This window comes from Chrysemys picta, chromosome 8 (assembly GCF_011386835.1).
Source record: "Chrysemys picta bellii isolate R12L10 chromosome 8, ASM1138683v2, whole genome shotgun sequence".
NCBI lineage: Eukaryota > Metazoa > Chordata > Testudines > Emydidae > Chrysemys > Chrysemys picta.
In genome coordinates, this window is record NC_088798.1 from 104,050,325 (window position 1) to 104,159,260 (window position 108,936).

General features: G+C 52.2%; 2 protein-coding genes across 3 annotated transcripts; both read left to right on the top strand.

Annotated features, from left to right (window-relative positions):
* The first annotated feature begins 20,996 nt into the window (after positions 1-20,996).
* CDX1 (caudal type homeobox 1) lies at positions 20,997-50,075 on the top strand. Its single transcript, XM_005295812.4, has 3 exons — positions 20,997-21,811; positions 45,294-45,439; positions 46,493-50,075. The coding sequence occupies exons 1-3, from the start codon at positions 21,382-21,384 to the stop codon at positions 46,694-46,696; spliced, it is 780 nt and encodes a 259-aa protein (XP_005295869.3). The 5' UTR covers positions 20,997-21,381; the 3' UTR covers positions 46,697-50,075.
* Positions 50,076-63,352: 13,277 nt separating this feature from the next.
* Positions 63,353-94,513, top strand: SLC6A7 (solute carrier family 6 member 7). 2 transcript variants are annotated; one of them, XM_042850957.2, is made up of 14 exons: positions 63,353-63,662; positions 72,427-72,610; positions 74,317-74,448; positions 76,283-76,517; positions 78,224-78,362; positions 78,909-79,043; positions 79,985-80,088; positions 80,847-80,971; positions 83,038-83,150; positions 83,241-83,372; positions 83,942-84,041; positions 84,579-84,679; positions 86,950-87,117; positions 91,457-94,513. In XM_042850957.2, exons 1-14 carry the CDS (start codon positions 63,630-63,632, stop codon positions 91,664-91,666), a joined length of 1,911 nt encoding a protein of 636 aa, XP_042706891.2. In that variant the 5' UTR covers positions 63,353-63,629; the 3' UTR covers positions 91,667-94,513. The 2 variants fall into 2 exon arrangements, with proteins under 2 accessions (XP_042706891.2, XP_065411169.1); XM_065555097.1 differs by lacking the exon at positions 72,427-72,610 and having other exon boundaries at positions 63,536-63,662.
* The last annotated feature ends 14,423 nt before the right edge of the window (positions 94,514-108,936 follow it).

The following is a 108,936-nucleotide window of genomic DNA, read 5'->3' on the forward strand; positions in this document are numbered from 1 at the left end:
GGCAGTTCAGAGCCCTGGCACCTCCGGACTTGGCAGTTCAGAGCCCCGGCACCTCCGGGCCTGGCAGTTCAGAGCCCTGGCACCTCCGGGCCTGGCCGTTCAGAGCCCCGGCACCTCCGGGCCTGGCAGTTCAGAGCCCCTGCACCTCTGGGCCTGGCAGTTCAGAGCCCTGGCACCTCCAGGCCTGGCCGTTCATAGCCCCGGCACCTCCGGGCCTGGCCGTTCAGAGCCCTGGCACCTCTGGGCCTGGCAGTTCATAGCCCCGGCACCTCTAGGCCTGGCAGTTCAGAGCCCCGGCGCCTCTGGGCTTGCCGCATCAGCTCCAGCACCTCTTCCATTACAAATTAAGCACTGGCAACAACCCTCTAGTGTGGACACAATTATAGCTCTATGAAAGGGGCTTATAATGGGATTGCTGAGTCATGCCTTGTCTACACGTAAAAGGGTTTGCTGGTATAGTGGATATGGAGCTGATAGAGCCAAAAAAGCTCTAGTTTATACCAGTTTCCCCAGTGGAACAGCCTTTACTGGCAAATGGACATTTTTTACTGGGGTAACTTCATCTACACTGCAGCTTCTGCGGGCACAGCTCGGTTGGTCGGGGGCGTGATTTTTTTACACTCCCGTCTGACACAGGTCTGTCTGCTGGTAAAACTTGCTTGTGTAACTGAGACCTGAGGCACCTTTATACTGGTGTAACTGCATCAATGCTAGGGGTTGTGTTGGTACCACTTTCAGAGGCTCGTCTTCTGTAGAAAGCCCTGGTCTTCACTCCACTCCAAGTGGAGACGCACCTTATTCTGGCCCAAGAGATCTTTTGCCTGTATCACCTGTAACAGCTCCCCAAACAAAATGAGGTATACCAGCATAAGGGCTTTTTTGCTGGTATAACTGGGCCCATTCTAGGGCTTATACCGGTACAGCTGTGTTGGTAAAAAAATCCTATCCCTAACAGACAGAGCTCTGCTTCTAGAAATGTTGAGTTTAGACCAGGCCAAAGTAATAAAATCACCCCCCTAGTTAACATAATTGCACCAGTACAAAAACAGTTGTAGTCCAGGCCTAAGAGCTGCCGTGTTTACACGAGGGAGTCATCATTTACTAGTTCCTTAGGGGGATGTGTTTACAATAGAGCTGGCTAATGATTCGTGAGCCGTAACCGTTTAGACCCTTGCTATTTATCTCCGGTTTATCTCCCCGGTTTCTTGTCTTCCCATTGATGAAAATCCAAGTACAGACTGTTTATTCAGAGAACTCATCTGGCTGCTGAGGGGAGGGAAGTTCAAACCCCAGGCCGTTACCATACAATGTGCCTGCCTGTTGGATAGTATCTTGCACACAAGCGCTACTCCAATGTGATGAGCAGATAACGCCATTACAATAGCACCCAGAGGTACAGGCCAGGGAGGAAAGATGTGAGCAGCTGAGATCTGAAAAGAGAGAGAGGGAAGTGAGGAACAGGGCGAAAGGGAGGTTGTCCCGGAGGGCAGGAGATGCAGAGACCTGCTGACAAGGTCAGGGTGGGCTGGGCTGGGCTAGTGGAAGAATGTGGCATAGCTCAGGGCGAGTGAAAGCACATAGCTCCCCTGTGCCATTTTTGCTGGAAATCCATTTCGAAGAGAGGTGTCAGAGTAGCCGCCGTGTTAGTCTGTATCCGCAAAAAGAACAGGAGGACTTGTGGCACCTTGGAGACTAACACATTTATTTGAGCATCAGCTTTCGTGGGCTACTGCCCACTTCTTCGGATGCATAGAATGGAACATATAGTGAGAGAGAGATATACACATACAGAGAGCATGAACACGTGGGAGTTGTCTTACCAACTCCGAGAGGCCAATTAGTACGAGAAAAAACCTTTTGAAGTGATAATCAAGCTGGCCCAGTACAGACAGGTTGATAAGAAGTGTGAGAATACTTACAAGGGGAGATAGATTCAATGTTTGTAATGGCTCAGCCATTCCCAGTCCTTATTCAATCCTAAATTGATTGTATCTAGTTTGCATATCAATTCCAGCTCAGCAGTTTCTCTTGGAGTTTCTAAGAGAGTTTGATTTACCCTAGCGTCTGGTTCCCTCTGAGGCCCTGCGTTGAGGCACCAGCTCCTGTGGGCATAGTTCTTCAGAGGGAAGTCATAAATCTTTAGGGGTGATCTCCTCGCTTGATGGTTGGGCTGTATGTGCATGTAGTGAGCGGAGACGGGGTTGGGATGGATGAACCCAGTGACCTTAAGGTGCAGGTACTGCTGTTCCCCACCCTATCAACCCCCCCCCCCCGCCAGCGGTGGCACCCTGCCCACCTTGCCTCTCTTGCCCGTTGGTGCCACCAGGTAACACTGTGATGCGAACGTCTATGAGGTCCCTGCCAAGCTGACCTGGCAGCTTTCTAGTTGAGCAGGCTCAAAAAGCAGCCGGCTGGGGGCAATGCTGGGGGGTTCTGCTTGTGTTTGCTTCTGTTTGCCAAGCCCTAGAACAGACGCTGTGTAGGGAAACCCTCCCGGTTTCCAGGATCAGAATTTCTGAGCTCCATGGAGATTTAGGCCTCAGCCTGCCACAGGCCAGCCCTGTGCTACCAGTGAGTTGGAAAGGGGCGTGGGGTAGATTTTAGTCACAAACCATTTGCCAGGAGAGCTGTCTACTCCTGGGGTGCTGGGCCCCCAACTGGCTGACATGTTCCCAAAGAATCCCCTAGCTCCCACTCCCATCCAGAATGAACTCAGGGCGAGACTCTTCAATGCACTTCCCTGTGTTATGCAGGGAAAGCTGGCACCGGCCTACCTAGGGGAGGGAGACCGAACTGGGCTCAAGGCCATTGGCCTATTACCCTGGGACTTTGGGAAAAGGCTTAAAATCACATAGACAAAGTCACGCTCAGGAGGCCCCGATGCATGCTGGGAACGTTGTTATGAGAACTGGACTTTGTTGATGTGTCCCAAGTGTGTGTCCAAGGTTGCTTTGTTCAGAAGCAAAGATTGTTTGGTCTAGAGAGGCTCCTGGGACAGGCTTGTTCTAAGGAAGCATGAAAACTAGAGTAACCTGGGTCCGTGGGGGGGAAGGGGAGCTCGTCTTTGCTTTTGGGTGGGGTTGGATTTGCTTGCTCTGTGTCCAGTCCTTTCTCATTGCCTTCCTCTATTTCCTGCTCCAGTCTACAAACCTAAGGGGCCTCTGGCCACACTGCTCCAGGGGTTTAGAAACTTCGAGCTTAGGCCTTGCCTTCCCTGGGCACTCCGGGTGCGGGTGCTGCTGCGGGGCGTGCAGGCCGCTGGCAGCTGTGATTTGCAGCAGGGCAGCTTAATGCTGCCGGAAACCACCGCACGCTGCACCGTGCAAATGGTGGTTCACAGTAGCTTTGCTTGTCTACACTAGGGATTTGCACTAGTGCTGCTCCACGAGGGGCTAAATCCCTAGTGCATAAGACCCAGCTGGACTTGGTCTTCCCCAATTCCTGCCCCCAGGACCGCACCTCCAATCCAGCCTCTGACTCTCAATGCAAGACTCACAACCTGGGGCTGATCCTGACAACAGTCATCACCGCTTTGCCCCCATGGAGAGGAGCAGCAATTCGTTAGCTTCCCTCCCCCCTGCCTTTCCCCTGACCTGGGTTTGTTGTGTGACGGGGGTTCAGCCAGGGCACAAGATTGCTCGAATAGCAGGGCAATAGAAGCCACAAAAGGAGGGAGATGGCCCAGTTAATGATTTCAACATTTAAGAAAGAAAAGATGGGCCTGGGCCGTGCCAATTTCCCTGCAGATGTAAGGAAAGAAAAGGTGGGCGTTTAAGCTGTAAAGTTTTGTCATTGGCCACAGGATGCACAGAATAACATCTGGTTAGTCCACAAACAGCACCCAGCATTCCAGCCAGCGGGTTTGAGCACCCAGCTCCCACGTAACGCATCGTGAGCCAGGCTTTTCAAGGATTTTGCCTGGACTTCTCAAGGACAGTTTACAGCACTTGCTCACGAGCGGTGCCTGTAGGGGCACGGATGCCGTGGTACACGGGGCTGATGCCCAGGATTTGGCTGGGTGGAAATGGATGCCGTACGGTGCCCAGATGAAAGAGTAAACGGTTTGTTTTCTCTGCAGTGATAGCAGTGAGTTTTGAAAGGAAGCCCAGGCAGGCAGGAAGCTCTGGACAGATTTCGGGAGCCATCACATGGCCAGGCACTAAAGCGGTTCCCTAAAACAAGGGCATCCAGCACTCCCCTTCTGCATCCTTCCCCCTCTTGGGGCTAGGGTGCCCAGACAGCAAGTATGAAAAATCGGGACGGGGTGGGAGGTAATAGGATCCTATATAAGAAAAAGCTCCAAATATCGGGACTGTCCCTATAAAATCGGGACATCTGGTCACCCTCCTTGGGGCAGAATGAGGGTCCTGAGGATTTGCATAATGCCAGGGACTGTGTGGGAGCTTTTCATGCATATTAACTCCTTTGTGGGCCTGAGTATTGTCAGCCACCCTGTAAAAGGCAGGATGGCCCATCCTGCATCCCATTGGCCCAATGAGCAGGGCAGTCAAAGAGCTTTCAAATGCAGCGTCACCCTACTGGGACACTGCATCATCCTGTCCTAACGGGGACGCAGTGACAACATGCCACAAAGACGCAAACCCTGGGGTGCAGCATCCCACTAGCCTGATGGGATTGGGCAACCCCCTCCCTCACCCTCTCCCATAGCCCCAGCGGGCAACCCTACCACCCTCTCCCCCAGGCTATCAGAACCTCATGCCCACTTTGCCCCTGGTTGTTCAGAGAGAAACAGCCCTGGTTAGCAGCAGGGGGTTTGATTCTGGGCAAACTCATGCCACCGTCTCCCCCCGGATGACTGCGGCGAGCGCCCAGCCCCGGCCCTTCCTGCTCTCCAAGCTCTCCTCACTCGGGGGATCTGCCTTGGGACTCCGTGGGCTCAGCCCTGTTCCCGAGGCAGCAGCAGCAAACTCCAGTGGTGAATAATAATAGCAGCTCCTTCCGGTCACCCCAGACATTCCAACACATCTGGAGCCACTTACGTTCTGGAATATTTAACCCCTCGCAAGCTCCGCTACTGCAATGCCTGGCAGGCCAGACAAAATCCAGGGCAAACGCTGAGCCCGCTACTCCTGGCCACTCCCATCCTGTGCGGGCTGGGCCCTACATCGTTTCCTGGTGGAGCCGCTGACCACTCCATTGTCTCCCTTTCACCTCCCCTACCCCCTTCTTTTACTGTGGATTTGTCCCTTCATTCCTCTAGCAGGAGACCCAAGAGCAATGCAGGTTCTTCCTCATGCCTGCACTTCCAGAGGCTCCTGACGCGAAAGGGGATGCCAAGGACTCCTCTTCCTTTCTCCTCGCACAGGCGACATCTAGCAAAGGTAGCCTTGTCTCCCCATCTCCAAGGTCGCCCCTTCTCTGAGCCTGCTGGGATAGCCACAGAGCAGGGGCCAGTTCGAGTCGGGCCAGTCTAGTCCCGGGTGTCCTTGCTGCCAACCCTAGCCAGAGCTAGGACCAGGCATCTCACCAGCTGCAGAGGAAGAGCTGGGAGGTGCTGTTTGGTCTGGAGCTTTGTCCTTGACGCAGAGCAGATATAGGGCCCATGTTGCACCTTCGCTTCCTGCCCCTTGTTCTCCAGTTTCAGTGGCCAGGGCTCAACTCTGCCCTGCCCATCGCAGCAGGGTCAGTGTAAGTAACCGGGCTCAGTAGAGATGGGGGAGAAAGAAGGATTGTTTCCTACCTCACATGCCTGGTCCCACCGACTAGATTGCTGCAGGGAATTAGGAGCACCTCGGAAAGGCTGTGCAATGGGAGATGAGCCTGGGTGTGAAATCAGTGGCTGGGCCTCAGTCCAGTGCCTATGAGACAAGTGTCCACATCACAAAAACTGCAGTCACCTTCGGCGTTCTCAGCAGAGGGATCACAGACACCTAGTCCCCCTGCTAGCCCAGTGGGAACAGGTACCCAGCCCCCAGGCTAGCCCAGTGGGAACAGGTACCCAGCCCCCAGGCTAGCCCAGTGGGAACAGGTACCCAGCCCCCAGGCTAGCCCAATGGGAACAGGTACCCAGCCCCCAGGCTAGCCCAGTGGGAACAGATACCCTGCCCCCAGGCTAGCCCAGTGGGAACAGGTACCCAGCCCCCAGGCTAGCCCAGTGGGAACAGGTACCCAGCCCCCAGGCTAGCCCAGTGGGAACAGGTACCCAGCCCCCAGGCTAGCCCAGTGGGAACAGATACCCTGCCCCCAGGCTAGCCCAGTGGGAACAGGTACCCTGCCCCCAGGCTAGCCCAGTGGGAACAGATACCCAGCCCCCAGGCTAGCCCAGTGGGAACAGGTACCCAGCCCCCAGGCTAGCCCAATGGGAACAGGTACCCAGCCCCCAGGCTAGCCCAGTGGGAACAGATACCCAGCCCCCAGGCTAGCCCAGTGGGAACAGATACCCTGCCCCCAGGCTAGCCCAGTGAGAACAGGTACCCTGCCCCCAGGCTGGCCCAATGGGAACAGGTACCCTGCCCCCCTGCTAGCCCAGTGGGAACAGGTACCCAGCCCCCAGGCTAGCCCAGTGGGAACAGGTACCCAGCCCCCCTGCTAGCCCAGTGGGAACAGGTACCCAGCCCCCAGGCTAGCCCAGTGGGAACAGGTACCCAGCCCCCAGGCTAGCCCAGTGGGAACAGATACCCTGCCCCCAGGCTAGCCCAGTGGGAACAGGTACCCTGCCCCCAGGCTGGCCCAATGGGAACAGGTACCCAGCCCCCAGGCTAGCCCAGTGGGAACAGATACCCTGCCCCCAGGCTGGCCCAATGGGAACAGGTACCCTGCCCCCAGGCTAGCCCAGTGGGAACAGATACCCAGCCCCCAGGCTAGCCCAATGGGAACAGATACCCAGCCCCCAGGCTAGCCCAATGGGAACAGGTACCCTGCCCCCAGGCTAGCCCAGTGGGAACAGGTACCCTGCCCCCAGGCTAACCCAGTGGGAATGTGCAACCAGCACTCTTGCTAACCCAGGGGCAATTCTGAGGTCTTTAAGCATAACACACCCTTCACTGGTGCATATAGAAAGAGGTAGCAGAGGCAGATCCAGGGGCCCAGTGACTGTTTCTTGCACCCTTTGAGAATACTACCCTCCCCCCGCCACACACACAGCCCTGCCCCTTTAGCATCACTCACTGGGATTCCCTCACCTTGTTCCAGGTGAATGGGGCATGGAGCTACAGGTCTCTGGGAGAATGCACCTGTTGCCCTCTTGTGGCCAGTTCTGTGAATTCCATGGGGATGCTGGCAGCAGAAAAAGCTGTTCACCGCTTTCCCAGTCATCATGGGTGTGCAGGAGGGAAGCAACAACCTAGGGGAGAAGGAAGTGGGGGTGTAGAAAAAGAGAACCAGCATCCGGAGAGAAGGACCATGGGACTCTTCAGTGATGACTTAGATGAGATTAGATTTAAGTCTAGCCTAGACAATACAGTACAGTCCTCAATACCCGGGTAGGCATGCAGCTGTAGACAGGCATTTGCGCATCTACTTTGCATGTGCACAGTTGGATGAGAGTGCACAAAAAAAAAGCCCCCCTTGATTGGCACACGTGTGTGGCTGGGTATATCACATGCACAAATCTGGCCTTTTAATCCTTTGTAAGGCTGTGCACGCCTATGGAGCGGAATAAATTATGCTAATGCCAATAACAGTGCGTGTCATGCTCCAAATTCCTGATCCCGGTATCCTCCAATGGGAGGTCTCCTTGGAGGCGAGGGAAGAAGGGACGCCAGGAAAGAAGACGAAGGCCACTTCGACAGCAGCACACCCATAAGAATCAGGGCAATCTCTCAGCGCTGCCAACGCTCACAAATTTATCTTGAGGGTATTTAGGATTTTTCACAAAGCTCCCGCTCTGGGAGTTGTGTAAACATACGAGACGCTCAATGCTCCTTTTGTAACAAGGGCAGTTTCTTGCCCTCGTGATTGTGGAGAAAAGCCAGAAAACGGGACCTGCGTGTGCCCTAAAGCGCCCCACTTTCAGAAAGAACTCTTGTTACTTTTAAGAAGGTCTCATGATTGTTGAAGCGCAACACTTGGGGAGGGCAGAACGGCTCTCGGCAGTCCCGGCAGAGCCCTGAGGTGTGCTACGCTGAAAACTGGTTGGCCTGGATGGGGCCTGTGGATGGCACCAGAGACAGCAGTGTCAGGGAGTGGAGGGAGCAGTAGAATCCATCGAGGCAAGAGAAGGCCCTTAGCAGGGGTTACGGAGATGGAGCCAGGAGGGGGCGCTCTCAGCATGTCAGCCAAGCAGAGGGAAGGTGCTGCTCACCCAAGCAAAGCGCGGGAGTCTCCTTTAGCGTTTAGCAGGGCAGGGGAAACACCTGTCTGTCGTCCCTGTTTATTAATGGTCCCAGCTCTGGCTCAGGGCACTGACCATCTGCTGTTCTCACGTCCCCTCAGCAGCTCTCCTTTCTCCTCTGCTCCAGAGAGCAGCTGCAGGCCTGCGAGGGCAAAGGGATGTGGAGCCCGCCTCGCAGGGCAGCTGAGCCCACCGAAAGCAAAGGCACGCGCGTGCCACACTCTGCCCTCCTCTCCATCCCCATCCCCAGCTCCCTGAAAGGAAGAGCCCGAGCCACATGTCTCAGGAATGAGAACAATGCGCTCCATGTGGTTTGGCTGGGGGTGGGAGTGGGGGCTGGCTCGGAGGCCCTCGGCACAGCAGGGACACGCCGTTCTCATGCGCACGTTGGAATGTGCGCACCTCAGGCTGTGGGATTTCCTGCCGGGGCTTCACAGCCTCGGGCTGTTAGGGAACTGGCCTGAAGACACTTATACCTGGTGGGTTGTTACAATCCACCAGCCGGTTCTTTCTTTCTTTCAAACCGCAGTCCTGGCCACTCACGGAGACCCTGGTGACGGGCGAGTCTGGCCAGGGAGACTTGCACTCATTCAGGATTTGCTCACAGGAGCAGGGCTGTGAACGCTGGTGCCAGACTCCAATCTGGGCAATTCGATTCTTCCCCCTGCAGTTCACATCAAGGTGCTCTCCTGCCTCCACTTCATGCCCTACGCTGTTGTGGAGTCTTACGAGGCACTGTTTCGTGGTGGCTAGTTCCACACCAGAGGTGGGCAAAATGATTCCTCTGCCTACCTAGGCACCTGTGTTCCCCCATAGGTCTCTGATCATTGGTTTCCCAAGGTCTGCCACATCTGGTAGGCAGGGCCGGTGAGGGGGCAGGGCAGTCAGGAGGCCCACGCCAAGGACCTAAGGGCCCTGTGTGAGCAGTGTCCGTGGTGCTACAATGCTCGCAGCTGTCTCAGTACCAGCCTGCCATCCCTTTTCCCCAGCTGCCTACACCCTGGTGTTCACACAGAGAAGCTCTATCTTGTGCTGGTTTGACTGGCCTACTGCCAGCGACGTCCTTCCCAGACAGGAGCGTGTGGTGCTGGCTTTGCGCCCCGTCTGCCTGGCCATGCTCTTCCTCCCACACATCAGTGACATGGAGATTCTGCTGGGGACCGCAGGGGGGAAGTGGAAGGTGGTATTCCACCGAGTCTTACCCCCTGCCCCCACTGCTAGCCCAGGCCCCATCTTTGGTCCAGAAGCTAGGCTGGGAATCTTGTGAGAACAGGCCTGCTGCTGGGAGAGCCTCATTCCAGCCCATTTTCAGCAGAGCTCACAGTTCACCATGCACCCATCGGGCCAAGCTGCTTTGCAAACGTAGCCCAAAAGCAATACCTGCAATAGCCCAGAGACAGCTCTCTCGCTGGGTCCCAGCAGACACCAGGAGCGCAGGGACGGCAGGGAAGTGAGAATGATAACACACCGCGGCAGTGAAGTGGAACAGCTCCGAGCCCAGGGCCGGGCCGGACTAGGCTCATGGTCACGTTCAGTCTTGGAGTCACTTCTTTTCTGTTCACACATCAAGTATCCCACGGGAGCCAAAGCTTAGTGGGGTAGTGTGAGGGCACTGGGCTGTGATACACACCTGCAGGTTCAGGGACTGGGAATAGGAGCTGGAGCCTTTTTATCTGCAGATCAACCAGGTCAGCAGTGCCTAGCTAATGCTGGCTTGTGGGGCTGCATTCAGGTCTCAGGGGACAGGCGTCCACATGCCCCAAACTATGATCACACCTGATCCCAATTGGTCTTATCCTGGCCAACTCAGTCCTGAACGGGCCACGATACCCGAAGCCCCTGCCCGAGGGCTGTGTGAGGTGTGCATACTGTAGCTACAAGTTACTGTGATTGTTTTCCATGTCTCATGCCCTTTAAACTTCCAGCCACTGGCCCACCTGCTGGAGGCAGCTGCCATGTTGCGTTCAGTTTCAGATCTAGCCTGTAGTGGAGGACTCATGCGCTGTCCTGTTTTAGGGAGACTTTACTTATGTTCTTTCTTGGGCTTGTTGCTTTCCCCGGCATCTAAAATAAACTCATTTGGGCTGATGGTTCTGAGTGTCCTTTGTCTTTGGAAAAGCTGGGAGATGACACAGCAAAGGCATAGGGAGGGTGTGACAGGGTTGGGGTGGGGCTCTGAATCTATAACCGAGCCATTGGAAGATGAACAATAGGTAGGTACGGCACCTCCTTGGAATTTTTAGAGATACTGAGGCAAGAAAACGAGGTAAAAGCCAAGAGGAGTCAATGAAGGGTCTGTGATATGACAGCAGCATGTCAAGGACTTGTGCCCGACATGGAGAAAGAGTGTGTGTGTATATGCGTGCGCGTATGTACCACTGCCCTCTGCTGGGTGCAATCAGAAAATCAATTGTGTGTCATAGCCCCTATATGTCTACCAATCGATAGAGAAGCTTCAGATGTCAGGGACTGGTGCTCTGAGTTCTGCACCTGCTGCCACAGTGAAGTTCTGGGTAGTGGAGGCAGCCTGGTGCAATTCCTACGTGATCATGGAGTTGTGATGATATTTAACCCTTCGTCCCCTCCATCTGTCACGTACATTCCTCTCCCATCAATGCTGACTCACATAACATTGGGGGGGGGATAATCCTCACCCCACTTCTAACTGCATGATTCCTGTGCCGGTGTCACAATCCAGCACTGGGGGCAGCTTGCCTACCTTTTCGCTGCCCTGTTTGCACCAAAACCCTTTGGCTCCACAAGGTGGTGCCATTAGATCACAGATAAATCATAGAAAAACCCAGCCCAAGTCCTGGATTTAGGATCTCGGCGGTGCTGCGGACTCCTCACTGCCTCGCTGGGCCTGGCATCTGCTCGGCCTCCGTCTGCCCCAGGAGCACCGGCGTCTCCGTGCGCTCAGCCGGACCAAGCACCAGTTCGGAGCAAAGCACCCCTGTGGAAAGGGACCAGGAATTTGGGGCTTCGCCATATGTGAAGGCTGTAAGGCAGTGCTGGATTAATGCTAACCGGGGCCTGGCTCGGCCTCCAGCCAAACATTGGGACCACCCAAAAACCATGTTCTTCCCTCCAGCCCCTGCAAAGACTCTTCCTCCCTGTTCATTCCCTGATCTGTGCACGCCTTGATCTCCCTCTCCTGGCCCTCATTGTGGCACCTGGCCTGCTCAGGCCTCCAGGGCCGTATCCTGGGATCCTGCCTCAATCCACCCCCGACCGGCCTTGACCGATTAATGGGACAATGAATTGCCTCCTCCCCTCTTGAGTCAGTTACCTCTAATTTGAGGAGAGGCGACTGCTTCTCAGCTCTTTCACCCACAGTGTGTTTGCAGCAGGGTTTGGATCGAGTAATCTGAACAGGGGTTGGGGGGCCCTGAAGAGGAGTCTGAGGGTGTCATTCCTTGAACGACTGGAACCAAACGAATTGCCGCTCTGGGCATCCCACGGCAAAACTTGTCTGTCCCTGCGGCTCAAACAGGGGCAGCAATTAGAGATGATTTGCTTTAAACCAGGAGCCTGCCAGTGGCAACGGAGGGGGGCAGGGAGAGGACAGGCTCACTCAGATTTACCATATACCTGAGCAGAGCTTGGACACCCATTGGTCCTCTTCAGAAGCCCCTGGCCCACGGGGATGGGCTAGTGGTAACCAGAGAGGCAGAGGAACCCCCCTGAGACAGGGAAATCTTCACCCAGCCCCCTCCCATCAAGGCACTAGCAACGAAAAGGAGAGGAGGTCTAAGACACAACGGGAGCACACTCTTCCTGGGCTGACATCTGCACAAATGTGTGAGGAGAAGGCACCTCCCAGGGACTGGCTATGAGCCCTGAAGCCCTCAGTGGTCTGGCCCGAGCTTACTGAGAGGCTACCTCTGTCCTCTGTCCCTTCCTAGCCTTATGGCCCATTAGGCTTTGGGCTGTCAGATCCTGGAAATGAGCTTCCCACCAGAAGACTTCTGCCTAGGGAATCTGCTCCCTCTGATGATGCCCCAAGACTTGACTCTGGGGGTACCCAGGGCACTGCGTACAGCTCACCTGTTGGATCCCATCAGAGCCAGGCCTGGGCGGAGCCAGACAGAGCTGGGAGGCGCCCAGAGGCCAGGGCAATGGGCACCGTTGAACTCGTTCCATTCTGGGCTAGGCACTGGGTGAGAGGGGCAAGGCGAGCTGGGCCTGTGGGATCTGGCTGTATCTGCGCTCAGGGGGACCCCGGTAGGTTTTGGCCCCCAGGATTCTAGCATGGATTCTTTTATTCTAAGCACCTGATCATCAGCCCAGCTCCACCCCCTAGGTACTGCTGCCATGGCACAAAGGGGGTGCGGAGCTGGCTTAACCGGTCACAGGGGGATGCCCCTGGCCTAGGAAAACCCCCAGGCGAGGTAAAGCCGGTGTTCCTGCCTCTGGCCCCCAGGAGGCCTTTATTGCCAGCGAGTTAGAGAAGCCCGGATGCTGTGCTAAGCCGTGCCAAGGGTGATCCAGACCAGATGCTGCTGCCCACAGGCTGGGGTGGGGGCAGAAAGGCCACCTATGCCCTGCCCCTCTCCCCCCATCACAGTGCACCTGAGAATCTGGCCCAGGGCCCCTCGAAGTCTAACACACCCGCTAAATCGTCAGCACCCACATCAGAGCTGCTCTGATTCCCTTCCCCCCAAGGGGGCTGCTGCTTTCTCACCGGACCAGCTACCATAGAAAGCCCTCCAAATGGCTGACCTACGGCGCGCCTGGTCTGCTGGGTGCAGCCTGCCGTAGACCGAGCTCCTCTCTCAGCCCCACAAAGGGCTTGTTGTTTTTTCCGAACAAACTTTTCCAAACGCAACCCTGAGCGGCCATAAAATGGAGGGAAAAGAGACATTATCGTCCGGATCTTTATGACACCATTGTCTTGGCACCATTGTCTTCCTCAATCATTTCTCCCTGCCCCCCAGCCCCTCCCACCAAGGTAAACTCCCTGGGGAGGGAACTCCCACAGAGCTGGAGGAGTCGCCCTTAGCCTGCGCCTGGCAAATGGGCGCTGGGCTCTAGCTTCCACCTGCTTCTCCCCAGCTGCGGGGGCAGGTGCCTGTGTGAAACTGACCACAAACGATGCCAAGCGGAGAGCTCGGCTCCCCGCAGCCGCTGACGTTCCTAGAGTCTGGCAGGAAGGTTTGCCCGAGGCCCCAGGCCATTGCTGGGGACTGCCCCGGCTTCCGAGCCTTTCCCACCCACCAGCTTCTCTCCCTGTCTCTGTTTGTTACAAAGCAGGAGATTTGTGGCCTGGACTTGTGGCCTCATAAGGGCAAAATCTCTGACTTCCGTGGGAGCTTTGCCTGCGTCCAGGCGGGAGGATCCTGGTCTCTGGACACAACGTGAGCCGCGCCGTGGAAAGAAGTAGCTTTGTTTCCTTTTTCTACCTGTGACCCAAGCCCAGCTATCGGGGTTGGGCCAGTGGGAAGAAACAAAGGGCACTGCAGAAGGAATGAACTGCAGGGGGAGGAGAACGGAGCATAAGAACATAAAAATGGCCATACTGGGTCAGACCAAAGGTCCATCTAGCCCAGTATCCTGTCTTCTGACAGTGGCCAATGCCAGGTGCCCCAGAGGGAATGAACAGAATAGATAATCATCAAGTGATCCATCCCCTGTCGCCAATTCGCAGCTTCTGGCAAACAGAGGCTAGGGACACCATCCCTGCCCGTCCTGGCTAATAGCCATTGATGGACCTATCCTCCGTGAACTTATCTAGTTCTTTTTTGAACCTGTTATAGTCCTGGCCTTCACAACATCCCTTGGCAAGGAGTTCCACAGGTTGACTATGTGTTGTGTGAAGTAGTACTTCCTTTTGTTTGTTTTAAACCTGCTGCCTATTAATTTCATTTGGTGACCCCAGTTTGTGTGTTATAATAACACTTCCTTATTTACTTTCTTCAACCAGTCATGATTTTATAGACCTCTCTCATATCCCCCCTGAGTCGTCTCTTTTCCTATCTTAAAAGTCCCAGTCTTATTTATTGCTCCTCATATGGAGTGATAGCACAGTGAGGTTTGCCACATCCCTTTAGTGTTCCTTGCTTTTAACTACATACCCCAGCCCCCTTCTCCCCCTAGAGGTGCTTCCTGTAGTTCCTAGCTGGGGCACACTGGCAAAGGTTGGGGACTCTGGGCCAGGGGCATAACTTAAACAAGCCCCTTGGCTGCTCTAACTCTTGCTGGGGCTGGCACACCGTGGCAACCATAACCCGCTCACTGAACCACTTCCCCCCATCTTTCCCATGCACTGAGTAGCGCTTAGCTGTAGGAGAGAATCCAGCCCTATGTAGGCACCACGTCACCTATGGCTGAAATGCAGCCACCTCTGGGGAGGAACACAGCAGCTGTCTAACAGGATATAAAGTTCCCTCACTTGTCCCACCGTTCTTTTGGTTGGTATTTTCTTTTCTTTTTACTCTGTCCGACCTGGACTTTCATCTCAGGCAAAGGAGAGGGAGCTGGGGGCTTTGTTGCATGAAAGAGCGGGAAGAGGAAGAGGGCACAGACTTCTGGGTTTAAGTAAAGCTGCTAGCAAGTTTAGGATCTGGGATAAATGGAATTGTCCTACCTATCAATCAATCAACCAGTAGATATGAGAGAGGTGCAGGGGTTATTGCGTGAGTTTGGATGGTCACATTTCTTATGCGTGATGGATGGAACCCACTAGCACACACAGAGCACCCCAGTGAAGCCTGTGTACCAGGCCACACCATTGTGTATTCTGTGTGTGCCACACGCTGGTGCAGGGATCACTAGATGAGGGTCTACAACCTGTGCTATACAAGAGGTCGGGTTAGATGATCTAATGGTCCCTCCTGGCCTTAAACTCCATGGAGCTGCGAATCTGACCAAAAAAAAAACCTCTTTGAGGAAAGTTTTACATGTTTTAAATTGGGACCCTTTTTTGTACCCTCCACCTGTCAAGCCAGGATCTTTTCCTTACCAGACTCTGACTCCCCCCGCCCCCAGGTCCATGCATGGAGAGGTCCCTCCACAAGCAGATCTCCTGACACGTGTACAGAGGGTGGGCGCAGTCTTCTCTCCACCACTGTCCTCTACCTTCAGACCTTGCAGTAGCTTCTCTACCTGTCCGGCGTCTGTGCTGTGGGAAGGGTAGCTGGGGCATGGGGAGTCGGTGAGCATGGCAGGGGTGGCATTGGAGGGGGTGAGGTGGATGTGTACCATACCACTCTGCTCTGTGGAGAATCCCTGGAAAAGGTGGTGGTAAAGTCTAGGGCTACATCCTGTTCTCTGTGGAGACCCCTCCGAGGTCTCCAGGAGCGGCTGTGGCTGGAGTGTAACAAGATCTGCTGACACATCTTGTCTAGTATTGTTTCGGGCTGAGCTGGACTTAGAACAATCTTGCCGTCAGTTACACTGAAGTCAAAGGAGCCGCACAGCTCTACCAGGGCAGGGCTCAGACTCCCGGCTTTGAAGGCCGAGCATCACCTAATGTGCTTTTAGCCTCCGATTGCCAGGAGCTCATTTCCAGCTGCTGTCGCTTCAGCCTCCCCTGCGAGTCACTGAGCTGCATGGTTCCTCTTGCAGGCCCGGCCCTTATCTTGCCCTCATATTTCCCTTTAATCTCAGTCTGGACTTTTCACCCTTTTGCAGGGAGCGCATGTGGCTGGCGCAGCTTCCCAGCAGGAGAAGATAAAAATGGGTTTCCAAGCACATGAAATATTTTTGCCTGATCGCAGACTGAATCAGGGCTGAGAAAAATGAAAAAACCAACAGCCCAGGATCAGACATTCTGGGATTCCATCTGCAATGCAATCCAACGGGCCCACTGTTCTGGGGCTGGGGCCTGCTGCTGGGCTGTGGTCTGGCCCATCTTTAGCGCTCACATTTAGCTAAACTATTTTTAGTAGCAGGACAGAGTTACTGCCCAGGCCGAAGCCGAGCCCTTTGGAAAATCCCACCTTAAGCAAATAAATAATTGCATTTCCACAGCATCTCTGGGACTCAAAGCCCTGTGCAAACATAGATGAGTTAAGACACCTTTGAGAAGAACCTCGTTTATGTGGAGGAGGGGAGAGAAGCAGCAGCATCCAGTGGTTAGAACAATGGACTAAAAATTAGGAGGGCAGGGTTTTGTCCTTAGCTGCCATTGATTCGCTGCTTGGCTCCGAGCAAGTCACGGACCATTTCTGTGCCTCAATTTCCCCACTGGACAGTGGAGGTAATATTTAGTAAAACGCTTGAGAACCTTAGATTAAAGGGCCTCTAAAAGTTATTACTGTATATTATTGTTGTTGTGTTCCTTTTAACCCTCCTTCACCCCTACAGATCTTGGGACCCAGTCCTGTACTTGCAAAAAAAATCCACATTTACCATTGTGCTTGGGAGAAACCCTGTTCGTCCATCAGTCCAGGGTTTTATATCACTCTCTGCCCTGATCCCATCCTACCGGCTGGACCTTCACACGCGCAAATAACCATCTGTTCAGCTGGAGGCAGGAGGGCGAGAAACAGCTCCGTGTCCTTTGCGGCTGCTTTATTCTGCTTTTAAACAGGCTCAGCAGGGTTTGATTTCTATTTTCCACTTTTGGGGGGGGTCTTGTTTATTTTTTAGAGTCAAATGTCAGGCCTGGTCCATTTGGCAGGATGCTCTGGGCCATGGGAGAACTGGGAGGGTTATAACATCACAGACAACAAGAGATCATGTGGGAGGAGCGGGGCGGGAGGGAAGGGGAACAGTCTTTGCACATTACACTACAGCAGACAGAGGAGTGGCTGCTACAGAGCCTGCTCCCACGCTTGAAGTGGTCACTGCACACACCAGCCCCTGAAGGGCAAATGGGAGTGTCCGTCCCATGTAACCTCAGATGGGATCGGAACCATCATGGTTTTTAATATTCCACTGAGGATCTAAATTTCCATTCCTAGATTACAATCTCCAGCCTATTACATGTTCATCTTACCTACACTGCCCCTATATCCATATCAATGGCACTGCTTTTCCATTCTGGGCCCAAGAATGAGGTACACCTCTACCCCTATATAACGCTGTCCTCGGGAGCCAAAAAATCTTACCGCATTATAGGTGAAACCGCGTTAGATCGAACTTGCTTTGATCTGCCGGAGTGTGCAGCCCCGCCCCCCGGAGTGCTGCTTTATGGCGTTATATCTGAATTCATGTTATACTGGGTCACATTATATCGGGGAAGAGGTGTATTAGTATTTAGTATTATGGTAGCACTTAGGACCCCCATCATGGGCCAGGACCAGAGGTGAAAGTAAGATGGTCCGGTGTACTGGCAAGAGCCGGTACACAGACGACCATACCGGCAGCGGGCAGCTTCCCCAGGCCGGTGATTTAAAGAGCCTGGGACCCCCGGCAGCGGACGGAGCCCCGGGCCCTTTAAATCACTGTCAGAAGCCTGCTGCCGGAGCCCCGGGACGCCGGTGGCAATTTAAAGGGCCCACGGATTTAAAGGCCCCACCCCTACCAGTTGAGGCCCCGCCTCCCCTGCTCAGGACTCTGGCGTGCTGGTAAGTCCTTTAAGTTACTTTCACCTCTGGCCAGGACCCCACAGTGCTAGGTGTTGTACAAAGACAGACCAAAATGTCAGTCTCTGCCCCAAGAAGCTTCCAATCAAAGCCCACTTCTGTTCCAGCTGAAGTAAATAGGTGTTTTGCCCCTGCGTTTGCTAAGAGCAGATGCAGGCTCAGTGTAGGAGATGGGAATCTCCTTGCTTCTCTCATTTGAATAATTGCAATGGATTTTGAAAAAAATTGCCAGGACTTGATGAAAAGAATAATTGACTTTCTGTGATGGCAATGATGTGATCCAATGGTTGGAAACCAACGCTGGACAAAATCAGACTAGAAATAAGGTGCAGGTTTTTAACAAGAAGAGTAAAATTAACCATTGACCAATTTACCTAAGGATGTGGGGGATCAGCCTCCACTCGCAGTCTTACACCAATACTGGCTGTCTTTCTAAAAGGTCTGCTCTAGCTCAACCACAAGCTATGGGCCTGATGCCGAAATTACTGGGTGAGGAGCTTTGACCTGTGTCACGCTGGAGACAGATCAGATGATCATAATTGTCCCTCCTGGCCTTCCAATCTCTGACATTAATAAAAGGGAGGAAATGCCAGTGTTCTGCACTGTCTGCGCCAAAATGACAAAGGTCTCCAGTGTGGTTTTGTCTTTCAAATGTGGGTAAGATATCAACAGCATGGCTGTGCTGTGCTGGGAACAAGCTGTCCCCCAAATCAGCATTCTGGGGCGAAACCATTTTGTAGATGGTGGAGTGCTACAAGAGAGAGAGAAATCCACACCGATTTAGTGCTCATATAATACAAATGTATGGATGGTTTATAATATAATATAATATAATATAATATAATATAATATAATATAATATAATATAATATAATAAATAGTTCCTATTTTCTTTTTTTATTTCTGTTTTACAAAGCAACACAAACTTTTTAAACTAAAAAAAAAAAGGCTGAGAAAACATTTCTTCGTCACCTTGGCGGAAAAATTCATTCTGAGACACAAGATAGCGAGGGTCAAATTCCAGCTGCCAGGGCATTTTTTAAAAAATGGGATGGCCAGATACAAAACAAGTGCTGAAACTGGACATAGTGTTTATGCTTGGAGGCTGAGAGGTTAAGTCACAAGGCTTCTATAGGTGCTTACATGAAACCTCTGAATCCCAAGAGGAGTTCAAATGGTTAAAGAAAATAAAGGCAGAAAGGAACAAGGCATATAAGGGATGCTGACTTTGTTTTCCAAAATAGCCAATGGCCAGTATCTAGATGATTGCTTTGTAAGCACACCCCTGACCTAACATGAAATGTACAGCCCGCTATATAGTTTGGGATGTATTGGGTGAGGTTCCGGGCTGTGCAGGAGGTCAGAGTAGATGATGATGGTCCCTTCGGTCTTTAAAACTCCCTGGATAGAGAAGTTACACGACGGACAGAGCTTCCATGTGCTTCTGGGGCACCGTGTTTAATTCATTCTGACAACCGCCCTGAGAATCCTGCTTCTTTCCTTCTCCCGGTCTCCGCCGCACTTTGAGCCTTTGTTGAGGGGCCAGCCAGAGCCCCCCACCCTCAGCCCAAGGACTCCGGTTCACAGGGACTCCAGTCACCCGACGAGGTTGGGGGAGCAGGGGCTGCTCTCCCACTAAAGCGAATGGGGGGTTGTTGCCGCGGTCAGTGCTGAGGGGATCGGGCTCCGTCCGGAGATTGCCCGGGGCTGGAGCGCCCTGGAGCCGGAGCCCAGCTGCGGTTTGCAGGCCGGGGCTGTGTTTGGGAGACCCCCCTTCTGGGGATGAGCTTTGCGCATGATCCCCTGGCGACCCACCCTAGGGTTCAGGCTGGGGCAGGGCCTGAGCGGAGCCGGGGCCTTTCTTATCACCAACATACACTGCAGAGACTTCAGCACCCGGGGGACTTGGCTTGCCCGGCCCCTGGCCAAGCGCACGAAGGGGGCGTTGGGCGGTGGCTCTCTGCCCAGGGGAGAGGAGGGGTGGAACTAGGCAGCGGGGCCAGGGGCCCCCGTCCTCCCTCCCCCGGCACCAGAGCCAGGCTGGGAAGCTGAGCTGTGAGCTGCCCCAGCAAGAGGAAAGAGGGGGGTTGGGGGGGGGGAGACTGCCAGGCTCAGGGGGCTCCCAGGCGCAAGTTTCGGGCACATGGCTGGAGGGGCTGGGCCAGGGGTGACACAGGCAATGGAAAGCCCATTCGGGAAGGTGTCCCAGCAGCACCGGAGGGGGTGAACCGGCTGAGCGCACCGTGTCCAGCAGCGTGCCTGGCTGGGGAGACCAATATTCCCCTCTCACTCATGGAGATGAATCTGATCTCTCCCTCCATCCGCCAAGTTACGGCCAGAGCCCATGGCTAGAGCCTCCCCACCAGCCAACTAGTGTTCGCCCTCCAATATCCCTGGGGGGCAGAGCCAGGCCCTGCACCGGCAGCCTGGGGTGCCCGAGTCGGGAAAAGAGGCTTTCCAATAACTGGAGTAGTTTGGCGCTGGGAAGGCCAACGCCCTTCTAAATACACTTACAGCCATTGGTGTGTTGGGGAGGAAACGTGACAATCTAAGGCGATGAAAAAAAAAAAGGCCAGAAACGGGGGGATTTTTTGTGGGTAAAAATAAACTGGGATCCTAACTGCGATTAGACCCGGGCTTTGTAAGGTGTGGGTTTAAAATGGTGACCGTTTGGTATTTTTAGGGGCACAACAGTCTGGTATTTTATACTTTGTGTTCTTATAAACGTCCATCTCTGGTGCGCCTTTCTCTGGGTCCGCAGCCAAGCCATCCTGGCGCCTGACAGGAGTCCCAGCAAGTCGGTGGAAAATCAGACTCTTGACAGAAGCCCCAACGTTTCCCCAGGAGCTCCGAAGTTACACGGACCCAGAGTCAGTGCCGGGTCGTTCGCAAGGGAAATAAACCCACATCTGGGCGTGTGTATGATTTGGAAAGGTGCTGACATAACCCCGGAGCAGGGGAGCATTAAGGGCTCCCGACCCAGAGCTCCCTGGACCCAGTAGGAAGACTCCATTGGTTTCATTAGGCTTTGGAGCAGGCCCTAATAGTGCTGGTGCCACCAAAAAGGGACTCGGCTCCCTTGCCATAATGGGGGTGCTCGCACGTGCGCACGGGCTGGGAAGACTTTAAATGTTCTCCCGGCTTCAGCAGTGCGCTCTCTTGAGCTGGTCATGGACTGATCTCCTTGAGCCCGGAGGTCTGTGGATTTCCTGGAGCCGCTCGCCCTTTCCCCGTCCACCTCAAACGTATCCACCTCGTGGGTCTTCCTTTTTTCTCCTTCTCTCTGGCAAGCAATTTGTACCGTTTGAATTCGCCCCACTGCCTGCCCCTTTGATTCCTGCACTTTGAAATGCAAACCTGCCTTTCAATGCAAATGCTCCGAGAGGTTGGCCCAATAAAAGCCTTTCGTCAGGGAGGTGCCTTTGCGAAGTGGGAGAAAGCTGCCCAAGAAGTTCAGGTGAACAGCTTATCAGGAAGGAGTGGGAGCTGAGTTACGGGGAGCTCAGGCCAAGCCTACAGAGCGGCAGAGGCACATTATGCGCGCAGGGCCATCCGGGGATGATGTATGTGGGCTATCTTTTGGATAAGGACACTAACATGTACCCTAACCCGGTCAGGCACCCCAGCCTGAACCTCAACCCCCAGAACTACGTGCCTGCGCCCCCTCAGTATTCGGATTTTGCCAGCTACCACCACGTGCCAGGGATTAACAGTGACCCACACCATGGGCAACCTGCGGGCGCCTGGGGCTCGCCATACACACCCACCAAGGAGGACTGGCATTCGTACGGGCCTGGAGCCGCTTCTTCCGTCGCTAACCCGGGGCAGCTTGGATTCAGCCCCACCGATTTTAATCCAATTCAGCCTCCAGGCTCTGGACTCCTACCTCCACCCATCAACAGCTCAGTGGCCCAGCTCTCCCCCAATGCGCAAAGGCGCACCCCCTATGAGTGGATGAGGCGCAGCGTTCCAACCAGCAGCAGCAGTGGTAAGGAACCCCCCCCCCCACTTTCTTACCTCCCACCCCCGCCTCTCGGGGATGTCTTTGCTTAGGTCGTAGCTGGGGCGCAACCCTGCACCCCAACAATGCCAGGAAGGGAGGGCAGCATTCGGCATGGGGGAAGCTGAGTTTTCAATTGCGCATTACCCTACCGAGCTCCGGCCAATGACACCTTTGCGTGCCAGGGTATTTCGGAGAGCGCAGGGGTTGTAAATTACGTTTATATGTATTTGCACACGGTTCCTATCGGTGGTTTTGTCCGTCTGAACTTCGGGGGATCTCGGAGACTTTGCTTGCAACGCCTCAGCTTCCCGGGGGGCCTTTAACAAGCGTTTCCCCAGAGCTGGCCGATATGGGCCCTGCGCCAACGCGCATTTCCCCCTGCCCAGTAAAGCTGCATAAAACTGCTTTGTCCTCGCTCTGTGCTAGTGACAGTCCCAACAGGTCAATATCGCCATCCCCAGTGAGGCAGCTAAGGGGAAACCTATTGCATGTATTGCACAAACCTCTCTCGTCAACCCCCGGCCCCGCCTGGACTGGAATCCAACGAGTTTGGAGAGTTTAGCTCCAAATTCAGGTGACACCATTCTGTTAAACACCCAGGGCCTGGTCCACGGCCCAATGGGCCTCGGAGACGGGCCGATTCAGGGCCCAATTTTCCAGGGCCTGCGTGTTTTACCCGTTTCTCGTCAAACCAGCAATGCAATGCTGGTGCTAGGCCGGCTTTTCCCAGCCTGGGAAGCTCTACTCTGAGGGCCCCAATCCTCTTGAGTACGGGGTGTGCAGGGGATGCAGGATCAGCTCCAGACAGCGCACTTCCCCTCCTTTCCTCTGTTATTGGGAGCCAGGGGTTATCAACTGGCGAGCTTCGAGCTCAGGCGGCCCAGCGGCTTCTAGTTTTGTCATTTCGGGAGTAGTTAAGACATGCCAAGAGCTCATCCCTCCCACAGGCTGGGTGCCCCTCCCAAGGCCCCCGGGAACAGGGCAGGGGCTGGAGAGCTGGGAGCGCACATCCCCAAGAGAAATGGCAGGAGGGAAGAGAGTTTCTGATCGTTCAGAGCCTTTCCGGGGGAGATCCCGGACAGAGCCCAGCAAGTCCCTGGGGTGACCTGCTCTGAGTTTAGACAGCGCTCCCCCCACCCCCACCTCTCTTGTTGCGCTGTGTGTGGGTGAGATGAGGGCTGGAGAGCTGAGGGGTTGTGCGAGTGTGTTTGTGAGAAGGGGGGTGTAGGGGAGTTGGGGTGTGGGAGGTGCGTGTAGGGGGTGTAAGGGTGGGGGTTGTGTGTGAGACAGCAGTGTGTGTAGGGGTTGTGGGCTTTTGTGTGTGAGGGGAGGTTTGTGTGAGGTGTGCAGGGCTGTGTGTGTGTGTGTGTGTGTCCAGCTCCCCCTTCCAGACTTGCTCTCCCCGACCCAGTCTGGGCTGCGCCCCGGGCCCCGCGGCTCACGGTTCGAGGCGGCACCTCGCTGCCTCTCCCGCAGCTCCGGGCCGCAGCTGAACTGCTGACCCCTTGGAGGCTGGGGGCCGGCGGGGGGAGGTGGAAGTCTCTCCCCAGGCAAACCCAAATGAACACGCTCCGCGCCCGCCCGGCTGCCCAGTTCAAAGGCAGCGCGGTTGTTTAAGGCAGGGGGGCTGGAAGCGGGGGCAGCCCACATTTACAAGCGCTGCCCTTTGTCATGCAGATCCGGAGTGACTCCGGGTTGCAGGAAGGCGCGGGGCGCCCAGCAGCCCCATTGTCCTCGGCCTTTGTCGCCCCTGCTCTGGGGCTGGCGGGGCGCTTTGATGTTCCAAGCCGAGCCGAGGGGTCGGTGCGGGGCAGGGCCTCGCCCCAGAGACATCTCCCCGCTCCCCCCACCCGGCCCTAGGCTGCGAAGGGGACTGGGCCGGCCAGCTCCTGCCGGCCGACCTCCCCAGCCTGCGGCACGGGGGCCTTCTCCCACCTCCATCGCCAACCCAGGAGGGATCTGGCACGAGTGGGAAATCCAGGCTGGAAAGGGGCAGGGTGTGAGTGGCTTGGCCCCCGCCTGAATGCTCCGCAAGTCCAGCCAGGCCTGGGCTTTATCCTCCTCTGCTCTGCCTTTGGGTCAAATCCTGCTCCCCAGATCCTCCCCAGATCCCAGAGCCCAATTGCAGTTAGGTGGGTGGCTTCAGTGGACATGGGGAAAGCCAGATTTGACCTGGAAGGCCACCAGCTACATTTCACTGTCCCTCAGATGGGGGTTATCATCATCAGGTGTGAGGACCCCAAAGCCCCAAGGATGCAACAGTATCAGACTCAAAGGGGACTCCTATTCAAAAATATGTATCAGAGGAGCAGCTCCTACGGGCATTGGCTTCACAGGAATCTACCCAGAGTGAGCTATGGACCAGATCTGGTAAATTTCCCCATGTAGACCAGCCCATCACTTAAATTGCCCTTACGAGGGGTCCAATTCTGTCTTCCTTACTTCTTCTTTCCTCTGGCTGGTGTAGAGCAGCATCTACAATTTCCCCGGAAGTTGATCAAGCCATATGGCTACATCAGGGTATGTTCGATGGTCTGTGGCGGGGAGTCACACTCGCGCGCTGGGGAATCCTTGATTTTCCATTTGTGCATTAGATGTCTGCATCTACCATGGTTGGTTTGGATCTGGTTCAGAGTTGACTAAGATGACAGTGGAAGGTCGAATCCAGGAACCTTCCTAGACTGAGTACTGCCTTATTTACTCCTCGAGTAGTAATACAGCTGGGACGCATTGTGGGCTTTCAAATTCTCCTGGGGCTTGTAGCTCAGTAAGGTACTATCAACATTAGCAAAAGGGGAAGATCTGTATTTGTATCCACATCTGATCCACGGCCCACAGATATCTGCATCTGGCTATAGAGCGAATATCTGTGGATTTGTAGGGCTGTACAGATCTGGGCCAGAACAGACAGCTTGTGGCCTGATCCTGCTCTATAAAAATCAGTTGGAATTTTGCCCTTTATTGCAGTGGAAGAAAGATCAAGCTGTGTATAAATTCTACATATCTGAGTACAGATTTTTAGGATGCCTCCCCCCTCCCTTACCACCCAGTACTGGGGTTTGGTGATATTAAAAATCTTCATTTACACACTAATAATATAATCTGCACCAATTTGGGAGCACGTAGACATATCACTGGAATCATTCTTCTGCTAGTCTTTTTAAAATGGTCTTCACTGAATGTTTTGATAGGGCCAGATGGGTAATACAGAAGCTGAGAGAGCAGTAAATGCCAGACAAATTAAAAACTAATTTAAAAATCGACAAAAAAATTAGAGCACTTTGAAAACTTTGGGTTTAGACAGAAATGGTATTGCATCCTGAAATAGTGGCAGTTAGTGTCATATTAGCATGGCGTGGCCCCTGACTTTGAATACGACACAGTACAGAATAAATACCTCAGCAAGGGAAGATTCTGATTCAGAAGTTGCTTCTGGTAATCGGTACACAGCTTTATTTTCAAAACTGCCCAGCACTCAGCTGCAATCATCCATCTCTGTGAGAGCTGCTGGGGATCGCATTTGAAAATCAGACCAATAATGTCCAATCGAGCCGGTGATCAGCACCCACAAATTCCCGCTAACTTCCATCCAATTGTTCCGGGTTAAAATTCAGGTACCAAACACTTCATAGTCAAGAGACTTTTGGAGGTGTCCTTTTGAAAAGGGATTTTTTACAAATCATATGAATCTGAGTGCTTTTACCAGCCCCTCAACTTGGAAATATGTCCCTGCTAGAATGTGATCCACCAGCACTGAAGATCTTTTTCGTTCATCTATCCAGATGCCATGGGGGTGGGGGGTGGTATAAGAACTTAAATAAAATAGAAGCCAAAATGAGACATGCTCCGTGTCTCACTTTGGCTGTGATCTAAATACTGCACTTCCTATTTTATGACAACAACCCCCTCCAACATGTTTGAGAGAAATGATCTAGCGGATAGAGAGAACTCTGCACTGCCATGCAGGAGGCCTGAGGCCAAGGGAAATGGGGCTGTCATGAGGGACAGCCTCAGTCTCTGCTGGAATGAGAAGCGGACAGATATGGCAATGGTGGGTTCTCATCTGCCACCAAGGTCCAGTTGTGGAGCTGTGTTGTCATCTCTTGCTGCTGTCTTCACCCCAAAATTGTACTGCTTTAACAGTAGCTCCAGTGTAATCACACTCCAGTGTAATTATTTCAGTAAAAAGTCACACTCCTAACTGAAATAGTTATACTGATACAAAAACTATATGTAGACCAGGTCAGATGCCCTCTCCCTCCTTACAGCAGGATGGGTGTGGCTCTCAATGAGTTGGATGAAGCAGTAGCCCAGGATATAGGAATGGTGACTCTTTCTCCCGAGTGACTGGCTTGGTAGAGGAAGGTCTCAACTCCGGGCAAGGTGGTGGGGTGGGGTGTGGTGTTCTCTTATGAGACCCTCTCTGCTCTGTGTGGACACTAAAGATCTGATGGCATTTCTCGGGGGAATGGCATTTGCTCAGATAGATATCTTTGGCCGAAAATGCCCCACCCCCTCAGCAGTGTTGTACGGGGCAAGCGTTGCTTGTGCATGTCTGCCCCAGAGGAGGTTGCATTTCAGTGGTGCTCTAAGTACATAGTTTGAGAAACACTTTGAGATTAAAGGCACTGCAACAACAATAATTGATTACACAATAGGACTCCTAATTGAATTAATTGTATATATAATATTCATTGACTAGAGCAGAGCACATGGGAATTCTTTGTAGTATTCTGTGCCCAGTTTTGCAGCTTGTTGCCTTCCCACTGGGCTCTGCATGGGCACATTCAGCAAACAGCAGATCTGAGGCCTTGGAGAGGACAGGTGATGAGTGAATCATGATATTACTATCTGGGTGGATGACTCCAGAGCCCCAGCTCTCAGGGCAGGAATTTATTCCTGTTCTGATTAGTGCTCCCTGAGATCCTGGAATTATCAAAACTCCATTATCCATTATCCTCCATTATCAAAAGAGAAGCCGGCTGCACGTGGTCGTTTTGGGCTCTCGGGTCAGCCCTTAGAGGAGAAACTTGGGAGGGGCAAATGTTTGAAACAATTGATAAAGGGAGAAAGAAACCAACAAACATCTTCTCTGGGTGAACCTTGTTTAATAATTTTACACCCAGGAGTGGAATTAAGATAAAATGGGGCTTGAAAGCGCCTCTGATTGAGTTAAATGACAATTGGATTGATTGAATTGTGAAAAATATCATGAGTTGCTCAGTTCATATCTCTTAGATTAAATACACACCAAAGGCCAAATAAAGTAGCCATTGTCTCCTTCAATGCATATTAGGAAATGCCCCTCCCCAGCCCCCAGTCAATGTCTAAAATCAGGAGGGTGTAAAAGAAGCTCTGCGTCTGCCCAGTGCATCGTTAGCTTCTAATGACAAGCCCACTCTTGCAGTCCTTACCTAGGGAAATCAGTCCTACAGGCCTCACACAAGATAAATTCCCACCAAAGTCAATGGGCATTTCCCCCGGGAAAGAGCTGCCGAATCAGACAATATCTACTAGTACCAGTTCATTTTGTTCGAAAATTGGCTTAGAATTCCTGTCCCTCTCCTCCATGCACAAGCACTCCACATACGGGATTTTTTTGCCTGAGTAAGGACAGCAGGATTCTTAGTAAGAATCTGCAGTTTCATCCTGCAGGGAGATCTTGGGTGAAATCCCCACCAAAATCAATAGCAAAACTCCCATTGACGTCAATCGGTTAGAATTGCACCCCTTAGATTTTGTTTATATACCCCAGCTTCCAGTGGGATTTGTGTATGCAGAGCGTTTGTAGAATCAGGTCCTTCATATCCAATGGAAATAAAATATTAAGGTCTTTCCTGGGACATTCTTTTTTAAAAAAGCCAAATGCTTCAGAAACTAACTTTATTAAGACAAAAAGTAATCAGCCTAGAGGCAGGTTTGGTACAGATAAGGGAGAAATGCTTAAATGAACTGTTTTATTGCAATCAATAAACTGGACATTAATCAGCCTGGATTGATTAACTACCCACCTTGCTGCAAAAGAAATAGGAAATTGATACCACAACGTTTTTGCTATAAATATCAACAGTTTCATTATGAGTGCTATAAATCATAATACTTTAGAAGGTTATAAATTACACCTTCCTCTCTGTCACTCCTTGAATAAACAGCTACTAGTCTAGCTTGAAAGCTGTTGGAAAAGAGTTTTTCCTAGGTAATAAGATACTGGGATAACATCAAACTTTACGTGGGAATAAGGGGTGTAAATCCAATAGAGAGATCCAAAACCCAGGGAACCAATGGAAAGTCTCTAGTTGGGTCATTCAATGAGCTTTGGACAGGCCTTACGTAAGGGAACATTTTATATAGTTATTGCTAACTATTTACATGTTCTCCTCCAATTGAACTATCAAACTATTTGGGGGGAGGTCCCAGCTGTCTATACAGTGCAAGAGAATTGAGAGACTTCAGGGAAAGGGAAATCGTTGTATTTGGTTAAGCAACCAAATATTCAAAAGAATTGAACACATCATTCCTAACAAATTTTTTGTCGAACGTCACCTCTTTTTCCTGTTCATAAAATGTTCACAAGCAGAGTGTGAAAGTCTCGTGCTTGCTCATGGTTCAGTTATTTGCAAATCTCCTTGTGAATTTCACCTCACTCTAGAAACAGCTTAGGAAGGGCTTGCTGAAAATGTTTCAGATCTGAACTTTGAAATTCACCCGGCGCTGGTTAGTTACATAAAGCGCATGGTATGGATTCTGTTCTAGGAGTTGTGTAACTCGTGATCATGGTGTGAATTTGAAACGTTGCAGCTGATTGTACAATTAAAACTTCACTTTTTGGTGCATCCCTGAGTGTAAAAAATGTGCTTTTTGCAAACCTTCATGTTAGTTTGAGCGCTTGAATGCTGGTGGCAAGCAAATGTTAAACTTGCTGCAAGCGCGGTCAAATTAAAATGTATCTAGAGTTCAAACAAGTATTCTCAGAACTTTCCCCACGCTATTTGCTCAGCTCTGGTATTAACCCCAAAATCTTGAAGGGAAAAAATTCCTAACTACTGAGATGTGGTGGAAAGTTTTGCTTTGGAAATGCTGCCGCAGAGCATGTCTCAGGGATGGAGCTTTTGCAGCCATTCCCAATGTCTTCTTGAATAGGGGAATTTTCTCATCTGAGGAGGTCAGTATATTTCACTCAGCTGGCTAAATTGTGTGTGTGTGTGTGGGGGGGCGTTTTCAGTAAATGATGCACCATTGTTAAAGTCCTTAACACAATTAACTCCCCCTCCATACACACTATGTACCCACACGCATGCACGTACACACCCAAACCACCCCCGCCACCCTTAAATTATTAACTCAGGGATTTGTTGAGCAGCTAGTCGCCTGTCCAAGGTACAGACTTTTCAAACTTTCTTAGAATTGACTTTCCTTGAACAAAAAAGGGCTTCCCTTGAACATTAAAGATACCTACGTGACAGGCCAGGCCAGATAATACCCTGAGATTAGTGAAGGGACACTTAAAACCTCTGGCCAACGGAGGAGGCTTCTTATGGGGGATCCTTCAAGGATGCCCACCTTCCCGCTCTGTCAACACTGTGCTTTCATGGTGATAAGGGAGCCCGATTCTGCTCCCACACCAGATTACACTGGGGTCACTCCGTGAACTGGAAGTGGAGTTGCTCCTGATTTATAAGCCCCAGGAGAATCAGGCCCTCTTTGGACAGTTTGACTGTGGCGCAGAGACTGGGAGCTGAAAAGAAGTTGAGAAAAGAGCAGAAAACGCTGTCAAGATGGGCTAGTATCTTCAGGGACTGTCTGCAGCTGCTTTGTGGGCACTGCTCCTTCTGACTCAGGGGGCAAAATCCTGAGAGGTGCTGGATTACGGTAGGCTGGGGCCATAGGCCCTTGCTTCATTAGCCAGGGTGTGGCGAACCATGAGAAATTGATACACAATACACCCACCCTCCAGCTAATCTGTTTGTTGCCTCAGCTCTACTTTCCCACATATGACATTACACAGCAGGTACGGTTGATTAGAGGCTTAGCAGTATACTAATGAAAAGCCGGGCGAGCAATCGGAAGCATCTGCCAGGTGCCAAAACCAATGCTGAATTCTGAGGAATGGGAAGGGGAGAGACGAGTCGGCGGGAAATACGTGGCCTAGGTCTGCTTGCAATGTCGTCCTAACAGTTAATCCACCTACGTTTCAGAGGGAGCACCATTTTCAGCGCATTTCCCCTCAAATAGGGGGTGTGTGGTGATGGTTAGGGATGAGTGACGTAGAAAACTGTAGCTGTTCTTCCATCTCCTTGGCTGAATCCTGATTTTCTTTGTGGATTGTATTGAAAAGTGCTGGCTTTGGTTTGCAATTCTCACAAGTTCTTGATCCTGTGAGACCCCTCTAATGTTATGGTGAGAGTCATGAGGGACTGGGTTTTTCTCTGTTTAACTTGTAACTAAGCCTGGCTTTGGAGCACTGTGGGGGCCTTTGACAACCACTTTCGGATAGGCACAAACCTGGGGAAATAATTCATATTTCTGGAAGCGCTTTCCCCCCCACTCAGAGAAAAGCCATCACATCAACTACAATTTTGTAAATAATTTCAGAGGGGTCGCCGTGTTAGTCTGGATCTGTAAAAAGCAACAGAGAGTCCTGTAGCACCTTTAAGACTAACAGATGTATTGGAGCATAAGCTTTCATGGGTGAATGCCCACTTCGTCGGATGCATCACCCATGAAAGCTTATGCTCCACTACATCTATTAGTCTTAAAGGTGCCACAGGACCCTCTGTTGCTTTTTGTACATAATAGTTGACTGTAGCCGGTCTTCTGTGAATAGTTAGCACTGGAGATGTAATGGTTAATTGTGACTGGTCCGATAAGATGAGTCACATGGCATTATTTCTGTTCTCTGACTAGAAGAATACTGTGCTTTACTCCTGGGAGCATTCTGCACCAAAAAATTCAAAATTCTGCAAATTTTATTTGTCAACCTAACGCTACATAATCACGCCAGTTTCAATTATTTTGGTAATTTATTTCAAAATACCTGTCAGCAAGTATCTCTGAAACTATAGAGAGACACAAAAAAATTCCCGCTGGAGTAGAGCATTAAAGAAACCCCTATGACAACCCAGTTCCTGTTTCTCTGCTCCCTTACCCCCCCCAGAGCCCAGCCGGGGGGCCAGATACCCAAACCCCCTCCCCCTCAGAGCCCAGCCACAACTCCACCCAACCCCCCGCTCCTCCTCAGAGCCCAGGGATCCAGAGGGAGAAACAGCCTGATACTCAGTCCCAGGTCAGGGCAGGCTGGGAACTGCAGCTACCAGGAACCCTCTAGCTCCCACTCCCTCCCCCCAGCAGTGTCTTCTATGTGCGAGCTGGGCTGTGCTGGGGCATTTCTGTGGGGGAAAGGAAATTCTGCAAACACAACATTAATTTCTGCAAAATTCCGCGTTGCGCAGTGGCACAGAATTCCCCCGGAAGTAATACTTGTGCATATGAAATGAAAGTTTGTTTGCAATGAAAACTCCCACATGTGATGCTGGAATTTTCCCATTCAGTGGACGTGAAAGTTCTGCTGGAACAAGTAAAACGCTGGCTGCTGGACACTTGGCACTGGAGGGGTTTTCTTAGTATTCCTACACCTGCTGTTGGCCACATCTCTGACCTGACATCTCCTTCCCCTCAGAAAGATAGATTACACCCCTAGTGTTTCATCCACCATCTATATTTTTGCTACTCCACTTCCTGTGGTGGGAGGCTGAGAAAGGGGTACGAGAGGGCTTGTCAAAACCCAGCCTGTTGATTCACAGCCAGGTCAGTGTCCTTCAACTATCGTGCGTTTGGTTGTCTTCCTCCCCCACCCTGTAGAAGCTACTGTGAGCTCCTGTCTGAAGTCAACGAAATACAAGGGCGACAAAGGAGGGTGGGTAGAAATAGGGAAGGCAGGTACTACCGGGGCTCACAGGTTCTCAGATGGAGGCTGTTGTATCAACCTTTCTTTTCCCGCAAAGTGGGTTTAGTGATGGTGGAATGTGCTGGTTTGATTGTCCTGAGGGACTGATGGCCGCTCTTTAGCCAGGGAACGCTTAGCTCCATGGGTAGCAGCTTTCCCGTGCAACCTCATTAGCAAATTAGATAATGTGCCTAAAGGATGTGGCATTCTTCTGATGGGAAGCTCTGTATCAGTGCAAAGCATTATGATCATTGTGCTTCTGTAATGACATGCAGACCGGGGTCCCATGTCCTCCTGCACCGTTCCTGGCCTCTTTGGGGACACTGTGAACTAGGAGGCAATTACCATTATTTCTATCTGTGATGGGAGCCCTGTTGCGGTGAGAACTGGACTGGGAGCGTCAATCATTTCGCATAAGGTTACTGAGCAGCCTTCATGCAGGAGATGAGGAAAAAAACCCACAGGTTGCTCCTATTCCAAACCACAAAAGAGACATCAATTAAAGTTGGAGCCAGTGCAGGCGGGAGCAGCCAGCACAGGGTTTGGAGTCCGTCGTGTCTGACATCCAGTTCTGACTCTGCCACTGATTTGCGGTGTAGCTTTGGGCAAGTCCCTTTGCCTCCCTGCCTCAGTTTCCCCATCCATAAAACAGGGAGGAGAATAGGAACTTAGCTACTTCACAGGGGTGGTGAGAGGTGTAATTATTCAACCTTTGTGCCATGATTGTATTTGGACACATATGGATTTTCATCATTAAAAAAATGAAAACAAAAATGGCAGCTTGATGCTATAGAAAGGGATACATGAGAGAGAGAGAAGATCCTTATGGGGACATACAGACGGGTGGACAGACGTTCCACACTCTCTCAGTCTCTTCATTGCTAGTGCAGGGTGAGGGGCAGAGAAGGCAGCATTAGGAAGAGATGGACCCAGACACCCCACACATCCAACACAGGGCATTGTCCCCACTGCCGAGTGGATGGCCCTTCTCAGCCAGCTGGCCTGGCTCACGCTCGCTTGCTACAGGTTCTGTTTAGTTTTGGATGGTTCTGAATTTTGACTCCTGAGGCTCAGAGAGGGACTAGTCTATTATTATGTTATTCATACGGTTCAGGGAGACCTACAGTCTTCGTTTTAGTTTGAACTGTGGATGAGTGAAGCCACATGCGCAGAGCTGAGCAGCAGTGCTACACGCTGAGGCGTAAATGGCTGGACTCGGGGCTCTGTGCTCCTGACCACGTCCACCAGCTGGCATTTCTCTAGGTCACTCTCCCCCACTGGAGTTTCCAGTGTTAATTACTTTGGTTTAATAACTGCCAACCCCAGTCCCCTCACTGTGCTCTCCCCTGTGAGAGGGTCCCCGCTAGGGGCTGTCAATGAGCATATAATCCTGACCCTTCAGAACCAGAAACACCAGCCTCTACCATTTGAGCTAAAGGAGTAACTCCATTAGCTGGTAGCAGTAGTAGGCTCTTGTCCTCTACGTGGAGCAGCCACTGTATAGGGACACAACACAACCTGCTCCAATCTGTGTCTCTTTCTATCACTGTGCTCATGAGTCCATCACCATCATAAAATTGTACAGTTCTCCTGTCCTCTCTGCATGCAGTTGTGCTGCTCCTGCTGCTGCGGGGGATGCCGAATGCCTGTCATCCACCTGCCAACACCATGGTGCCCACCTCTTAGCCATTCCCATTTGCTGCATCAGCTGTGCCCTACTCCCCCAGGGCTGGCTGGATCTCTGGGAACTCTCTCTTGAAGGAAACAGCCACCTCTTATAAATAAATACAAGTCTCACTCCTCCTCTGCTTTCTGCCTGTTCCTCCAGTGTTGCTTCTGCCTTCACACCCTGGCCCGTCACTCTTTAATGCAGAATATTCCCAAATATTTCCTGAACCTCCCGTTCCTAACATCACCCTAATCTGAACATCCTTATATTTGCCCATTCCTTCGAGTTCAGGCCGAACACCTTGGATCATTCCGTTCTTTGCACAATCAATTCAATGCCAAAGTAGTCTTTTGGGTGCCTAGTCTCATGGGCTCCTCACTGAGGACGGTCTTGAAGCAGGAAGAGGAGGTGAGTCCTGGGGAGAAAGGTTTGACTACTGCTGCCTCTCTGGGCACGAGCAAGTGGGATCCTCCATTTGCCTTGACCTCACTGAAGGCCAAACTCTGCTTTCTAGCCCCAACAGTGACTTCGGACTTCCTCATTTATTTGCTGGCCTCATGCAGGCTGCTCTAGTCCAGGGTATGGACTAGAGGAAGCAGGAAGAAGTTTTTATTTCCCCTTTCTTCCCCTGCTAGGCGGGAGCGACAAAGCGTGCCTTGACTGGGGCTGCATGAGCCACAGCGGATGGATGGAGACCCAGCTCCTAGATCCAGCCGCAGCCAATCCCAGTCCGATGGGAGATGGCGAGAGAGGTGCATTCTGATGAGACGTGGTATAATGGGACATGCTGTGCGTTGGAGCGGAGGCCGGAGTTCCCTTCCTTGTCTCAGAGCGAGTGCGATCTCAGACAGAGCCCACGAGGCCTTATCTGTGAGAAGGCAGTGTAGCAGGTGGATGCTGGGTGCAGCTCAGAATCTGGACCCAACCTCCCGTTCCCCCCCCCATGTGTGCGAGTGGGTGTGTGTCTGCAGTGCACACGCTCAGAAGTGAGTCCCTTTTGGTTTGCACAGCACATTAAAGCTGCTCCCTTATCTTATCGTGGCTAAGGTGAGGGCTATTAGAGTTATATATTAACAAAGATAATGATGCCCTCTCCCCACACAGACATTGGCCCTTTCTTGATCCTGGTGCTGAAATCCTTCCCACTGGCCTCCTGAACGGCTCCTTGCGGCCCGGTCATTCACCTGCCATTATTGTGAAAGGACAGAGAAAGAATACAAAACAAGCCGGCCTGACTTGGCTGGAGATTGTTGAGCGGGGGTGATAACGCTTTAAAAAATTCAAGCAGCCAATTAAGGGCTCCAGGCCTGAGGAGGCCCGTGGCCGGGCTGTCAGGAGAGGGCTAGGGTGACCAGATGTCCCGATTTTATAGGGACAGTCCCGATTTTGGGATCTTTTGCTTATATAAGCTCCTATTACCCCCCACACCCGTCCCGATTTTTCACACTTGCTGTCTGGTCACCCTAGGAGAGGCTGGCTTCATTCAAGAATAGGGGGGAGTTGGAAAGCAAAGGTGGCGAGTGAGAATATGAGGTCAGGGAGTGGGAGCGAATTCATGCTGATCCTCTCAGGCACCCGAGGCCAGGTTCCATGGCACACAACTGGGTCTGCACGAGAGCTCCCCAAAAGACAGCTCTCAATTGGCTCCAGCTCCCAGCGTGGAGGCCTTGGTGCCACCCTCAGATCTTGTCGGAGGGCGGGGAGCGAAGAGAAGGGTGGCTGTAGGCAACACTGCAGGTGGCTCTGTAAACTGTAAACTTCCTTAGCTGGCACATGCCCACTTCTTAATGGCACGGTGGAAAGTGCTCATGGAGACCTCGGTTGTGGCTTCTGGGCTGTTCATTAAAGCCCATCCTCCCTGCTGCTGTGGCACCTGATGGGGCCCGGGGCACTGGAGCCCTTACATGGGACCTTCCTCTGGAGAACGGGAGCACCGTGCTGTCAGTTTAAACAGCTGAGGATGAAGCATCAGCATTGGGACCCCGGGGAGTTGTGTTTTAATTTAAGATTCCGCGTCTGGGGAGGGTGGGGGGCATCCATACGCCACGCACGAGCCTTGCAGGCTTGCATCATGCGGGCATGATTCTTACACTTAGCCTGGGATGGCCCAGCGTAGTGGGCTTGTGCAAGATCCCGGAAGCTCTGACCAAACGTCGTAGCTAGGCGAGTTGCTTAGTGGGGAAGGAAGTCACAGGCTGAGTCGTCATTCTGCAGCGGCTGTTGCAACTCTGAGGCTGCCGCACAGTGAGTGGCACAAGGCGAGATCGTACGAGGAGGAGAGATCTGCAGAGCTGCGCCGTTTATCCTCTAGTGCTGCTCCTTCCCAACCTTCTTGTGTCCTGCCCCACCCCACTCACTACTGTGCCCTGCAGGGCAGTGGAAATGCAGAGCTGCCTTCTCTACCATGCTAGGGGAGCACGCCCTTTGTGTGTCCCTGGCCCACCCTGGAGCAATGTGATGGAATGCCCTGCCAGGGAAGCTTCTGCAGCCATGACGGAGGGGACTGGATTTGCCCCTAAGGGTTTAAATGAAGCTTACACAGTGTGGAAGGACTCTCTGCTCAGGTGTGTGTGTGGGGGTGGGTGCCACACCTTCAGAGGGACACAGATGAGGGTAGATGGCGATGCAGCACCAGAGTGCATACATTAAGTCCTCCATCTTCACCGCTGTGAGCTTGGGGTGGAAATAAAAGTCCAGTTTTATAGCTATGGTCTTTCCAAACAGAGCAAAGCTGTGTTGAGGTGAAATGTCTGGTGGCCTAAGGATTTTGCACAGCGAGTGGCTTTCGGCCCCAGCCACCAATGATTTAATTCGCTCCGATGAACGGAGCAAGCACATCATTCATCTCTCAAACGAGTCGCTTTCTGTTGCAAATAAGAGCTCGACACCAGAAATGCCTGGCTGAAGCCCTCTCTCTTTCTACTCCCACCACCGAGGGGGTGTCTACACCGTGTTTTAAAACCCACGGCAGCGAGTCTTGCGCTAGGGCCCTAAAAACAGCTGTGTAGACGTTTGGGCTCGGGTCCTGAGGTGAGTTTGGCAGCAGTGTCTGCGCTGCTGTTATGGACAAAAAGCATTGTAAAGATAGAGTTATGTTTGCAACTCTGCATTTGCATTCAAAGGTAGTTGAATTATTCATTGCGAGTACTATTTTGGTCTTTTCTTCTGCCTCTAAATCTGCCACAATCCACTTTAGAATTCAGCAGATGTATTTGCATTTGACCATTAGTTGGGCTGAATTCCTGTCAGTCTTTGGGTTGAATGTGCAACCTTTGCTACTTTATTTAGATTGTAAGCACCACATGGGAGGACCTGTCTCCTCTGTCTTCTAGGCCCTAACATAATAAACAAGGTTAATGATAATGTTTGTGGTGAGTGATTGGTCACTCAAGTCACATGGTATTGTTTCATCTGCCTGATTAGATGACTGAAACATTTGAAACCGAGAGGAGAATTAATTAATGAGACCTGGTGAACAGCAAATAACAGTGAATGACTAATTTCCCGCAGGGACTTTCGGATGAACAATAATTCCTGGTAAAATTCATGGAACATTCAGGATTCACCCACCATCTCATTTCTTGACTTTCAAACATTTATTTTTAATCTTATTTCCTCTCTTCCCAAAGGTTCCCCCCACCCCATCCACACACAGCCTTGTTCTAGTAGTGATATTTTAAATAAATAGCTATCTGGCATGTTCATTTGAAACCAAAATTGATGCCTTAACGTTTTTTGTTTGGAAATTTCCATAATTGTTGAGTGGTTCAAAATGAACCCCTTAATGTGAGAAAACTTGTAGGAATTGTTACAGTCGGGGCAAAGCGAGTGAAAGGTCAGATTCTCATGGAGCTTCTATATGCTCTGCATGAGTAGAAGCCCTGGTTTCACCTCACTGATCATGAGGAGTTTATAACTTCTTCAGGACTCCTTGTGTTTATAAATTCTTGGGCTTGTAAACCCGGCAGTGCTTATAAACTTGGAAGGAGTCCTTCCATAATTTAACTCTGCAAGAATTAATGCAGAGCTTATAATCTACGCCGAGGATCCTGACGAATTAATAGATGGTATTTATAAATTTCAGGACCAGGGGTGCCTGCACAGGTAATGTCAGGATGCACCTACACAGCTTGTAACTTTAGAGACTGGAGTAATTAGGATCACTTTGTGCACAAACTCTGCCTGCAGGAGTGTTAGAGGCACAGAGTTCCTCTTGGAACTTATCGCCGTTGCAGAGAATACATGGAGCAATGGCTCCCAAGATGTTCCATTTTCCTGTGGCTTAGCTAATAGCTTTTCAATAATCCACCGGGCACAGTTTAATACATATCTGTGCACTAGTTCTCTCTGGCGTCTAGTGACTGCAACACTTCTAGAGTTCTTAGCTCAAAACTTTTATCAGTAGTTTTTGAAGTCACATCGCGCATACACAGCTGGTGTGATCCACCTCACAATTGCAAAAAACCTTGCCAAAAATCCCCTTAGGTAGGAGAATATAGATGCACATTTCAGATGGAAAGGGCCTATATTCTGTGGAAGTTAGAGGGGGGGGAAATCAGATTTATAATGCAAATTGTCTTACAACAGTAAACATAGATATTTGCTATGGTGGGTCCATAATATAATAAGGTCACGCTTCTCAACCTTGTGTTTGTCTCGCTCTATATTTGCCCATGTGTTACACACACAAACACAAATCTCTCTTTTTCACAATGACACCTACTTACTCTCGCACTGAAACACATTTCTCAAGTGGTCACCAGGTTGTTGGGTCTTGCTAGCTCTGACAAGGAATTGGGGTAGGGCGCTGGAACTAGAGGTGCTGGCTTGAAGTAATAATAGCAACCGAGTGCGTGGTTTCCATCGCATACAGCATTTAGAGTTTTGTTCAGTGGCTTTCAGTATAAAATCACTATAAAAATCATCCCAGCACCCAATTGAGGTGCTCTCTTCTGAGCAGATGTGACGTGGGCCAGTCTTATTACCTTGCTTCCCTTCTACTGGCAAGGGATGAACGTGATGATTAAATTAGGTCTTTTTTGCTATGTGTGACTTAGTGGCTAACGCCCAGTTCTAAGGGTTTCGGGTTCTATTCCTGGTGGTGCAGACTAGCTGCGCTCTTACCCACCTCACCAAGTTGTTGGAAGTCTTAGAATATCAGGGTTGGAAGGGACCTCAGGAGATCATCTAGTCCAACCCCCTGCTCGAAGCAGGACTAATCCCCAATTAAATCATCCAACAGATTTTTGCCCCATATCCCTAAATGGCCCCCTCAAGGATTGAACTCACAACTGTGGGTTTAGCAGGCCAATGCTCAAATCACTGAGCTATCCCTCCCCTTAATTGCTGCCTGTCAATTGCTCTGAGATCCTCTAATGCAAGGCTGCATAGATATGCACATTATTATTTAGATGAAAGGTGCTATATGAAATCCAACTCTTGTTCTGTCCCCACAGGGGCTCATACGAACCCATGCTCCCACATGCCCACATGTGTACCTCTGAACACACACTGACACAGGGATGAGCAGCCATTGCTGAGTGCACAAACACACGCTCGGCCTGTTAGCCGAGGACACGCACTTCAATGGCCTCCTCGGCAGAGGCCTAGAGAGAGGACACAAAAGCCTCGGTGAGGGGTACAGTGATGGAAATCCTGCTTCCACTTGAAAAGGAGAGCGACCGCTTTTGTAGTTGGGGGTCCTCAGGTCACGGCCCAGCAGGATCAGCTGTCTCCCAGCACATGCGCCCAGACGCAGGCACATCCCCGGGTTCCCACATGCGCTCACACAGATGCACGTATTGACACACGCTTACACTCATGCCTTTGGCTTGGTGGCGAACTGGAAGCAGGAAGTAAACTGGCCTGAGCTTGGTTACTCATTAGAAAAGCAGCTGCTTTTTGCCTGGACGCTCATACGCCACCTGTTGTGGTGGCTGCCGTTTCCCCCTCTTATCGCCAGTGGGCTGATCCCTCGTAAATCACTCGGCGGGGCGACCCTGCCCTCAACATCTCTCCTGAGGACTCTTCCCTCTGGGGTCATGTGCCATGGAGCAGGGCAAGCCCCAGAGCCGCCGCCCTCCGATGACGCTCACCTTTGTTTCCTCCTCTTTCCATGAAAGAACCCGTTTAAAAAAATCTAGTTGAGATGGGGAAGGTACGGAAGAGACACACCTGAGGGGACAATCCAGCTGGGTAGGGCTGAAGGGGGGCATCGTGGCTTCCACTCCAGCGGTTCCTTCTCTGGTGTACTCTGCAGAGACCTTGGCCCTCCCCTCCCAAACCCTCCATGGGGCGGCAAAGGAAGCAGGAGAGGCTGAAAGGGGCAACTCGGTGGCTGGAACCTGCTGGGCAAAGCGTTCCAAGTGCACAGGGAGACCCGACTGGGGCGAGGGGCTTAGCTTCATGCTCCCACCATCAAACACGGGTACAATCAACACCAAGCCTCGGGAAGGTGAGGTGGTGTAATAACACCCAGCCCCACTCTTACTAGGAAGAGCCTTTCCATTGCCATTTGGTGCCTTCCACCTGAGGGTGAGGCCTACAGCACACAATGCCCAGGCTGCTGTTAACAAATTAAAAAAGGACAGAATCGCCCGCACTCCTATTTTTTTATCCTCAGACATGGGCTTGCTTATCCTTTAGGGGAAGGTTTTGAGGGAGGGACCAGTTAATATTTTATCTGCCTGGGTTTGCTGGCCAGGCATCGGCTGCAAGGCACTCAGGTACACAGCGATGGGCATAAGGTCCCACTTTCTTCCTTTGTAGTGTGTACGTCCTCCTCTGGGCCCTGCTCCCCCTCTGCTTTCTTCTTTTTGTGGGTTACCCTCCTGCGCGCAAGGAGCTGACCGATCGCCAGAAAAGGCCAAGTGCCAGTCCTGAAGCATTTATGACATGGAGACATTTGAAATTCCCAAACTGATGCAAAATGAGCACCTCACAGTGGAACCTTTTCAGTCCCTTGCCACTGGCTTTGCATTTTGCTCACTGAGTCGGTGGGATTGTCCCTGCCCTCTGCGTGCAAATCTGGCACCTTTTTCACGACTGCTTCCATTGCTGCTGCTGCTAATTCTCCAGCTTCGGGCCAGGTTAAATTCCCTTTGGCCAAAAGGAATTTGGCCAAGTCTTCTTTGGTTGCTGGTATTAATAATAAGAGAAATCAGTCTGTCCCACAGCAGATCCTCTAGGACATTTCCACGTGAGCAATGGATGTTTTTAACTGGCGTTCAGATACCACGGTGTTGGGCATAGTAAATAGACTTGCAGCCAAGCAGGCTGTATGTTTGTATTTCTAGCTCTCCGAAGATGGTGTTGCAGACTGGGCAAATACCAGGCCCCCAAAGGGTCAGGGGACAGTGGGCACAGGGACGTGAGGAGCAGGGCCTGAGTAGTGCCGTGGAAAGGCTCCAGAAGCAATTCAAGCTTCTCCTCCACTATCTGCCAATGGGGCCCAGTCTTCTCCTGGAGGAACCCCTCCTGGGTGAGTGGACAGGCCCGTCTCCATGCCCGTGAGAATACCACGCTGCCCATGCTTCGTGGTGGCGTTGATACCGGTCCACCAGGCACCATTTATTTCACCTAGGGGAGCTCTGCAACATTTGGGACACCTAGAATTGTCTGACAATATAACAATATGTTATCGTCAGGCTGAGGCTCCTGAGTTGCAAGTGGTTCTTTAATGTGTCTCCTGCAGCTGTTTGCAGCCCATGATATTAAAACACCGGGTCATTTATTAGCCAATCTCAGTTATTAACCAATCAGGATGCTTCTACTGGGTTATACTAAACATTTCCCCTGGCATACTGCTTACATGTGAATCGATAGGACTCTAGGAAACGGAACAGTGAATTCACACGACTGTGGCTCTTTGGGGTAACGTTGAGTGCTAATTTGGCTCCTGAATCACTGAGGTGTGAGGATCCCTGCTCTAGAGCAAGGCAACGTTAGTGTCTTAGGCTAGATGTGAACCAGAGAACTTGAAGTGAAAGGCTTTGTATCCCGTTACCTTGTCCTGCTCTGTAGGAATGGATGTTGGTATCCAGGCCTGGACTTTCCACAGCAGCGGTATACACAGCATCGTACGTAGCTCCCAGATTCCTTTTCACTATGCCAGTCTTACCAAGCGTGACCGATGGCCATCACCATAGAGGGATGGAGTCAACAAGCCATACAAGAATCTTCCAGTATCAGAAGAAAGGGACATTTGTTTTATTAAAGAAGGATAAAGACAAACAAAACTAAAGCAAATAACTCCCCTCTTTAGAGATTCCAGTGAGCTTCTCACATCCCTTATCATGCCCTTTTCCCCCTGGCCAGGTCCCCTGTCCCAGGACGGGATGCTAGAAAGCACTACATTTTCTTTATGCCACTCACAGATGTGCAGAGGGAATCTTCAGAAGGGCAGTATCTGCTTTGTGCCATGCAGGGGTGTCCTCCTGATTAAACTGATCCAAGAAAAGTATCTAGTAGCTGTTTGTGGGGGACTGGTTGTGCTGATTTATGTAATCTATTGCTGACACTTTTCTTAGTTTGGAATGGCTTCATGTTTCCTTTCACTGCTACAGTGTTACACTGACACTCCAACAACATATTTAATACACTCACATGCTTTTCCAAATTAAAAAAGAGGGAGGTGACAATATACAGAGGACAATCCTGTCCTCTGAATGGAAAAGGCTTTCCATGCTTTGGCCCCACCAATCACCATGCAGCATGAGCTGTCTCGAACATAGACCTGCCCTCTCTTACTCCAGATTTACATCAGTGCAACTGAGCAGATTTTGGCCCATCGCCTTCTTGAATTTTGGAAATCTCTTCGTTATTGCTGTGTCAAGCTCTGGAGAACCTCTGTAGGTCAAAAATTACATGGCCAAACCCTGTTTTCAGTGACACTGACGTAAATCCGGAGCAATTCAATTGAAATTCATTGAGCTGCTCTGCATTTGCACCCACTGTTCCCTGGTACCGCTCCAGTCTCTTTGGCAAAAGTTTAGGAAAAGACAGGCATCTACATCTGTTGTCCTGTGTTTTCCAAGCAGACAAATGGACTGATTCCCAGGCAGGAGGATGTTGAATATGCAGCTGAAAACACCATCATGGCCCGCCTGCCATTTTGGAACAGAATTTATTGATTTCTGGATATGAAACAAATTTTCATGGCTGTGTTTGTTGCCCTCCCTCTTGGGTATTTGGTAGTGAAAATCACGACATTCTTACTAGTAAACTTGATGATGTGGGTATATCCAGTTCTTCCTTAAAACGTCTTGAAAGAAAGGACCTCTGGCCACTAATCCAGGGATGTAAGAAGTGAGATGGTGGGACCATCAAAGGCCTATGTTGTATCTATTTGCTGTATTTCTGACTCACTGCTTGTCTGTACACAAGGACGCGGTTGTGCATGACTCATTTGTCTTCAGGCAGCCCCGTGGTATTGCGGAGCTGAATGTTCGGCTGCAGTTAGACTTCTGTTTGGTAGCAATGTGGATTGCTCAGCAGACATTTGTATTTAATGCTAACCAAGCCAATAGGCTACATTTTGGACTCTTACAATTGTCGGACAAAACCTTTGTGGATCAGCAAAATGGATGACCGACCTCTGGTCTTTGACGCATACATCCCATTATCCTGTTGTGTGGTTAGAGTTAGGTCTTACTTTGCAAAATCCCACAGGATCTCCTAGACAGAGCCCTCTCTCTTACTGTATATTTTCGTTAACCCTTTATCTTTTGGTTTGCATATTATCCCTAAATATTTGTCCCACACTGAATGAGCTAATGCAGGAGACCCGTGTATCATCTTTTACTTTTATTTTTTCATTTAGGAGAAAATAGTTATACAGAGGGATTAAATTACTTATGGCTGGGGCTGAAAAGCAATGTGTGGGGTCCAGTTGTGGAGTTTGGGGTCTAGGGGCTCCATCTCTGCTTTGTCTTTTATTATTAATCATCATCATCATCATCATTTCTAGTATATAGACTCTAGATATTTTAGACATCATTCTATTACTGCCTAGTAGCCATCTCTAAAGAAAATCAATTTTCACGTAACATGCTTACCATGTGATGGATCCGAAGAACAGTTCAGTTTCCTTTCCAGTGTTATATGTGAAATGTATCGACACATTCACATCAAATCCGCTGCTTACAAAGAGCCCTATTGAACTCCTGATTGAAACCAAGGGGCCCAATGGAGTAACAGAAAAAAATGTTTGTGAACAAATGCAGAGATTCACAACAAATATCCCCAAAGAACATATTTAACTCACTCAACGAACAAACAAGTAACTTGCCCTACGCTTTGTCTAACTAAACACTGGTCAAAGGTAGACAGCTAAGCTGCACCTGCAAAATATGCCCTTGCATCTGCTTTGTGCACAAAACCCACATCTGCAGCCACAACTTAGGTGCTGACCTTTGAAAAAGCGGCACTGCCCTGTCCCAAGGGCAGTGACACGCGTGTGTTCATAGCATATTTCATTATTCCTTCGGGGCCATGGTGAGCAATTCAGGGCTTCCTTCCATTCTTAGGTACACTGCCTGCTGGGGTCACTCGCTAGAAGTCCCGGGTAGGTATCCAGGAACAGAGCTTGAACCTTAGGTTTCTTTGCCTGCAGCTGCAGGAGCGGCCCTAGCCCTTTTGCCAGCCAGGATGGAAAACGTTTTCGCCCCCGCCTCAGCAGTGGAGGGGGAAAAATCAAACAAACCCACTCCGGCTGGCCAAGCAATGGGGCAAAACCAGGTCGGCCAATGCAGCAGAGAAAGGGGGGAAAGTCAAGGGGCACAGGAACATGTTGCCCCTGGAAGTTGGCACCCAGAAACCACCCTGCTCGCCCACCCCTCGAACTGGCCCTGAACCGCTGGCAGTACACTCATTGGGGCTACTGCTGTGACAGCTGCTGTTCCCATCTGCAACGCTGCTGCTATTCCCTGGGGAAAATCTTTAGCTCTGCTGGTATCTTTTCTTTCCCTGTTATTAGTTCTTGAGCGGGTTGCAGAAGTGCCCGGAGGCCCAACCAAGTGCAGGGTCCCATTGTGCAGGGCGCTGTACAGACACATAGCGAGAAACAGCCCTGGCCCTGAAGCTCTTACCAGCTCTGTAGACAAGACTGACAAAGGGTGAGAGGGGAAACCCAGTCCTTGAGCGGGGAAAGATGACTTGCCCAAGGGCACACAGCAGGTCAGTGGAAGAGAGAAGAACAGAGTGCGGGTCTCCTGATTCCCAGTCTACTGCCCCATCCCCTAGACTCCTCTACGCTTTCCCTCCCCGGCTTCTAGCGTATGCATCTTAAAACGATCAAACCTGACGTTCTTCCAATAGCTTGGGTTTGGAGTTTTATGGCCAAGGGACTTTGGTTTCCTCTGCATTCTCAGGCTTCATTTAAAGCCAGTTCATTCTACATTTCCTAGCCAGTGTCCATCGTTGCCTTCCAACACCTGCCTCTGGCGCTCTGTCTCTCTCTGGTGCCATAACGTGTGTCTCGTCTCTTCCTCGGGTGCAATTAGATACAGCACAGCTTCCTCCTCAGTCTACGGTGTCATTTCTCTCTTGGCCGCCCCAGCCAGCTCTCTTCTTCCAGCGACGGTAGGAGTCTGTGGGGCTCTCTGGTGGAATGACTTGGGCAATTGCTGGGCAGAGTATTTCAGCATCCCTTCCAAAAGGGCTTGATGTCTCCCCTACCCTCTGGTTATCAGGGTATTGCAGTGGTACCAAACGATCCAGGCCATGGCATTGTGGCTAGCTGGCAGGTCATTGGGAACTACGCCGAGGGTAATGCCCTCACACGCATCCCTTGCCATCTGGAACTCCGAGTCCCCACAACAGTCACTGGACATGGTCCTCTCTGCTGTCTCCACTAGGCAAGACCAGAACAAAAGACAAGTACCGGGTGGTGTATACGGACCACCAGCGCCTGGAGCTGGAGAAGGAGTTCCACTACAGCCGCTACATCACCATCCGGCGGAAAGCGGAGCTGGCGGCAACGCTCGGGCTCACCGAACGGCAGGTCAGTGCTGAACTAGTCACGACTCAGTGGGCCGGGCTGGACCGGACCCCGAGGGGGGGTATTCTCCCTCTTGCCCCATCAGCAACAGTCAATGGGAGGAGGATGGGTAACAATCCAACCACTGCCAGTGGCAAAGGGCTCCTCCAGCCAACCCCATCCCTGGCAGCTGAGACGGGGCGGAAGCGGACAGGCGGGGAGACGTGGTGCCTGCGTTGTCCCGTGGTATGTCCCGTGAGGCAGGCAGCCTTGGATATTAGGCTAACTGCACCCATTGAAGTCAGCAGTAAAACTCCCGAGTGCACAGTTCGGCCAATGTGGAGAGCTTTTGAAACCCCCGCCCCACTCCTAGGGTGACCCTATAAAACAGCAGAGGGAGCTGGGAAAGCTGTAGGGGAAATGAGAAAGCTACGGAGGAGACGGGAAGCGAGGTTAGGAATCAGGGGCGCTCTGAGGGGGTGGGCGGCTCGTGTTAGGGCACAGGCCCAAAGCGGCAAGGCGGCTCATAAAACGAAGACTTCCCCGCCAACCCCCACACCACGGCTCCTTGTTCCTTCCGACCTAGGGTGACCATACGTCCCACTTTGGCTGGGACAATCCCTTTGTTAAACCCTGTCCTGGCCGTCCCAACTTTTTGTCAAAAAAGCGGGGTGTGGAGGAGCGTGCCGGGGGGAAGTGGGGTGGAGAATGGCGATGCCAGCCCCACATGGAGTGGGAGGGAGGGGCTCAGGCTAGCCCTGCGCGGTGTCCCATATGGTCACCCTATCCCCTGGCGCCCCCTGTAGCAAAGTCGCTCCATCCTGTGTGTGCCCGAGGAACAATAGTGAAGACAGAAAAACTAACCCGGCCCAGGACTGACTCCTTTCACTGACTCCCTCCAACCCTCCCGTCCCCATTACCTCACACGCTCTTTCCCTCCCAAATGCTCGCTCCTCCTCTGTCCCTGGCCTCACTCACTGCCATATTTCATACTGCCTGCTTCTCTCCTGCTGCTCCTTTCCCTGTTTCTCTCCCCCCTCCCCATGCCTGTCCGTCTCTCTCATCTCGTCTCCACAGGTGAAAATCTGGTTCCAGAACCGGAGAGCCAAGGAGAGGAAGGTGAACAAGAAGAAGATGCAGCAGCAGACGCAACCCACAAGCACCACCACTCCCACCCCGCCGGCTGTTGGCACCCCGGGTCCCATCGGCGGCATCTGCACCAGCACCACCAACCTGGTCTCCTCTTCCCCAATGACTATCAAAGAAGAATTCATGCCTTAAGACCAGCAGATAGCAAGACACAGCTAGATGTGCCGTGCAGCGGAGTGGAAGCAGGTGGGGAGCTCTGGAGGCTTCACAAAGACATGATGCTGTAAGGGCTGAGCCTACAAAGCCACTTCCTCTCTATCTGGAGGATATTTTTGATGGCAGATGACCCCTCTGTGGCGGTGTCATGGACTCAGTTCTATGTATAAAAACAATAGGTTAGTTACTGTTACTCTGTGGTAGGAAAGAAACACTGATCGGGCCTCAAATATTTATAATCAAATGCAAGAGGGGGCATTTGGGGGATGGGAGGAGACAATGGGGCCTAGGAAATGTCAGTGGCAGGAGGGGAATAGGTTGGGCTCCTGGCTGCAGGTTCAGGAGACGGGTCAGGAATGACTTCCCCTCGGCACATCAGGCGGAATGGGGCTATTCAAACAAGACTGGACTAAACACTAGATCAATGAACTGCCTGGAACAAGCTTCTGAATCAGTCTCCGGCATCCCCCACATCCATCCAGGGGCAGAAGGGAGAGAAGCAGTTGAAGCCGTTCTGTAGGGGTGAGGAGCACACAGGAGACAGGACTGAAGAGATTAGCCAGGAGAAGACACTCAGCTGGTGCCTGGTGGGGGAACAGAAGTGGGGAGGCGACATGGGGACAAGCTAGGAAGTTTCTCTGGAGCAAGTGCGTTTTTGTAAGTCTGAGGCATCAAAGTGGGAGGTGGAGTAAGCACCGTTCCAGGAAAGGTGGTTGTTTTAAACTGGGTGAATTTGGTCCTCCTTTAAACAACAGGCTCTTAGTACTGGGCTAGGAGCGGGAACTCCACTAACATACCTTTGTCCTCATCTGTAGCACCCACTGTTGTAGTCCCAGGCTCCCTACACACAGCTCTGCCAATGCTATTCCAGTCCTGCATGTCTTCTGAACAGCTGACAACTGGGTTCGGGTGCATAGGGATTGATTGGTAAAGTGGCCAAACGTCCAGCAGGAGCTAGGCCGAGACCACCCGCCCACCTTCGGCCACATTTATTTTATTGGGCTCCAAGACAAAGGCTGAAGCGGGTTCCAGAGGTGACAGTTCCGCTCCTAAACCCACTAGGCAACAGAGTCATCCTGCCCTTCCACAGCGCCTCAAGAATAATTCTCCATGTGGAATGCGAATGGCAAGAAATAACCAGGGTTTGGGGTGAGCCAGGGAGGAAGGGTGACTGCAGGTACTCCCAGAGCTAACTCATTCTTGACTTAAGAGGTCTTTAAATGCTGAGAGATTTCCGCATCTGGTCTGCAGATGTGTCCTTCCGTAGGAGCAGTCTGAACTGTAAGGAGAACAAGCTGTGCATAAGAGTATTTGTAGCGGTGTTGGGGTTTAATATCTGGGCAGCATAACCTAGTGAGGCTGGCGGGGAGGAGGGGATCTGAGATTCGTGTGACCAAGCAAATTCAGAATGGGGTTATTACAAAGGTGGTGCAAGGCTGGGATGGACCATCCTGGCCGGGTGTGGTGCAATGACACTCTCCACAATACTCTGTGAGTTTCCTGCTGGTCATGCTGGTTCCATTGGGCACCTCTTATTGCCCATATTGGTCCTAGTCACAGAGCATGTCCTACTGGAGGCTTCAGGAGCTACCGGTAGTTCTTCTACTGCAGCATGTGACATGAGCCAATAAGTGGAGGAGGATAAAAGTGCAAGGGAAGGAGTGTTTGAAATTACAGCATCGCCCTTGGTACAGCGCGCAGAACTGAGAATTGAACTGGTCAGTGACAATGAAATCAGCTATTGCAGCATCGAGTTTGTACGTGACCAGCCTGGTGACCGAGGTGGGATTTCACCCCCTGGATGTGCGGGGACAGCACACACAGTGGCAGGTGTGGGGAAATGCAGGCTCCATGAAGACGCTGTAAAGGTTGTGGTTTTCCAAAGAGAGTGAGCGTGGTTGTTTCCCATTTCTCCGCCTCAGTGGAGTCCTGCACACCTCAGAGCCTTCTGGGTTTTCCTCCATTGTTCTCCTCACCACCACCACCCTCGTCCTCTTCTTGCTACAAAGCCCCTTGCACCTGTCACTCATCTACACTGTGTTCCAGATGCCTGGGAGCCTGTGGTTAATAAACATGGCAAAGGTCCAGACCCCAGTGCACTGGCAGAGCAATCTGGGCGTACAGCTAGCATAACCAGCCTCAGGAAGCTCACCCAGCGTAGGGAGAATTCTCAGGTGGTGTACAGCTGGCATCGTGAGTTCTACAGCACCTCCGCGCCCAGGTGCCCTCATAGGTGCATGGCTAGGATGGCCCTTCTTTCCCCTGAGCCACTATTGTCACGCTGGCCCCTTGAGGCCATTGGCAGTCACCGTAACTTACATTAGCCCTTAGGACGCTCGAAGGGCTTATCTACATGATGCCAGAGTCCGCACACGGGGGTGTGTGTGTGTGTGAATTGTAGAGCGCTCTTAACGCGCTGAGCTCTAACTGCTCCATGGAGACCCCGCTGGCGTGAACGCAAAGGTCCCTCGGTCACATGAACGTAGTCCTGTTTGAAACGGGACTACATCAGTGTGAACTAGGTCCCATTTTCATGCCACAGGGTCTACGTGGGACAGCTGGAGGGCAGCACGTTTGAGCGCTCTACGGTTCACGCCCCTGTAGTCTGGACTGTGGCACCGTGTAGAGAAACCCTGTTACGTCAGGGGACAGTTACTGCACCCAGCTGCCATATGTAGGGGAGCACTGTGTCCCCCACCCTGAGCTTTGCTGGGCACTCCTTAATTATAGCCCGGGCTCCGGCCTCAGTACCAAGATAAGAACTAGCAGCTTGCTTGAGCATCTCCAGCTCTGTCACCACAGCAGTGAATAGGAACCCTCTGCAGATGTCCTGTCCTGCCACACATCGGGCCTTGTATAAAACCTGGGATGGCCTTTTCTGGGTCTGTTTCTTGGGTTGGTGCAGAGTTCCGGCCTGGAGTTCAGTGGGGATCATAACAAGCTGTTGCAATCTCTGTCTGAGGACTGGATGAGGTCCACTTTGTATCTCCCCCAGCATCACTCAGCCCATCGGTTGCTGGGGATTGCAGGTGAATACCCCAGTGGTACTGCCAGAACCTTCCAGCCCAGAGAGCAAGAGATCCAATGGGGGAAGGAAACTGAGGTCTCAGTGATGACACAGAGGGTCGCGGACTGTTCCCTGGGCCAGCCCTGCTCCTGCGGCCAACCTCCGGTGCAGTTTTAGCTCCCTCCCATCCCACGCCACGTGAGCACTGCCCCCTGGATACCCCTGCCTGCTGCTGTCAGGGGTCAAGATGTTGATGTTAATATTGGTTCAGGGCTTCGGCTCAGGTTTTTGTATATAAGGTGGAATCCTTTTTTAAAAAACAGCTTTAAAAATAAAAATGCGCAAGAACCCGGCCCAAAGTGAATTTGTTGCTAGCCAGTTCCCGCCCCTATGGTCTCAGTTAGTATCCAGCACAGGCTTGGAGGAAGCTCCGTACCAGATTCATGTGACGTGAGCTAAACTAATGAGAGTTTTCCAGGTAGCAAAGCAAGATGCTGCCATCCCCGCTTTCCTCCCAGCTGCCGGCAGGATGCAGACCATCTCAGCACAGCTCCTGGCCAGCCGGCTGTCGGATTTGGGCAGGCACCTCATCACGCTGGGTTTGGTGGAGGCTGGGAAAAAGGCAACGCTCCCAGCCAAGTTAATCCCCCCAATCACCTGGTTGCCAACGCCGAGATCGATGGCTGGGGGGCCGCTCTTGTGTCTGGTGCTGTCTGCGCAGGGGCCCTTTGTCCCCCTGGTTGACTCGTTTTGAAGTGTCTGTGTCACATTAATAAAGGGTTCTATGGGGTTTAGTGTGATCGTTTTCCGGGCCTTAACACCAGGGGTACGTGTGAAGTGTGCCATGCCCGCAGCCCATGTGGGCAAATTGCCCGTGCCTGGTGCCTCTGGCCCATACAGGCACTTCCCTGGTGCCCAGTGCCCCTGGCCCATATGGACACATCAGTGCCCGGTGCCCCTAGCACATCCGGGCACAAGTTGGGTGCAGTGCACAGGGATTTCGTTCCTCTCAGCCCTAGCAAGAATGAGATGGCTCCATCAGTGGGCCGGGACTGTCATGCAGCTAGTGTTCTGGCTCCCAGTTCCCGGGCCAGTTTGCTGTGCCTGGGGGAACCTCCCTGAAGGCTGTAATCTTGTAACAGCGGGGGCAGCGGGGGCGAGGGGAAAGAACAAAGAACAAGGCCACCAGCCACCCCTAAACGTGGCAGCCTCTGATAGGTGTCGCCTCACTTCTAATCTCCGTTTATGGTGGTTAACAGGCCGAATACCCTCCCCAGTCAGGAACAATAAACAAAGAGAGAAGATACAAGATAGCGCATGGAGCAGCTGGCACCGGTGCCCTGCAGCGTGGAGAAGGGATGGCGAAAGGGAACAGGGACGGATGGGCAGTGTCTGGCTCTGGGAGCACATCCTGGTCCCTGCTTCCATTCCCTGTCTCGCCCTTCCTCTGTGGTCACACTGCCCCCTCCTCCCACCCACCCAACTTGCTAGCACCAGAGAGCTTCTGTGGTAACCTGAGCTGGGAGGGGAGAGGTGCTAGTGTGAGGAGGAGCGGATGGTTACAAGTCATTTTGGATCCATATTAACCCAGGGCCTTGCAGCCAGGTGGCCCTGGAGAGGGCGATCCTGACTGAGGCATGCTGGGATGGAGCTGTCTGTAGGATTCAGCAAAGTTAGGGCAAGGCCGAGTGCCTTTGAAAACCCCTTTCCAGCCATTGCCCGCGCTTGGGACTCCTCTCCAGTATTAATCAGCAGTGTGTTTGATTGTTCGTTCAGCCCACGTGCTGAGCAGGGCCACACGTAACACAGCGCCCTCCCCCAGAGGCATGGAGAGAGATGGGAACACCTACATGGTGTGGGGAAGCCGCTTTGCAGTGAAGGTGGGTCTGGCAGCTGGGGTCGGGGGAAGCATGGGGGATGTTAGAGGGAGCTTACTACTGGCCTAGTGCCTGGAGGGGCTGGAGGTGCAGAGATGTGGTAGTGAGGTGACAAGGCAGAATGCAGGGAGCAGGAGAGGTGAAGGGGGAGAGGTGGGCAGAGCTCCGGGGTGGGGGGGACATGATGAAGTTAGTATAGAACAGAGGGAGTCAATGCAGTATAGGGAGGGGGACATGACCAGGGTGGTGGAAGCAGAATAGCATCACAGCTATTCATAGACTCAGATTCCATGGCCAGATGGGACCCCTGTGACCATCTAGTCTGACCTCCGGCTTCACACGGGCCCGAATAAATCCCTGGTTGGACGAGCGCAGATCTTTCAGAAAACCAGCCCATCTTGATGTAAAATGTTCAGCGATGGAGAATCCACTGCCCCCCTCGGTAAATCGTTCCAATGGTTCATTACCCCCTGCTAAAAATGTGCACCATATTATTTCTAGCCTGAATTTGTCTAGCTTCAATTTCCAGCCAGAAAATATTTGTCTCCCTCGTTTAACAGCCAGAGAAGTGAGACGCGGAGACTAAGGGCTGTCTACATGGGGAATGCACAAGGAAGTTCGTGTGAAAGAGCTAGGGGGTAAATTTAAAGTGCAATAGCTATTCTGCACTCCGGCCTTGTGTGGACACTCTTATTCTGTGCTAAAGCAGATTAACCTAATCCCCACAAAGGGGCACTAGCGTGGAATAGCTATTCCGCACTAGCTGCGTGGGGCTTTCAACCCATGTCGCTGAGCCCTCAGTGACGTACCCAAGATCCCACAGGTGGTCTGTGACAGAGCTGGGAAATGAACCCTCGCTCACAAGCTCCAGTCTAGCACCTTAACCACTGGACCATCCTTGCACACCTGAGGAGGGACTGGGTGAGCTGGGTAAAGGAGATGGGAGCTTCTGAGCACCTGAGCTAAGATCTGCTCTAGAAGGTATCTGCCAGTGGCGGGATTCTGGGTTAGCTCTGAAGGTCTCATAGGAGGGGAGGGCTTGGGAAGGGACAGTCGTGCAGGGACATATTCCCCAGAGCTCCCTGTACCTGGAGCATCTCAAGGAGCTGTCTCTCCTCTCAACCAGCAGGACAAGAGCAGGGAAAAGTTAAGAGAAGGGGGAATCACACCGAGGTTTGGGTGGGGGTGGGAGGGTGAGATACACAAATAGAGAATTCAGCAAAGCAGCAAAGTTCCTTCCAGGCAGCCCAGGCTTGCCGCTGAATGTTGGTGCTGTGCATTGCCTGGGTTATTAACGTACCAGGTTAGCTGTGAGAGCTGGTGGGGAGAGCAAGGCCTCTGCCTCTCCCTCACTGGCACACACCAGTCAGTGGCTGGAACAGGGCTTTCCATCACTCCCCGTTGGCACCTCTGCCCTCATCCTACCATGGGTGTGGAGATAGCAGGCTAATCACGCTGCGTGTGTGTGACAGGCAGGTGTGCAAGGCTGTGTGTGCGAGCGTTGGTGTGTGTGGGGGGGGAGGAAGGGCATTGGGCTGGAAGGGGAGTGGGCGCTGACCGTGTGGGCAAAGGGAATAGTGATGCAGCCATGGGGGAGGAGCAGTGGTACTGCAGGAAGGAGAGGTGACACATCTCGGACAGCTAGGGGTGGAGGAACGGGTCTGGGAAGGGATGGCCCTGGGGGAGGGAGAGAAGACGCGTTTGCAGTTGTTCCTGCACTATGTTGTCGGGATGAAATTCCACCTGATACTCGTATCAGGTGCCTGACTGTTTGCATAGCAGGGTAAAAGTCCATGGAGCCGCAGGCTGTGCCCTCGGGTTCCTGCTGGCCGTGTGTGTGTGCAGGGAACAGGCAGCTTCGGGAAGTGGCAATAAATGTGCCCCCTCCCCCAGAACACACCTCGCCCTGGGTGATGAAATGCATCCATCCAGGTCCCTGTTCATCCCAGCACTGGAGCAGGACAGGACAGAGACTGGGCTGCTGGCACTTACAGGGTGGCTCTGAGGAAGGCCAAGGAGCATGGTCACACTATGTGTGTGTCGCGTGTTCGTGTGTGTTGCATGTGTGTGTGTATAGCTCAGCACCTTACACGTCAGGATTTTCGATGCTCCTAGAGGCATTCAGCACCATTTCCTTGATCTCATGGTATCCCGGTAAATCATTATGCGGAGACACCTTCTTTACAAAGTAAAACCATACAATATAATTAGCCCAACACGCAGCGACCCTGCCAACAGGCTCCAAACAGGTACATTACCAAACAGTGACTAACTGGTGCCCTGAGACATCTGCCTCCTTTCTTACATCTTGCAAAGCAGAGACTGAATTGGGACATCCCTGTCCCGAGATCAGGGACTCTCTCTGCTAGCTTGCAGGACGGCTGGGGCATGGTAGCAGAGCAGCTAGACCAGTTTGCTCAGGACGGTGCAGTTTATAAGTTTTCTGGGACAGAGACATTGAAAGGCCAAATTCTCTGCTGGTACAAATGACCCCAACGTCTGTCACATCAATGGAATTTTGCCTGTTCACACCAGCAGAGAACTGATATTTGCTCTTCAGGCCTGGCTGCAAAGCACCAATCACGTAAATAATAATAGCCCCCGCTTGCCCGGGGTCCGAGTCAGCTGGGATCAGTACACTGGGCCCAGAACAGAGGCTGGGATGTTTTCCCTACTCCCCTCCCAATCCACAGCCCCGTTACTGACCCGAAGGGCCAGGTCCCCAGTTATGATGATTTACATCCTGAAGTTAATTCCTCCAGAGCAAAGCTTAATTTGTAAGGAAAGAGGTGCCGGGGCTCAAGCAATTTTTTTACTCTCATAACTGACACAGCAAGCCCACAGGTGCTGGGGCTCTGAACTGCCAAGCCTAGAAGTTAAGCACTGCCCCAAAGGAAGAAAGTGGAAGAAGAAGAGGAGCATTCTCCTTCACCCACTCACAGCACTCAGCTGGTCACCGGAGAGACAGACGTGTTTTCTCGGCCATAAATGGCCTGGTCTGTGCACCCAGGCCAGTTCAGTTCCCACATAAAGCTACGGTGAGTCTGACCAAAGGCAAAGCTTGTCAGGAAAATCTGTGGCAAAACTGTGAAATGTTTCTCTATGGTTGCTGGGATTGCCACCCCAGCTGGGCCAATGTTTTCAACAGCTCAGCCCAGCCTTGCTCTCAAAGCTACGGCCTTTGGCACCAGCTCAGCAGGAAACACACGAGGAAGCAGCTCTCTCCGTGCGCCGTCACAACAGCCAAAATTGGCAGCCGTGCTCTCGCTTACACTCCCGAGCGGTGAACATTTGGAAACTGGGGCATGCAGCTATGAAACTGAAACCTTAGGTTTTAAGTGACTGGGTGACCTTGGGCAAGTAGCCCTGCTTTGTGCCTCAGTTTCTCCATCTGTAAAATGGGGGTACTGATGCTTCCCTCCTTTGTACGGCACTTTGAGGTCTATGGATGAACAGAGGTTGGTATTATTATTACTATTATTAGGTGTGCTGCACCTTCCAGAGCCTAAGATCTCTCCCTGTGGGCAGTGTTTAGCAGCCATTTTGTTCTCAGAGTGGCTGCGGCCTGTTATAGAGACCCCTACACCGTGCTCTCTCAGAGATTCTACTTTGGCTCCTTCTTTATTCTTTACTCTCATTTCTGAATGAAAGTATTTGTTTTTCTCTTTGCAGGAAGACACATCAGGGCAATACTTTTACAGAAGAGGGCCCCCAATGCTCAAACTGAGCTCAGGTCTGTTGACCTTCAGAACAACAACAAAGTTCATTTGGCTACTCAGGCCTTTGCCCACGTGGGTGGTTCGGCCAGGGCATATTTCTGCTGATGGTGGAGTCCAATCTCTTTACATTTAGGGTTTGTCTACATGGGGAAACTGACCAGAAATTATACCGGTGTGATTATATTGCTTTCAAAATAACAAACTAAACCAGAATAAAGCTCTTCTTATTCCAGAATAAGCTTGTTCCCATGTGGCGCTATACCAGTATAACTGTAGTGTATAATTATATTGGTGTAGTTCTGCTGGTGAAATTCCTCCCTGAAAACAAGCCCTTAGTTTGATGTCAGTTCAGTTAAATGTTGCATTGTTTTTAATCAGTTAGGCATATGCCCTGGCGACATTGTGCTGGGGCAGTTTTAATAACCAGACACCCACCTCTTCTCTTTAATGCTGTTGTGTGTTTTAGGTGGATCCCTGGGGAAAAAGTCAAAAGGTTGATTGAGCTCAAACAGAAGCGAAATGCAAACAAAGCATCAGTGCACGGAACGGAAAGGGTGGAGCGGTGCCAATGCCCGATATGAAACGTCCGACTCCTTCTGGAGTCCCAGGTGGGCACAGTGACAAACCGCCTTGCAGCTGGGGTGCAGGGCGTTACTGCACTGATGTTCCCCACGGACCTTGGCTCCAATTCCTGGGTAAAATGTGCTTGCAGCCCTCATCCCTGTCACCTACGGACTCGTCCCCATTGCAAGATGACTGTGTGCCGTAGCCTCTGCTCGAGTGAGCCTGTGAGTGGGACTAGCGGGGGGTGCTGCAGGACAGATGGGCAGGGGAAACTGCACAGCGGCTGACTACACCAGCCAGCTCAGTTGGCCCCTCACTTTCACCAGCGATATGTGCCACCCCCAACGCTGTCCAGGCTTGTCTTAACAGCATTCAAATTGCGATCCCCGATCTGCTCAGATTCTCCTCTTGAATGAGCCCAAACCAGCTGGAGTGGCAGATTCCCTTCCACTGTCAGAGCTGGGCTGGTTCTGCAGAACATGTACACGGGTCTGCACCAAAGTGAATTTGCATCGGTCTCACCCATACCCACTTTGGACCACATTCTCTGCTGGAGCAAATGGCCCCAACTCCATTGACATCACTAGTTCCATCCACTGCCCGTGGTAGGTGCTTTGTTTCCACTGTCCATGAACATTCGTGCAATTGGCTTTCACTGGCACAAATGTTCCAGGGCAGCTCAAAGTTGCACACACAAACGACGAGGCACAGGGTAAGCCAGGAGTGAGACCTCTGAAAATGGGCACTTCGGGCTAAAAGACAAAAGGTCTGACAAAAATCCAATGGCTGGGAGTTGAAGCTAGAGAAATTCAGACTGGAAATAAGGTGCAAAGTTGAAAGACTGAGGGTAATTGATCACTGGAACAACGTACCAATGGCTGGGGTGGAGTCTCCAGCACTGGAAATTTTCAATCACGATTGGATGTATTTTCTAAAAGATCTGCTGGGGTTCAAACAGCAATTAATTCAGGGACGTTCTGTGTAGGAGGTCAGACTAGATGATCAGAGTGGTCCCTTTTGGATTTATAATCTATGTGGTTGCACACTCAGCCAATCAGGGAACAGAAACAATACCATGTGACTTCCCTGACCACTTACAACCTACCAATGTAGCTCAAAAAGTGAATATCTGCAAAGAGCTGTAGTTCGTGAGCCATCCACAGAGTTAACAAAATTTGTGTATGTGGGGGCGGCGGGGGGGAATCACTGAATATTTCCAAATAGGGAAGACATCGGACACAAATGGGATCTGGCATTCTGTTTGTTCTAGTGGTAGGGTAAGAGGAGAACTTCACTGGATACACTTTTCACTCAGCTCCACCCACTCCCACTGGGAAATTCAGATCATAAAACTTAGATTCCAAGTGGTAAATTGTGCAAACTTTGAGGCACTGCATCATCCTTTTGCTCTTGTAGCTATTTCTCTTTATGTGTAGGCTCCTTTTCCTTTTAGGGGTAGATTTTCAGAATTGCTTAAAGGGATTTAGGAGCACAAATCCCACTGGAAATCCATGGGATTTGCTCCTAAATCCCCGGGCACTTTGAAAATCTTGCTCTCTATTTTTTAATCTAATACCTTCCCAACATACACAAATTCTACACTCCTTGTTCATTCTCAGACCTAAGCATGCGATTCCCTCTTGTCGGAGTGTTCAGGAGAACGCTCGCACACTCGCAAGGCTGAGCTGGATAGAGTAATTCAAATACCGCCCCCCCATGTCACCAGGGGCCTACCCAGCTATTATCCGCTGTAAAGCACAAAACAAGTCCACCCTGTGAAAAGTTTTATCCAAATGTCAGACCGCAGAGAGAGGCAAAGGTGCTGGAACAGTTTGTATAATGGGGGGGCTGAGAGCCATTGAACCAAACTGTAAACCCTGCATATGATGGAAACCACTTCAAGTCAGGGGGTGCTGCTGCCCCCTAGTTCCAGCCCCTATGGAGAGAGGCTGATGTCCCCTGAGTATAGTTCACTGGCTTCATGCACTTCCATGAGAGAGCAGGAATGCCAACCCAGGCACCCCGTACTGCGCATCAGAGGCTGGCTGCCAAGCTGTAGACGGCAGGGGGTTGCACTGAACAAATATTTTGTCACATACACTTACTGCTACAGGCATGGGTGATCTACGGGAGCCTCGTTAGCATCGGGGACGATGCAGCCTCCAGAGAAACAGTCAAGAAAGGGAACACCTCCGTTCGAGGTGATGTATGCAGCTTGCCCGGCCCACTTGGCCTCTTTGCGCTCATCAGCTCAGGAACCGGTTGTGGCACTGTAGCCGGGTGGCATCGAGCTGTCCTTGTCCACTGGCGGTGGCTTCCATGTCTTTAACCTGCTCACTAGGCCAACATCCCTCTAGACAGTCCCTGCAGCCACAGATCCCTGCTGTCTTGGGCTGCGAGTGCCAAGGAGGTGTGAGAGCTCCTGGAAGTGCAGACACCTGCTTCTGTCTGCATGAGGCCCTTCCCAAAACTGAATCCCAGCTCTGGGGGCACCACCAGCCCCAGGGACTATTTCCTTCTCTAGGAGCTGCTCCCTCTTTCCCTAAGGAGTGCCTGTACCTGCTTCCCCTCCATAGGAACCCATCTGTGGCCCAGGTTAGAGCAGGGGACTGGGCATCAGGACGCTAAGATCCCACTCCTGATTTGGCCACTGACTTGCTGTCAATTCACGGCACCGTGCCTCAGTTTCCCCACCGGTAAGATTGGGCTAATTACAGAAATGTAGGGCTCGAAGGGATCTCAAGAGGTCATTTAATCCACACACACACACCCCATGCTGAGGCTGAATTAAGTATACCTAGAGTCCTAGACCAACCCACTGCCTGGGGTGCTGCGTGGCTTAGCTAATGGGTGTTCATAACTCACACTGAGATCTTCGGATGCTATGTGCAAAGTATTATAGCCATAATGATCCTGACTGGAACCTTTGGGGATTACTGCAAGACCAATGCTTCTGACACTGAGGACAGATGCTGCTGCAGCCGGCTATGGACAGAGTTGCTCTCACGCACAGACATGGAGTGTTAGATTGCAGGAGGCGGATGTCGTGGCTTCAGCGGCTCTTGGGGACGTTCCCATTGGATTGGCAGCCACTGCAGCATGGCTGCCAGGCCCTGTATTGGACAGATAATGTTTGATGAGCAGGTGGAGGGCGGGGGGGGGACGACTATCCTGGAATCTTTACCCATGTCTGTGAAGCCGCCGTGCTCTGATGGTCCTGCCCCCTCATGCCCAGAGCTCTGACAGAGATGCTCAGTGATATTCAGGTGCTCAAGTCAATTCCCACAAGGGCTGGCGCATTGTAGGGATTTCTCAGCCATTCACTCTATGATGTCCTGCCCTGTAACATGCCCCCTACCGTGGAGCTGGGGAAGGGCAGAGGGCACATGTAGAACCCAGCTCCGGGGGCAGGGGAGGGAGGTCGGAGAACAAAGGCCAGATTTCATTAGCCTCAGGGACATGGCACTTACCTGCCTCTTACAGGGCAAACCAGGACAGCTATTCTGGAGAGGGGGAGATGGTGCACTGGAGATGGTTCTGGTGGCCATCAGGGAGGCTGAGCCAGAGAAGAGGACTGACTTCTTCCTCTCCTCAGTCCAGCAAATGTCCTCCTCAGCCCCCTGTGGATTTGACTCAACATGACGGGAGGAAAACAGGAACATCCTTTGGTTTCAGGGACACCTGGTCCCATGAAGTAGCCAGCAGGGATTTCCGAGTACCTGGGAATGTGAATTGTGCTTTGCCTGTGGCCAATGACAGCCCAAGCAGCCTCCCCCTGGCATCTGCTCCCCCCTGGCTGAAGAGATGCATGGATTAGAAGAGAGCAACCGGAGGTGGAAACCCAACAGCCCTCTACCCACTGGCTTAGTCCCTGCTTCACTCTCTACCAGACCTCTTGTCCCTGCACAGGGGTACTGCACAGGGGTCTCTGCCAAGGCTTGACTGGCAGTTACCTACTTCCTGTCCTCTCCTAGCCCCTTCACAGCCAATCGCTTCATTTAAGCAGGGCTGGCAGGGGGAATCGTGCCCTCTGGCTTGGCCAGAACATCGTGTGCCTGTTACCAGACAGTCAGGACTTTAGGGAGCTGCAGACTCCCCTGATCTCCTGAGCACGGACCAGCGCGAAAGGGAAATGCCACTCGGGGGCCCAGCCCAAAGGCCCTTCCCCTGGGGACCCAGGGTTGCTGTGCAGGGGATAAGATGGGATAGGGTAAGATACCAGCACGGTTATAATTCACCGGGACACCCCATAACTGTAGGGTCTTACTGGTAACTCCGCCATTGGCTCACCCTGCCCACTGTTACAATGGCCACCCCGGGCTCCCGCTCAGCACTGGGGGGGGGGCATTATTCCCCAGTCTCACCAAGTCCTTCCAGATGCACCCCCCCAATCCCTCAAATCTGCAGCCGGTCTGATAAATGCCCCAGAGACGTCTAGGTTGAAAAAGTCTCTGCCCATTCCTCCTGCTGGGCTCCTACCAACCGGCAGAGCAAGCCCTGATGCAAGGGAGAGCCGTCCAGTCCCTTACCGGGCGGATTCCTGCCTCTCGCCTCAAAGCAGACATAAGAGTGGGTCCCCTCCCAATGCAGAACAGTTCCCTGCATTGTCCAGCACTTCGCCCGCTTGGGAGTGAAATGCCCCAAGCAAGGGGCCGACGTCCTAAAATATCCCCGTGTCCCAGCGCTTCCCCGGAGATCGTACGGCTCGGCCTGGTCCAGCTCGCTGCCAGCAGGTCCCCCCTGAGCACCAGCCTACATCGCTGCAGGTCACCCGAACTATCCCCCTTCGTGCCAACCTAAACAATCCCTCTCCCTCCCTGGGCTTTGTGCAGATGGGTCAGTCAGGAACCCCATGGGTCTAGTCCCTCCTGCCCCCGACAGCCCACACCTCGAGGGAGCGGCTCCCCCTCTTAAAATCAACCCTTCCCGCCCAGGGAATTATTTCCATTGTTCCCATACTGCAAGAATCGTCTCAACTGTTGCTGAGCTCCACCAGCAGGGGGAGCAGGGACACCAGGTTTGGGCCTTGTGCAGGGACCCCTGTAGGAGTGGCAGCTGCCAACTCCCCTGGGCAGAGCGGGGCTGGAAACCAGCTCCCCCCCAGAGGAGGGCTAAGGGGAGGAGGGGAAGGGAAGGGAGGAAAAAAAGACAGGAGGGGAGAGAGAGAGAGAGAGAGAGAAGGGAGCCAAGAGGGGAGACAACGACACGGTGGAGGGAGGGGAAAGGGAGAGAGAAAAAGCCCAGACCTCATTTGATCAGTCGAATTTTACAGGGCAAGGGGAGGGGTGGGCAGGATTGCTGTGTCCAGACCAGCTGATTTATCCGTCCCCCGCCCCCACCCCTCAAAGAGCCGGTGACCCAGAGGAATCTCTCCCCGGAGGATGGGGACTGCAGGAAAAGAGAAATATTTTCCGTAGCCCTTCCATGGTAGGGGGAGTCTGGTTGGCCTGGGGGTATGAGGGTCCCTTTGCCCCCCGGGTGGGGAACGGTGTCTGGGACTCATTTCAACCCAGGTCTAGCAAACCCCATTTCTAACCTGCTGTGACTGGTCAGTGTGGACGGGCTCTGCATCACGGTTCTGTGCGCTAGCACAGTTCTGGTAAAGAGCCCAACTGCCCTGCCCCACCATTCAGAGCTTCTAGGATGGATTCTCTGGGGGCTGCCTCTGCTTGGGTCATTCTCATGCCCCAGCCTGGGGATGGAGGGGTGTCGCCTGTGCCCCTGGGGCGGATCTTTCCAAGACATCCCAGCGCTGTCCCTCTGCGTCTCACTGCAGCCTCGGTTTGTGCTGGGGTCTCAGGCTGGAACGCAGAGTTGGGGAGGTTAAAGATTTTCTTGCTCTGGAAGCAGGAGGTAAGTGCTCGGCTCCCGGTGACCTATGTGCATGCACGCTGGGATTCTGTGCAATTGGGGAATTGCCACCACAGTATGATGCCAGGGCCCAGAGTCCTGCCTCAGGAAGTCACAGCATCAGCCCATTAGCTTAGCAGGTGTTCAGCTGTGGATCCAGGGACAGCTGATGATTTATCCAACCCTTGCTGGTGGTTCCTGGAGAGCTGGCTAATCGCGTGGGAGGAAGGATGGGCTCGTGGTTAAGGCGCTGGGCTGGAACTCAGGAGATCTGAGGTCTGTTCCTAGCACTGAATCAGACCTCTTCTGGGACCTTGGGCAAATCAGTTAACCACTTTGTGCCTCAGTTTCCCCAGAATAAGGGTGTAATAATACTTCCTCACCTGGCGTGGGTGCTCTGAGGATTAGTTCATTAGCATACGTGAGATGCTCAGATTCCAGGGATGAGCACCAGAGACAAGCCAATAAGTAAATGAAGCATGTTCTCTTTATTTCCAGCTGCTAATGGTCCCTCAGTTCCTTTTGCAGGTTGGCAGTTGGTGTAGTTATCCCAGGGACGTGGCAGGAGGGGAGAGGTCTGGGAGCCCATCTCTCTAGTAAGAGGGGCTTTGCGCTGTGAGAATGTTTGAGAGCCCCTGTCCTAGCGCCTGCAGCACGACACTGTTCCCTGGAGCTCTGGCTCCCGCAGGCGAGAGCTCCCGTGGCAACGTCTCTCTGGGGGGCGGGGAATAAATATGGGCAGGAAGGAACCGGGAGGCGCAGTGTGACAGGTCTGGTTTTCTGTCCTGGGCCTGTGTGCCGGTTGGCAGCTCTACACCTGGAAAGAGAGGGACTCCCCTCACACGTTCCCCTCTCCGGCCGGTGAATCTGCTCTTGCTCCCAGACAGACACACTAACCCTGTTATACGTTGCTGGGCTGTCGCGCAATCGAGGGAGGCTGCTAGGGGCACTCGCACTGTTTAGAGCTGTGCTTCGGGGTTCCCTGTCTCAGAGCCCATCTCTTACGGGATGTTCGGAGAACCCCGGGGTGCCTTCTGCATGGGCTATCGCAGGGCCTGCTTAAAGAAGGGCCCAGTCAGCGCTGGTGGGGTGAACCCCATGGGTCTAGTCCCTCTGGATATTTAGGCAGATTCTTACTGGCTTGATCCCATTGTATCGGCTGATACGTTCAACCCTTACCTGCAGCACACCCTGTTATTCAAGTCCTGCAGCACTTCAGCCCTGTCTTACTGCTCACGCACCTCAAACCTCACCTGTGACATGGCCTGCTGCTCCAATCCGGGCCGCTCCCAGGCATTGGGAGCCAGCATTGGCAAATTGCCAGCCGGATCCAGGACCAGGATAAATATCCAGTAGGGATCACACTGAGATCCAGCACACTCATTCCACATGTGCTGCAGCCCTGGTCTCCGCCTGATTCCCACCCAATGAGCATTCCCTCACGGGGTCACTGAGGATCTCCAGTCCCTGAGCCACCGGGGTTGTCCTCATTGGAACTCATTGCTTTCCCGAAGTAGGACTCAGCCCACAGACCCCGCACATGGCGGAAACCCTTTTGATTGATAGCCCATCTGCAGCCTGCTGGGATCCATCCTCTTCCCACTTGCTGCTCCCCACCCAGCGATTTCCAACTCAGAGCAAGCCCGTGTGCCAGCCTGCTGGTTGCACCCTCTCTCATTCTGTCTCATTCCAGACAGGGTTAACATCTCCTCTGTCTGTGCCAGGAACACCCAGCTGAGGAGGAGAGAGCCGGAGAGCGAGAAGTGGGATTCTTCCTTTTCTTTTTCGGATTCTCCTTTCCTCCCTCCCCATCGCCGTAGAGACGGTCTCCGGGGCGAGCGAAGGTGTCAGCGTGCGGAGAGGCAGGGGAAGCATAGCAACCGGACTTCAGGATGAAGAAGGTCCAGGAGCACCATCTCCGGGAGGTAGGAAGCAGCAATTTGTAACCGCAGAATGAGATGCCAAGGAAGGAGAGGAGGGGGGAAGCTGTGGGGCTGACCAGCATGGGGGTGCCTTTTTAATGCAAACCAGGCAAGTCAAGGGGACTAATGTACAGCCTCACAATCCTCCCTCTCCTCTCCCCCTGGGGTAGGGGGGTTGTTTCGTGTACTTATTAACAGTCATTCATTGCAAATGGGAAGAGGGGAGTTTTCTGATCCTGGGAGCCAAATCTGGCTCCGTAGCAGATTAAGCAGGTGGGTGGCTGGCATTTCGTAACGAGCTCTTCTCGCTCTCTTTAATTAGCAAGTTCAGTAAACATCGACGCCCGGCGTTGCGCAGCTAATTGGCTGGTCCCGCGTTCGCCCGCCAGCCTCGCTGTCGAGATGCTTTTCCGAGCGAGCAGGTGTTTCCGTCGGGATGATTCATGTTGTGTCTGGGCGGGCGGGGGTGGGCGCTCAGGTGGAACACGCTGTTCCTCGAGGTGTTGTGTGGTTTGCACGCCTGGCATCATACCCACGGTGGCACAGGTGCAGCGGATGTGGGGCGGGCGCAGGTGCTCTGGGGAGGGAGTAGGGCCTGAGCTATCTTTTGGGAGCCGCGGGTGCTCAACGTTTGTTGGGATCCGTGGACTGGCCAGCGGACAGGAAGCAGTTTGATCCTCCCCAGAACCCCGTCTCTTCTCTCTCTGGTTCCTTTGGCTCCTCCCCCTTCTCTTGGCCCCTCCCCTTGCTTCTACCCTTTGTGGCTTCTCCACTTTGGGCAGAAAAAGTAACGGACCCCTGTAAAACTGCAGCTCTCCGAAGGTTCCCAAGAGCTCCTGCACTCAGGGGGATGGAGCACTCTGGGGGGAATGACGAGGCCTCTCCCCTGCCTAAGGGAGCTCTAAACTGCTTGGAGGAGTTTCCATCCTGTCCCTTGGGGCTGCTGGCTAGGAAGGGTGTGTGGGGAGGTTCTGTCCGTTGTGAGGTGGCAGGGAATGTATTTAAAAGAAATGTATTGGTGTATCAGGGATAGGAGGGCTCAAGGAGGGTGGGGTGAATGCGGACACATGGCACTGATCCTCTCCCTGGCATGTCCCGACCAGCTCCCCTGCACTTGGCCCCCGTGCCTCAGTTTCCAGCAGCTGGACTTCTTGCTGATAAAGAGACTCCCCTCCCCCGCCAAGGCTAGTTATTGGGACTGGAGTTCCCCTCCCAGACAGGGTCAGGGCCACAAAAGGGCACAAATGTTCCATTTGCCCCAGATGAGAGTCTGGCATCTGAGGTGAAATGTCCCCGCCGGTAGGAAAGGGAAACATACACTCACAGCCCTTTGCCACGTTCCTGTCAGGTTCAGCAGCTCCCTTGCCCGTGCGCTGAAGCCTCACGGACAGCCAGCTGCAGCCTTATCTCCCTGCGGCCCCTTCTCTCTGCCCACGCGAGCTCTCACGCTCTGATTTTAGTGGAAGTTGCTGCGGCCCCTGGACCGTAGAGAGCGTTTCAGCCAGTCTACAGGTTTCTTTGCCAGTCCCAGGTTGTGCGGGGAACATCTGGAGACTTGAAGGGAAACCTGTGGGATTCTTTAAATGAATCCAAGTAACAAGACACAGAGAATGCTGAGGGGCTCTTTACAGAATAGTTTCAAATAAAGTGGACATTTTCTTACCACGTCTCATCTTTCAAATCCCCCCTCAGCTCGCGTGGCCCCTTACCGAGGCACCCCCTTTCTGAGAGACCTTCCAATCCCCCAGAAACCTCCCTTTTCCCCTCAGATCTCCTCTCTTCCCCTGCCTCCCGGGGGGACCAAACAACGGAGCGAATGTGACTGGGGCACTCTCCCACCCATCCCTCCCTTTGCTCCCAGACAGGACAGAGCCCTAATGCCTGGCTACATTGGGTTTCATGCAGGGAGTTTCCTTCACATAAGGTGGGAGTTCAGAGGGCCCTGAGGGGGTCTGTCATCCCCTGGGTGCTGGGCATTCAGCTCCCTCTCCGGCCCCTTTGAAACTCAAAGCCTAGGAGCCTACTATTAAACCTCTGCTTTCTGTCTCTCCTCCTGACCCTTTTCCTCTTGATTCTGGTCTCTCTCTCTTTTCTCCACCACTCTGTTTCTTCTCTGGCATGTGTGGTGCTTTTCTGTCTGCACCAAGCCCTTCTCTCTGCCATGGCTCCCTGCTCCTCGATCTCCCGCCAGACCCACAACGCTCATTTGAAAGAGAAGAGTGCGCTTCATTAAGCAGTGTGGGCTAGGGCTGCTCCTGCTAGCATAGCACTCACCGTAGTGCCTGTCTGAGCATATCACAAAACGCGTTACAAGTGTTGGGAGCGCCCGCTCTACTTCTCCCTTCTCTCATTTGGGTGCTCACGCCGCCCGACTCCTCCTGCTAGACTGAATTCCAACTTGGTCTTGACCACATATTCTGTAGTTCTTAAAAGCCCAAGCAGCCTGATGGCTGAAACGAAAAAGTGGGACATTTCAAGTACCATGAAAGAAGTTCCTAAGACGCCGGAACAGGTTATGAAAAACCAGGACTGCCCTAGTAAAACCAAGACATATGCTTGCTCTACCAGCCTGGCTGCTTTGGCCCTGTCAGTCGCTGCGCTTGTGGAAGGCTTGCTTATTGTTCAATATATAGAATTATTTCTTCAGTGATTTTGTCTCAACTAATGACAGTTCAATCTACTGAAAATTAAATTCCCCCTCTCTGTAAATGAATGAGGTACAAACACTCTCTTGCCACACCCGTCTCTCTATTTACACGTACTACCGTTACTGTTCCATCCCACAGGTGCCATTTACAGCCTTGTACGTAGGTTCTCTGTCGACCACCGATGGTCTGCAGTGACCTAGCTAAGAACATAAGAACGGCCAGACTGGGTCAAACCAAAGGTCCGTCTTGCCCAGTATACTGTCCTCTGACAGTGGCCAGTGCCAGATGCTTCAGAGGGAATGAACAGAACAAGGCAGTTATCGAGTGATCCATTCCTGGTTGTCCACTCCCAGCTTCTGGTAATCAGAGGTTTAGGAATACCCAGAGCACGGTGTTGCGTCCCTGACCATTTCGGCTAATAGCCCTTGATGGACCGATCCTCCATGAGCTAGTCACACGGTTCAGGCTCCTTTTTATTTCTAGCTGCCAATCCACATTAAAAGACAGCTAGACAGTCATTCAGGTGTTACTGTCCTGTAGCTACCAAAGGGACATTGTAGGATTGGGAATGGGAGGGGAGATGGGGATGCCCTGTAGTGAATGGGAGGGGAGGGGTTTAGGAGATCAGCTCACTATTGAAATGTAGGCCACACCATGAAAAGGTTTGAGAACTCCTGCTCTAATCTGTAATTGAGCCTGGCTTCATAGATTCCCAGTGATCTTCTAGTCTGACCTCCTGCCACCGGTTTTCCCTGGAATAATCCGTGTAGTATATATCCGTTTAGAGAGCTAAAGTAAAATCACCCCTTACCCAGGATTCTCTGCCCATTGTAAGTCTCTGCCTAGTTCACTTTTCCCCTTATGCTGCCCAGCGCAATGTAGGATGTTTTTCTACGTTTCCCCCACCTCCCTCTGATGTTTCAGTGCAGGGTCCAGCGTATGTCGGGCTCTTCCCTCTCACACTTTGGATGACAAAGTGACTGCCCGATCCATTAAAAGTTCATATCGGCAGGTTTTTCCTACCCCTTCCAAAGTCTCTGTATGAGCCATCACTGCGGCTGATAGAGATCCATTTTAACTTTGATTCAGGGACACATTTAGTTCCTGAAATACCAACTCAAACGGAAACATATGTCTTCAGGATTGCTTTCCCCATTATTCATGCTGTTTTGCTATAGAATGTTTTGGGCCCCATCCTGGCAAAACTCTCCTGGAACTCAATGGCAGGGGGATAACCGGATCAGGCCTTTTAACCTTTCCACAATCCCTTGTGTTCGGTGTCACCTAGAACCTTTGAACACTTGTTATTATCTCTTAAATCAAGTTTCCTCCAAGGAGCCCAGTACAATTGCTGGGAGGTTTTACACTGTGTTGGCCCTGGGGTCACATCTCGGATAGTTCAAGAGTTTTTCCCTCTGATTTTGATCCAGTTTCCATCCATGAGCTGTGGATTTAAGTCTTTTCCCAAAATGGTTGGAAGTTGAGGCGGAACAGAAAACAAGACATCTCTCACGCTCGATGGATTTTATACCTGATTTTCCTTAACAGTGTTTCCCTAAAGGTCTGAGTTGGGTTTTGCTGGTGATGGGCCCAAAATTTCCAGCCAGAGCTGGGGATTGGGTTTGCCCCGTTATAGAGTCATGGGATTGGGGTGGGTCCCAGGAAGTTCAGAGAGGGCTGGGATGTGGGGTTCGGTCTAGTCCCGACCCCTCTCTTATGCTCAAGTCTTGTTTTAAAGCCTCCCGGGGGCATTGCTAGTCAGTGTCCATTCGGCTTGTGTTTCACAGCCCACGTGCGAGGCTGCTGCGCTCCATCCAGCACAAGAGCGAATGGAGGCTGCACAAGCTGTGAGGAAGGCTAAGCCGCCGGCGTAGCCCTCTGCACAGAGCAGAAAGAAGTCTAGAGCCCCTCTGCGTGCCTTACTCACAGGTGCCAGGGTAAGAAAGAGGCTGGACCTGGGCAGAGAATGGGCATTTCTGAGGCAAGAGAGTCTTAATTATCAATGCAGCATGTCCACATGGTTCTTAGCTACAGGCGTCTTCGTTAGGGCTTGATTCAGTGCCCATATATCAATGGGAGCCCCGCCATTGATTTCAGTGGCTTTGGGGCAAACCCTCTGGCTTCACTCCTTCTGTGAGGCTGGCGTCATTTGGCAGCACTGCTCTCTGTGGTGCAGGATCAGGTCCCGCTGCACTCCCCGGCCTCCTCAGGGCTCCTTTGGGCCATGCACTCATAGATGCAACATCACCCCCCTGCGCTGTGCACCGTTGGGCCCTACAACTCATGAAAGGCCCTGTGTGAAGCGGGTCCAACGTTTGAGGAAGCCCAGCTTTCTCCGGACAGCGCAGATTTAGTGTCACTATTGAATTTCACTAACGGTGCCTAATATAAGTGTTGCCTCTGTTCCAACTAGGTACAATCTGCCCTGGATGGAGCTTCACAGGGATATAGGGACTTGAACCCCTAGGTCCATTTGTCCTCCTTGACCTGGTGGCAGGTTGCTTTGTCCCCTGACACCAGCTCTGCCAGGTGTCTGCATTCTTAGGCTTAGTTTTTTCTTATTGTTTTCTAATGCACTTCTTATTTGCAATAATTTGAGGGAATATCTTTCTCCCGCTCCCTGGCATTTCGTGTATGACGGTAGAGAGTTCATCTCCATCCCAGGTTGGTCGGAGTCACTGCTCACTGGCAGGGCCCAGTTATGCTTTGCTTTCCCCTGGCTTCCACTTCTGCTGTGCAGTCCCTGATTCTGGATTGGGCAAGAGTCAGGCTTGGCTTGGTGGCAGCTGTCACATGAATGCCTTTGGCGACTGGCTTGCAGAGGTGCTAGCGGATCACCTGCATGCCACGGAGGCTTTTGGTGGGAGTTCCAAGATCATTCCTAATGGAAAAGGTCAGCTTGAGGTGACACGCTTGTTTTGCTCCCTTTTCTTGCTTGAAGGCTTCCGTTTCGTGGGCTGTTTCTTTTAAAGTTATGTTTGATTGGTCTATGGATTTAACAGGGTCATGCATGGCAGCACTCATTCCCATTTGAGGTTCAGCCCTGTGCGCCAGATTGAGTCCAAAGCTTGTTAAAAACCGACACAGCAGACAGATCCCGTGTCCAGTTACTAGTCCTCACATTTGTGAACGTGCTCTCTGGTGGCAAGGATGTGGCTGGGGATGAGGGGGGTTGGTTCTCAGTGAGGAATCGAGCTTGACCGCTCCTGGCTGACTTTGTTAGTGGTCAAATCTTTCATTAAGGAGGTTACAGAATAATTTGCTGGTGTTACAGCAAACCCAGGTGCCTCTGCGAGTGAAAGTCACCTCTGCTTGTGTGTATTGGGGTAATTAGTCCCTGACCATACCTCAGGGAAGCCTGTGAACCGGAGGGCTAAGTTAAACAGCTTCAGAAAGGCTTCCTGGCTGTGTTCAAGCCACTCCTCTGATGTACTAACAGGGCTGCACGATATCCTGAGTTTGAATTTCTGGAGGTTTTCATATAGCCCTTGTATTGTTATAGGGGCCTCCAGCAGAGACTGGTAGGTTTTTAATGGTGTCTTCAATGATCATTGCGTTTTTCTTTTAGTGATACTATTTTGGTCTCGGTCTAGATTCTTCAGGCTGGATTTTTTGTTGAGACTTTGGAAGAGTTCTATCCAAACTGCTGGACGCTGCTGTTTTGTATTAGGTTGCTATTTTTTCCAAGTTTTGCCAGAAGGCAATGTTGTATATGTGCATAGGGGGAGGCAGGGGTGTGTGTGTGCATAGAATCATAGAATATCAGGGTTGGAAGGGACCTGAGGAGGTATCTAGTCCAACCCCCTGCTCAAAGCAGGACCAATCCCCAGACAGATTTTTGCCCCAGATCCCTAAATGGCCCCCTCAAGGGTTGAACACACAACCCTGGGTTTAGCAGGCCAATGCTCAAACCACTGAGCTATCCCTCCCCCTCATGTTGCAGGCAAGTGTGGATGTGTGTGCATGATGTGTGCCCGTGTGTAAGTATGTCTGTACGTGTGCATGTATGTACATGTTAGGCAGGTGTGAGGCATATAGGAGTATAACCATCTGGGCAAACCCACCCGTACCAGGCAGGTCTGTGTTTAATGATCAGGTTGGCTACATCACACACGCTTTCTCCATTTGAACGACTCCTTGTCTCCATGGAAACTGAGCAGCAGGAACTTCGCAGCTGTAGCTTAGCCACTGAGCTAGAGGAAAGAGCAGCTGCAAGAGAGGGCGAGAAAAGGAAGAGAGGGCGGCGGGGCAGGCGGGGGGGCTTCATCAGCATTTCACCTGCTGGGAGTGCCGGGCGGGTTTGGCGAGGTCAGGGGCAGGGGCAGCCCTGTGCTTTCCAGCCACCTTTTATTTGCTGGTCTGGTTTTTTTTCTGGGGTGCAGACCAAAAGGGGTTCTAACCTGCAGATGGGTCTTCTGCCATCTCCATCCCTGTGCAGAAAACAGGTGGGTTCTAAACTATAGACCAGGTGCCCCCTGCAGATTCTCCCCAGGTGCCAGCTGTTCATACAGATGTTTCCCAAACCCTTATGGGGTCTTTCTTGTAAGAGCCTAGTACACATGTTGGAGGGGCTAGAACTAGGAGGTCAAGTGATCCCATTGACCCGCGTGTCTTCTATTGTCTGTGGTCCCATTACACCTGTCGCCTTACTTGACTCCGCTGACTCGTTGCCATCACAGCACTGGTCAGCGCACGAGACACGCTGCAGCTTGGGGGCTTAGCCTATTCAGCATGCAGCTAAGCAGAGGCTGAGAGCCCCTCGTTCGGTCACTGGGCTTTGGTCTGTGGTGCCTGCGGGTGGCAGAGAGCCCTTGCTGGGGGACATACCAGTACAGGGATCTCATGCAATGGTGTGTCAGGGAGGTTGGGTCATTTGGTTGCATGACTTCAGATAAAATAAGGACCAGCTGTAATCTTCTAGCCCAGTGGTTTTCAACCTGTGGTCCACAGACCCCTGGGGGCCTGCAGACTTTGTCTAAGATTGCCAAAGGGGGCGGCACCTCCATTTGAATTTTTTTAAAGGTCTGCCAGTGAAAAAAGGTTGAAAACCACTGTTCTAGCCACTCCCCCAAGTCAGGCTCTGCCTTCTTTTTGGCTACGGAAAGCGTGTCTCACCAGGAAGGGGTGGATGGCTCATTGCAAAGCCAAATATCCAGCCAGACTTTCAGATCAAAGGACGTGAGCTCCGGCTAAACAGCCAGACATCTGGGGGCGTATCCAAATCTAGCTGTGTTTTAAGATTTGCCCCACAATCCTGCTGAGCGGCGGCATAGCTTTGAGATCCTGGGGGGAAAGGAAAGGGTTAATATCCTGCCATGTGATAGCAGCATGCACTCTGCCGATCAGGGGTCAGATTCTGTGAGCCTGGAAGGGATCTGAGGCACCAGGCACATGGTTATCACTGAAGCACTGTACTTCAAGCCAACAGGAATGCCCAAAGCGTGGGAAATAAATACAGCACTTTTAGCGTGGAGCGTGCCACGCAGCAAAAGGATATAAGCAGGGTCAACCCCAGTTTTCGCCAGCACGGCTCTGTGGGGATGTCACCCTCTGTGGCAACGCAGAGACCGTTCTTCTCATTCTGTCCTCCTATGCTATGCAGGAGGTCAGACTAGATGTTCATCATTGTCCCTTCTGGCTTTAGCACCTCTGAATTTTCTGGTTGGGAAAAGCAGGCAGGATAGTGTTGGGAGGTGAGTTCTGGCCACCCAAGGAGAGTCCCCATGGCACTCCTTTGCTCGGCCAGGAGTGGGAAGAAATGCAGAAGGGATAGTATTGAACTGAACTGACAGCCAAGGGTCTCCTGGAGTCACTCGTGTCATCCTGCTCTCTGGGAACTGACCATACGGGGGGCTCTAAGGGGACCCTTCCTCGGGATTAAAGTCTTGGTGACTCGACAGCATGAATTCTAACCCTGTTTCTCACACTTCTTCCCTTTTCACCTTCTCCCTTTCCACCACAAACCCTTTCTGTCGTTCTTCCCTCATTTCATCCTCTCTCCTGTCTTGACCCGCACGTTCTTCTCCCCTCGTTTATACATTCTCTCTTGCTCCTTCGTCCCTGGCCTACCTCTCTCCGACTCCCTTACCCTCCTCCCCCTTCTTCTCTTTCTCGGTCAGCCCATAATTCCAGACCTGCTGATGACCCCCAGCGACCAAGGAGATGGGGACCTGGAGATGGAGTACCCAGCAGAGAGAGGGAACTGGACCGGGAAGCTGGATTTCCTTCTCTCTTGTATTGGCTACTGTGTGGGGTTGGGGAATGTGTGGCGGTTTCCGTACAGAGCTTACACCAATGGGGGAGGTACATGCTCAATCATCTCCTCTTTAATGGGCTCAGTTGCACCACTTCCATCCCCTTCATGAGAGGGATTCATGTCGGAATAAAGCCTCACTTATGTCCCTTTCTCCCCTCCCCTCTCAGGGTTGGGAATAGGGTGACCAGATGTCCCGATTTTATAGGAACAGTCCCAATTTTTGGGTCTTTGTCTTATATAGGCTCCTATTATCCCCCACCCTCGTCCTGATTTTTCACATTCGCTGTCTGGTCACCCTAGTTGGGAATCTGCAGTTACTTGGAAATTCTTGGCTTTCAGATGGTTTCCCTGCATCTGCCTGGGTCTCTCTCCAGACTGGTCAGGAGAAACAGCCTAGGATTTATCTCAGTGGACTAGTCCACTTCTGTGAGGTGTGGTATCTCAGTACAGGAGTGGTTTACCATGGACTGAGGATGATTTCATTTGATGATATCCTAGAAGGATATACAGTGCATGCTTGGGAACCCCCACCGTGTGTGTGACAATACAGCACCCCAAGGGGCCTGCTATTTGAAGACCTTAAAATGGGAACATGGATTGGGATTTGATAGTCTTAAACTCTATGAGTCCCTCCTGGTCTTTGGCACCACCTCTGTAGCCACCTCACGTTGCTGTTGGTCCATTCCAGACCTCTGTAGATCCTGGCAAACATTTCCCATGGGTATTCATCTCATTTACGGAACAAATTTGCATCATTTAGGCTTGCCCTTTGTGCAATCAGTCCCTGCAAATGTCTCAGTGAATAGCATGAATACGGGTGAAACCTCAAACATCATGCACTCTTCGCAATGCAATAACTAACCAACAGTGCCAACTGCCAACTTGACTCCTGAAATTCAGGCTTTTGTCTGGTCACATGTGTCATCCATTCCAGGAACAGACACATCATCATATGGCCATCCCGCACAACACCACAAATCTTCACAGTAGAAGATTTGTATTTGCAAACAGCCTGCAGATGAAGAATTATTCCAGAGAGAGATTTGCTAGTAATTTGGAATAGTAAATAAACTGGAGAATTTGACTATCTGTTTGCAGAGAATTCAAGGGCAGGACATGAACCATTCCTGATGCATTATTTGCCCAGCTCTCATTGCCCCAGATTCCGAAAGCTAAGCAGAATCAGAGCTGGTCCTGGGGCACCACTAATACATTTCCTGGATGCTGCAGTAAGTGGTTATGATTCAGCAGGCAGCATGCCTCCCGCTGAGTCAGTATCCAGCTAGCCCGATGACATGACGCCGAGGGGTGCCTTGCTGTTGGAGGGGCCATCTTTGCAGAAGAGATGTAAAATGAAGGCCGTGACTGCTCGCTGTAACTTTTCACACTCGTGGGGTGCTAACCCTGGGGTCCTGACCATACTCCAGCAGATAATAATTACATCCTCCCTGCTGAAATTCCCCCAGTCGTTGAATCCTTGACCTAAGAACTGATGCTTACTCTCACTGGAACAGCATTATTCTGCAGAGAGGACTGTATTGCAGTGGTGGGGGGGGAGGGATCCCTACATATACAGGTCCTAGGCAATCCCAACCCCCACCGACGCTTTAACGTGAGTTGTGGGTACTCATCACCTTCCAGACTTGGGCTCTGGGCACTTTTTGGGTTTCAGGAGCTCTATAAAACTGTATTGATCTCCTGTCCCAGCACCAACTCTCCAGTCTCACCCTCCCTGCCTTTTTGTCTCCTACAGGAGCTTTCCTTGTTCCTTACTTCATCATGCTGGCAATATGTGGGATCCCCATCTTCTTCATGGAGCTCTCACTAGGCCAGTTCTCCAGCCTGGGGCCACTTGCCGTCTGGAAGATAAGCCCGCTCTTTAAAGGTACGTGACCAACCCCAATCCTGCCCTCCTCCTTCCTGCCTTCATAGCAGAGGGCTGGCGGTGAGACATGTTAGCATCGCCATCCTTTGATCTTTAAGGCAACTGTGAGAACTAAAAGCTAATTAGGGGAAGCTCGTCAGGCTTTTAGGTGGGCTAGCTGGCATCTATCTATCCAGGGCCTCCAGCGCTCAGGTCCCACGTTACTTCCAGAAAGAAATGGGACTCTGCGTCAGTTTCATAAATTTTATTACAACTATTGCACAAAAAGAAATATCGAGAAGCCATCCCCACAGCTAAGCTGATGTTACAAATATTAAACTAACCTAAGAATAAAGCAATGCAGCCATCAAATCAAGGTCAAAGCAACACGTTCGTTTCAATATTGGATTGTGGTTAAATCATCATTTAGTTAAACCATCGGATGAATGCTACAAGTAATCAACCCATATAAATCCTAAGGCCGCATCTAAGGAGCTGACTGTCCATTTCATTATAAAGCCCAACTAACGAGCTTCCCCAAAGTCAATCGAATCTATAACTTGGAGCTCTTTACATATTTTGACACTGAAACCAAATTGTTATTTAATGATTAAACCCCAACCTCAGTGTAGGGTGACCAGATATCCCGATTTTATAGGGACAGTCCCGAGTTTTGGGTCTTTTTCTTATATAGGCTCCTATTATCCCCCATCCCCTGTCCCGATTTTTCACATTTGCTGTCTGGTCAGTCTACCTCAGTGCCAGAGATCCTTCCTTCCATTTCAATTCTTGCATGGCCATGCAGCTTGGTCCAGTCAGGTTCGAGTTAGGCCATACTCAGCTAATGTCAATTTAGAGAAAAGTCCTGTTTAAGCCAGCAATTTAAAAAATATTCACTGGTTGCCTACCACAGAGGCTGTCTGCCTGTGACAGCCGCCCTCCACACCTTCAAATATCAGACATAGAGAACATACAATCACTTTTGAGAAGGCTGACAGGGCCTTGTCTGGGTGAAAAGAACTTGCGATGACATTAAGTCACCACTTTATGGAAAGTTTGACCTCAAATCCTATAAAAATAACGGATTGAAAAAACTCTAGGCAACAACTCAATGTCCATCCATCACCAAAAGTAAAAATAAACGTGAACGTCTTATGATCAGATGCCATCATTCTTCATGCAAATAAGACAATCTCTGTATACAGGGACTGGGCCATAAAGCAAACACAGCTCTGAAAGTTTCATCTTGAAAGAGAAAAGTTACTTAAAAACCGCTGAAGATGAAACTCATTTAAGAAATAAAAATAATTAAAGTTTGGATAAGATCCGTACGTGCATTTACGCTACTTTTCTCACCCAATGCAAACCCCCAATCCACTGCTAAGCTTTGGAAAGGGAGTTCTGACACGGGTCTCTCTGGCTGACACTTGTCTACAGGACTCTAGAGGGCAGCTTCCCCCTTGCATAGATCTATCCCATTTCTGCTCCAGGGCCTGTGGCTTTCAAAGCGATCTCAGGAAGATGTGGCTGGAGCGGAGTTCTCAGCACTAGTCCTGAACCAGGAAAGCGATGAGCCTGTTAGAAGGTCCTTGATGTTCTCATGCAACATCCCCTCCTATGGTGGGTTATTGTTCCTTCCTGCACAGTCTGTCCTCGCAGCTCAGCTTTGACCTAGCTCACAGCTGTGGTTTAAGATTCATTTTAGATTCCTAACAGCTGGTCTGCTTGTACCAAGGCCTGGGCCCCTAGGATGCCAGTGGTAGCATTGGAGTAGCTAAGCAGCTCCTGGGAGAGATGACTGGGTGTTGTCTCTCTGCCGTCACACTGAGCTGTGTTTACATCTCCCCTCCCTTAGGTGTCGGGATGGGCACGATCCTGATTGTCTCTCTGGTGGCCATTTACTATAACATGATCATTGCTTACGTGCTCTTCTACCTCTTCGCGTCCCTGACAAGCAACTTGCCCTGGGAGCACTGCGGCAACTGGTGGAACACTGACCTCTGCTTGGATCACCAGGTCATCAAGGCAGGGAATGCTGCCATCCCATTCAACATCACCAACACCGTCAGCCCGAGCGAGGAGTACTGGAAGTAAGGAGGCTAGCCAGAGACCGGGACAGAGCCGGGCGGGGGTCGGAGTGAGTGAGACTGGTGTAGGAACCATGGCGATGGGTCTAAAACACACGCTATGGCTTGATGGGCACCCACGTTCTCCAAGTGCATGATGAGGCATGGGGCTGTTGTCATCAGCACTATTCAGCATAGAATCATAGAAGATCAGGGTTGGAAGGGACCTCAGGAGGTCATCTAGTCCAACCCCCTGCTCAAAGCGGGACCAATCCCCAACTAAATCATCCCAGCCAGGGCTTTGTCAAGCCGGGCCTTAAAAACCTCTAAGGATGGAGATTCCACCACCTCCCTAGGGAACCCATTCCAGTGCTTCACCACTCTCCTACCACCCACCACAGCCTGGACTGCGTCACTGCATTGAGACAGTGGTCGTATATGTTATATGCCAGCTTAGCACCTGGGATCATGGAGCTCTCTCATGGCTGGCTCCACTATCTAACAGTTTGCTATTTACTCACAGATACAGGAAGCTGTTGTTTAGGTGGTAGGGGGGGCATGTGGTTATGGCAAGAGGGGCCTGGGTTTGGTCCGGTCTGTGTGTAATCGGACTTTGTTACATGTGTATTTTTGATTCAGTGGAACCTGTTAGCCACCAATGGCCTGGGTATGTTGCTGGCTGTTCTAACAGGCGGCTGCATGGTCAGATGAGATTAACCACTTGCAGGGACTGAAGTTTCACTAGCCATTACATAGGATGGGTGACCCTGGTTAGTGGATGACCATTAGCGATGGTTCCACTGTCTATTTTAAACGCAGTCATTCTCTTTGTGTGTGTGTGTGTGCACGCATGTGTGTGTGTGTGCACCTCTCTCTCTCTGTTCTTTGACTCTTTAAGGCTGGAATTTGAATAGCTTTTGTGGCTGTACAAAACCCCTGGATGTCATTTTGCAATGTCCCCTTTCCACCCTTTCAGACACAGAGCACTTGGTAGCTAGTGAGGGTCCAAATACTTGAGTGACCATGCCATAGAAAATTCATGCCACCCCAAGTGGCATTCTGGCAGGGGGCAGGTGTGGGAGAGACGTTCTCAGTTGCGAGGTCAAGAACTTCTGCGCTCTCTGGCCATGTTGGAGTCTCCCATGGTACGAAATGATCATGTGACCCAGCAGTAGGGTTAATTGACACGGGCTTGTGAGAATGGACCATGTAGCCTATGTAGACATAGATCCATCAATGGTTGTTAGTTAGAATGGGCAGGGATAGCGTCCCCAGCCTCTGTTTGTCAGAAGCTGGGAAGGGGCGACAGAACATGGATCACTTCATGATTACCTGCCCTGTTCATTCCTTCTGGGGCACCTGACATTGGCCACTGTCAGAAAACAGGATACTGGGCTAGCGGGACTGACTCAGTATGGCCGTTCTTATGTTCAAAATAGTTCATTTGTGGTGTTTGAGACAATTAAGCTAAAAACCAGTCTTTCCCTGGGGACCTCTCATTTCCTTAACGCGTGGTCAGGAATTCACTCCTCCCGCCCAGGAATCAAACCCTTGGCTCTCATTGTGCAAAGGGATTTTCAGTATCATTTTTATTGGCAGAGTCAAGGCTAGATCCAGGTTCTAAGATGCTGCAGCATAAAGTATGGGATCTCAGACAGGAGCTCTGGTCCCTGGCACATTGCTGAAGGGAGGATGCTGCCTGTTTATTAATGGGTCTCCTTTTGCCCTAGTCGTTATGTTCTGCATATCCAAGGGAGCTCTGGGATCGGGGATCCTGGGAGAATCCGCTGGAATCTGTGCCTCTGTCTACTGCTCTCCTGGGTCATTGTGTACCTCTGTATCCTCAAGGGAGTCAAATCCTCCGGCAAGGTAAGACCAGGAGTCATTCTCCTCCTGCCGTCCTGTCTTTTGCTTCACGAGAATGAACCTGGCGAGGTTAAGTGGTCATTTTCCGTGATCTACAGTATTTGTGTGTGTGGGTGGGGGGGGGGGCTGTGTATCTATAGCTTGGAAATATCAATTAGAATAACTAGCTCTCTTGCTAAATATTAATGGCTATCAATAGGCACAATTTGGAGAGGGTGGTAGTTTGCAGATCAAATGCCTGCCCAGTATTCAGGGCTAGAACGTAGTTAATTACACATCTCTGCTTTCGATGAAATTAGCATGGCCGTGCGCCACAGTAAATTGCATGGATACATCACAGTGACCCATCCAACGTTGTGTTGCCCCGATCATAAACCCACACAGCAGTGAGGTGCAAGATAAAGCAGACTTTTAGTTGAACAGAGACGCTCCCCAAAGGGAACACCTCTTCTGCAAGTGATTGCGGTGGGCAAAGATCCCCTGTGCGTCAGTGCGGTAAGAGAAGGTCTTGCTGAAGCTTCAACTCAGATCCATCTGCTCTTCCTGCAGGTTGTGTATTTCACTGCCACATTCCCTTACTTCATCCTGATCATGCTGCTTATTCGTGGCGTGACCCTGGAGGGGGCCTGGATAGGAATCAAGTTCTACCTCACACCCCAGTTTGATCACCTGCTGTCTTCCAAGGTGAGAAGGGGACAGGGCACTTTTAATATACAGTGGGGTTCAGTTACCTGGATCAGGCTGGGATCCAGTCTTTTGGCGGCTGCTTTCAAGTGAGGATGACAAGCAAAGCAGATCTGAGAAGCAGGGAAATCCCCAAATCTGACCTGCGCGTAAAAGAAAAGTTTCCATTGTATAAAGATGTTTAATGCCACAGTAGGTCAATCTGGTTATTAGTGGCTCTAATTAACACTCTTACGAGCCGACTGGCAGGCAAACAAGATGCAAAGTCATTTTCTGCCTAGGAAAGAAAGCCTAGGAAATCATTTCCAGCCTGATCCCAGCAATCAGGATCTCACCACGCAGCATAAAGTAGGGCAAACACAGCAGCAGCATGAATAGCAACTGTTAGGAAGCCCAGACACCCTGCACTTTAAGAGAAGCCCAAGCATGCACGAACAAAGAGGCCAAATGCAGTTCTTCTCCACCATTTGCTTTTGGGTTGGAGGCCAGTAAAGAAGCCCATGGACTGATTCCCTTCTCCCTCCCTTACGGTGATGGCCCATTGGAGGAGCAGCCTAGGGTAATCAATAAGGACTGAATTCCCTCCTCCATGTGGGTACTTCCAGTTCCGATGGGGTCTCCATTTCAGAGCAGGTGGAGAAGTCCAAGCATGGACTCCAAACACCTTCCTAGGGTGGTTCCACCAGGTCAGGGCTGGAGTCCACTGGAGCATTTGGTAGTTCTCTGTGAAGCAAGCCCATGGGAGCTGCATTCAGTTGACCCCAGGAGACCCGTGTTGGATGGAATCAGTGTTGGTGATGCAGACTTAGAGTGGAGATATGCTCGTTAAAAGGCGTCAGCATGTCCGTCTGGAGCAGAGGAAATCCCGCCCCGGAAAGCGCTGTCTTCTTGAGAATGGAGCTGAGATTTCCACTCCTTTCTTGCTTGTTTCTCCCTCTCAGGTGTGGATAGAGGCAGCTCTGCAGATCTTCTACTCCCTTGGGGTGGGCTTCGGGGGACTGCTCACTTTCGCGTCTTATAACACCTTCCACCAGAATATTTACAGGTGGGTTTCTAGTCTTCACACAGGAAATGGAGGCGAGCCTCAGGGTGACGCTCACAGTGGGGTTCAAATGGAGTCCTTAGAGTTAGGTACAAACTCTCTTCCCAGAACGGAAGCTGCATATCATGGGGCACCAACGGGTAAGCACCAGCTCTCTCTTTAAAGGGAACAGACGGGTCAGGATAAGGTGGATAACAAGAAGGAAGCAGGCAAGAAACAAGCAGGAAGATAGGGACGCATGGAACCTAGTGGCAACCTGTGAGGAGAGACACCCACATCCCCATACACATGAGCAGAGCCAGGCATTGAGTGCTGCTTTCCCCAGCCTGGTTCTGGCCCCAGGCAGACGCTGAGGAACGGGTAGCCTTGTGGAGTGCTGAGAGGGGTGTTTCACCGCCGACCTGAGCTGAGAGCCAGCTGAATTTACTGCCCCCCCCATTGATTTTCCCTGATATTAGAAATAAAAACCCAAAGCAGGCTGGGAAGTTGCCCAGTGTTGTCTCCACACTTTTAGTTTCTCTGTAAGTCCAGCTCCCCACAGGCTCCTGAACGCAGACGCTGGCAAAGAGAATGTCCCCTCTCTAACTGGGGAACACGTCTCAGCTCGGAGCAGACGGCCAGCTTGTGCCCCCAAAGTGGGTCTTTCCCCGGTCAGCAGCTGCCTCCTCTCTCTCCTCTGGAAACCATGTGAGCTCTCCGCAGTGCTGTCTCTTCGGGCTCTGATGGGGACACGTTCAGATCAGCTGCTGTCTGTTCTGCAGGGATACATTTATCGTCACCCTGGGCAATGCCATCACCAGCATCCTGGCCGGGTTTGCCATCTTCTCCGTCCTGGGCTACATGTCGCAGGAGCTGGGCATCCCTGTTAACCAAGTGGCAAAAGCAGGTCAGACCGAAAAATAGTAATTCCTTCCTTCTTTTCTTGTTGTGTGAGCGGGTACGTGTGTGTGTGTGTGTGTGAATACAGGCATGTGTGTGGGGATGTATGTAGGCTGGGGTGTGTATGTAGAGGGGGTGGGTTTATAAGTGCTTTATAAGACTCAGGTGTGATCGTTGAAAACAATAATCACCATGAGACTTTGCACGGATAAAGAGCCATTCACTGGAGGAGCTCAAAGCACATCACGAAGGGGGGCGGTGTTACCCTCCATTGGTGGGTGGGGGAAATGGGAACATAGTGGGCCACGCAAGCTGGGCCGAGCAGACATTAGAACCCAGGTCTTCCTTCTCCCCATCCACGAGCCCAGCCTAAGCGCCCGCTGAGTTGCCATTTCCTGGAGATGGTTTGGGGATCAGAAGCAGCTGCCTTCATTACGTGCCCAAATGGGCACTCCCCCGGGGCAAAACGGGGAAGCAGGTGCCTAAGTGTCCAGCCACGAATTCAGGATTTGGGAGCCTGAAATCAGCATTTAATGGTGGCTGTTTCCCGGTTGTTTTTCTTTCTCCCCCTCCCAGCACAGGCAGAAGGCCCCAGAGCAGTGCCTCTGGTGCAGTCATCAGGCCCTTATCCTTTCCCATGTGCAGGGAGCCATCGCTCCTTCCCTTGCAATGAGTCCGGGCTGCTGCCCAAGTGTCAGACGGTCTGGCAGGACGGTAACAAAGGGATCTAGGTTGATAAACCAGCCGGAGCCAACTCAGGGAGCCCCAGGGAGGAGTCTGGGCTCAGGTGGGACATGCGTCTCCTTGGACACCTGTGAAACCAGAGGAGCCATACACTGAAACAAAACCACAGCAGGTGTCAGAGAACGCAAGGAACACCCAGAGGCAGAGAAGGGCGGTTTGGTGGTGTGATACCAGCTCCTCATTCTGCCATGCAAGAGAGATGGCTTGGGAGCCCCTGAGACTCTCCTTGCCTAGCGTGGTGGGGACCAGGTGCTGCCCAGAGGCCACGGGTGGAGGAGGGGATGGTGTTACTTACAGAGGGGAGGCTCTGACACATGGAGGGATGAAGCAGGACACACAGAGCCTGAGCACGCAGCTGTGGGCATTAGCCTACCTCTCCAAAACCAGGCCAGAGCAAAGGCTGAATAAAGGGACAGAGAAAAGGCTGAATAAAGCCATACTGCTCCGTAAGCCAGCGCGGCCTGTTGTAGCAACGGCAGCTTGATACAGACGAGTGGGTTTGGGGGGAGTGGGGCATTCATCATGCTCAGCTGTCTCGTTCAGGGCCTTGGCAGGTCGATAACGAACTAGGCAGGGCAGAGAGTCGCGCTCTAGTGGCTTCTGGAGACTGTGATCCCTCAGCTTCCCTCTCAAAGGGCTAATGTCCATTTCCGCGCTAGCCCCCTCCCAGCAGTTGGAGGCCTACGTTCTTGCAGTGAGTGTGGAGAACTGAGGTACTGGGGACCTCCTCCATCCGCAGCCCATGCTACTGCAATTCCTCCAGCTGGGAGCTCCCGCCAGCCAGTGCGTCCCTATAGGGCCTCCTACTGGGAGGCTGGTGAAGCCATGAGCAACTTAGCAGCACCCCCTTGTGTAGCCTCCCCTACAGTGCCCCCTGCTGGGGAGACGTTGCCACCAAAGCCAGGGCATCCCCCAGGCTGCGGGGAACGTACAATTGTGTAGAAAACCTGGGCCGTGGGTGATAGGGGGAGACCTCCCAGGCAGGAGGGAGGGGACGAGGTGCCCGCTGTTGGGGGCTCTACTTGCCTGCCGTGCACTACGCGACACTCTTGCTGATCAAGAAAAGGCAATCGTTACCTTTTATCTAAAAAAAATAGCATTAAAAAGCCTGGATTCCTGCCCCTTCCCACGGTGCCGGCCCCTGCCTGCTTCTGCTCGATCCCATGCAGGGGAACACCTCCTGCCTGCTCTTGTAGGACACCTCTCCGTCCTGTCCCAGCGCTGCCATCCCCTGCCTGGGCTGGCAAACTCCCTCCGCCTGCCCAGCGTAACAGCTGTGTCTGATGTGGACGATCCCATTCACTGTCCCATCCTCTGCCTGTCCCCTAGGTCCCGGCTTGGCTTTCGTGGTGTACCCCCAGGCCATGACGATGCTTCCTCTTTCTCCACTCTGGTCTTTCCTTTTCTTCTTCATGCTGCTGACCCTGGGCCTGGACAGCCAGGTAAGGACACAACATGTCGACCCAAGTACTTTAACCCCCCCCAGCACACAGCCCACTGGCTTAGGGTGGCTTGTTTTCCCTTATGTGCAGTTTGCCTTCATGGAGACCATTGTTACCGCAGTGACCGATGAGTTTCCTTATTACCTGCGGCCCAAGAAGGCTTTTTTCTCGGCCATCATCTGTATCGCCATGTACCTGATGGGGCTCATTCTCACGACAGAGGTAGGCAATCTGTCCCACGGGCCGGCTTGTCAGAGTCGACTTTGGCTGGCGTTTGAGTGCTCATTTAGTTGAGGATTTACATGGGGACGTTTGTCAGATCCATGATCATTTGTGACTATGACTGAGTGGGAGGGGGCTCGGGAAGAGAAATGGATGGAGTGTCCCACCGGATAGGGCCATGGGAGTGGAGAGGCTAGGTGATATCAGAGCAGAGTGAATCATTCGCAGGAAATAATTTATCCAATCAGCAGAGCCCATGTTTATTAACATTTCGCTGTGAGTGTTCCATACTTGAGATTCAAAATCCAAGCTGCAGTTGATCTAATATGCGGCATGGCATTATTTCTGTCCCCGATTGGACGAGCATGCAAACAGGATAGTTACACTGGCATTCGCTTCCCATGAATATTCAGGCCCCTAAAACTCAGCCTCCCAAATGTGACCAGGAAAGGGACTCAAGAGAATTCATCCCGAAAGGCCAGGGAACAGGGGTGGGATCTTGTTGACCAGCTCTGGCGATAACGGCTCCTTCACTGAGGGTCTGGCTGCTTGTGATTCTCTCTCTCCAGGGCGGGATGTACTGGCTAGTCCTGCTGGATGACTACAGTGCTGGGTTTGGACTCATGGTGGTGGTGATTACAACCTGCCTGGTGGTGACACGTGTCTATGGTAAGGGGAACTGGCCTCCATGGACTCTCCTGAGCAGGGCAGGTGGTGAAACATCTAGAGGTTCATGTAAAAGCTTGTGAAGCAACAAGGACATGGAAGCGAGAGCTGGGGAGGAGAAACTCGTTGATTCAGTGGGTGTCTGAACTGGAGCAGGAGGTGTCGTTTCCATCTTGTGCAGATGAACCCCAGGGCAGAGGGCTAGACACCTCAACTCCAGGCTCTGCTGCTTCCCAGGTGTCGATGCGGCTGGACGCAAGTTCCAGATCAAGCCAGAGACATTTGTGTCACAATGGTCGCGGATAGCTAAGTTTAACCCCTTCCTTGCTCTCCTAGCAGAGCCGAGAAAGTCATGTGAGACAGAAGGAGACAACCCAGCCGTTGTTCTGCTGGCTCTCTCAGCCCCCGTGGCCGACACAGCCCAATCCCTGAGCTCACCCCACAGGTGGGGGCCTCTATGGAGCCAGGGGATTCGCCAGGAGACCCCGCAGCTAGAGTTGCTGGCTGATTTCTGATGCCATCTCCTCCTCCTTTCTCTAGGCATGAAGCGGTTCTGCCGGGATATTCACATGATGCTGGGCTTCCAACCAGGGCTGTACTTTAAAGCCTGCTGGATGTTCCTGTCCCCGGCAATGATGATGGTAACTGGTGTGACCCTGCTGACGTTTGCTGAGCTTCCCTTACTCTGCCCTGCCCCATTGTCATGGTCTCAGCACCATTTGGATTAGTCCCGCTGGGACAAAATCTTTCCCAAGTCACCTGGCTCCCCCTTTCAGCCAGCAGCATGGAATGGTCCTTGCACCCTCGTATCAGCATGGGCCTCCAACCTGCATTGTCTTGGTGGGGTCTATGTAGCCCCTTCCCATCCCAACCTGGGGAACCCAGGTTCCTGGGGGCAGCAGGGGAGGGAATCACTATGTTCTAGGGCTGGGCTTGGGTGTGAAACCTTCAGAGGATTTTGGATGCCGGCCTGCGATGGTCCTCGGGGTAGCTAGGTCTGGGAGTCACCTTGTTACCCCCCTGCTGCCAGCATGAGAGAGTCTTGCTTGTGCTTCACTGGGTGTCTGCTCCCTAACATCTCCAGCCTGTTAGCCACCCAGGCACTCTGCTCTGGGCTGTGCCCAGTCCTAGCTTTGCCTTGCAGGTTAACATTAGGTGCGCCCCAGCTCCTGAGCCCTTTTGAAGCGTTTCCCCGTAGCGTTCAGCCCCTTCTTCACTGAACACTCCCAGAAACACCAGGTCTGCCATCCCCAAAGGAACAGTGTCCACACCAGCGTGTATGATTCAACTCAGGCCCAGTACTTCGCTTCACACCACTGCACTGAGATACATTGATAGTGAAAACAGCAATGCATTTACTATCAAAGCGCCAAGATTCAAGTGATCGTGAGTCAGGAAACTGGAAACAAAATCATTGCCCGTTTTCTAGAGACTACCCTCAACTATCAGCTTAGCCTCCTGTCTAAGAAATGTTATCTCACCCAAAGCCTTTTGCAACATCTTCAGCCCAGCTAGGCTGCGATCCTGATTTCGTGAATGTAATAGCACTGCCCGTTTACCTCCTAGGGGCAGGATAAAGGGGTGTCTTCTTTGACTTCTACTTACATCCCCAGAGTTTGTTGTCTATCCTCAGAGACAGGATAACCCCCGTGGCTTGTGTTTCCTGTGTGCTGCTCTTCTATTGACACCACACCTCTTCAATAATTTTGTATGTAAAGGGGCATCCATTGTGTTAGCTACAATGTTTCATTCACATCCAACAGAGATCAGACCTGCAGACATATCTCCACAACACACCAGTCAAGATCCATGGGTCCCCACATACATCATATGTTGTGATAGGCATATCTCATCCAGCCCATAAATGCCCCAGCAACTACGTAGGGGAAACCAGTCATTGCTATGCACTTGAATGAACTCACACAGGAAAATGATAAAAGACAAAATCACCATATTGCCTGTGGGTGAACACTTTTCACACAGCGATCACTCTCTCTCTGACCTCTCAGTCCTCATCCTCCAAAGAAAACTGCCCAACACTTCCAAAATACGAGCCTGGAAGCTTAAATTCACAACTCTGCTAGACACTACAAGTCATGGGCTGAAGAGAGACACTGGATTTGTGGTTTATTACAGCAATCCGCAACCCACTAGTCCCCTCCTCTTCCCTGATTTTTGTCCTGTAACTGCAGAGGTGTTAATGGGCCACTTCACCTTGAATGGGCCCTTAGAATATGTGCTAACTATTTATGCTAAACTCTGTTTGACTTAAGCAACAAAGAGTCCTGGGGCACCTTATAGACTAACAGATGTATTGGAGCATGAGCTTTCGTGGGTCTGACGAAGTGGGTATTCACCCACGAGAGCTTATGCTCCAATACATCTGTTAGTCTATAAGGTGCCACAGGACTCTTTGTTGCTTTTTACAGATCCAGACTAACACGGCTACCCCTCTGTTTGACTTGTATTTAGTTGTGACACCCTGAGTACTTTCCCCAGACCTGAAGAAGAGCTCTGTGTAGCTTGAAAGCTTGTCTCTCTCACCAGTAGAAGTTGGTCCAATAAAAGATATTACCTCACCCACCTTGCCTAGCCAACAGAGGGACAGGTGAATAAACCCCTCGTCTGGCAAAAAACCTGGTTCTCCACCTCTGCTGTGATACAAACTAAGAACATATTGGCCATGTTGTGTGTACACATAACTCCTTGCATAGCACCTGTACATACAGTTCACAAAGAGATTAGTGACCGGTGTGACCCTGGCTTCCATTTGAGAGACGTTGGTGAACCAGAATGTGCATCCCAGAATCAGGTCATTCCTGTAACCCCCTGGCCAGCTGGCACTGAGGGGTTCTTGGGTCACAGAGCCCCAAGAAGGACTCATCCCTTTGACTCTCTCCCTGTGTTGCAGGCCCTGCTAGTGTACAATATAGTCAAGTACCAGCCCTCAGAGTATGGGAGTTACCGTTTCCCATACTGGGCCGAGGTCCTGGGCATCCTGATGGGGCTGTTCTCCTGCCTGATGATCCCCGCAGGGATGGTGGTCGCGGTGCTCAGAGAAGAAGGGACGCTGTGGGAGGTAAGTGGCAGATGGACGTGGGTGGCAGCCTGTAAAAAGGGAGGGGACTCTACCCCTCCAGGGCGTCTCTTCCCTTGGCTGCATTCCCCAGCTCTCCCCACTGCTAGATACTGTTTTTCTGTGTCATGAAATGTTGGTCTTTGGTTCCTGCTTGGTAAAAGACAACCCCCTTCCTGCTCATTTTGGAGTCTTCGTTCTAGCCATAGGTCAAAAGGGGGCCGGCTCCTGGGGCTGTCCCCAGGTGAGGGCTGAGAATTGAGCATCATATCAGAGTGGGCTACCTCACGGCCTGCCCAACCTGCAGCTTTTCACTGCCGCCTGTCTAGGGCAATCCTTCCGCTCTCCAGGCTCACCGCGGCTGGGGCCGGGTCTGTTAGCTCCCCAGCAGCTCTGCATGGTCAGGAGTTGAGGGCCCCAGCATGCCTAGATTGTCTAACCTTTGCAGAATGGATTTAATGCATCTGCCTCAGCAAGGGCAAAGGCCTCGCCTCAGAAGCACGGGTTCTCATCCCACCCTCCCTGTCCACGAATCCCGGGAATTGGTGTACAGGGCAGCGTATTCCCGTGTATTTACAATGGTGTGTGGCACCCTCTAGTGGTTTGCAGGGGACATCACAAAGTCATGTGTATTTCAGATGCAGAACTGGAATGATAATCCAGAGAAACAGGCCCCGCCTCACTTCTTTGCCAGGCCCTATGGCAACACATCGTGATATCACCATTCGTGGCTCACACATGGATGGGGCCTGTGCACAGATTCCGAATGCAGCCCACGTGCAGGGAGGGGGCATGGATGCACCGGAGCGTGCCCCTATGTTGCATGTAGGCAGCGTATCTGGGGAGAGCTGTATGTGGGTTCCTGGTGCATGCTGCACAGCAGACAGCAGGCAACAGACCCGTGTGTGTTTGCACCTCCATAAGGGAAGTGCCAGCAGCTCTCGGCGTGTTTTGTGACATTAATATCGTGGGCTAGGCAATTCAAACAGTGTAAATCAGTGGATTTGCCTAGGGTGACCAGACAGCAAGTGTAAAAAGCAGGACTGGGGTGGGGGATAATAGGTGCCTATATAAGAAAAAGCCTCCAAAATCGGGACATCTGGTCACCCTAGATTTGCCTCAGGAAAGTGAAGTTCTGATGGCAGAAGCTACAGCCAGGTATAAAGAGGTGGTTCAGATTTCCATATACAGCGCTCTCAAGCCTCTCTGTTCCCTGAGTTACAGAATCATAGAAACGTAGGGCTAGGAGGGCCCTCAAGAGATCTAGTCCATCCCCCTGGGATGAGCCAGGGCCAAGTAAACCCAGACCATCCTTGACAAGCGTTGGTCCAGCCTGTCCTTAAAAACTTCTGATGGTGGAGATTCCACAGCCTCCCTGGGTAACCTGTTCCAGGACTCCACTATCCTCGTAACTACAAAGTTTTTCCTAATATCTATCCTAAATCTCCCTTGCTGCAAACTAAGCCGGTTACTTATTGTTCTACCCTTGGTGGACATAAAGAACAATTGATCATTGTCCTCTGTAGAGCAACCATTTATATATGTGAAGAGCGTTACATGCCCCCGCAGCCTTCTCTTCTCAAGATTAAACACCCTCAACTCTTTCAACCTTTCCTCATACATCAGGGTTTTCTAAACGTCTTATTTTTGTTGCTCTCCTCTGGACTCGCTCCAATTTTTCCACATCTTTTTTCAAGCGTGGTACCCAAAACTGGATGCAGTCTTACATAGGACACTGCTGTTAATACAGCCCTGAGGGACATTTGCCTTTTTTGCCACCGCATTATACAGTTGACGTATTCAATTTGTGACCCACCAGAAGCCCAGATCCTTTTCAGCAGCAGTGCTGCCCAGCCAGCTAGTCCCCATGGTGGAGCTGTGCATTTGATTTTTCCTTCCTGAGCGAGGTACTTCACCCTTGTCTTTATCGTCATATAGTGATGAACAACAGAAGGGGAAGAAACAGAAACAATAAAAAGAAGAACAGGAGGACTTGTGGCACCTTAGAGACTAACAAATTTATTAGAGCATAAGCTTTCGTGGACTACAGCCCACTTCTTCGGATGCATAAGTGGGCTGTAGTCCACGAAAGCTTATGCTCTAATAAATTTGTTAGTCTCTAAGGTGCCACAAGTCCTCCTGTTCTTCTTTTTGCGGATACAGACTAACACGGCTGCTACTCAGAAACAATAAATGCCTTTAACTCGGTCAGATGTGGGACTCCCCTACAACTGTCCAAATGCTGAGCCTTAATGGGTCCATGCTTAAGGCTCCGCAGTGTCAGACAATCATTACCCATTGTGGCTCACTGTTGCCCCAAAAGCAACCTCTTTGGGCAACAACTGAGCACCTGTTCCTACCAAGGGCCATGGCTGTGTTTGGGATGGGCTCAGGTAGCCAGGTTTGGCAGTACCTGGGGTCAGTCTGATCAGCTGTTTCTGGCTGATGCTCTGAAGTTGCGGCTATTTCTGGACACATTTTGCTGCATTCTCCCTCCCTGTTGACAGGACCTTCATTCATGTTGTAGATAACAACACCAAGCCATAGCAACGGCCTTTCTGACTCTGTTAACACACTCCAGAAGCCCACACCCTTCCTGCCTGCCCAGAAGCAGAGACGGGTGGCTCTGGGCGACAGACAAACACCCCCGAGGGAGTAGGATTAGAGCTCAGAATGCCCGTTCACTTGTGCCCCATGACAGTGTGGAACCCAGCCAGGCTCTCAGAGACCCTGTTGCAAAGAGAGGCAGACCCCTGCTCCCCTGAGGTCAAATGACCAAGCTCACTCCCAAAATAGCACCATGTAAATATCCTAGGCAGGTCTGATTCCGTCAGTGAATTTCCTCATTCCCTGACGGAGGAAAAACACACAACTGAGAGCTCCAGTGGCAAAGCTACACCCGGATCCAGGCTTCTCTACAGCTTTGGCCACAAGGGAGGGATGAATCTGGGTTCTTGCTTTGGCCCAATCTCTAATACAGACTAATAAAATAAAAGGAAACTCCCTATCAGTCCCTACTTACTGCATCGCAGGGCCACAGCCCCTAGGACAAACCATAGCAAATACAGCCACTTAATTCAGCCCTTTCCCCATAGACCATAAACAGCTCCCCTAACTATCTGGCTAGAACACTGCTGGGGTTTTATACTGAGCTGCCTTCCCATCATGCCGTGGGACAAGGCTATCCCCACCTCTCCACTCCTTAATGGAAGGGTGGTTCAGCCAATCCCTGCCCTCTGTGCCTGAGTGGCCCCTCCTCTTCTTGTGCAAGCAGAGGCTTCTGCTGGTGGCTTGCAGCTGTGAGCTGGTGATTACTCATGAAAGCAATGGCAGTTCTGGCAGGTGGGGGTGGTGATTTTCCTGCACTAGGCTGGTGTCCTCTGAGCCCTGCTGCTCTCATCACACAGATGTGAGGATAATAGTGGGAAGCTGCTTCTCAGGGTGAAGCCCCTCCCCCTCCTTACACCCCCCCCCCCCCAGCCAGTGCTGCCTCCCCCAAAGCCTTTCATCCTGCTGATTAATCCTCAGGGGCATCAGGCCATGACCTGACAGGAAGAGCACAGACCCCTGAGCTGCCCAGCTGAGCAGCCCTTTGAGGGGCAGGTCTGGGGGGCGGGAGCTCCCTTCCGGTCACTGCTGCAGGACTTGGGCAGACAGGCAGCCCCTGTGGGTGCTGATCCCACGGCTCCTGAGAGTGCCTTTAGCCCTCAGAACCAACGAGCAGTGAGCAAAGTGCCCGATGCGTTAATGGCATGATCCAAACACACAGCGGCCCCAGGCAGCACAGATGTCTGGTGCCCCATGTGATTACAGTGCCCCCCCCCCCCCCCCGTGGGCTGGCTAGAGATGGTCTGGTGCCCCATGTGATTACAGCGCCCCCCCCTATAAGCTGACTAGAGATGGTCTGGTGCCCCATGTGATTACAGCGCCCCCCTGTGAGCTGACTAGAGATGTCTGGTGCCCCATGTGATTACAGCGCCCCCCTATGAGCTGACTAGAGATGTCTGGTGCCCCATGTGATTACAGCGCCCCCCTGCGGGCTGGCTAGAGATGTCTGGTGCCCCGTGTGATTACAGCGCCCCCCTATGAGCTGACTAGAGATGTCTGGTGCCCCGTGTGATTACAGCGCCCCCCCAGGGGCTGGCTAGAGATGTCTGGTGCCCCCTGTGATTACAGACCCCGTTGGTTCTGATGCCCTGACAGTAGCTGTGGAGTGAGTCTAGTCCAAAGCAGTGGGTGGTGGGGCATTGTATGAAGAGCTCCCCTGGTGATCTGTCACCATTGCTGAGCCTTAGTGGGTGATTCTCTAACATCCCTGTTCATCTCCTGATTCCACCCACAGAGAATCCAGCAAGCCAGCCGGCCAGCCATGGACTGGGGCCCTTCTCTGGAGGAGAACAGAACCGGCATGTACGTGGCTACCTTGGCCGGCAGCCAGTCCCCCAAACCCTTGATGGTCCACATGAGGAAATACGGGGGAATTACCAGCTATGAGAACACAGCCATCGAGGTGGACAGGGAGATCGAGGAGGAAGAGGAGTCCATGATGTGAGGAGGCCACAAACCCGGTGGGGAGCAGAGAATGGGGGACTGCACCCCTGAACTTGCACAGTTGCACTTAGGCACTTCGGGCCGGTTAACAGGCCTTTCTAAAGGCAGCTGCGAGTTGCTGACCTTCCAGCATCCCACGGGACGCCCTGGCCTCTCCAGGAGAACGCTGCTGAGAGTTCCAGTGTTGCTGAGATTTTCGTTCAGTGTGGCAAGCTGTGTAATGAATGTGTGTGTTAGCTCTCCAGTGTCTGGGACCAGCTGCCCGGACCCTACCCTGCTCCAGGCCTGCCCCAGCCTGCCTGGGGGCCCTCCGCCCAGAGTTATGACTCACTGACCCCTGTGTAAAGACTGCGACACGCACCCCCTTTGCACTCCTTTTGCCCCGGCATCAGCGAGCAAGGCAGTGGAGAACAAGGCTAGTAGTTGTTGGTGTTGTTTGTTGTTGCTAATCCTGTTTAACTCCAATGACACACGAACACTGTGGAGAAAGGATGTCTTTGTTAACCCCGCCCTGTCAGTGGAGGGGTGTGAGTGCCCGTGCGTCCCACCTCTGGGAAGGGAAGACCAGATTGGCCATTCTTGATAAATGAGTCTAGGGAAAAGAAAGCCCATGTTATAAAACAAACCAACCTGCCCCCTCCCAGGCCTTTCTGTGCACGGCAGAGAAAGGTCAAACCTGGCCCTGGGTCTGTGATAAATCAGTCCTTTGCAGGTTGCTCTTAAGAGGGGCCATTTGCACTCTGGGTGAGTTCAGAACCTCGGGGTGAGGCGGTGTCAGGTAAACCCCGCCGTGGACTGCAGCTGGTGATGGGGCAGAACCTCTGGCCGTGGCTGTCCCTCCCCTATTCCCGCCCAGGGTGGAGCAGAGTAGGGCCCAAGGGGGCGATGTCTAATCTCAGCAGTGCCCTCCGGTCACACGCCCTGGGAGCAGAGTGCGGGCCGGGGGGGGCCCACTTGTCGTGATCGCCGTGTGTTTTTTCCATTCGTTTGCAATGCGACGGGATCGGCCCACTCGCCCCTGAGCGAAGGAGGCAGCAGGACCAGCCAGGCGCTCTCTGGCATTGCTGCAGCGCTTGTGCTGGGCTGACTACCCCGTGAATTATGAATGAGGAGCTATTGGAAGTGTTACTAAAATAACTTCACAGAAAGGAATGGAAAAAACCTCTCTGCATGGGATCTTTGCGAGATCCCACTCGCTGGGCACAGAGACCCCATGCTGAGGGGCTGCCTCCGCTCCAGAGTCTTCTCCAGGCAGGGACAGAAATCCAGTCCCACTTTTCTCCTCCAGTACCAGAGTCCACTCAAGGTGGGCACAGATCACCTCCCCTTGTAGTCCTGGTTATTGACGTTTTTTGGGGGGTGCCCCTTATCTCACATGGCAATAGGAAAACCCTGGCCTGGCAATCAGTGCTTGCATGACATGGAGTATAGCTCCAGGAATGTCCTGATTTGTCAAAGTCTCCAGGAAGTCCTCTCCCCATATGGCCTCTTACAATTCCTACAGTAGGGTGCCCAGATAGCAAGTGTGAAAAATCGGGACGGGGTGGGGGGAATAGGCGCTTATATAAAACAAAGCCCCGAATATCAGGACTGTCCCTATAAAATCAAATCTTCTGCTCACTCTATGCTACACGCAGCTCTCCACACCTTCCTCCCTCAGCAGTCTGAGGGTATGGCTACCCTGTGCGCTGTGAGTGCATCTACACAGCAAAAATCAATCCATCAATCTGTGGCAGTGAGTCTCAGAGCTCGATCAACTGACTCGGGCTTGCGGGGCTCAAAAGAGCAGTGTAGACATTCAGACTCCGGCTGAAACCCAGGATGAGACCCTCCCCTGTTGCCAGGTTTCACAGCCCGGGTTCCAGCCCAAGCCCGAGCATCTACACTGCTATGTTTAGCCCACAGCTTGAACCCTGCATCAATTGACCTAGGTGCTTTGCTGTGTAGATGTAACCTAAGCCTGGGCTCTGAATCAGGTTTGAGCCCAAGTCCCACTTCTGTCCACACACAAATCAGTCTGACCTGGGGCCTAGGACCCTGCTAGGAGAGTGGGTCAGAGCCTGCGATCTGCTGTGATGTGGGTCCAAGCCCTGGCAATTTGCAGTGTGGCTGCAGGTCAAGCCGCAGACCCGAGTCAGAAGGTCTGCGTAGCGCAGTGTGGAAGCGTTTGCACGGCTGAGAGACCCGCGTCCAGCAGCTGTGAACCCAGGTTTTCAATGCAGTGTGGTGGCTCAAGGGCAGGCTCACAGGTCCACAGTGCAGTGCGGGGATGTCTGCGCTTCAAGCTGGGGCTGCAATCCCACGTTAGCGCAATCAGAGGTAGTGCGCTAAAAACAGCAGGGTAGCTGCAGTGGCACGAGCAGCGGGAGGGGGTAGCTGCCCACCCCCATATGTGCTGAGGGTCTCCCACAGGATTGTACGTGAGGCTGTTAGGCCTTCCCACTGCTGCGGCTACGCTGCTACTGTTAGCGCACTAGCGTGAGCAGAGCTGGCGTGGGTACGTCTCTCTTCGCCCAGCGTAGCCACAGCCTCAGGGTTGGAGGCCAGGGCATCAGTGGCTCCTGGCGGCATGATTCCGTGTCCTGTGATTTCCAGCTTTGCCAGCCTGCCCCGCAGGGTCCTGGCAGCCGGTGTGTGTTTGTGCGTCGGTGCGTCAGCAGCTCAGCTCCTGCCGGTGCTGTTGTGTATGGAGGGTGCAGGGCACCCTCTTTGAAGGAGCAGCCGTTCAATACCTAAGCTGCCCCCGTGGTGGTTTGTAGTGTATCCCGTGTTCGCCTACTGTGACGTGTGTTCTCGAGTGTGCGTGTGTCATCGATGTAACATTGCAAACAAATGAAGATTCACCCTTCGGTGAGTGCTGTTTTCACTGCACCCTGGGCTTGAAATGGGCTGGTTACTGACGGCTCCCCAGCTCGCTCGCTCTTGCATTAGTAAAGCACCAGTTGTGTAGTGGCTAAACGCCACCTTGGCGGGGGGAGAAGGGTTATTTCCACTTCGAGCTGAGCCGTGTTTCAGACACAGCATTGAAGGACCAAAACTTCTCCCTTAACCTGAGCTCAAACCAACCTGAACACAGGTTCCAAACCTACTGGTTCATTCCTAGAGATCACTGAGCCCAATGCATCATCTCCCATAACCACCCAGAGAGCTGCTCCATGGAGGCCCTTGGGCCATTGTTTTTCATATTCATGATCCTCTGCACAGCCAGCTTCTAAGCAGGTACGTCTACACAGGGATAAAAAACCACGACTGGCCCGGCTCAACTGACGGGCTCATGGGACCTTGGGCTGCAGGGCTGAAAAATCGCTGTGTAGATGTTCAGACTTGGGCTGGAGCCTAAGCTCTGGGACCCTACAAGGGTACAGAGTCCCAGAGCTGGGGTTTCAACACGAGGCCAAATGTCTACACAGAAATTTGTAGCCCTGCCTCCCAAGCCCCGTGAGCCGGAGTCAGCTGACCCAGACCTTTTATGGGTCTTTTATGCCTGTGTAGACGTACCCAGGGAGACCAGAAGCAGACACACCAACGTACCACCAGAAAGGCTGTGCTTGGGGGTCCTTCCAGCTGATTTCCAAGGCTGTATTCGACATGGAGCGGAGCCAAATTCTGGCTCCAAACACCTCTGAACCCAGGGCTGAATTTTGAAAATGGCCCTTTATCATTACAGTGGGCTCAGCCAAGCCCCAGGTCCCAACAACCTCCACGTGGGCTTAAAGTCTCTGTCTGGACCTGGATTTGACGGTTTGAGCCTGTCCGAAGTGCCAATAGCTCAGCTCCATATGTGTATCCAAATCGAACCTCCCCACTTCCTGAGGGCTATTGCATCCCCTGGAGTCCAGGGCAATCTGGACTGGGTTTTGAAGGGCTGCGTGTTCCCGAGGTCTATCCTGGACTGGATTGGGTTTGAGTGTAGATGGCTTTCATGGGCAAACCAAGTTTTGTGGTACCGCGTGCTGAGTGCTAAATGCAATCGTTAGCACTGGTGGCTTTACGAGAGTCACCATGTTGCAGGCAGCTACTCGGTCCCGCTGTACATGCAATGGCCGTGCTGACCAAAGCCCTGCAGACTTTCCCGCCTGGGACCTTTGCCTCGAGGAAGATAAATACACAAGAAACAGCCCCTGCAATCCAGGAAAAGGCAGCACCAGCGAGAGAGGCAATTCAATAGGGATGGGACAAGGAGGCAAAGCTATGGCTGGGGAGCTGGTCTAGAAAGGGAAAGTGCTCTCGGAGCGGCTGTGCCATCTTTTGCCCACGCACGACAGCCAGCTCCCAGCATGCCAACAGAGAGTCCTGTGAGCCAAGGAGCAGGCTGGTGGCCCTTGCTCAGGTAGGCCGGGCCTGCCTGGCAGTCCTGTCTCATCTCAGTTCCTTTCTGCGCTGAAGACTGGGAAGAGACAGGCCACCCACCTGTGCGCTGCCCAAGGACAGCATGCAGCTGACCCCTGCACCTCCCGGGGTCCTTTCTGCATCTCCCACATGCCGTTCCCTTCCGCAGTGCCACAGCAAACGTGTATTGGTGTGGGTGCGCCCGCAGGGGGACGGGACAATGAGTGTAAATACGATTATGATGAAATAAAGCTCTTGCCTCCCTCTGGAGTCCCAGGTATCCCAGCACTTGCGGCTGGCAGCCATCGAGCCCCAGCGGCTGGGAGCGAGACATTCCCGTGCTGGCCGGCTGCTCGTCCTGCATGTGCGCACGAGGCTGGGTTAATGGTGGGCACTAGAGAGAGACGCAGCTATTCCCCCACTCGGAGCTCTGGTTTTCCCCTTTATGGCAGGTGCCTAATGGAGGTGACGCTGCTAATTGCTGCCCCTGTCGATAGGCCAGCTCAGCTCAGCGCCCAGGGAACGGCTCTAATGCCTCTCTTGCTGTCCTGTCTGACAGCTCCCTCCTCCTCCCCCAGGGAATGCGGAACGCCACACTGAGGACAGCTGGGAACCCCCAGAGCACCCCGACGTCCCGAGTCCCTTCTCCGCCCCTCCGGCAACAGTCAGCGCCCGGTGCCCAGAGCGAGCGACTCGGGGGAGGGTGGCTCTGTGTCGGGGCCGCCCTGCCCCACTTGCCACTGGGTCACCATTTGCTTTCCTCGTGCGTCGAGCCTTCCGCACTCATTCCACTTTCACAATCCTCCTCTCCGCTCCCAGAGACGGAGGGGCCCCAGCAGTGAGGGTCTTCCCTTCGCCTCCCTGCCTGATCCCAGCCCGGCTGCTGCAGCTCAGACCCCGAGCCGGAGAGGGGCAGCGTTGGGTGCCTGCACAGAGCCCTGGGCTAGCTAGCTAGGCTTTGGTCAGACACAAGCTATGGGGCTAACTGGGTGAAATGCTGTCCCCTGGATATACAGGAAGTCAGACTACATGAGCTCATTCTTATTATTTGGGTTACCATAGGACCTAAGAGCCCCAGTCACGGACCAGGACCCCGTCGTGCTAGGCGCTGTACAACACGGAACAAAAAGACGGGCCCTGTCCTGAGGCACTGGCAATCTAGGCATAAGCTTGGTCCTTTCTGGCCTTAAACTCTAGAAATCCATGAATTTCCACTGAGCTGACTGGGATTTGAGGGGGGTTCAGCCCCGCCCAGGATCAGGTCCCCAGCATGCAACTCCCAGCCCTGGAGACTAAAATAGCTTTAGCTCGGCTGTGGCTATGGTTGGTATTTCTCCCATTTCCTCTCCGTTCAGACAGCCGGTACCCTCGCTGCCTATGCTCTGCCCCAACAACACCGCGACTGCGACTGTTCCCCTGGCCTCCCTTTGCTTGGGGCAGCTGGAGAGCCAGGCTGCATTCGCACGGATTGCTTCATGGCACACGGCAATCTGCAGCATCTCGGGCAAAGGAAATGGATGCTTCCTAGCCGGCTGCACGTGGGACACAGTTGCTGGCAACCTGGCCTGGCAATGCGTGGATTCTGGGCTCCGGCCCAAGGCAGTGCAGTAACAGAGGGCGCTGCCACACTAGAGATGCTGTTCTTCCAAAGATTTGCTTAGCTTGGCAGCTCTGGGGCAGGGCCCGTTGTTTTGTTCTGGGTTTGTATGGTCCCTAGTGCACCGGGGCCCTGGTCTATGTCTGGGGCTGCTGAATGTTATGCAACTGAAACAAGCGGGGATAAGATAACATGACACTGAAATAAGAATGAAATCATCTCCTTTCTGCGTTGCTGGACCTCCCGGAGGTAACTACAAACACGAGCACTGTCCCGTCTGCGCTGAGGCACACCCTGGTGTTCGTGTCAGTCGTCCCAAGGCTGTAGGTGAGCTGTCGCTGTGCACACCGGGGCTGCTGCCTGGATAGTCACTGCCCGGCCAGCGCCTGCTTCTGACATGGTCTGGGCTCCCTACAGCGTGACCCCTGCCTCATGGCCGGCTGGAGGACAGCATCTGCTTGAAATCACAGGCTCCAGGCACCGGTGGGAGGTGCACCAGGGACAAACCTGCCGGCTGGCCTGTTGGAAGAGGGCTGTGAACACTGAAGGCAGGGCCGGCTCCAGGGTTTTGGCCGCCCCAAGCAGCCAAAAAAAAAAAAAGCCGCGATCGCGATCTGTGGCAGCAATTCGGCAGGAGGTCCTTTGCTCTGAGTGGGAGTGAGGGAACGTCCGCCAAATTGCCGCCGAATACCTGGATGTGCCGCCCCTCTCCGGAGCGGCCGCCCAAAGCACCTGCTTCCCAGGCTGGTGCCTGGAGCCGGCCCTGGCTGAGGGGAAGGGGCCCGAGGAATAACACCCTCAGATGGCTGTGGCCTACTTAGCGTTTTACGTGGAGGGGGGAGCGGTGCAGAGATTTCACCTGCTTTCACCTACTCCGCTCTAGGGGGCACTGAATTCTGGGCTGTGGGGCGTGGTCTCCCCAAAGAGAGAGCGTCCCCCTGCCTTGTGCCCTGGAAGAGGGACGGATGCCTATGTTTTGTGCATGAGCAACCCCCTCCTTTACGGTCTCTCCCTTCCCCCTGCCCGGGGGCGCTCCAGCACCAGCGGAGTTAATCATTAGCGGCCCACCATAAAGGGATGGGTTATGGAACCTTCCGTGTCTGGCAGGGCCTACGAAGGGGGGTGCAATAAAGATTTACGGCTGCAGCCAACGACGTGCTCTGACCTTGACACTGTTTACCCAAAAGGAGGCGTCAGAGTGCAGCTTTATGGCCCCGGCCCCCCGCCATTGGGCGAGGGTGAGGGTGTCCGGGAGTGGATTGGGTCGAGGAGAAAGAGACCGAGAGCTGATTGGCGAACAGCGAGGGAACTAAGTAACGGGGCGAGTGCTGATTGGCCGGGGGAGTTGGCGGTTAGGGCAGCGAAGAAGGGAGTTGAACCGATTGGCTGGGTAGCTGGGGTGTGTTTGCTGGTAGAACCCGTGCGGCGAGCTCGGGGAAGGCTGGGGTGGGGGGTGCAGGGCAGGCGGTGGGTCACGCCATGGGAGCCGCCTGGCCGATCAGTGACAATACACTGGTGAGGTGGCTTGGTGAGTGACTCCCTCTTGCCAGCGGAGACAGACTCACACTGCTCATTCCCACCCACGACCGGCCACACCCATTGCCCTATCCCCACTCAGGTGGGGTTCCTCAGGGATGGATCCGTCCCCACCCCCATCTCTCCGCTGGCCCTTCTCCACCCCCAGAGGAGGCCTGCCACGAGAACAGGGGGAAGACAAGGTTCGGGTGAACTGTGGGGAGCTGTCCAGGCTGGGGCTGGGGTGGGCGAGTCAGAAGGAGCTGAGGAGAAGGCTTGCCGCTGGCTGACTTCCGCGGTTGGTGTGGTTTGATTCCCATGGGAATAGGGTGGAGATGCCCCGGCTTGAGCAAACACTTCCCCCTTGCAAAGGAAGAGGCGATAAAACATTTACCCAGAGCCAGCCTCACATGTCAGTTAAATATACATCACTGTTCCTCTGGGGGGGGGGGGGGGAGGTGGAGGAGAGAAAGCAAATACCACCCCTGGCTCACACCCTCATGCCATTTACAGCTCCCGTTGCCCAGGCTTTGGTGTGACTCTGAGATTGTTTCACACCCACACGTGGCTACCCGTGCACCATTAACACGGGGAGCCGGACACCCAATTCGAGACCTGGGGTCCAATTCGCATAGACAGCTTTGAACATCTCAGCCCCCAAACCCACCTGACTGCAGCACCTCTGAAAATCAGGCCCTAAATGTCTCCAATTGGGCACCCAAAATTACAGGCCACTTTTGAACATTCTGCCCCTCGGTGACTCAGGAATAGAGCCCAGGTCTCTGTGTCCTGATGCCCAGCCTCATCCTTCCCACCTAACACAAACAGGCCAGCACCCTCTCACTGCTCACCTTTCAGCAGGGAGGTCCCATTCCCTAAGGGGCAGCACACCAAGGATGGTCTAGCTCCAAGTCTCACACACAGGCACTCCCTTATCTCTGCTTGGCTACCCATTATAGAAGGAGGCAACCATCAGGAACTGGTGGAGGAGCCAGAGCAGGGGAAGGAGCTCTGGCAGGTACAGACAACTGGGTCCAAGCCCAAACTGAGGAACTTGTGGACGTCCAACATGATACGCTTTAAAGGGATCTGAGTTTCAGGAAGTGCTGAGCACACAGAAAGTGTCTCAAGTCGGGCACCCAAGATCATGAGCCCCTTTTGACAAGCTTGCCCAGTCTCTTTGGGAAAGCTCCTCTAGGTGAATTTGCATTGGGGGACTCACCTGGGGACGCTAGTTGTGCATTGCAGACTTGGTGGTGAGAACAAGCCACTGAAGTCAAGTTCTGTATTTCACACAGCTGTGAATTTGGAACATTTGGGTCTGAGTCTGGGCTGCAGCTGGTGCCGTTTTCAAACGTGCCATTTTTTTCAGGTGCAGTGACGTGTAGGTGAAAACAGCAGCGTGATGCTAACGAGCGATCTGCTTTGCCACGAGCCAAAAGGCAGACAGAATTACTGGTGGGAGCAAAACTGACCCTGGACTAGCAGAGGCAGGGAACAATCCAGGGGAGGAAGACAATTCAATGAGCCGGCACGTTTGTTTTTACTTGTCAATCAGGAAAGAAGCTGAGTTGGTTCTTGTTGCAAGGCAGACAGCGAATCGGGACCCAGCACACCAGAATTACAGACCATTGCACTGGGCTCTGCTCTTTATTTCTAGCAGCCCGCGTAAGGCCCGAGTCCCGGGGAACTGGCTCATTCACATGCAGTTTTCAAAGTGCAGAACGAGCCCTGTCAAGGTCCGTGACACGTGGCAAGTTCTGATCCAGTTTGTTGTCCTGATTGAAGTGCAAGAAAAAGAAAACTCTTGATTTGATGGCATTTGAAAAGCAAAGTGGCCTGTGATTGCAGCTCTCCTGAGTTGGAGGCTCCTATTCACAACAGCAGGTTTGGACTCCGTGGGAGCACAGGCTTAAATCCTGGCGGGGCTGGCCCAGCCCTCTGTCCTTGTGAGGCGCACACAGTGGGATTGGACAGTTAACTGGGTGTGGGTCTCTCAGGTGAGGCCTCTCTTCTGCTCTTTCTGGGTATTAAAAATCCCTTGGGAATTTCCTTAAGAATAGGGCTTTGCCCCTGTGTCCTGAGCTGGGCCAAATTTTCACCCCTACTCTCCGTTTGCAACCCACTCTGCGCCGGTCAGCTACCACGCTGTACTCCAGAGGTGGCTGCATTTCAGTGATGCCATGTGTAGTTGATCAAATGCTTTAGGATATTATTAATTACTATTATTTCTGATCCTGGCCAGTAACCTCTGCACAGCAGGATTCTGGGGTAACACTTCTCCCCAGACTGCAAGGCCTCTGGCTCTGTACAGGGGCAGGGCTGCAAACACCACAGGGTAGGAACTCATTTTCTCCCCAGGAGCCCTTCCCAGCCCTATTGCAAACAGGCTGGTCCGGAGTGTCTTGACAAAGCCAGCCCTGCTGCTGTCATTCCCCCAGGAGACAGGAAATGAGAACCTCTTGGCTAAGCGTCCTCACGCTCTGGATAAAGAGGCCAAGCAAAATTAAATCCAAACCATGCATCTGTGGGAGACCAGAGCTTCCGATGGCTCCAGCCAGCAGCTGCGGAGCCCCGAGGTGATGGAAGGTGGGCGAAGGTCTGTGTCCCATGGAAGATAAGTTCACTTTTAACGGAGGAGCTGATGGAGGGACGTCTCAGTGAGATCCTGAGCCAGTCAGCCCATTTCATGGGGTATCCAAAGGTATCAGCCCTGTCCTGATGAGCTCCTATCCCAAAAGCCCTATTGAGAAACATTCCCTCAGTTCCCCATCTTCACACGCTTTACCTGTGTGAACTCAGCAGCTGTGCAGATAGTAAAAAGAAGAACAGGAGGACTTGTGGCACCTTAGAGACTAACAAATTTATTAGAGCATAAGCTTTCGTGGACTATAGCCCACTATCTATCTCCCCTTGTAAGTATTCTCACACTTGTTATCTAACTGTCTGTCTGTGCTGGGCTAGCTTGATTATCACTTCAAAAGTTTTTTTCTCTTAATTAATTGGCCTCTCAGAGGTGGTAAGACAACTCCCACCTGTTTATGCTCTCTGTATGTGTGTATATATATCTCCTCAATATATGTTCCATTCTATATGCATCCGAAGAAGTGGGCTATAGTCCACGAAAGCTTATGCTCTAATAAATTTGTTAGTCTCTAAGGTGCCACAAGTCCTCCTGTTCTTCTTTTTGCGGATACAGACTAACACGGCTGCTACTCTGAAACCTTTCATTGTGCAGATAGTGGTCTTTCATCTCCCTCTGGTGGACAGACTGTGGTATTGCAAGCGCAGGCTTTGAGTATCCATAATATAAGGAGGATGACATGGTGTCACTGCCATTGTGACTGCACATGGCCTCCTGGTCCCAGGGGTGCTGGACCTAGGGGTGCTGGGGGTTCAGCAGCTCCCCCGGCTGGAAGTGGTGTCCATCAGATGCAGGGTTTACAGTTTGGTTCAATGGCTCTCAGTCCCCCGCTATTGTTCCAATGCCCCTGTCTGGTCCTGTCTTGTATCCCTCTCACCGGTTCAAATCTCCTGCTCGGGGGACCTGCAGTCATTCCCGCAGAGGGATTTGAAATGCTGCTCCTGCAGCTTTTCCTGGCTGTGACGTTATATTATAGCACACTGCATCACTACCCTACTCCCTGCTCTGCGAGATACGCACCTATGGCCTGGTCCTCACCCTTGCCTAAGGGCAGCGTGTGGTGCATACAGAGGAGCCCCCGCCCCCAGGGCAAACTCCAGGCCCCTCATGTTGGATTGCAGACATGATAGGCAGGACCCTGGCCGTCAGACTCTGCTCGGTTGCCTTTGGCAGGGCAGTCAAAGGCCAAGGAACTTACACAGAATCCCCCAGCAGCTAAAACACCCTGTGCATCACTGGGGTCCCGCTGGCCACCAGAGCTCAAATTCTTGTTAAAATCTTTTGTAGCAGCCAGAAATCCCTTAGCCTCATCTGCGCTGAGGCTGCCAGCTCTCATGTGGGCACCCAGTCGCTAAGGACGGAAGTTCTGCCAGCTCCTAATGACTTTCTGTCGCTACTGATCCAGGGCAGATTTGCTCTAATGACCTAGATGTTGGAGGCTCCCTAGCTCATTCTGGGAATCCTGAGCCAGCTACTCCTCCTAGGGAAAGTGTCAAGAAAAACTACCACGCCCTCCCACCAAGTGTTTTCTGCAAATGCAGGAGCAGCTCCAGCAGAGGTGTGTGAGGAGGAGGAGCAGCAGGAGGGATGCAGCCCCAGCTGTAGGCATTCACAGAGGAAGCAGTAGGGGCACTGGGGCTGTAGTAAGGACACGGCCGCTCCAGCAGGCATACAATTGGGAAGTCTCTTGCAGGGAAATCAATCTGGTGGAGCCCAACGTCGGCTGGAGGTTTGTGTGCATCTGCCCTGCATAGCCCTTGTACCTCTTGGAAGGCCGAAGATGTTTGACAGGGTCTCTTTGCGGGACACAACTTGCCATCAGTTTTTATCTTTAAAGCCCTACTTTGTGATGCCTGCTTATCAGATCAGGGAGTGCATTACCTTGCTGACACTGGAAAATACAGTGAAACCTGCCTTAGCCATCCCACCTCCTCTAGGCAACCCCCGGTCTAAAGTGATGACTTTAAAGTAGCTCCCAGGTTTATCAATACACCCAGCCCATGAAGACCAGCTCCGCTAGGTGACTGATTTTTCTTGGCTTGATGGATGGTGGCATAAGACAGAGTTGACTTAAAGGGACACCATCAGCATGAGCGTTGCATTTCACTCCGAAAATTTTGTCCCTGTTAGTTATGACTAGCACCTAAGGAGACTATTGCTGAAAGAAATTAGTGTGTGTGGGGGGAGGGAGAATGGGGAATGTCTCTCTATCCTTCAACTGGTTTACTTTGCACATAGTCAGTTTCAATATTTCTCTCTATGCTACAGGGATGGGCACAGTACAAAACCTGAGATGGAGGCGCTTAACAGGAAAAACTGACCAAAGCCCTGATTCAGCAAAGCACTTAAGCACATACGTAACTTTAACTTAAAAGGGAGCATTCGCTTAAATGCTTTGCTGAATCGGGGCCTTGCCGAAAAAGAGATCTTTGTCAATATCACCAGGGAGAAGAAAAACCCTTTCGAAGGATTTTATTTTAGGAGGAAATAATCACAGCCAGTGGTGTTTAAAGGGAGGGAAATATATAAAAAAAAGAGTCAATCTCACATAAATAACTACAGTGCAGCAGATCGCCTCACTTTCATTTACAATCCTGAAGAAGAAATAAAAAAAAGGAGAGCAAGTCACACTTAAGCTTTGGGCCAGGCACTTCCTTTTTGTTCTCCGCTTGTACAGCACCTGGCGCAGCGTTTTTCAAATGCGGCCACTGTGGCTGCGTGTGGCCACCAGGGAAAGTAGCGCCCCCTCCCTCTCCTTGTTGCTCCTGGATGCACCACCTCAGTGTGGGTTGCTGAGGCCATGAGCAGGGTTTGGGCCCTGGAGTCAGCTGGGGCACAATGCCGTAGGAGCAGGCAGTGGGCGAGTTCCCCACCTTCCCAGAGGTGGTGGGGCTCAGCCTTTGGGCTTCAGTGCTGGAGTGGTGGGGCAGGAGGCTCTGGCCATGGGGCTTTGAGCTCTGGGCTCTGGCTGTGCGGCAGCAGGCCCTAGGCTCCAGCCACACGGCTTTGGGCTCTGTCCCTGGGCCCTGTTATCCGGCCGCAAGGCTTCAGGCTCCAGTCCCCCACTGCCTCCCGCAGCCACCCACCCCCATCTCCCCTGGCCTCCACTGCCTCCCCCGACCCTTCCTTCAGGGTTTAATTTGTTCCCAGGCTTGCTAAGGGTAAGTCTGCTGTGAAACGTGATACTGGCATGTTTGTTAATATCACATTTCCCAACAGACTTGCTAGCTAGCAATAAATAAATGACAATGATTTGGACGTGTCTATGTGCATGTTTATTTGGTTTTCCTAAAGCTAATTAAATATTTTAGGGAAAAGGGTGAGTTGGTGGCCGCACTCTGAGGCCACCAAAAGATTTGTCCTGAGACCCTCTAGGATAATGGGGACTTTGTCCATGAATGAGACTCCAAGGGGGTCTGGTAATCCAAATAATAAAGATCCCATCTCTCTCCCCCCTAACCTCAATCCCCGTCTCGACCCTCTGGACCCCCTGAAACAGACAGACAAAGTGGCAGCTCGTCTGAGTCACTGCGGGAGAAATCATCACTTTCCATGCTCAGAAGTTTGTAGCTATTTATTGCACTTGAAACACCAAGAATAAAACTGACAATTCCCCTCCCCCGCGCCCCAAGTCCCCCAAAAATATAGCATAAAATTTGAGCAGTGATCATTCTGTTCACAGCCACAGGTTCCAAAAAACGGTAACAAAGAATCCAACACGGACACGCCGCTTTACAGATCGGATTCACTTACAAAAGATACCACAAGGCTTAGAGTCCAACCACACTGAGTTACAATCAGGAGAGGACACACCGCAGCCTCTCGCTGGGGTTTTCATTTCTTACATTAAAAAGCTCCTTATTTTTTTTTTTTTATTATTTTGTTTTTTGCAGTCGTGTGAAATAAATATTTCCATAGAGATTTCATGTATGTATATATCTATATATATATCTATGTATATCTCATTATATTTTTTAAACCACTGTTAACATTTTCCCTGCTTGTTCCAAAAATGTTACAAAAGCCCTAAAATTGTGCAACAGTTAGAAAAAAGTAACAACAATCCAAAAGAAACAAGTCAATAAACAACACCCCGCTTCCCTGGAACCCCCGCCCTCCCTCACTGGTGTCACGGTTACAAAAAGGGTGGATGGTTCACAGCCGTGCGAGAATTGAGGAGAAGGAAGGCAGCTCAGACGAGGGAGGGGAGCCAGGTGGGCTGTGGCCACCTGGGTCCCCTACAGCACTGAATGGGAGTGGGGATAGACAGCAGGTCCTTCGTTCCAGGCTCCATCCATGGCAAGGAAGGTGGTTTTGTTACACTTTATATTAAGGTTCCCTGTATCAATAGACTATGAAGTGTTAAAAGATGTTTTAATACATGGTTCATCAATTGTAGAATCCAACCGGTAGCTTTTAAGCATCTATAACCTCTTCTGAGGAAGTGCCTACAACCTTCTGTGGCATCTGTTGCTCGCGTCTGTGATGCTTATGCTGGCTGTGGTCATTTGCTAACCCTCTATAAACAGTGTGTAAATACGTGATCACGTATTCTTTGCGCTTCACCACTGCTGTTGTGTCTGTGAAGGGTTAATTGGGGCTCACACCAAGCGTGCTTACCTTCTGGGGATCCTGGCAAATCTCTTCCCCCGATCCCCAGCCCGGCAATCTGGGGGTGGATCCAAAGCTACTGGAATGTAGGCATATACCTCCAAAGAACTTCCTGAAAACCCAGCTTAGCCTGCCCAAGGGAATATGACCCCAACATGGCCATAAACACCAACAGATGTGTTTCTCTGGGCTAGAAACAAGGGTTAATCATGCTCCTGGGATGTCCGCAGGAGCGAACTGCATGGTCTTCTGAATCTCTGCTGTCCTCAGGGGAAAGCTACTCCTGGGGCACATGACAACATCAGGATTGTCTTCAAGACACAATATCACCATCCTCCACAGACCCTGTGGTCATGGTGCCCCACTGCAAACATTAGATATGGCGTTACCTCTATCTTCAACACCTGATCAATGAGAATTTGCATCAGCTGGACTGCCACAGTGCCACTGCAGAGCCATCCTGGAAACACCAGGATGGGCCGCCAGCCTACGCCTGCTGCTTGCTGACCTGTCCAGTTCCCTAGTGAAGCTACACTAGGCGATGGCCATGGTGGGTTTGGAGTCAGGGACTGGTTCTTTGCTCATCATACTGGGCAGAGTGATTGTCTTCTGCTGTAGAAAAGAGAGCCTGAAATGTCCTCCCAACAACCTACAGGTAAATTACCAGGGAGGTGACTTTTTAACCATGTAGGTGCCCATAGAGCACAGAGCCTCCATACACGAGGCACGAGACGCACAGGGGTTTAATGCAGGCCATTTCCTTTCAGTGACATGGCAAGCTGCAAACCTAAGCTGCTCCAAAGACATCAGAAGACGTGCTAACATTAGTGCTGCTTATGGACAGGCAGGTTTACGCTGGACTGTGACATGACACCGTCACTGCATTGCACTTGTGGCTGAAATTGATGGGATGCTGTGGTGTTACAGCCTGCAGGACAGGGCTCAGGGGATCGGGTGTTTTCCACCCTTCAGAGCAGAGCTATCCATAGACGGGCGGCAATAAGGGAGGGAAGGGGCTAAAGTCGCCCGTCTCTTTCCAGGCTGAGGGTTGATGCAACAGCCAGGACATGAGAGATGCTGCTGCAGACAGGCTGACAGCTTCCCGAGGCTCAGAAGGGAATTGCCACCACCACCTCCTCCAGCCTACAAAGCAGAAACCACAGCAGCAAATGCTCCCACCACAGCTGTTGCTTGTGGTCTCCTGTGACAGATGGGGAAGTAGGAGGGTGACTGAGTGTGGCTTGGCCCTGAGGACTGGGCTACCGCGGGAGAGACGGTGCCCTTTGTTCTGGAAGCCAAAGAAGAGCCAGTCTGCTGTGATGGAGGGTGCTTTGTCTCGGAGGAATTGGAGAGTTTGGGGAAGACCATGGAATCCAGGCGCCGACCGGGGATAAAGGAATTTTGATACGGCTGCGAAAGGAAGGCTGCAGCTTAGAACTGGGTCAATGTTTACTCAAAGACCTGCACGGAGACCGGCGCGAGGTGTCCGGGGCCAAGCTGGGGATGGAGACCAGGGCACCACACTCCGTTTGTGGGAGCAGAGCCCTAAAGTGCGGGTGCTAAAAGCAGACGTGGTGGGCAGGATGGGAAAGGCTGGATGCCTCTTCCTTGTCAGGATTCTCCTTTCCTGGAAGACGAAAAAGACCCAAAGCCCCAGCCTCTGCAGGGGACCGGCTTCACTTGGAAATGCTCAGGTGGCTCGTTATTATTATGAAGAAAGTCTCGTGGGTGTTGTATGCCATCCAGCCAGCCCCATGATAGAGGATGCACCTTCCCCTGAGAAAGAGGTCCATGGGGAAACAGTCCGAAGAGGGACCACTCACTTCTAAGAAGTCAGGCCATCACCATGCTGGAAGCAAAGCCAAACTGGGTGCAGAAATGGGTGGCGCCTAGGTGGGTGTGGCTGTTCGGCCCTAGCAGCAGAGGTGAGTGTTACCATGGCACCCAATCAGCTTCATCCCTTCAAAGGAGGCTCTCATGTAGTGAAAGGAGAACATTTCTGCACAAAGGTCAACGTTCTTCTGCGCTCCTCTCCATGGTCTCAAAGGTATTTGTGTTCTAAGCCCGGCCTCCGGCACCCCCCTCCCCCTAGGGTGACCACAGAGCAAAGGTGAAAGATCAGGACACTTTTTGGGGGAGAGGGGATGGGTATAGTTGCGTATATACGACAAAGCCCCTAATATCAGGAGGTCTGGTCACCCTACCTCCCCCCGTCTGTCCAGTCCAGCTGCCCTTTTCGGTCAGAACTCACCACGGGTGCAGTTCCACCATCAGTCGCAAAGGTAGAAGCTCTATGTGCAGGCTGGACTCAAACTACAGCCACCACGGGCGGAGTTACACTGGGGGGGCCCATTATGACGCTGGAACTCGATAGCACAGCCGCAGCCTTCATGGCTGATCCTGCAATTAAATCACGATCCGGCCAGCGCCCTGGGAATGTTCACAACATCCAAAATACTGCCGCTGCCCAGACGGCAGGGTGATTAATAGGTGGATGAGACACCTCATCGGAGTTGGCTTCACAGTAGGTTCTAGAGGAGCATAGTAAGCTTTGAAAAAGCCAACGCCCTCATTT

Bases quoted from the DNA above. Each gene is read 5' to 3' on its own strand.
- CDX1 (XM_005295812.4), top strand. From the start codon at position 21,382: ATGATGTATGTGGGCTATCTTTTGGATAAGGACACTAACATGTACCCT. The intron at 21,812-45,293 runs GTAAGGAACCCC...TGTCTCCACTAG, and splicing joins TCCAACCAGCAGCAGCAGTG to GCAAGACCAGAACAAAAGAC. The intron at 45,440-46,492 runs GTCAGTGCTGAA...TCGTCTCCACAG, and splicing joins TCGGGCTCACCGAACGGCAG to GTGAAAATCTGGTTCCAGAA.
- SLC6A7 (XM_042850957.2), top strand. From the start codon at position 63,630: ATGAAGAAGGTCCAGGAGCACCATCTCCGGGAG. The intron at 74,449-76,282 runs GTACGTGACCAA...CCCCTCCCTTAG, and splicing joins GATAAGCCCGCTCTTTAAAG to GTGTCGGGATGGGCACGATC. The intron at 76,518-78,223 runs GTAAGGAGGCTA...CTTTTGCCCTAG, and splicing joins CCGAGCGAGGAGTACTGGAA to TCGTTATGTTCTGCATATCC.